The sequence below is a fragment of the Rhinolophus hipposideros genome, assembly GCF_964194185.1.
Source record: "Rhinolophus hipposideros genome assembly, chromosome: 6".
In the NCBI taxonomy this organism is placed as follows: Eukaryota; Metazoa; Chordata; class Mammalia; order Chiroptera; family Rhinolophidae; genus Rhinolophus; species Rhinolophus hipposideros.
The window spans coordinates 75,192,715-75,323,619 of NC_138052.1; the positions used below are offsets into that span (position 1 = coordinate 75,192,715).

At 38.9% G+C, this 130,905-nt stretch overlaps 3 protein-coding genes and 1 pseudogene across 12 annotated transcripts; 2 read left to right on the forward strand and 2 right to left on the reverse strand.

Annotated features, from left to right (window-relative positions):
• Nucleotides 1-14,123: 14,123 nt before the first annotated feature.
• NDUFS1 (NADH:ubiquinone oxidoreductase core subunit S1) lies at nucleotides 14,124-40,027 on the reverse strand. Its single transcript, XM_081052114.1, has 19 exons — nucleotides 39,903-40,027; nucleotides 36,063-36,127; nucleotides 35,450-35,541; nucleotides 33,316-33,423; nucleotides 32,567-32,643; nucleotides 31,888-31,969; nucleotides 31,675-31,805; nucleotides 30,884-31,069; nucleotides 28,341-28,475; nucleotides 27,303-27,417; nucleotides 26,404-26,549; nucleotides 25,900-26,028; nucleotides 24,219-24,348; nucleotides 21,696-21,856; nucleotides 18,165-18,319; nucleotides 16,449-16,624; nucleotides 15,752-15,886; nucleotides 15,579-15,651; nucleotides 14,124-14,432 (listed from the first exon to the last, which is right to left on the reverse strand). Exons 2-19 carry the CDS (start codon nucleotides 36,121-36,123, stop codon nucleotides 14,341-14,343), a joined length of 2,184 nt encoding a protein of 727 aa, XP_080908240.1. The 5' UTR covers nucleotides 36,124-36,127; nucleotides 39,903-40,027; the 3' UTR covers nucleotides 14,124-14,340.
• Nucleotides 40,028-40,151: 124 nt separating this feature from the next.
• Nucleotides 40,152-43,121, forward strand: EEF1B2 (eukaryotic translation elongation factor 1 beta 2). Of its 2 annotated transcripts, XM_081052123.1 has the most exons (7): nucleotides 40,152-40,283; nucleotides 40,505-40,652; nucleotides 41,118-41,240; nucleotides 41,835-41,961; nucleotides 42,214-42,280; nucleotides 42,646-42,771; nucleotides 42,881-43,121. In XM_081052123.1, exons 2-7 carry the CDS (start codon nucleotides 40,573-40,575, stop codon nucleotides 43,033-43,035), a joined length of 678 nt encoding a protein of 225 aa, XP_080908249.1. In that variant the 5' UTR covers nucleotides 40,152-40,283; nucleotides 40,505-40,572; the 3' UTR covers nucleotides 43,036-43,121. The 2 variants fall into 2 exon arrangements, with proteins under 2 accessions (XP_080908249.1, XP_080908250.1); XM_081052124.1 differs by lacking the exon at nucleotides 40,152-40,283 and having other exon boundaries at nucleotides 40,432-40,652.
• A 7,964-nt stretch (nucleotides 43,122-51,085) lies between these two features.
• Nucleotides 51,086-93,274, reverse strand: CMKLR2 (chemerin chemokine-like receptor 2). 8 transcript variants are annotated; one of them, XM_081052115.1, is made up of 8 exons: nucleotides 93,042-93,274; nucleotides 91,669-91,854; nucleotides 89,328-89,480; nucleotides 87,772-87,812; nucleotides 80,367-80,417; nucleotides 66,955-67,155; nucleotides 61,642-61,712; nucleotides 51,086-52,962 (listed from the first exon to the last, which is right to left on the reverse strand). In XM_081052115.1, exon 8 carries the CDS (start codon nucleotides 52,932-52,934, stop codon nucleotides 51,867-51,869), a length of 1,068 nt encoding a protein of 355 aa, XP_080908241.1. In that variant the 5' UTR covers nucleotides 52,935-52,962; nucleotides 61,642-61,712; nucleotides 66,955-67,155; nucleotides 80,367-80,417; nucleotides 87,772-87,812; nucleotides 89,328-89,480; nucleotides 91,669-91,854; nucleotides 93,042-93,274; the 3' UTR covers nucleotides 51,086-51,866. The 8 variants fall into 8 exon arrangements, with proteins under 8 accessions (XP_080908241.1, XP_080908244.1, XP_080908245.1 ...); XM_081052118.1 differs by lacking the exon at nucleotides 89,328-89,480; XM_081052119.1 differs by lacking the exon at nucleotides 61,642-61,712 and having other exon boundaries at nucleotides 93,042-93,239.
• Nucleotides 61,188-72,685, forward strand: LOC308498563 (phosphatidylinositol N-acetylglucosaminyltransferase subunit P-like; annotated as a pseudogene). Its single transcript has 3 exons — nucleotides 61,188-61,227; nucleotides 63,856-64,046; nucleotides 72,256-72,685. The product of its transcript is annotated as a phosphatidylinositol N-acetylglucosaminyltransferase subunit P-like (transcript).
• Nucleotides 93,275-130,905: the final 37,631 nt, after the last annotated feature.

Here is a 130,905-nt window from a genome sequence, read left to right on the forward strand (position 1 = left end):
TTCCCTCCTGTACAATCCCTCTCACATTTTTAATCTCAGACTTCGAGACCCAGATTTAAAAAGTTCATATGATTAGGTCAGGCCCAAACTGATTATCTCCCTTTCTTAAAGTCAACTGAGTCACATAATGTAACCTAAAAACAGGATTGAAATCCATCATATTCACTGGATGATTATGCAAGGCCTACACACACACAAACACACACACACACACACACACAGGGAGTGCCAAAAAAATGTGTACACATTTTAAGAAAGGAAAAAACTGTATTAAAATTATGCTGATGGTAACCACTTTGAGCACCTCTTGTAACTGCACAAGTCAAAACGTGACTTGTATTCTTATATTCATCTTTTGTTTTCTGTATATATTTAGTACAATTTTAATTTTATATATTTAGTACAGTTTTTTCCTTTCTTAAAATGTGTATATATTTTTTTGGCGCCTGCTGTATATATATACCAAAGGTGGGGTGGACAGGGAGAGGGAGCATCTTAGAATTCTGCATATTATTCTGCACTAGTGATATTAAACTTTATTACTCGATTCTAGATGGTGTCTTCTGGGTTTATCCACTGTAATGTTATCTGTTTTTCTATTTGCAATTAAAAATATATTTGGGGGAGACACTTTGAACTGTGCAAATAATGTTTCTCCTCAAATTTTCCTATGTTAATTTTAACATTCATCAATGAAACTGTCCATTCTCCATTTATTTACTCCTTTGTTTAATTCATTACAGACTCATGGATATATATTTTGTTTAAGGAGTTATAATCCAATACTATCATTATTTTGTTACTCAAATTGTTGCAGCTTTGGCCATTGGGAGCTCTTTCAGGTTAGCTTTTATGCCCTTCCACACATCCCACCATTTTCTGAGCACTTCTTCACTTTCTGACACCATAAGAAGCTCTAGACTTATCTTGTATTTTCTTTTGCCTCAACCCCAGGATAAATCACTTTCCCAAGGATAATCCCGTTTTAATCCAAGATAATTGTATTTCCGTTTCTATTGGGTACAAATTAGTGTCTCTCTAGGTTAGGTGGGGATTAATGAATGTTACTAGTTTCCACTTGCTGTCCTAACAAAGTACCACAAATTCTGTGGCTTAAAACAACACAGATTTATTATTTCACAGTTCTGCAGGTCAGAAGTCTGAAATGGGTTTTGCTGAGCTAAAATTAAGGTATCAGCAGGACTGCATTCCTTCTGGAAGCTCCCAGGAACACTCTGTTTCCTTGCCTTTTCCAGTTTCTAGAAACCACCTGCATTTCTTGACCAACACCTCTTCCCACTCTACTATCTCTAAAGTCAGCAGCATAGTGTCATCTAACCTTCTGACTGGTTCTCCTGCCTTGCTCTTATTAGGATCCTCTGACTACACTGTGCTACAAAGACAATCCAGAATAATCTCCCTATCTCAAGATTATTAATTTAAGCATATCTACAAAATGCCTTTTGCTGTGTAAGGTAACGTATTATGTAGGTTTGGCGGATTAGGACATGGCTATATTTGGGGGCCATTATTCTGCCTACCATATGAATATATTTGGACTAATGGGACAACTAGTCCACATAAATCAGACAAAGGGAAAATATTCCTTTAATAACAGGTCTCTTACTTTTTCTTTTAGCTCAGTAAGTCACTTAAAAAAAAATTACAGTGTATTTGCACATTTGTCTAAATCCTTCATAAAAGTAAATGTCATTAATTCTCCATTGGTAGGACATTCATTTTCATTTGTCCTCTAGCAACTTCTGTGGATCCATCTGTCTGTCCTCCTCCTTCATTTGTTTGTCACCAACAGCACAGATTTTTTACAGGATCGTACCAATTTGTAAAAACAATTATTATAATTTCCCATGATGCATTACTCTGTTGTCCACAGAGCTCAGTTCATATACCCTATATGCACATTGTTGGCTGGGAATTATATTGCCAGAGCTAAATGAAAAAAATTAAATGTTCTCTTCATTCTCGTCTATAATTGTGCATTTACTTTTTATTCATTTATTTATTGAGCAAATGTTTACTGAATATCTGATTGTGTAAGACACTGCAATAGATATTGGTGATGATCAGTAAGATGTAATAAGTCATGATTTAAATTACAGGGATATTGCTTTTAGTAGCTTAGCCTCAGGGAGTAAGTCAAGTATCTGATATACTTATTTTCTGTCTGGAGGTTATTTCTAAAACCAACGTTTTCCATTCTCATTACTTTCAACTAACTAGAAATAAAATTTTTGATGTAAAATGCTATGTGTAAAAAAAATTTAATGCTTTCTATGCTAGTACTAAACTATAGACTGGTTGCATACTAAATCACAGATTCCTGGGTATACCTTTTCATTCTTTCTTTTTGAAGGATGAAATATGAGCAACTAACACTTAGTAAGCACTTACACCTGCCCAGTGCTTTACACAGATTATTTAGTCAACTCTATTATGCAGGTATTATTATCATTATTAATAGCAGGTAACAGTAATAGCGATGACATTATTAAGCGTACAGCCAGGATTTAAATCTGGGGAACTGATTTCAGAGCTTTCTCACTTAACACACAAATCAGTGTGTACAAAGTCACGTGGTGGTTGCCACTCAGTAAATAGTGTTAGATATAATGATTGCTCCAAATCCTGTTCATAATTTGATTACTTGTCCCAATTTTGGAATATAGCTGAAAAAATATAATCTCAATGGATTGTGATACATACATACAGTGAAAAGAAATTTTAGAAATAGGCTAAATGCTGCACAGACCTAGTAAATCAAAGTCCTGTAAAATGCACATATAATAAATAGAGCCCAGGACATTGCAGACTCAAGCTGCTGTTGAAATCGTCTCTTTAATTTGATGGCATGACTCAAGGAGAACACAGCTCCCAACAGCAATTCAGAACAAGGTAGAACTGTATACTAGTATCTGTTTTGCCTCTGGCCATTACTTTCCCTTAATTGAGGACTGCCATCAATTTAAGTATTTGCTATGATTTGAATGTTTGTGTCCCATCAAAATTCATTATATTGAAATCCTAATGTCCAATGTAATTGTATTAGGAGGTGGGACTTTGGGAGATGCTTAAATCATGAGGGTGGAGCTGTCATGAATGGGACTACTGTTTTTCTGAAAGAGACCCTACAGAGCTCCCTAGTCCCGCCTACCAGGTGAAGATAACAAGAGATGGCAGTTTGCAATCCAGAAGAGGGCCTTCACCAGAACCGAACTATACTGGCACCCTATCTTGAACTTCTAGCCTCCAGAATTGTGAAAAATAAATTTCTATTGTTTGTAGGGCACCCAGTCTGTGATATTCTGTTAGATCGTGTTTCCCCGAAAATAAGACCTAGCTGGACAATCAGCTCTAATGCATCTTTTGAAGCAAAAATTAATTATATTATATTATATTATAAAGATCCGGTATTATATTATATTATACTGGTATTATATTACATTACATTACATTATATTATATTATATTATGTTATGTTATATATTATATTATATTATGTTATATTATATTGTATAGTAAAATAAGACTGGCTTTTATATTAATTTTTGCTCCAAAATACGCATTAGAGCTGATTGCCCAGCTAGGTCTTATTTTCGGGGAAACACGGTAGCAGCCCAAACAAGACTATAACAGTATTATTTTTCCAGTTCGTTCTTGGAAAAATTCTGAAAGAAATTTTCAGAATTCAGAATTCAAAATACATTTTGGCTGCCTAGTGATAGATTCTTAAAAATATATTCTATTCATACCTAATCATAAAAAATGTTTTTCATGTTTGCTTTACTTCTACATTTGTGTACTTACACGTTTCATTCATAGAAATGTGTAAGTTTTTCTATTCCTGGACACCCATATTTAAACTATTTTCACATTGAAGTTCATAGATACTTTCAAACCTAGTTTAAAAAAATACATAGGGCCGGCCCAGTGGCTCAGGCAGTTAGAGCTCCATGCTCCTAACTCTGAAGGTTGCCGATTCGATTCCCACATGGGCCAGTGGGCTCTCAACTACAAGGTTGCCAGTTCAATTCCTCGAGTCCTGCAAGGGATGGTGGGCTCCGCCCCCTGCAACTAAGATTGAACACAGCACCTTGAGCTGAGCTGCCTCCTGGATGGGTCAGTTGGTTGGAGCATGTCTTCTGAACCACAAGGTTGCCGATTCAACTCCCGCAAGGGATGGTGGGCTGCGCCCCCTGCAACTAGCAATGGCAACTGGACCTGGAGCTGAGCTACGCCCTCCACAACTAAGACTGAAAGGACAACAACTTGAAGCTGAACGGCATCCTCCACAACTAAGATTGAAAGGACAACAACTTGACTTGGAAAAAAGTCCTGGAAGTACACACTGTTCCCCAATAAAGTCCTGTTCCCCTTCCCCAATAAAATCTTAAATATATACATATATATATAAATCTAGATAAGTTGAAAAGAGGAAAAATGAATTCAATTTATATTCACCATTTGTACAAGTATTTGAAATATGAATGCACTCAACAAGAAGGAACATTATTCAAGATAATTGAAAGTTTGGGAATAAAATAGAAGATGAAATGTGTGAAATGTGATTTATATAGTCCAATAAAATATACATAATTCAAAATAAGTTTATATTATAATTAGAAAATAAGTTTTGTTGGTATATATATAACTACGAATGACTAATTTCTACTAAATTGTGAAATGATTTTCACAAATAAGGTTACCTATCAATAACTTTAAAGAAGTAATTTAAATCATACAGCACAAGGAAAAGGTTACTAGTCAATAAAGAGATTATTTTTCTACATTTCTGTATTTCCCAAATTTATAGAAGACAGTTACTCAACATTTAACAAACTAGATAACTTTAGACTCTTTGCTGTGGATGATTTGGTAATTAACTTACCCGAGATCAAAATTTAAGACCCTTAAAATATATTATGGGGGCGGCTGGATGGCTCAGTTGGTTAGAGTGCAAGCTCTGAACAACAAGGTTGCCGGTTCAATTCCCATGTGGGATGGTGGGCTCTGCGTCCTGCAACTAAGATTGAAAACGACTGGATTTGGAGCTGAGCTGCGCCCTCCACAACTAGATTGAAGGACAATGACTTGAAGCTGATGGGTCCTGGAGAAACACACTGTTCCTCAATATTCCCCAATCAAAAAAAAAATAAAAAAAATAATATATATATAATGAACATGGTTCTCCTTGAGAAGATACAAGTATTTCTTATTTAGGTAGGTGGTAAGAAAAAAATGCTAAAAATTATTAGGTTTTGTTTTAGAGGACATTCGTCTTAGCTTTGGAAAACTGATGAGTGGCCTTAAAAATTTTATTTGTTAATTTATTCATAAAACATTTATACTGAGCCTACCTGCTAAAAGTGTACTAAAAGTTATACTAAGGTCACAAAGAATAAGTGGTTAAGAAATTAAGTCTCTGCTAGAGTTTCTGATAGAATAAAGAACATGTATGCTTTTAGTGACCAAAAAGTTACCAGATCTCATAGTTTTTCCCCTGGTCTCTGGATAGGTATCCCTCCATTATAATTGTTCTTAATAATACATATGAACAATGTATACACATTCATATTTGTGCTTCGAAAGCCATAGATGGTAGATAAAGTAGTAGTTAATATCCCCATTTTACAGATTAAAAAATCTAAGTCTCAGTCATTTAAATCAATCACTGAACTCTCATGACCCAGGCCCTTTTGCTGTAGTTTACCTGTCTCTGTTCCTAATCAAATAACAGAAATAACATGAGAAAAGGACCACTTGGATAATTACTTCATCTGGTAAAGGACTAAAATGACTTTCTAGTACTCCTGCTAGTAAAATTTTAAATATATCAAGAGGACAATTTGTTGCCTCTGGTAAAATGCTCCCTCCTCAAAACAAAGGATGAACTTGTAGAACCTTTTTCTAGTCAAATAAAAATGTGCTGCTCTTTGACCCCATAATGTCATTTCAAGGAACCTGTCCTTACAGATATGCTTAGAAAAGTATGCAAATATTTATTTACGAGATATCTATTACTGTATGATCTGTAAAAGTAAAACAAACAAACAAAAATCAAGAGAAAGCCCTAAATAGCCCATTAATTGTGAAGCAGCATAACAGAGTGGCTAAGAATTGCCTGAATTCAAACCCCATCGCCACAATTTTCTAGTGATCATGCACAAGTTATCTCACTGTGCTTTTAGTTTACCCATCTGTAAAATGGAGCTAATAATAGGGTCTACTTCATTGCATTGTGATGATATTTAGAATGGTATCTAATCCAGAGTATATACTCAATACATTTTAGTTACCATTATTGATAGGGAACTGGGACACATTTTGGTAGTGGCACACAATGGAACAGTAGGCAACTATTTTAAAAAGAGAGCTGTGTACTCTATTTAATCAGAAGGCAAGTCTTTGCCGACTCAGTTTGTCTCCCTTCCTCCAACGACCAAGAAAAAAGTTAGCTAGAGAGGATTAAATTTGGTACATATATATTGAAGAACAAAGAACAAATTTTTTGAACTCTGGTGGAAAAAGCATTTTTGGTTTGTGGAGGGCAAGGAAGGTGAGAGGCTTTGGAGCAACACGGAGTGTCAGGAGAGAAAAGAGTAACCAACACTTTTGATGTATTAGTTTGGTGGGTGGGTTCAGGGGAGAAAGGGGACCAGGGAAAAAATTATGGGCCCTATAGGGAGATCTGACATCTTTTTGGTCTCTAAATACACTTTACTGCTTCAGAAACTCTAGCAGCTAGAGACAATTTCTCAATCGTTTATTGTGGGTAATCACACTGAGTCAGAGAGGGTGAGTCAACCCCGTGCTCTGGGAGGGAGGTGCTCACAAGGGAAAAGGAATGACCTCTTCTGGGCAGCAGGGCCATTTAGGAAAATTCCTTGCCCAGTGCTCTAATCAGTATCTTGGTGCCTCGGAAAAATTAACTGTTATTCCCAGGGGTGATCAGTTGACTTGCTCTACTCAACCTTGAGGGTCAGGCATAACTTGAGTTAGCATCAGAATGTTCAAATTCAAGAGAACGCTGGGTACTGCCCAAGTAATAAAACTGAGTAGGCACGGCCCTTGCCTGGTAGCCTTAATTGTATAACATTAAGGATAATAGCAGGTCGCTGTATTAGAAGCATAGATACTCCTAATAGTCTCTGTGGTGGTTCGTTTAGCAGAAAGGTTACTGCTACCCTTTAGGGTGTTTTTCATTTTCCTTCTGAAAATTGCTTTTCTTGCACAGGGACTTGATGAATTAAACTACAAAATATGAATGAAGAACCATCAAAAATTCACAGTGGAGTAAGATGTGGACTTGCAAGACTCAAACATATTATTATATTAAAAATGATTAGGTATCTCTTTTCTGGCAGTCAATAGATTTAGGAAAGCGTACCACACTTTCCTAAAACCACTCCCTTACAAGATATTTGTCCTAAAATTCCAGTTTGGGATGGGAATCATTCCAGGTTTACCAAAGGGCAATATATTTTATATGCCGAGTCACAATGCAGAAAAGCTGCAGAATAAATTAGGTGACAACGACAAATTTGAACCCATTGAAAATGTACCTCATGTATAAGTGGGAATGATATGAAAGGAAAATATTAGGTAAGAACGTTATAGGTAAACCACTAGCGATACAGAGTGAAAGGAGTGAGGAACACATACCATCTCTTAGGGAACAAAAGGTTTGAAGAAGGATGGACACACACAGGTGGCCAGTAAAGTGAAGGATAAACAAGGAGAGGGCACAGGTCACAGAGTGACGATACAGCCAGGAGTTCCTGCGGAATAACCCCACTTTCCCAAAGGAATACCACTGCCCAAGTATGATACACCTCATTCCCTCCAGATTTGCAGGTGTAAAACAAGCCCCATTCCATGAAAGGGTGTGGCTGTTTATTTCCTGCTACTAAACAAACAATAAATTTCTACTTTATACTTTATAAAAATTGCAGTTTGGGTTTTGAGAGCTAGAGGAAGGCACATGTTCTATTACTATTTAACTTTATCCACGTAACACTATACCTCAGATAAAGACCAGGCTGCTTCCAGTCTTAAAAGAAACAGGCAAAAAAATATTGGCCTTTATTCTTTTTGGCAAGGGAAATTGTATTAATGAAATTTAGTCATGCTTTACTGCTCCTTTAGGCTTCCAACATTATCCTAGGGCTTCCAAGTAACAAAGTAGATGCTTCTGTTCTAGAACAAAGGGCAAAGTCACCCTACCACTAGGTACATGAGGAAAATCCCAAAGTCTTCAAGAGTTTAAAAGATCTCAATAGGTTCAGTTCCTGTCCTAGTTTTCCCTCATGACTTGCCACTTAATTCAGAAAATAATTTATATTAATAATGTACAGTACATTATCTGGCAGGGAAGTTACTTGTCCTGCTGAAGAATATGATAAATCCTGTAAAGTGGAAGTGGAATAGAAGACACTGGCAAACTAGTGGTTTCACTGTTGTACTCATACCGTAATACTGTTACATGAAGACTACTTATGAACCTGGTACTCACTTATCCAGTTTATAGCAACGCAGGCTAGACAATCTATCTGTAAGGAACCTAACAAACATGAATTTCCTCCTATATATCGCCTCAATTCCACAAAGAGCATTTCAGGTATATGTGCCAAGGTTCTTGAGCTATATTTAAAAGCTTAAAAGAATTTTAACCAATGGGAAGGGCCTCATTTCTATCCTGTATGTGATAGGGGACTTATCAACTCTATAATAGATACAAAAGCTGTAGAATTGGGTTATGTGGTAATCAGAAAACATAGATTAATTGGTGTATTATAGAAACTTCATTTCATAGTTATTATGGTCTCTTTTTTTCTGTCTCTCATTATTTCAGTACATATCATAGGGCCTATGGCAGGAACTAATTGTGGTGGTTTTAATTCTTCGACCCTCCTCCCATCAAGAGGTGGGATGTCTATTTCCTCTCCTTGAATATGGGCGGGCTCTGAGATAGGCTTGACCAATTAAGTACAGAAGTGATGCTAATTAATTTCTGAGGTTAAGTCATAAAAAACCTTTTGGCTTCCTTGTTTTCTAAGAATGCTCTTGCTCCTGAAGCCCTAAACCACCCTGTAAGGACAACTAACCTGACACTGTTGTGCTGAACAGGCCACAAGGAGATGTTCTGGAAGACAATCCCATCTGAACCGGTCTTCACCATTCCAGCCTCGGAGCCAAACATGAATGAAGATGCTCTCTGGGCACTGAGTCCTCCAGCCAGAGCTGCTTCAGTACCTGCTGTCTGAGTCATCCCCAAATATCTCTGCCCTTTCTGTATTTTGGACCCATGGCATCTCATGAGCATAATAAAATGGTTACTGTTTTACACCACCAGGTTTTGGGGTGGTTTGTTACATAGCAAAAGATAACTAACATACCTTCTTTTAGAATCTGTGTGTTTTAGTTGGGTATAAGGCTGTTCAGTTAGAGACTATATTTCCTCACCTCCTCTCTGCACGGGTATGTGGCTATAAGTCTTGCCTATGGTATGTGGGTGGAAATGATGCAATTTCCAAGTCATGTCAATAAAGCATTAAGCGCTTGTACTCCACTTCCTCTCCCTCACCCACTTCTTGCTGACTCAGTGATAATTGAAGCATCACCTAGGATCCATACATATGCCAGTTGGTTGTCACACATTAGATTCCCCAGGAAGCAGACTCTGAGCAGAGTTTAGAATACTTGTTAAGGAGTTCCCTAGAGGTCAACACCTAAACAGAGAGGAAGAAAGCAGGAGTGGGCAGAGGGAAAAGTTGAGCTGCAATGCCGACCCAATCCCAATGACAGCCTCAGCTAATTCCAGAGAGCTCAGGTGCTAGAATAGCCCTTCAGAATTGTTCCCCCGTTGGTTCTAGGTGGCCGTTATATTCCCACATGGATCAGTCATTAGATGTGGGTCACCTTGCCAGATGCTTTCATTAGGTTATAATTACAACACATTAGTTATCTATTATTGCATAACAAAACAATCCGAAACTTAGTGGCTAAAACCAACAAATATTCATCATTTTACAGTTTCTATGTATCAGGAGTTCAGAAATATATGGGGTTGAAGTTAAGCTGTTGGCTGAGGCTGCACACATCTCGACTCAACTGGGGACCAAAGGACTCAGTTCACTCACATGGTCGTTGTTAGGGCTCTGCCTTACCACATGGAGCCTTCTCCATATGCTGCCCAAGCGTTCTTACATGGCAGGTGGCGATCTAAGAGGGAGAGAATCAGAGAGAGCCAGACAAGCTAGTCTTTTAAAAATCTAATCTCAGCAGACACATCCCTAAATGAATCAGTCACACCAGCCCGCACTCAGAGAAGGGATTACATGAGGGTGTGAATCTCAGCCAGCAAGGATCATTGGGCCATCTTAGAGGCTGCCTACCATACGCAGAATGCACAGCTTTGTATCCTTCTATTTTTTAGTTTTCATCAGCTTAAATGTTTTGCCACATTCTTCATTTAAACAAAGTTTTTTAAAATTATAACCACAATATATACTTGTAAAAACTTTCAAATGTTCAAATGATACAGGTGTAAAATCCTTTTCTTTATGCTGTGATACATACTGGTTGAAGTACCCAAAGGTATCCACAATTAAGCTTTTTTCTAATCTGACAAGATACTTTTCACACATATATAAATATATAGATATTACCGTATACTTAATGTTTGTAATATATCTTGGAGCTCTTTCCATGTCAGCATGTAGAAATCTAGGTCATTCTTTTAAACATCTGCATATATTTCATTTTATGATTATACTAAAAATATTTTAAGCAGTCCCCTACTGATAGACATTTAAATTTTTTATGTATCTGACAAAAGATACAAATGTGCATTCTTACCAATTCGTACAAATGCAAATTCATGCTGGTATATCTTTAGGATAAATTACTGAGACATAGAATTGCCAGGTCTAAAAAATGAGCATTTCAAATTGTAATGGATATTGTAGTGTATGAATATGTCAGTTTCCCTAGATAATGGCTAACACTGAGTATTAGTAAATTTTAAAATTTAGGTCAAGTCCAGCCATGGCCACCACTGTACTATGTATGTATTTGTATTAAAATGTTATAACATTACTGTAATTGATGTTTACATACCTTTTATTACACGGTTAGCTTCTTGAGGACACAAATGTAACTGCATTTCTTTGTTGTCTTAGTACTTAATATTCTACTTAACACACAGTAGATACTTTGCAAACGTTTAATAAATGTCAGAGTTGAATTTAAGGCTTTGAGATGTCACTAAATCGTAAGTTAGAAAAGCTGGTTCAAACCACAAAACCTGCCCCTTATTTGTCCCTTAATCTCTCTGGCTCCCATTTCCACTATTATAAAATGCATGTGTAATAATACTATTTTCTACAGTCCTTTTCAGATCCAAAATTATATGCTTCTAAAAAGGAAATTAATAAGTTAGTCATCTCAAGATCTCTTTATATAACAATTCAAATTAAATATTATAAACTAATCACTAGTCCTAGACCATGCATTTGCCGTATTTTTTCAATACCAATGTATTGCTTTTCAGTGTAAGTTATTTAAAAAGATATTAAGATGTCACAGATTTTGAAAACCAGCCATAGGTAAGTCAGTCTTTAACCTAAAAATTTTCAGTGGTCAAAACTGCAAAAAAAACACCCTTTAAGCAAAGGGTATTTGGCCCTGAGATCTTTGTTCTCTTAAAATCTAGACTTGAGGTCTAGTCAGTTTTCTCATTAACATTCTTATCTCCTGGGCTAAATTAAATAAGCAAACTAATGAGTACTATGCAATTAAGATATTTAAAACTACTGGTTATTAAAAATTATTAGGGAATTATCAGCTATCTTTTTATAAAAGGTGATCATATATGTGTATATACAAATTTTTTTGTTCCAACAGAACTTCATCAGATTTTTTTTATGTCTACTTCTTTCTAAAAGTTGAGTCAATCACAAACATAAGGTCTAGCTATGCTAAGACTGGATTAGCCTTACAAAATATCCTAAAAAGTAGCTTGCTGGGCCGGCCCGGTGGCTCAGGTGGTTGGAGCTCCATGCTCCTAATTCTAAAGGCTACCGGTTCAATTCCCACATGGGCCAGTGGGCTCTCAACCACAAAGTTGCTGGTTCAACTCCTCGACTCCTGCAGGAGATGGTGGGCAGCGCCCCCTGCAACTAAGATTGAACACAGCACCTTGAGCTGAATTGCCTCTCGGATGGTTCAGTTGGTTGGAGCACTGGCTCTCAACCACAAGGTTGCCAGTTCAATTCCTCGAGTCCCGCAAAGGATGGTGGGCAGTGCCCCCTGCAACTAGCAATGGCAACGGCAACTGGACCTGCAGCTGAGCTGTGCCCTCCACAACTAAGATTGAAAGGAGAACAACTTGAAGCTGAACAGCACCCTCCACAACTAAGATTGAAAGGACAACTTGACTTGGAAAAAAGTCCTGGAAGTACACACTGTTCCCCAATAAAGTTCTGTTCCTCTTCTCCAATAAAATCTTAAAGAAAAAAAAAAAAGGCTTGCCATACTCATGTATATCATTAATTTCTGCTTGAACCATAATTTTCTTAACCACACCAGGCCTTTGGTAAAAGAGGTTTGTAATGACTTTGCTAATGATATTTGAACAGCGGTCATGAATGACAATGTTAACATTTAAAAAAAAAACACCTTTTACCACTGCTTTGGTTACTAAGCTATTTTAATTCCTCTCTTCTTGGGAGCTTGAATAGTGGTAGTGGAGTAATTTGTTTGGGCAGCAGTAAGGCTGACAGTTTATATTAGCCAAAGATTTATGTTTGCAAAAGACTCCATCTGTCCCCTTTTATGCACATCAACACTCTAACCCTCCCCTTCAGTATCTTTTCTATCACTAGCATATAGTTTTTGATAGCACGGTTTGGTTTTTGCTCTTAGAGGTAATCTTTTTTAAGGGTGAGAATCCAAAAGACTCAGTAAATCTTACTATAACTGGTACAAATTCCATCAAAATAAGCAGACTTCTGCACCATAAACTAATTTTCACAACCCTGGTAGATGGTCTGTAGTAGCAGTATTTTATTGATTGGGTTGACCTTGGACAAGTTATTTAATTACTTTGAGCCTTAGTGAAGGAATTCATTTCTTGGGGGGAAAAAAAAGCTGGAGGTCTTATTAGGCATGCCTTTCCCTCACAATCGATGGAATTGAGTTTCTATCACGAAAGCAGAAAGGAAAAGGATTACAAAACAAAAGGATTCTGACCATAGATTTTGAAGAAAATTTAATACAGCTTTAGATTATCTCTTAGATTAACTGTAAAATTTTCACTTCCTTTTTAACAATAAAAATTGTGAAAGCTGTTAGTTTTGTCTTGTTACTGGAATAATTTACCTGACTTAATACTACAGATGGTGCTAATATAATGAATACGGAACCTCAATGAGGACCTCGATTATATCTCTTGAGACCTCTCTTATTCCAAGGGTGCGTGTGTGTAATCTATTATAAAAAAGAAAAACGTCACATTAATCACCATGACTTTATAGAAACAGGTTCAAGAAAAGAGAAAAATGTGTTATCCATTAAGCTTTTCAATACTGATTCTTAGAAGTAACAACCTATAGAATGTGTATTAATGGCAGGGAAGTAATGTGTAGCAGTTAAGAACAATGGATTTTGGAGTCAGAGAGAACTTAGGCTTGAATCTGACTTTTTTGCTGTGTCCTTGGGCAAGCTACCTAATATCCCTGGGCTTCAGTTTCATCTGTAAAATGAGATAATATTAGCTCATAGGGTTAGAGCAAGGACAAAACAAGATCATGCATGTAAAACCAGACTGTTTAGCACATAGAAAAAGCCGCATAATCATTAGCTATCATTATTATAGTTCTTCAAGATACATATCTGATATACGATTATATTTTCTATATACCCAGCCTGACAGAATGCTTAAATCTTTACTTTAGCACTAGAAATAAAGAGCGTCCAAATGGAAGCTCTTATTTCATCCATTTACAAATATAAATGAGCTATAAAGATAAAAATTAATATTTTAAGGATTTTCTTTATATTTGTCACAAGATTATCAATGCTTTTACATGACAGAACACTCTGTATACATGTTTATTAAACTATTTAATGTTTATACAGAATACATAAATGTTTTTGCAGCCTTGAAGTTCTTTGATGGTTCCAGCATCATTTTCAAATAAGCATGGTAGAACTTTAAATATTACATCTTTCAGATTATTTGTTAAAGAGATAAACCTCTGAACGATCACTCCAACATAATTGTCCATTAACTGGAGCAAAACTTGGTTCCTAGTAGATGTTTCAGCATATGGATGGTTCCTCTACTGCCTGGGCACCCTCTGTGACAGCTTTGACACATTTGGCCATTGTCTGTGAAGCTCTGCTAATTGAATCTGAAAGAAAATGTGCATTTTGATAATGTAATTTTATAAAATACATAGTAAAACTTCATTTCACATATTCAGGAACAAAAAAGGCTATGAAACTCTATGTAACTATATGTAAACTTTATATAACTATATGTAAATTTTGTGCAATCAACCAACAAATTCAGAAGATAAGCCCCTCATTAACTAGATGCTTTTAATTAAGTACTCCTTGATATGATTAAATAATTAAATACAGCCATACAATGTGCCAGTATGCAACCATTAAAAATATTATGGAAAAGTATTAGACATAGGAAAAAATGTGAAAAAGGTTATTGTTATTGAAAAAAGGTTGCAAAACAGTATGGGTACTAAAATCGATTGACTTTCACGTATAACTTATGGATGAATTTTATGGTATGTGAATTATATTTCAATAAAGCTGTCAAAAAATCCCCACAGTAAATGAACAATCTCATTTATGTGTATATCCCTGGATGATTAACCAATCTGTTGAAAATAAATATAGTTACTTCTGGGTAGTGGGATCAGAGTAAGTTTTCTTTACTATTTTGTCTTAGGTATGTATTATGCAATGAACATACCTTTTATAACATAACTAAAAAGCTTATTAAAAATAATCTTAGATATAAACTGCACCAAAAATTTAAAAATATACTCCTACCTGCTTTTAGATAGAAAAATTTTAAATCATCTATCAACTACCTCATAACCTAGATGTTATACAAAGAGTTATAAGATCTGCAGTAAACAAGTTTCAGTTAGTCTGAATTCCTTAAAAACATTCCTAACAATTTACACCAGAAGCAACATTTAACATGCTTTGTTTACCATTTCAGTGTTTTGATTCTTTTACTATAATTTTCAGGAAAACCTTCACAGAGTGTTTTCCCTAAAATGCTACACAGTGACTTTTCATATAATAGTAAAACACTACATTTAAAAATCTGTTAACTTTTCTTGGATTTTCAAACTCTACTTACATTTCAGAAACCAAAATTACAGTAAAATCAGAAAATATGAATTATATTAGCTTTGATGTTTTGAAAATCTTAAAAGATTAAAAGTATCATATACTACCACTAATAGGTTGGAATCATAATGAAATTAGGTGATCTTATTCCTTACCACCTTTCATATTTAGCATACCTGTCATGTAGAAGTCTTTTATTGTTAGCTGAGGTGGAACAAGGGGATCAGCAAGAAGTTGCTGGTTCACTAGCTACAAAAAAGGAGCAAGAGATGAATAATAGTATTAAAAACTAGTAGTGTTACAACAGAGGATACACTATTACAAAAACTGCATATAGGCAAGTTTTTACCTTGGAAAGCTCATTTGCTTGCTGGAAATAATTAGCTCCTTCAACATCATCATATCGAACAAGATTAGGAGAGACCTCCTCCAGTCTGTTCCTTACTTGATCCAGAGTATCATATGGAAGAGTTATACCTGCTATCTAAACATATCAGGTCCCAAAAATTGACATGAATCTTTAACACTTAAACTTTTTAATACTTTAAATTTTCAAATAATATAACTGTGACTATGGTGAAATAATGCAGTACTACTGAAAAATCTAATGTCCATTAGTGTGTATATTAAACAAGTAGTTAAGTAGGGAACACAATTGTCAAAACTTCTAATTCATAAATAGCTGTCAGTACATTGGTAAAATTTGTATTTAGAAAAGACTGATTATGAAATAAAGATTAAAGAAACAATGCTATGTATGCTAAATGTGAATGCTTCTGCTAACCTGTTATTGATCATAGACAGTTTACAGACAACTGTCTATTATTTTAAATCTCATGATGCTTCTTTTTACAGTAAAAAGAGTTAAAACAAATATCAAAAGACAAGTCAAAAATAAAAATGCCAATTTCAAATCCCCATTTTTTGGACACATTTTTTCCTGCAGAGATTATTCAATCATCTCTGCATTTCAGACTTTCATCTTCCTTGACCTTGACAAGCTAAATGTCAAATCTCCCATTAGCAGTATCACCAAGAACAAATACCTCCGAGAGTGCTCTTATAATTTTCCAGTCTTCTCTTGCCAAACCAGGAGGTGTCACTGCTACTTTAGTCTGCTGAGCTCGGCCTTCAGTATTGACATATGTAGCAGACTTTTCTGTGTAAGCAGCGCCTGGGAGAATAACATCAGCTATAGGAGCTCCAACGTCACCATGATGTCCTGTGAAAAGACGGCAAACGGCAAACCACATTTTAGTAAAAAAATTGATTAGGTACTATATATGTGAACAGAGTATCTATCTTTTTAAAATCCCATTTTAAAAATTACAAATAGTTTAAGAATTAAAACAATGTAGTACTGAAGTATTTGGAATAAAAATTGAATCCCACCTTGCCCACAATTTAACTCTCTTCCCAAAGAAAATTACTATTATTTGGTATGTATCTCCCAGATTATTATTTGCAAATACACAAATTTGTATATCATACACACGAATATAACGGGCAACTACCAGTAGGTATATTATTTTTTCTTTTTACTAAGGATGGTGCAGCTCACAGTGGTCCAATGCAGGGATCGAACCCACAAGCTTGGTGTTATTAGCATCACACTCTAACCACCTGAGCTAACCAGCCACCCAACATGCTATTTTTCCTGACGTTTACAAAATAGAAATGCTCAGATGAACATTAATGAAATTTGGTAAAATAGACTGAAATGGTGGAGGTACGGAAAGTGTAGAACAGGAATAAGACAGTAATAATACTAAAAAGGGCACAAACAAAATTATAGAAAATAGTATACTGAAAGACTATCATTGATTAATAGTTTTAACAAAACTGTTTGAACAAAAAAGAAACTTGAGTTAAATGAAAAAGTTAAAGAATACATAAAGTTTGATTTCATTTGTGTACATGTTTGTATACATATAGGAAAATGTATGAAGCATGCACATCAAAACCACCACCCATGATTATCCCTGGATAGGACTAGGAACAGGATTTTAGTTTATGCATTTTGGTTTAACTTTATCAAACTAAAGATGCAAAATAGGACTAGGAACAGGATTTTAGTTTATGCATTTTGGTTTAACTTTATCAAACTAAAGATGCAAAATATTGCATAATGCTTTTTATGTGCCGTGAAAAGCCTATTACAAATTTATGGTGTCTGTGTATCAAATGAAGTGAAAAGTTATGTAACGTATTTTTTTCTCTGTAAAATATCCAGGAGTATTCTCGACTCCAATTATTCCAGGAAAACTTGATTACATTTGCAATGAAGAAGAGTTCAAGAAAATGAGTCAAACATAAAAAGCTCAAGGAGTATTGTTAAATATAATTCATTAATGTCCTGTAACAGGACTCATGATTTTTTAACTTTTATACACTTCTTATATAAAAGTGCTTTCCCCTGGTTACATAATGCTAAACATTCTTTGAAAAGCTGAATTTTAATGTTATATAATATTTCATTGTATAAATAAACCATAATTTAACCATTCCTGTTACTGGGAGCATTTAGGTCTCTTCTAATTCTGTTATTAAATCACATCAGGTAAAAATTCTTAGTAGCAATATCAACTATATACCTAATAAAACTTATGATATGATTATGTTTTAAAAAAAATATTTGGGTACTTGTGTGGGAAACTCCTGGATGGAAAATATTTAATCCACTAAATATATTGCTGTACAGTTTCTAATACACACAGTGGATTATTCTCTTCTGTTTCTGGTGTCACAGATGCTAAGTATACCTTGATAAATAATGAAACAATCCTTTGGCAAATCCTGTCGAGTGATACAACCTCCATCTGCTCCTAGGAGAAACAGCACTTTGGGAGGGTTTTTCCGAATTGCTTCTACCCCAGGTTTATAGCCAAGGTCTAAGGCAGCTACTTGGCTTGCAATCCTGTAAAACAATTAGGGATTTTTGAGCATTCTTGCAGTGTTTTCATTATAAAAAATTAAATGTGGTATCTAGTTTATTTTCTATTCAAGGCTGTCAAAAACCTTCTCTCACCTTTTTCACCCATTTAAAACAGATGTCAAAATCAGAAACAGCAGTCTTTTACTGTTTTAAGAATGGTAAACAAAGAAACAAGGTGCTAAGGACACTGTTTCTTCATTAGATAATATTTAATGGAATAATCCTGGAAAACATTCTGCCAATTGCAAATGTCTTACGTGGATTCTTATTCAATATGGTTAAGTCATCAAACATATCATAAGCTAAACACAGTCATTACAGAAAAATCAGGTAATTCTGAAAACCAAAGGGGAGAAATTGAAACACTACTCATAAAACTGTAATACAGAGAAAACTATAATTAGCACATTGGTGTATGTCCTTATGGAAGTTTTTCTGTGAACATATATTAGTCGTATAAGCAGAAAATAATCTTTTAAATAGGTCAGAAATATCTACACTTTGAACAATTGGGAGTCTTTGGTCTAGTTTGCTATTGTCAACTTTCTTTCTAGAAATAGTAGCCATTCTGAGGACTTACTGTGTATCAAGCTAGCTGGTCTTTTGCATATTTGTTAAGTTAGGAGGGCAGGTCAAACCAACTCCCACTAGATGCTGCTGCTCTGTCCAACTCTCTGACAGAACAACATCAAAAGAGTATGTAGGAAAAAATTTAACAAAAGCAGTGTAAGATTTGTATAACAAAAACTACAAAACAGCTTTGAAAAAAATTAAAGGCGTTAATAAACGATATCTTGTGTTCATGGGTTAGAAGATTAAATATTGTTAAGATGGCAATCCTCCCCAAACTGATCTCTAGATTCAATACAATTCCTATTAAAAATCATAGCTGAATCCTTTGCAGAAACTGATCAGCTGATTCTAAAATTCATATGGAATGCTAAGGACACAGAATAGCCAAACTTACTTTAAAAATGAACAAAACTGAAAGATTCATACTTCCCAATTTCAAAATTTAGCTCCTCCCCCCATCCCTGCTATATACACAGTATTTCTTATTTAATTTCCCACATTCTAAGCCTTGAGGTCTCTCTCTCTCAAAGATCCATCCGGGCAGAGACTCACACTAAATTAGGACAGAGCCCACCTCACCTTAGAAAATAAACTGAGTAAGCCTAAGTTTGCCTTTGCAAGAATGATTAGTGGTAAAACCTACAGGGCCAATTAAAAAAATCCTCCAAGAACTAGACAATGTGTTTTACCCTGAAATAGACTTACTATAAAAAATAAAAAGTTTTAAAATATGTTTCATGTTTTCAACAAACATTAATAGATATGTCTCAATAAACTGGAGTAAACTTTCATTAAAAAGGGTATCTTGTGGTAAGAATGAAACAATATTTTAAAAAGGTTAGTAAATTAAAAATTACAACATTGTCAGTGCTCTCCAGAATAAAAATTCAAAAAATAATAGAAGATAATTTTTAAAATTATCTCTATACACAGAGAAAAAAGAAGTGAGAAAAATTATGAGAGAAAAGAGTCAAAAGTCTGAAGGGCCAACCAATGCATAACAAAATAGAAACTTCTGTGTGAGAGCAAATAACAATGTAAACCAATAAGCTTTTTTGAACTTAAAAGAAAAAAACAAATAAAAAAAATGTTAATTTGAAAAAAGAGAGTGTCTATTCCCAGGCAAAGGTAATGACACATGAGTATCACCAGTTATATTCTGGTAGAATTTTTTAACATCAAAAATAAGAAACCCACGGGTGGACAGGAAGAAACACACATATATATATAAAATCAGGCTATCATCAGAGACAAAACTCAGATTAGATGAGATCCTCTCTAAAATGTTAAATGGAAGAACAGGTGAAAAAATTATAGTCAAGTGGTCATTTGTGATGAGGAACCAGAAACACACAGTTAGAAATTCAGGAATAAAAAAAAAAATTATTAATTTAGTATTCATTCAGGAAAAAAAAACAACTATGAATAAAGACATGGACGCAAAAGTAAATTAAAAATAAAGTAAAAATTGTGGCTAAAAAGGATCTAGAGGTGGTCAATGTAAATAAACTCTTTTTAAAAATACAGTTTTAGAAAATGTTTATATGATGACTGACAATGCCAAATTAGACCAACAAGGGAAATACAACATTGAAATAATGTTTAAGAATGCATTTGAACACTTTTAAATTAAAAAAATTTGCCTATCATACTTAAAAAAGTATTTAGCCTCAATCTTTAAACAAATTTGAAGAATCTGAGAAATAATACTTAAGGATTAAGTGAAATGGGAACTCATTCACTAGTGTAAAAATGGCACAACTTTTCTAAAACAAGTTAGAAATATGCATTAAGAGCCTCAAAAATGTTTATCCTGTTTTCTCCAATAGTTCTACATTTAAAAATCTACTCTAAGGAAATAATCTAAAGTTCAGAGGTATCTGTGTTTCACTGCATTATTTATAAAGAGTAGAATCAATTTACATGTTAATAACAATGAAATGGCTAAAAATTACAATATTTGTGATATTAAATAGCCATCAAAGTTTATATTTATGGAGAATTTTTAATCACAGGAGGAAATTCTTATTTGGTAATGAAAATCGATCAAAGTTAGGACACAAAATTGTATTTCAACTATATAACTAAAAAAATATTTACAAAGGAAATAAAAGACCAAAAGAAAGTGCACCAAAATAGCAATAGTAATTATCTACAGATTGTGGAATAAGGATGATTTCTATTCATACACTTTCTTCTCTTTCCAACTTTCTTAAAATAAATTTGATTATCAATATAGTCAGCAAAAACTTTTACTTCAGATAAATTCTCATGTTAGCTTACATTTTTATCATTTAATTAAAGACTTGTTGCTATTTTTTTTCCCCCCTTTCTTCCGCTCCCCCCCCACTCCGGTTCAAGCCCTCGTTTTGGTCGCCCTCGGCAGCACTCTGGCAGCCCAGCTCCAGGGAGAGCTGTTGTTCACAATCTTAGCTGTAGAGGATGCAGCTCACTGGCCCATGTGGGAATCGAACTGGCGACCTTGGTGTTGGGAGCACGGCCCTCTAACCTACCTGAACCACCGTGGCGGCCCCACCTGTTGCTATTTTTGAACCAATGTGTACTGATACAGATTTTCAAGATTTTCTCAGCACTTAGTGCTGAGGTAATTTTAATATTGTTTATTATCTTGGGTTCTTCTCACATAGAAAGTAAAGGTTTCTATTTCACATCTGTCTACTGACATATGTTATACATTAAGTTGTTTGTAGATCTAAATGTGACAGCGTAATAGGAACACATATATACAACATTACTTGAATTTTATAGTACATAAACCAATTACCTATGAAGGATATTCATAACTTTCCAGTCACCAGTAACACCACTACTCATCCGGATCTTTTGAGCAATGTTGGAAACAGCTGCAAGAATAGCTGCCCCATCATTTCTTTGGAGTGCAGAACTGCCTAAAACCACCATTGGTTTTTTAGCTTCCTTTAGGACCTATTAAAAAAAAAGTTGATTAAAAAAAACATTTAAAATAAACTAAATCTAACCAAAGTCAGAGACATCTACAATATGCTATCCCCAAGTTTTAGTTGTAATATGAATGTCTCTGAATTGCTAGTCAACATACAACCAGATTTAATCAAAACATCTTACCAATGCCACTGTAAAATGGTCAAACAAGTATCAAATAGATTTTCTAAAAGCAAGCATGGGTCATCAAAAATCTAGCCAAATATCCTTTGGTTAGAATGACTATGGGTAAGTCCCAGAAAAACGAGGGAATGTTCCCTATAGAGATTCTAGCAGTACTGTGTAAGAGGAGGGACCACGCTTAAGTACCACGTCTGCTGTCTTCTCTCTACTCATCATGTCCCAGACAGGGCAGAAGTGGTGAGAAAAGCAAAGATCACTTGATCACAATGTGGTTTGCTTTCAACCATAGTAACTTTCCAAATGCCAAAAGCTAAGGGAGAGCGCATCCCAAGAGCAAAGAAAACTAGAGATTTGCTGGAGGACAAAAAAAATCAGAAGCTGTAAACTGCACAGCTCACTCTCCTGCTTATCCTCTGTATCCTTCTTCAATAAACAGCTGGCTTGAATCAAAGAATCAGCATGGAATTATGCCTAGAGAGGAGGACATTCATTGTAAGAGAAATATCCCAAGGAAATGTGAAAAGTTCAGAGAAATTGTTTTTCAATAGCCTCAAAGAAAATAAAAAACAACACACTTTTTTCTCACTTAAAAAAAGCTCAAATAAGTGACATAATAGAGAATACAATAGATTTTCATCACAGAACTCAGGAAAGAACTGAAAAAGAAACACATTAGAGATGAACACCATTCCAGAAACAATAAGACTGTAAATACAGGAACAAGAAAAGGCTGTATGAAATTATATAAAACAAACTGAAAAATAAAGGAAAAATGACAAAAGATAGAAAATGGGATCCAATATCTGCATCATTAAGAGTTCTTGATGAAGAGACTAGAATTAATCATGTAATATAAAATATACTATTACAGAAGCAAACTTTCCTAAAGAACACTAAACACTTTCTGGGCCACGGGGACGAGAACTAAAGATAAAAGAAGATCAATAAATATTTTTAATATTTTTGATCATTGTAATCACAAAGTTTTTCCTATTCAAAACAAAGGAGTTGGGCTTAGCTTTGCCCCTTTACACTTCACTTTCTTCTTTTCTACACCTGAGGTTATAAACAAAGCAACCATCTTGGAGCCAGGAGGAGAAGCTCACACACAAACACATGGGAGTGAGCAAATGTAGTGAAGACAGCAAAGGAAGAAGGCAGGCTCCTTCCTTGATGACATCCTTGTAAACCCACATCATCTGCCAAACTGCTTATCTCCAGAACCGTTGTTATGTGAAAAACAGAAATCCCTTACTTTTCTAACAATTGCCACCCCCAGCACACACGCGTGTGCACGCGCGCACACACACATACATATACACACCCTAAGATAAAGAGAAACTTTAATCTTCAGACTGAAAGGCACACCATGTCCAATAAAAAAGCGATAAGAACCACCACCATTAAGATATATTCTGGCGAAGTTATTAAATTTCAAGGATGAAATCAAGTATAAAGTATCAAGGAAAAACTATCTAAACAGGAAAACAAAATTAGGACAGGGTTGGGGGAAAATACCGTTGATGTCACACTTCTCCACAGTAAAAAAAGGAAAGTATGGATCCAGCTCCTCCAAAGGTAATAAATAAAGTGTAGAGAAGAAAAAAAGTGTGACCCTAGAACTTTATATTCTGTCAAAGCTCTCTTAAGGATAATATGCTAGATATTCTCAAGCAAGCAAGAACTCAAGGAATAGTGCACCTATAAGCCATTCTTGAAAAAATAAAAAACTATAATCTACAGACAGCAATGAAATGACTGTAAAGAAAGAACTCAGTAATGAAAAAGGCATGCAATAACGTGGGACTGGTGAAATTTCTTTCAGGAAAAATAACTACCGTAGTAAAGAAAGATTTCACTGAAGGTTAAAGTTTAATCCTTTCAGTTTCACTTCAATGTATCTTCTGAAAATTTCAAGTAAAATTAAACTTTGGTAAATAAAAACTAGCATGTATAATATGATCTCATTTCTGTTTGCCATCTATTCATCCACTTTGCTCTATACAAGAGAGATAACTATGATGGCTCATCAGTATTTGCTCGGGTTGGTGGGATTTGGGATGTTTTACTTCCGCCCACGTTCTTGTCTATATCACTACAATTTTTAACAGTAGTTACACATTGTTATTATAAAAACAAGAAATTTAAAGAACAGTTAATACTAAAAAAATCAACAAGAGTAGATAATATCACTTGAGAGCACCTGGCTGAAGGGATGGCTGCCCGAAGCAATGTCTTGAAGAACTTTGGGAGACTCTCCCAGATGGTCGTATCTGTAAGTGAGATCCACTGCGCTGCCTATAAGGGCCACTTTTAAGTCATTATGAAGCCAGCTGAAATAAAAACAACCAAGTTTGCAGAGCTAAATTACTAAGTTGACACAGTAATTGGTCTCATCAATGCTAAACATTACATCTATTCACATTACAAAATGTTGAAACAAAAACACTAAGAAAATTTAACCTTAACAGAGACAATTTATTCTGTACCTTTCAAAATAAAGTGTTGCAAAACTACTCACAAAGGTAATCAAAGATTTAATTTTCTGTGTAAGAATACTAACTCTACAAACTAGCTATAAATAAAGGCTTTAGCTTATTCATTCATTCATTCATTCATTCATTCATTCATTCATTCATTCAGGAGCAGCTCACAGTGTCCCATGCAGGGATTGAACCGGCAACCTTGGTGCTACCAGCACTCTCTAACCAACTGAGAAAAATAAAGTCTTTCACTTTAGACTAAATAATTCGTAGTTTTTATTTTGCCGTATTCACACAGCAGTTATTTATTTCCTAATTACTCACTAAAACCATTTAAATATATTTCATGAAAATAAACTATATCATTCATATTTATTCTCTATGATAGGAAAGTATGGATCCAGCTCCTCCAAAGGTAATTATAAAATGTGGTGACAGTGTCTGAGACAGTGCTAGTTTTTACCTGTTATCCTGGAGTAATTAGCAACACCCTGTCTCACTCTCAATAGTGTCCCAGTTTAGGTAATAAATTATATGGTCAACCTAGTCATAAGTTTCTAAGATATAAAAAGATGGAGAGGCATTCTACAAAATAACTGGCCTGTGTTCTTCAAACAAAAAAAGCCAAGAAAAGGGACTGAGGAGCCATGACAGTAATTACAATGTATGACTCCAGACTAGATCCTGCAGGAAAAAAATTATTCTAAAAGAAATGAAAAAATTGGTAATTGTGAATATAAACTGTTAGATAATATTGTATGAATACTAAATTCTTTATTATTTAAGATAACGTCCCTTGTTCGAAGGAAATCCACAAAGGAGTATTTACAGATAAAAGGGCATCACATTTACAACTTACTTTCAAATAATTCAGAAAATTACATTCACACATACTGGAGGTGCCAAAAAAAGTACACAGTTTAAGAGATGTTGTCTATGTATTACTTTTCGACGTTGAATTAAATTATAATAGCAATGTGTAGTATGACATTCGCTCAAAAGATGGAATTAATCGACTGAACACTAGCATCATTCATTGTATTACAACTTTAAAATAATTTTTTTCTTTCTTAAAATGTGTATACATTTTTTTGGCATTCTCTGTATATACATGGAACAGGAATAATAAAACAAATATGACAAAATGTTAACACTGGTTCATCTGAGTGAACGGTGTTACAAAAAATGAGTATAAAGACCATTTCAAGCACCTTGAATTATTTCAAAATAAGAAGATATAAAAATCAATAGGAGGTGAAGGGGGAATAGACCTGTTAGAAACTGCCTTCCAATTATCATTTGAAGTCTTACTCCCGCTATTAGAAATCAGCTAAAATAATAATTTTTCATATATAAAAGTATTATATAAATGTTTTTAAAATTCTGAATATTATTACTAACCTCTTTCGAATTCTAGCATTAAAAAGTGGTGCCTCAAAACGTGGATTTGTACCAACCAGAAGGACAACATCTGCCTCTTCCACACCAGCGATTGTAGTATTAAGAAGATAATTAGAACGTAAATCTGTGCTAGAAATACAAAATTTAAAAAAATGTAAGTTTACTTTAAGACTAACATGCACTGACAATCCCTGGAATGGTCTCATAGTCAATAAACCCATGGCCAATAAACCCATAGTCAATAAACTCCTAGACAAAAAATTTTTATAAAGTATTCCTAAATTACATCAAAGTGTCTTGATATTTACTCATAATTGGATTCTCCAACAGCTCCTGGTTTGACTTTGGTCTACATATGAAAATAAATTGGTGGGCAGGTTGGAGAATCCAAGTTGTCACATTTCAGTCATTGATGCCACAGATGTTTTGGCTTATACATAACTTACAGGCAAAAAAAGAAAGAAAGGCAGCCAGCCAGCCCAGCCCCCGCCTCACACTTCTCACCCAGCTCCTGCGCTGGGGAAGACCTCCTCAGTGCACAGGGTGTCCGAGTCCACTCTATTCAGCAAGTCCTTGAGTGCTACCAGGGCTTCGGCGTCCACCAGACCACCTGCAACTGCGGCCACATCTTTGCCTTGAAAACTCTGCAACTAGAAATGGATGCAAAGGATGTCACTACGAAGCCTTTATTCAGCAAAGACCACAATGAACTGTTCAGAAAGCAAAACAATAAAGCAATCATTTTCAAGCAGAAAAAAGGCAAGGAACTTGCAATAAAGTTTTACACCAATTACTAAATAATCTAAAAATGAGAAGCAGAGGAGTATGTGGGGCCAAAGCTAGTAACACCAGCTTGGAGGGAAGCTGTTCTAAATCAGGAACAAAGGGGCCCCAAAATTAGGTCTGGAGGGTGAAGAATGAGGAGTTAGAGTGAAATACAACTTCTTCTGAAGCTTAGCCATTCCCCCAAGCCCATTATACATGGCGCATTTCTCTGGCCAGAAAGCCATTCCCTTCATTTTTGCTCTGGCAAGCTAGTACTCATTCTTAAAACTTTGCCTCAGGAAAGCACCCTTGATATGGTAGCCCTGGTTAGGCACCCATCCTATCTGCTCTCATATGTCATTTCCGGCACAAGTACCCATAGCAGCATATGATAATTGCCTAATTATGCATCTTTTCCTACTACAAGATTGTGGGAAGTAGGGACCATGTGTTGATGGCCCTCATATCCTTACATCTATTTAGCCTGACATCTGGCATATGGTTCTCAATAAACGTTTGTTAAGTGAAAGATAATCTTGGTAAAAGTAAAGAAATGAACAGATACACATCCCCTCACCACTACAAAGATGTCCCTTGAAAATCACAAATACTATTTATTCTATATTTCAATGTTTTACCATTCCAGCTACACGAGAGAGTGCATCCTCCCAGGAGGTATAGGTTAAAAGCCCCTTTTCGTTTCTGACCATCGGTTCGGTAAGTCTTTGACGTTTTAGCCCATCATAGGCAAATCTAGGGAATAGAAATTACACCGTTTGTGGATCTTGCTAACGAGGCAACTACAATTTTCAAGTTTAAAATCTAAAAGAACTGTTATTTAAATACAGTCTTGCTTAAAGTGTCAGATAAAATAATAAATACCTGGATAGAAATAATCATTATAGGTTTTTTGGTGATGAACTAATAAATATTTTATGAATATCAGTTAAAAACTAAAACACCATCTAAAAAGCTTGAATTCTTATAATTTATTTTCAGCTACCTGAACAATCTTAAAATTACAACACAAAAACATCTGATAGCTGAAAAAGCCAAATCATTTTTATTTATGAAACTTGAGTACCTCTATTTTATCAAAATTATGTTGTGCAAACTCCAACTTACATTTAGCTTCTTTTCTTCATTTTTTTCTGTGTAAGAATGCAAACTCTACAAACTAGCTATAAATGAAGGCTCTAGTTTATTTATTTATTTATTTATTTATTTATTCATTCATTCATTCATTCATTTATTCATTCATTCGTTCGTTCGTTCATTCAGGAGGGCGCAGCTCAGTGTCCCATGCAGGGATCAAACCGGCAACCTCGGTGGTACCAGCACCTCGCTCTAACCAACTGAGAAAAATAAAGTCTTTCACTTTAGACTAAATAATTCATAATTTTTCCTTTGCTTCAATTGACTTATTTACTTCACTGACATATTTACTTCAATTTCTCCATTTAGGAGGAAAAGAGATATTTTTCAAAGTTAATATGAAAACAGGTGATATACCTAAGGATTTTTAATGTCAGTTTTGTTCAATTCTCTATATAAACTAAATCCACAGTATAATACACTATATTAATTAATTTGCAACTATAAAAGATAGTTCTTTAAAATTAAATTATAAAATGTTCTTTCAATCTACTGCAAAAGGAACACAGTATAGCACATACCTGGTTTTATCAGAGATCCACTCTTCATTGATGTCCTCATGCATCCGTGGCAAAATCCTCATCACCTCTCCGGTCCTCGTGCTTACCACAATGTTACTTCCAACTGCATCCATTACATCAATGGATTCTGTCTTTCTGAGAATAAACATATATTTCCTATGTTGATTTTGAGAATAAAGACAAAGTTTCTGCTACCTGGTTTACCAAAACCAAAAAACTTTACATCTCCTTTCTAAATTTCTAAAAATAAAAGAACTCAGAGGAAATGCTAAAAACAAAAAACAAAAAAAAAAACCTCATTATTTAAATACATCACATAAACTCCTAATGCAAAGATGCCTTTAAAACTGTTATCTAATATAGAAGCCAACTGGAAGAGTTCCAAATGACCAAATCTGGGACAATTTGAGTATCAAAATAAGTAACAAGAGGTGAGAGTTCTGAGTATCATTAAGGATCTCGAAAAATCTTTCCCTTCAAAAGCAAAAATAAACCTGAGAAAAATTAACAAAAACAACCAATTCAGCACATTGGAAATCTACCAAAAGCATACATCATCCTGAGAAACTTTTATGCCTGGAAAAACAGCTGAACTTTGAGTAGGAACAATAGAAATCAGTATTCTGGCTTGGGGCTCATCCCTTCTTCCACCACCTTCAACTGGAGGTTTTGCAAGTGAGGGCAGGCTGTAAAGATAGGAACCTACTTCCTGCAGATGAAGACTCACTCAATTTGGAGCAATGGGCAAAGATGTCCTGGAGAACGGAGCAGAAGAGAGCCAAAGGCACTAGTCTGAAGGTATAGTCATTGCTGGGGGCAAGCATCCCAGTGGAGGCGTGCATATATGTGCAGCTGAGACCAGAGAGGGCCCAAGCTATTCACACCCTCTTGAACAACACTGAGACTCAAAGTGCCCAGTGGAATGCACAAGCCGGGCCGACGTGCAAACAGCCTGAATGTTGAATGTGCTCCTCTATCCACACACAGACCCACTGGCATAGTATGGAAGCCTTATTGGCTCCAATTATTGGAGCACAATCATTGTCGGACTACTAAGCTCTGCAGACACAAGGTCAACTCCTAATAAACTCTGCTTAAAAACAAAAACAAGAATACTAAAATATGTTCAAAAAACTAAGAAAAATCATGTTTAAAGAATTAAAGGGAAATATGACAACCATGAATCAACAAGTAGAGTCTCAGTAAAGATACAGAAATTATTAAAAAAAAAAAATTTGAAATTCTGGAGTTGAAACCTGTAACTAATAAAAAATGTACTACAGGGTCTCAACAGCAGATTTAAGCAGGCAAAAGAATGAATGAATGAACTTGGTAATAGATCAATAGAAATTATCTAACCTGAAGAACAAAAAGAAAAACAGATTTAAGAAAAATAGTCTCAGAAACCTGTGAAACAACATCAAGCGTAGCAACATATGTATTATTGGAATCTCGGAAAGAGAAGGGAACAAATTCTACTTTAACATCTCAGTGATGTACTGTTGCCCCCATATCCCCAATACTTTTGTATAAATACCTGGTTTAACACCTAGAATTTTAAGATACTCTGATAGAAGTTTGAAACTGAAAGGTAATTTGATATGTTTCTAGATCCTTAAAAATATTCCAACTTGTTGCACCTACCTACTCTATTTCTTGGTTTAATCAGAAGAATCAGAGATATATAAGAACATTTATGAGTAACAATGTTTAATGTTATAGATTTGTAACTTCAGAGAAATAGAAACAAACTAAGTATCTAATAATAGGAATTGGCTCCATAAAGTATGATATATCCACATAGTCGAAAACTTAATATACAATGAAAAGAAATAAATTTTTTTTAAATGAAGACAATTTTACTCCTTGGAAGAACAAGTGAATAAAATAATTTTGTGGTTAAGGACTCTGGAATTAATTCCAAGAGAACTGCAATTAATTTGCACAGGTTCATCCTACCCTTCAATCTAATTACCTATTGTGCGGGGCGGCCTGCAGGGTCTCTGCTCCCGCTCCCCACATAAGAACGCAGGACATGGTGAGGCCAAAAAGGAACACCCACGGAGCCACAGATAGGGGAGTCATACCACTATACTCTCGCTGGCGGCTGGGGTGGAGACACAGGAAGCAGGAGCCACACTGTTCGCAACCCTCACTGCACCGCCTGCAGGCTCAGCCACCATCTTCTTGCTAGCCCCCATTTTTCTGCTAGTGTAGCCACAGCAGTTATATTAGTGGCCAATGGCTCACTGGTTATAGCTGACGGCCAACTAGCCACAGCTGATGGCCATCCAATCACAGTTGATGGCCATTTACTACTTGACCCAGCAACTTTCCACGTGAGGCTGAGAGCCTGTTAACTGCACTCCTGGCTCTGTCCCCACACCTATCTTCCATTAAAAAGGTTTTACTTAAAGTAAACAAATAAAAACTTAGCAGACCAGAACAATTAGGACTCAGGAAGAAAAATGTATCTTAAAAAATTTTTTTAATATTAACAAATTAAAGGACAAAAAATTGTCAAAAATACAGTGACAGAGTACCTTGTTTCCCACGGCCGGGCAGTGAAAGCGTAGGGCTTAGAGGTCAGGGCACCGACAGGGCAGATATCAATGACATTCCCAGACAGTTCAGACATGAACATCTTTTCAATGTACGTGCCAACTTGCATATCATTTCCTCTGCCTGTTGTTCCCAAATCATCTACTCCTGCAATCTCACTTGCAAACCTACAAGATAAAAATGTGGTCAAACAGAGCAGTATTACCTCCTTTCCTACTCATGATCATAAAGAGATAATGATTTTCAAAGCATTAAAAAAAGATATGAGTAGAATTGTAACAGCTATATACAATGTCATGGGGGTAGTAGATTGGGGGACGGGGCTATCACTTTGTGAGGAGTGTAAATGTCTAACTATCACATTGTTTTGTACACCTGTTTGTACTAAAAGCAAAAAAAATATGAGTATATTTTCAAAGGCAAGCATAGTCTCTGAATAAAAAAATTATTCAATAAATGCTTATATTTAATTAAATTGAGATATCACACATATACAGAAAACTGCACAAATCATATGTATATAGCTCAGCAAGTTATCAGAGTTAATGCTTACAGATTTTGATTTTTAAATACAACTGACTTTGATATTAACTGAAAATGACCAACTTATTCATTTTATTGGCTTATGCAAAAAAACATTAAAAAACAACATCAATCTTCTCCCATCAAATAAAAGATGCCATCCTTTCCAGTGTTGTTATTTCACCAAATTTCATGAATATTAAATAAGTATACAAGTGATACTGCAGAAGAGAGAGGGAAAGAGAATTACCTGATGCAGCGAGTACACTGTATACACCTAGTCATGATGGTCTTTACCAACGGCCCAATGTTCTTGTCCTCCACAGCACGTTTGCCCTCTAAAAATCGGCTCCTGTCACTTCCAAACATCATGGACTGGTCCTTAAATAGATTACAATAATCTAATGCTACTAACAAAGTTAAAACTTGAAACCAAAAAGATTTACGAAATTAGACTACTTACCTGCAGATCACATTCACCTCCCTGGTCACAAATAGGACAGTCCAGCGGGTGATTTGCTAATAAGAACTCCATCACACCTTCTCTGTGTGGAGAAATGTAATATATAAAATGGTACACATATACACTATTTAAATAACCTTCACAGATGTATGTTATCATATATCCAGTATTAATTTTACATTTATTATCAAAAATTCCAACGTAATTATCATCTGAGCACTTACTAATGAACACATAATCTAAAAAAATGCTTGTAGGAGCCTAGAATAAAATACCATTAGAGAACCTAGAAAACTATGACTTTTAATAATACAACATTACCAAAAGTTGCTGAATGGTCCTCAGAAATACTCAATGCAAAACAAAAAGAAACATTCAGTGCTAGGACAGTACAGCAATATATCATTGCAATAATCTCAGTTCAATAAGCCCCAGACTCACTGTTTATCACAAACTGAGCAAGTTGCTAAACAAGAGTTTTAAATATGGATCCCACACTAGGCTTAAAACCATGCACACCTGACTGACTTCATCTCCTCTACTGCTTCTAGAAGCCAAACAGGCCAACTTCTTCAGAGTTTGATACTGAATTTATCATTTATAGGAAGGTCTAAATACTGACATGTGCAATTTTCTGCACTAAGAAAAGTTGCTAAGCCAAGTAACAACAATACAGTACCTGGCTTTTTTAGATTTCTCTGAGTTTGTCAGGATATTCCAACCTTTCATTACTGGCATGGCACAAGCAGCTACAACCTGGAATTTTCAATGAAAAAATTCTGTAAGTATTCGTATTTGTTTGTAATTATAATTGACCTGATTTATAAAAACATTAAATTATACATTTGGAAACAAGCAAAGAAAGGAGTATTCTTGAAGGCAGAATTTTTATAGTTTTCATATTCATAATATGATAATCTGACACTTTACATTTCTCTTAGAAATAAGACTTCCTACTTCTTAATTTTTTATGAGGCTCTGCAACAGAACATCAAATAACTGTGTTTTGATTAGTAGGTACTACTCAATTAAAATGGTGTAAGCCAAAATAAAATTAAACCTCTTCCCTGCAACCCTCTCCTCTAGTGAAAATGGCACAGCATGAGCACTTCCAATGTGCTGCTGGGCAACCCCACATCCTAGCTGTGTGTCATGTAGCCATTTGGAAATATAAGCAGCTGTAAGAAGTCACCTTTAATTTTTAAATCTGTTACAATTATACAGCTCTTGTGTTTACAAAGTACTTTCATCAACGTGTTTCCAGCTTTGAAATGACGAGAATCAACAGCACAAAAAATAAACTTATAGATAGAAATAAACAGGGCTAGTTTCTCCACTATAATTATATTGATTCTAAATAAAGTTTGCTGCAAGATTTCAAGTTTTCTACCTTCTATAGTATGGTGTGGAATTTTAGGTCTCAAGTACCTTAGGAGCTTTCTCAATTTCAACAAGGCACATCCTGCAGTTTCCAGCGACAGACAACCTTTCATGGTAACAGAATCGAGGGATCTGCATGCCAACCTTCTCACAAGCCTAGAAGACAAAGAAAAAAACTTTTGCCATTAGAATAAACTGACCTCATCCTTGTCTTGTCTAAAACGTACACACACACACAAAATGAGGCCACCCCCTACCTATCTTATTAATCCTGTTTATAAATATCTGTATCTTCATTCTTACTTCATCCCTGAAGAGAGCTTCCTCCTTTGCTCTTGATTCCAACCCATCTGCTTTGAAGCTGCCTCTTTAAAGATCCTCAGCATGCCTACACTTCATGTGGAAGAAACTGGATAAAGTATCCTCAGGTATGCTAAAAGCTTGACTCCCATTTCCACTCTGCACCACTGTTCACAAAGATTCTCCCTTCAAATTCCATCCCAGTGCTTTCACACCTGGACTTCTTTGTCTAGTTCTCCTCTTTTGGATTAGACTCCATTTCATACTGTCTAGTGGACTATGATCTGGTTCTATCTTTGGCTCCATACACCCACCCAGGATTCATACTCCCACTGTGGCTCCTTCCAGTTCCCATCTGCCTAGTAAGGGGGACTACTGGTCTTGCTTTACCAATTACTACTCCTCCTTCTCTGAGTCTATAAACGTATTCAAATTTCCTCTAGTTAGTTCTTTCATCCTTAGCCCTCACTCTAAAGCAATCTCATCAATGTCCAATGTTTTAACTACCCAGCAAAAATGTATCGAGTCTTCCTGTATGCTAGATGCAGTGGATATAGTAGACAGATATTGTCCCAGCTTTCATACTAGCTCATATTTCATATTACATCTAAACCTTCATCTGCACCCAGATATTCTCCACTTCTCCAAGATTTAGACTTAAACAGGCATTTGCTCATGTATGCTCCATAGTTAAAATTCAACCTATTTCTGTCCCCACTACCGTATATATCACCCAAATAAGCTAACAGGGCCAGAAACTACAAAAATCCACCTCCCTTCATCATTCCTAAAAGCCTATCTACTCTCACTCTCCTTTGAATCTACCCTCATTTTCATTCCCACAGCCACCATCTATTTTAGGCCTCTTCATTTCCTGCTCCACTGATGCAAGATACTCTTTCCTTATCTCTCATTCCAGTCTTATTTATTCTCCAAACCATCACCCTGCTGTCACTGTCATACTGCTAACAGCCACGAAAACTCTAAATGGATCAAACTACAAGTTCTTTAGTATGGCATATATCTTCTTTCATGATTGGACCTCACCTTCCAGAATAACTTTTCTGTTATATCATCTTCTACATACCTTATGTTCCATCAATACCAAACTATTTGAAGCTTCCTTGTCTACTTATAAACATCTATTGATCCTTTAAAATCTCAGGCATCACATGAGATGCCCCTAACTTCTCTTTCTACCACCTTCTATACCTGCCAAAATACTCTGCACTGTACTTTGAATACACTTTTATCATATATTTATTGTTTACAGGTCTATGCCTGGCAGATAGTATAGAAATGGAGGCTAAAATGAATAAAGAGCATTTAGCTCTGTGATAACTTGCAGATGGTATGAAGCATCACTTCCTCATGACCAACTTTGTTAGTTCTAGAGGAACTCGGATAAATTAAAAATTTAGGGCATAAACTCAAGAACACACTACCCTTCATTCACCTGCTTTGTAGGATATATTCCTAGAAATATTACTGAAAATAGAAAAGTTACATAAAAGTGAAAAGCATCAAACAGGCTCACAAGAAACAAAGGTTACTTTTCTCTCAAACTTACATATAGTAACTAAAAATTTATTTTAGGTAACTTCAAATTTCTTAATGAGTTATGTTTGGAAAGCAAAAGTGAAACAAAAGAACTGCCATAGTTCACTAAGAAAATCAGAAACAGATAAATGACAGCTAACTTTGAAATGCTAAGATTTCAAGTCAAACTTATTTTCATATAATTTTACTACCTATAGTTCTTTTATGAGCATTTATTAAGGAATCTTGAAAATTTTAGAAGTAAACAGTATAAAGGAAATTAACTGGTATTCTTTCAATAGCAGAATATATACAGAAATAAAGAATTAGAATGTATGCCTACTTGGAGGACGGTAGTTCCCGGTTCCACCATGACAGATTGACCATCAACAAATACTTCAATCAAGTTGCTCGCTGCTGTGGCAGTTGTTCGAACTGACCATCAAAAATATTGAGGTGAAAAATAAATTAACAGAGTTGAATTTACTATAGCAGAGGATAATGGATTGATTAACTTATAAGCCTAAAGATTTTCCTCATTTTATACCATTTCCCTCTATTTCCTTCGACTCAAATTGTTAAAATATTGAATTAGAAAAAAGCTTTTTCAATCCTGAATACCAAACAGAATATAGCAGTCTACTTTTAATAGAAGTTTAAGTTGAAACTTAATACCACTGAAAATGTGTTCATGGGAAGACCATTTTTCAAAAGTAGTCTTTTTCTATTTTGGCAACAATAGATGGGCAGTTCCCATTACTTTCTATCCCATGATAATTTTTATAACTGGTTAAGGTAAAGTTGTATTTTGAAAATTATTCCACTTGACTTGGGTCATTTGTTTCTATTTTTATTGAAAACAAATTAAGAGTTTAGAGTCTTTCAAGAAATCTTCCATAGACCTATGAATTTACAAAGATATAGTACCCACAAATGTAAATTTAAAAACTACTCACCACGTCCTTTTGGAGACTTAGAAAGGCCTACTAAGGCCCTTCTTACAGGTATCCTTAACATATTGCTAAGAATAAAACAAAGAAGAGTTATATTATTGTAGGAAGAAACCCATGTTTACAAACTTTTTGGTAATATTTCATGGTTTTAAAAGTACTCCACATATGTCATTCCATTGAACATTCACAAGTCCTGATATTTTCCCTCAAATCCTACAGAAGAGAATACTCAGTCTCAGGGAGATCAGTGACTTGTACAATGTCAAGGAGCTAAGAAGGAGTAGCTAGTGTATACCGTATTTTGCCGTGTATAATGTGCACTTTTTTGCCAAATTTCTGAGGGAAGAATAAAGATGCACATTATACATGGGTAGTACTAATTCCACTTCCCTGAAAGTGGGCCAAAAACGTGGGTGCACATTATACATGGGAGCACATTACATAGCAAAATACGGTAAATTTGGGCCTTCTAATTCTATATAAATGGCAGTTTTTTTTAACTATCAACAAATGATCAAACATAAAAAACTACTATATAGTACAATACATTTCAAAGATAAGTTAGCTTATCATTAACAGATTTCTGCCTTTCTGCCTTCATTTCTTACCATTGCCTTCTAACATTCTGTTTTGAAAGTTATCTACTAAATGCTCCTGAGATATTCTGATCTCTCTCACAAGCCCCAAGCTTGGAGTGTCATTTTCAGTGCTGAGTAGTTACATTTATCTTACACATTTGCAACTACCTGTTTATATGCCTGTTTTACTCCCACTGTATTATGAACTTCTTGCAACTATCTCCAGTGCCTACACCCAAGGCTGGCACACAGTAAGCTCTAAAATAGTGGTTCTCAACCAGGGACAATTTTGCTTTCTAGGAAACATTTGCCAATGTCTGGACACATTTCTTATTACAACTGGAGGAAAGCTACTGATGGGCAGAAGCCAGGGTGCTGCTAAACATCCTACAACGCATAGGCCAGTCCCCCATAATAAAGAATTATCAAAAGTGTCAACGGTGCTGGAAGTTGAGAAACCCTGCTCTAAAAGGTTTGCTAAATAATCACCGAGAAACGTGGGAGTGGGGTATATAAACAATGATTAAAGATATATATATAAGCAAACAGAAAGAAAAGTTATCTAAACTTTCAGATTTTTGTCCATTCATTTGATCATAGGGGCTAAGATCTAAATTATAATTTTTCATTTGGAACTTTTAAAAATGCAAGTTATGTAATCAGAATGTATCAACATAAAGAATTTCAAAGGTAAGAGAGGAAAATAATACACATACATGTTTTAAGCATAAAGTTTCACATACCTATTATAAATGATATATAAAAATTTTATGAATTCAGATTTCAATAATTCATAAAATTCATTAATTTTGAATTTGTGATATTGAATTTGCAGACATCAGGTCTGTCACCTACTAGTGAGTGATTTTTAGTAAATAAGAGTTTCTGCTTCTTTATCTATAAAGCAGGAAGAAAGCAATACTTCCTAGGCTATGTGTTGTTAGTAGGAGCTCAATAAATGTCAGTTGAAGCTGAACTCAATTTGGGCGGCATTAGCCACTTAAGATCAGCTTTAAAGTGCTCTTCCTTTGTGCTCCTTCTCATTACTATCTGCACACACTGTGTATATATCTTCATTACTCCACCCGGTAAACTGTTATTAATCAATCTTAGTACCCACTAAACTGTAAGCTCCTTGAACAAGGCCTAATGCACTTTGGTCATTTCCCTTTTCTGAAGACCTAGCACCACATATGCCTTTGGGAAAATAATCATCAAATAGTCTTATCACCAATTTCCAGGATGAGTCACATCAGTCCTATTAAAATCTATTGATATAAAAGTCAACCTGAATTTACTGAATTAATGACAGATTCAAAATCAAGCAAATATTTCATACAATGTAAAAACTTCAATACTATTATTCGTCTCAACACACTTTAAAGTAGTGCCCACTTTAGTTAGGAAATCAACCAGAACTAGACTGTTGACAATCCATCATCAGGCGCAGCCCCGCACCAACAGGACCCAGGAAGGCGGGTACTATGGAACCACCGGCAAAGATCTTCAAAGGAGTTTTAGTAGCTGAATTTGTGGGCATTTTTTGGAGCATATGGTTTGTTCCATAAGATGAACACAATGAGCACGAAATTTCTTTACCTTGGAAGTTTATTACAAATCCACTGCATATTCTAGAAGGTATGGAATCAGAGAGAAAGATCAAAAAAAAAAATAGTTGAACAGCAGAAGTTGGGAATTTGGCCACTGATCAAGGTTTACCATATTTGACAATACCAGGCAAGATCAAAACTCCAAAGTTGACGTGAATAGATTTGGGATCTCCATCAATATTCCTCAGTGTAAAAATCGGGGCAAAATGTAAACTCTAACTAAGCCAGAGGTTCTGTGCTTTGGACTGCGAAGAAATTCATGGAAGATACGTTTATTGTTAAAGTTTTGTTTGTGTACACTATCAAAGTGGTTCTCCTAAAAAAGAAAATGCAGCATTAAAGGAATACTGCGTAGCCCCCACATTAAGAAACACCTATTTGCAAAACTGACGATATGCACTCCACACATATTAAGCCACCAGGTGGGAACCACACCTCGTGGTACAGGGACAATATCACGCCACCTCCTCCAGATGTGCCCTGCACCCATCCACCTCTGTCCCTCCAAGGCCCTCACTTCCAAGCCACCCTCACCTCTTGCCTGCGCTGTCACACTCGGCGCCCAGCAAGTCTCTGGCTTCCACCCCATCCTCCCCGTCTCTCCCTGCCTCCCACTAGGCGTGGCCTCGCACTGAAAGGCGCCTCCCTCGCATCCCTCTGGCTCCTCCTCATCCTTCCAATTTTGGCTCGGGGAGGCTTGGCTGGACCAGCCTTCCTAAAATTTCCTGACTACTCCCCGGCCCCATCACCCGTGTAATGCTTCTTCATGGGCTCCGTCCTAGCTCAGAGCAGACGTTCAATAACTACTTGTGACATGAATTCCATCTCCGACGTCCGAAAATCACCTAACTTCCCCTTTCCTGAAATTAAAAAGGTGCAGGTCCTCTGGCAGCCGTATAATAATACCCTGCTTAATGGTGCACACACAATGTGGTGGGGAAAAAAAGGACATGCCGCCATGTAAAACCACACACAGCCTCGTGTATGCGGGAGAACCGTTCACGTGACGTTTTATATACCCCCCTCAATGCACACTTTGAGTCGAGTGTGTCTGATCCACGTTACGATCCTGTCCAGGCACGAGATCCCCAGAACTTGTAGGTGTAGCTTCGTCATTCGCAGTGCGACCTTAGGCTACATTTCTAAACGTCTTTTCCTTCAGGTTCCCCACCCGCGAAAGGAATAAAACGTGCTACGCAACGCAGTCGACGGACGAAACAAAGAAACAAAAAAAAACCAATCAGAGGCGCGGACGGTTGCTAAGGCAACAGCAGCCAGACCATGATGCCCCGGGCCGGGTCTGCGCCCATTTGGGGGGCGAGAGGCTCTGGGCCGAAGTCGCTGGACACAGGTCCTCCCCCAAGGAGCCAAACGGCCTCCTCGCCAGAAGGGAATGTCCTGCATTTCCCTCGCAGAGGGAAGGTCACCCACGCGCCTCGGGGCTTCCTCCTCCTTTCCGCTGCAGCAGCCCGGAAACCACGGCTCACAGGCCTCACCGGCCGGCTCTCGGGGCTTCCTGGGGAAGCCGGGTGGGAAGCGGCGCCCCGTCAAGGACAAGAGGAGAATGAGTCTCCGGGCAAAAGTAAACGCTCTTCTCAATTAATAAACTGCTGTGGCCAAAGCGCCTCAGCCTTTTCACCAAAACACAACCTCACCTTCTGCCTGGAGCCGCCGAGGCTGCTGTGCAGAACAGTCAGCACCACACCGACCCCGTTAGAAGCCGGGACTCTTACTCAATATGGCGGCCTCGGCTCCCTCCGTCACCCCGGCCCGGTGAACGGAAAGCCAGAAGGGACTCGTCACCTCGGATTCGACAATCTCCTCCCCAGATGGAGTTCGGCAATTTCCGTCAGTTCGACAGAAGGCGGGGCTGAGGGCGTAGCCGCCGGGAGGGGGAGGAGATTCGTGGAGAAGGGACGACCGGGACCGGCAGTTCCGCCGGAAGTGGCCCGGAGGCTAGGGCCGATCGACTTCGGGCATCTCCGGATCTCCAAGGGGCGGTTCCGGTAATTTTCGGAAGCCGTGGAGGTCCTTCTGTAAGACATGCCCCTTTTAGTATTGTTGTTTTCAAACACAAAGAGAAGCCTAGGGATAATTTGTGGGCCGTTGAATGCAGACACCCGATTTGTCTGTTGAGGAATGAGACTGACGTCCTTTGACCTTTAACCTTCGGCCGGGTGCGACGGAGGGAAACGCCTCCGTCTCTATATAAGGAATTTTCCGGCGCTTTGCGGCCTTTTTTTTTTTTCCCCCTCAGTGCTCGGCGCCCGGGGCTGGAGCTTCTTTCTCACCCGCTGCCGCCCAGCTGCAGGGTCAGCCGACGTCATGGGTTTTGGAGACCTGAAAAGCCCTGCCGGACTCCAGGTGCTCAACGACTACCTGGCGGACAAGAGCTACATCGAGGGGTGAGCGCGCGGGGTCGGGCCGGGGTCGGCGCGGCGCCGCGATCCCACGTGGCGCGGCCTCGGCCGCCGGCGGAGGGGGGAGGAAGCCGGGCTGCAGGCCCCTCCTGGTGGCGCGGGCTGCGGAGTGGAAAGGACCAAACACGTGCCGTCTGCCTCGTGACCGAGCTGAACCGGGTTTTCCCTGGCCTTGACTCGGTCCACGAGTGTAATCCTGCGTATCGACGTTAGCCGTCGCAGTCTGTGAGGTCTGCTAGGTCACGGGCGTCTCCCGGGTGGAACACGTGGCCCTGGTCTGCGCACTCCACGCGAGCAGCCCGGTAGCCGGGTCCCCGGTGGGCGCGGTCTCACCACGGGATTTGGCAGACGTAGCTCTTGGTGCTTGTTGGATGGCGTTGGTGGCTTTTAAAGGCGCGTGAGCTTTTTGTGGTTTTTTTTTGTTTTGTTTTGTTTTGGTGTCAATTGCAGGTATGTGCCGTCACAGGCCGACGTGGCAGTGTTTGAAGCAGTCTCCGGCCCGCCACCTGCCAGCTTGTGTCACGCCCTGCGTTGGTATAATCACATCAAGTCTTTCGAAAAGGACAAGGCCAGGTAAACGTGCCTTTGTAGTTCGCTGAAGATGAGCTGCTTTCTGAGCTGCGAGGCGGGGCGCTCACGGGGTCAGTTAGACCCCGGCCGCAGGGGCTTTGCTGGGATTTTGTGACATAAATCGCTGCCGGACTTGGGAAGGCCGCGAGACTGAAGTCCTCCGTCTCTCCGCAGAACAGGTAGAGCGTGGACAGCGGCCATTGGGCCTTTCCCCACACGGCCCGGCCCGTGGGCCTGTGCCCGGCCTGGGGGGCCCACCTCTGGGGTGAGAGGGTGGCTCCTGGGGTCAGTTCTTGGCCGTCCTGCTGACACTGCCAACGAGGGTGGCGGTTTGGGGACTGGACCCCAGTTCACTAAGAACGGAATTGAGCATGCTTAACGAGATCGCAAATATTCACTCTGAAAGAGTCAGTCGTAGTGAGTATTGAATACCGTGTCACATACTGCTCCTATGTCTGGGGTGAGGAGTGACACCCTGCGAGCGCTTACCTGGGAGTGTTAAGGGGGGTCTGTTGACAAATAGTGATGAAACTGAGCTCTCACGTCGTCTAAAAAAGGACACGGTACCAGCCTCATACATTTAAACTTTCTTTCAAGCCTGCCCGGAGTGAAGAAAGCTTTGGGCAAGTACGGTCCCGCTAATGTGGAAGACACCACCGGAAGTGGAGCCGCAGATAGTAAAGATGATGATGACATTGATCTCTTTGGATCTGACGACGAGGAGGTACGTAATAAGTGTGCTGTGCTTAAGCACCAACTAGAGTCAGACTACCTGGATTTGAAGCCTGGCTTCATTTTATTTCCTACCTTTAAAAATTCTCACAGGTTACATGATGAGTAAAATCAAATCACCATCTTTCGGCTGAGCTCGTGATGGATTTGCTTTTTTCTGATAAAGCTGGTCTTTGTTGCGACGACCCCATGATCTTTAAGCTGAGGAGCAACCAGCTTTGTGAAATGTATTGTTTCTTTATAGGAAAGTGAAGAAGCGAAGAGGCTAAGAGAAGAGCGCCTTGCACAGTATGAGTCAAAGAAAGCCAAAAGTACGTCATTTTATGATTTGTCTTTATTTTCATTTCGTAACGTGAGTAATCTTTTTCAAAGAATGATCCCCGAAGTGACTTCTTCACGTGCGCTGACTAGGTCAGGATTTCAAAACCTATAGTTGTTCTTAAAACTTCCACAGCTACTGGTCTGCAGCTGTTTTTAATGGTGGCAGTTGTGGCATTCCTCTGTGGGAAAGAAACTGTTACACAACTAAACACCTCTTTCTTAGCAAAACAGAAAGTGGGCATGTGTGTGACAAACAGGATGTATCCTATAGATTTCGTGTGGCTAGGGAGATAATCCATTTTGAAACAAATTAATATTGAGTATTTGAATAATGCTGTTACTTGTACTTTTTTAGAACCTGCACTTGTTGCCAAGTCTTCCATCTTATTAGATGTCAAACCTTGGGATGATGAGACAGATATGGCAAAATTAGAGGAGTGCGTCAGGAGCATTCAAGCAGACGGCTTGGTCTGGGGCTCTTGTGAGTTCAGTCTTTGCTTTTTTGAAATTGGCATCTGGAATTTGCAGTTTCAACATGTGCCAATCAATAGGATTTTTCTAAATAAGATTTTTCTTAATGTTCTTTTCAGCTAAACTAGTTCCTGTGGGGTATGGAATTAAAAAACTTCAAATACAGTGTGTAGTAGAAGACGATAAAGTTGGAACAGACATGCTGGAGGAGCAGATCACTGCTTTTGAGGACTATGTGCAGTCCATGGACGTGGCTGCTTTCAACAAGATCTAAAACCCATCACGGATCATTACCCTTAAATAAAAACTTGAACAACAACCCTTGGCGCTTCAGTCTTTTAATAGGAGGGTGGTACAGCTGGCCCTTGAACAACACGGAGGATATGTCAGCCCTCCCACGTAGTCAGAAATCCACACTTACTGATTTCCCAAAAACAAGTCCCTAGGTATCCACAGGAGATTGGTCCCAGGACTCCATGGATGCTCACGTTCCTTACATAAAATGGCATGAAACTGCGTGCATTGAGCCCACTACATCCACAGATGCAAAACCTGGGCCCACAGAGGGCCAGCTATACATTTTTAAAAACCTGCATAGAAGTGGACCCACACAGTTCAAACCTATGTTCAAGGGTCAACTATATTCCTTCGATTTTGAGAAATTCAGTGAATATGTAATGCGTAATACAAATTTGGGTCAGCATTCTTGTTACACATTTGTTAAACAAAAACTATAGATAGATCCCAAGTAGATTTTATAAACTAATAGAAATGGACTTTGGTATAATTCTTGTATGCATTCCTCAGGAATGTATGATGATACCACTTATATCACAGTATGTCAAATTTTTATATTTGCCCTGTTTTTAAATCAAGGAGCTAAACTTGGAAGATTTTGGATGAAGAAATTAGCCCTACAGGTTTATAATGGTTCAGACCTTGGGCTTTGCAAGGAAGTAACAAAGTGAGCTGATTTTCTTCAACGGGAATGTTGGAGTGCCATAAAGAATCATGAGTACCTTAAAGTAACCACTTTGAGCACCTCTTGTAATTGCAGAAGTCAAATGTGACATGTATTTGCACCTTTTGTTATCGGTATATATTGAGTATTACAACTTTTATACAGTTTTTTTCCTTAAAATGTGTACATTGTTTTTGGCACCTTCTGTATTTACCTTTGCAGAGATTCATCCCATTCCATTTCAGTGTCCAGCTGTCCTGGGAGTGAGCTTGTCACTGCAATTGTCTTAATTGCTGAAGCCTTTCTTTCCAGCATTGTGCCTCTGTAGGGAAGGGAGAAATAACCTGTTTCCCATAATCTGTGAATACTTACATATACTTATAAATCAAGTATTTTGAGTTAACTTTTAACTTGAATTCCTCTCTGTAAAAAGATAACCTGTTTCTTGTGCTTTTTCCATATTTTATTTTCCCAGTCTAGAGTTTTCCATTTATGTCTGTTGCAGAGGAAAACTTTTCCTCTACCCTCTTAGATTCTGTAATTTGGGGAGTGCAAATTAAATTGACAAAAGATTAGCAAGAGAAAAGGCACATTTAATCATTTACATAAAAGAGTTCACAGAAAAATGTGACTAAGATGAGGTTTGATTTTTGGGGAATGCATACTAAATAATGGAAGGGGAGGACAACAGGGCACTTAGAGGAAAACGAAATGGCTTTTTGGAAAGATAATGAATGGTCCTTTAGGAGAAACGATAGGAGATAATACTTTTGTGATAATGTCTATTTAGGTGTGTGTGATGTGGAGACTTAATTTCCAGTGATGAAAGATTAAGAGTCAACCTCTGACTGCTCCTGGGGAGGGGATTTGTGGCAAATGAGTTATTTTGAGTTCCTTTAGGAGGCTCTGCTTTTAGGCAGGTAAGAAAATTCTGGTACTCAAATGCATTCTGCTCAAAATAATTTGTATGCCATAAAAGCATATTCTGGACCCCTTCACTTCTCTAGATTTCATGGGGGAAAAAAAATGAGTCAATACACACAGTGCTTAGGGTGATGCCAAGCACATACTGAATAATATCAATTACAGTATTTGCTGGATAAACCAAATATTTGGAGATAAAAGGAATTAAAGTCTGCAAATGTTCAAATGCTTTATTGTATGTAGGCTGTTTAAGGAGAACATTAGGAATGTGTTTTGAGTAGCATTGTGTCCTGAAAGGAAGATTACAGAGGTAATTGATTCCCAGGCTGTGTGGTTCACAAGCCTAACTTGGGTGTAGAGGTGGGTGGATGTAGAGGAGACATTGTACACTTTAGGAAATCTGATTGAACCTATCGCGGTAGGAGGACAGTAGAATTTCAATACTGAAGTAGTGCTACAGGTAAATGTACTCAGGTGAAGGCAGTATGTTAAGTGATAAGTCCTGTTAACAGTTGCATATTAATGTGGGTTATACATGTAACATTTTATGTTTTTTAATAGTTTTTTATAAAAGCTTGGGAATTGCTGACCTCTAAAGGTCTTATTTTGTAGTCTCTAGACCAGAGGTTAAATGATTTGAGGTCAAAATTTTCCTAGCAGAACCAGATGTTCTTTTTTCCTCTCTCTCAATCTGATTTTCTTTATATGTGACTACGTGGAATGTGGAATATTGTTTAAATTCTAAAGAAAAATTATTTAATCGGGTGTGTATGTACTGATGAATAAAATCATCCTAGCTAAGCAATTCAGTCCAACAGACCCCATTAAAAAAATCACTGGAGAAATTTTCAGGTTGTTATCATAAAAAGCCAGCAGAGGGCAGCACTTCATTTTCTGGAGAACCAGAGAGCCTGTGGATTCTGGAAATGCTAAGGAAAAAGAAGTAACTAGTGTGAATAGTAGCCCAAAATAATTCACAATCATTGACATGTTAAAGGGACTGCGTACTAAATCGTTTGACCAAAATGTTAAATATTAACAAATATTAATGACAAAGTAATGATTAAAAATTCAAAGAGTTGAAATATTGGAATAGTCAGTTCAAACCACAGCTGTCTTGTAAATCTTAAAAAGATAAATGATGAAACATGACTTTAAAAATCTTGACTCCACGGCCTTGAATAAGAAATATATTTAATGGTATCTTAATTTTATATTTTAAAAAATGGATATTACATTAACATAGTTCAAAATTCAAGAGGTTATACAGCGAAATCTTCCCCTGTCCTCCAGGCCTCCCGTTCACCTCCATAAACGCAACCAATATCACCAGATTCTTAGGTCTTTTCAGAGCTAGTCTAAGCACGTGCACAGACTAACTGCAGCACGCAACACAAACTGAGCACCTGCATTTTGTTCATAGAAATAGACTTGGCTATCTCGAAGATGATCTATATCTTGGATGTTCCATATCAGTACATAAAAAAGCTTTCTCTTTTAGCAGTTACATAACCCATTGTCTCATATCTTATTTAACCAGGCTTTTGGATCTTTAGGTTGCTTTCAATTTTTTGCTATTATGAGCAGTACTCATACCTGCGTGTGAGCCAGTATACTGAATGAACTGCTTTGGAGCCAGCAGAGTAGGAAGGCTGAGAAAGACATTTTTTCCCCCCCGTTTCTGGCTTTGGAGTGGAAAACAAATTAAAAGGCCACCTCTTTTTGCAGGCTCCCTAAGTGATTACAATTACTGAAACCTTGTCTTATTTTTCATATTCAGCATCCCCAGCGAAGGGCAGAGCACAGTGTGAGAATTCAAAATGATTCATTTTGTATCACTATGTTAGATGCTATAAAAATAGAGTTATGAAAATTACTATAGGGAGGTGGTTAAAACACACAAAACTGTGAAGTATGAGTCATTTTGTGATTGAGCAAGTAATCCAAATGTTCATTGGGTCGGGAAGGCTAGAATTGAAGAAACATTTTTGAGAGAAATCAGGGCTTAAGCTGGATGGACCTTGATCAGTTTGTTAAAAAAAAAAAAAACGTTCCAGAGAGAGAATGTTCCAGGAGGGTGTTAAAGGCAGAATGATAAAGGCAAGAATGAGAATAAACATTTGGGAGGCAATTCAACCAGTCTGACTGGATTCTGCAGTGTCTGATTCGGTAGGATGGGGCCAGGGTGAATTTATAGGCTGCCTTGTTCTGTGAGGGCAGTGTGGAGCCTTGACGGTTTCCAAGGCAGAGAATGACAAGATAAAGGCAGAGCTCTGATCTGGAGACGGTGTGGTTGGAAGCAGGTAAATAAAAGGATTTATAATCCTAACATAAATGGGAATGACTAAATTATGACATATATACTCAATGAATATTTTATAAGCTTAATATAATCACTTTAAAAAATAATGGAAACTGTAGCAACATTGAACGATGCTTCATGTTTTCATTGACTATTACTATCAAAAGATAAGCTTATAAGCAAAGACAAAGATGCAAAAAGTTGTATTAGTGTTTTGGAACATATGTATAATTTTTTTCCCCAAACAAATATAATTTGGCAATGGCAATTATTGCCCTTAGGATAAAAAGGTAAATAAAAAAAATACGTACCTCACATACATTGTCTAATTTAAACTCCATTGGAAGTCTAGGAGATAAGGCAGACACTGTTATCACCATTTATAGATAAGGCAACCCTGAAAGATGCCATGCTGGAGTATTCACCTAGTGAGATAGGAGGAACTCAAACCCAGGTGTTCGTGGGCCAGGTGATGTGTTGGTAATAGAATGGGGAAAGTTCTTCATCACTGAATTTAGACAGTCCTATTTCATCAGTGTAACCCTTGCTTCATAGCTTCAGTTAGGGAGAGTGAGCAGATAATATCACATAAGGGTAAACTTAAAATGGAAATTTGAGACTAAGAAAGAGACATGCACTCATGACATACTCTGTATGATGATAATAGCTGTGTTCAGGAAATGTGCCAAATGAGAGTGTCGTTTGGAATGTCGTTGGCCTGAATAGCTTTCAGGAAAGTGAAATCAAAGGAAAGTATCCATAGACTTCTGAATATTCATACCCTAAAGAACTACCACTATGGATAACACTTCAACCCTGAATCTTCCGTCCTCACTTTGTCCTTATAAAATGGGATTATTCTCTTTTCTGAGCACAGCCCATGTTTTCCCACCTCTGTACATTCGCTCTTGTTGCACCATCTACCTAAAGCAGCCTCTTTCCTCGCCTGCATTTGGTTAAAGTTGTAGTCCTTCTTCAAGATGCACTTCAAACACTTCTTTCAGGAAGTCTTTTATTCTACTCCTTCCTGTCCCCTGCAGCTTCCCAGCACATAACACTCTTATAGCGCTTATAAACTATCTAGCTTTAAGTTCTCTGTGTAGTTCCCTGATGCTTCCTATGAAATTTTTATGTTCATTTGAGGAGGAAGGGCTCTAACATTTACTAAGCAGTTGCTATATCAGAACGTGCCAGGAGTTTCATTAAATATAACACCAGCTAATTTTGATCAGGTATTTATGTATAGGGCTAAGCACTGCTTTAAGTGCCTTAGGTAAAGCCCTATGAATACCTGCATCAACTCGTTTAATTTTCACAAGAGCCCCATGTGGCAGGTGCTACTATTGTGGATTATCCCCATTTTGCAGATGGGAAAAACTGAGGTCTTGACATTTGAATTAATTTAGCCAAGGTCACAGAGCTACGATGTGTTGGAGCCATAATTTAAATCCAGGTATCCCGCCTCCAGAGGCCCTGGGTCCTGCCCTCTAGTACTAAGAGCTTCTTTTCATTGAGAAAGGGGCAAGTCAGTCTCACCGGGTTGATTGCCCTCCTCCCTGAGCATCCTAGGATTCTTTCCTGCCAACTAGGCACTGAGCCCCCTCACTTCCTCCCCAAACTGCTGTAGTGCCTGTCCTGCCTCCAGCCCCTCTTTTCAGTCATTCATCCTGCTTTTGGTCATTAGACCGCTGGAGAGCTCCACTAGCCAGATTCCAACTGTCAGGGGAGGAGACTTGGAGTCCCCAGTCCTGGGTCCAAGTGTGTGTCCTATGTTACTGCTTGGATCTTCCCTCAAACTGAGAATAAAAAATTAACTCGTTTCTGCTGGGAAGTGCCTGTACTAATTGCTACTACTATCTACTAGTGGATTCCTGTCACATCCCCACTATCAACTATTTTAAAAGCCACGAAAACTGGAGTTCTTAGCCTCGGGTCTAAAGATTCCCTGATATTTTATGTAAAAGCATTTTTCTGTAGAAAGGACCCATGACTTTCCTTAGATTCTCAAATGAATTCAAAGTTCCTCTAAGACCTTTGCAGACATTCCTTAAAGCATTTTTCTTTTTGGAAGATCCACTCCTCATATCAAACATAGGAACATGGTGAAATCCCATATTAAATACGTTTCTGTATAATTATTAAATACTTCACTTAACTAATCGACATAAAAGCATGTATTTTATAGACATGTAATTAAGTACTTATTCATTTTGAATTTTCAAGTTTCCTTTTTGTATTCTAGAGCCAATAATATTTTTTGAGATCTCAAATCTTTTTATGGGCCCTTGGAAAGCTTACAGGCCCTAGATACTGTGCCCACTGAGCCTAATGTGATAAATGGCTCTGCATGGGTTCTCAACTCACAAGGTTAGGAAGTACCACCCAGAAATGTAACTTCCAGAATACCACCTGCTCCTTTCATTTCCTTCTGCCCTTGGCTGTTTAATCTCCTTCTCGCTCTTCAGCTTTCCTCTTTCTCCCACAGCCTTGAGAGTCTCCATTTGCTCAAACTAAGGATGAGCCTATGAAGTTCTCTTCTTTCTTGGATCCTTCAGCTTTTCTCCTGATTCTGGAAACCTAGGGTCTTTCCTCAAGGGTCAATGGGAACACAGAGTAAAATATCTGAAAATCTGGTGGGGGAGGGGGCAAGGCAAAAGGCTGCACAAAGGGCCAGACACTCACAATGAGCCTTTCCTTAACCCATACTGGATACGGCAGAAACCTGGGAATCGAAGAACTTTGGGATATGCTTAGCCGTGCCGACCATTGTTTTGCCAAAACCAGATTTGATTGTTTGAGGGGGTTAACAGGAAAGGACATAGGCAATAAATGATCTGGTATTTATTGAGATGAACGAAGAGACGAACTAAAAAAGGTACTAGTTCAAGAAATAACAAAATAAAATTGAGAAATTATGAAAAATTAAATGTTTTTAAAATTACCGTGAGTAGCAGTGTAGTCACAAAAACTGGAGATGTCAGCAGAGACAAGGGACAGGAACTCTAGGGAACCCCAAAGACAAGGACATAGATTTCCAGTGTTCCTTTTCTTCGACAGTGGATGCCATCTTGTTCCTCTCTGAACAATCGACACTTCTCTTGCCTCTTACGACACTTACAACTGTCTGCCTTGTTTTAGGATTGTTTGGATGCAAGTTGAACCTCGTTTTCTAAACTGTAAGTAGCGGGATGCATCTTGGCAACCCTCACAGTATCTGTCTACCATGATTCGGAATGCCTCTTAGATACTCATCGATTTGCTAAAGGGAGAAATGAATAGAGGTCAAAATATTATTACAGTCTAAAATGCAACAGATTTGCCTTGACTTAAAGGTAGGCTTTATTTGGCCTTATTCTGGTGTCTATATATAGTTATAGGAATAAAAGGTGGAAATATGTTAATATGTCATACATGCTTTCTTTTCCTGAAATCATTCTGAGATCGGGCTGGCCTATCTACCACTACTACCTGAATGTCAGTGTTTATATTTATAGCGATCGTATACATATTTGCACATACCCAGAATTTTCCAAAAACTTTTATATTTCACTTGATATCATGAAGGAATAAAGATGAGAACATGTCTCCGTTGAGAGGGAGGGTCTATGCCCCCTCCTCTTGAATCTGAACTGGCCTGTGACGGCTTTGACCAACAGACTACAATAGAAGTGATACAACATTGTGTCAGTGTTGTGCATCGTTTTTAAGAGGACTAGAAATGTCCACCTTCGTCCCTTAGAGCCCTAAATTGCCCTATAAGAAGTCTAGCTACCCTAAGATGACATGTTGCAACAGATATATAAAGAAAGGAGAAAAAGAAGGGAGGAGAAGAAAGGACAAGAGGGCAATAGGCGGAAGGGAACAGAGGAGAGAAGAAGGAAGGGGAGGGGCGGGGTGGGGAGAAGAAAGGAGGGAAGGGAAGGGAGCTGATCAGCCAGCCATCAGCTGTTGAAAACCTCAGCCATTTGGGTCATCCTGAGACTAGATATTGTGAAGCAGAGAGAGGAATCTCCCTTCTGTGCCTTGTTTGAATTCCTGACTCTCTGAATTACGAGCTATAATAGTAATCAATGGTTTTAAGCAACTAGATTTTGGGGCAGTTTACTAAGTATTAATAATCAACTGGAACAATGTTTTAAACTACTACAAGCAACTATTAGTTTAATTCGTAAATGTATACACAAAGATTACATGAAATAAAGAAATGAAGTACACGTTGCATTTTAGACTTTGTCTAACAGGTGACTTGGGAAAAATTAAAGTGAGCTTAAGCAAACTTATTTTACCAGTTTTTGAAAGGAGTGAATCATATATTTAATATAAAGATTTAGGACTTTAAAAGGTTATTACAACTTTAAAAGGTTATTACAATTTCTAATGAAATATGTTTATATATACAATTATATGTATGTATACATTTATATCTGTGTATGTACACTTATATTTTTTACATATGCACATTTTTATTTGTATGTATGTCAAGCTATTAATAGTGTTTGACCTTGAAGAAGGGGTTAGCATTAGCAAAGCAACAGGAAAAGAGATTCTTATTGTTTTCATTTTTCTATGCTTGCTTAAGTAGCTTTCACAAAAACAATAAAAAATGAAATAAAAAAACAAAACAAACCAAAAAAAGTTATTACAATTTTTAAAATATAAATGATATCGCCTCAATAGCGGTGATTAATCCACGATGGTGTAACTAGCAAGAATGACACAATTTAAGTTGCCGGGGGGGGGAAAAAATGAAGATCTTTCCTAACTTTTACATCCACACAAAAATGTGATGCCAATAAAACTGACCAAAAACAATAACAAAAAGATATGGTCAGCTCTGTATCTTGGAACCAATAATTTGAAAGCATCTGTCAGGGCACTCACACAAAAGCCTTATGCTGATCTGTGGACAAGTAGTAACTCACTGGGCTGTTTCCAGGAGACACGGGTTCTTGGTTTCAGAGTTCCTGAGCTGTTCACTCACCGTGCCAGAACAGCTGACTTCCCACAATGTGTACTTAAGTATCTCAGCAACCGAGGCCTGAAAGCGTGCCTGGAACTTCTTACTAATTAGGACATACAGGATGGGGTTCAAGCAACTATTGAGGAATGCTAAGGCAGTAGAGAGAGGGATTCCGGCCTCCAGCACCTGGTTGAAATAGCTACTGTGGTGAATTGTGAGCTCCCAAATGCTAAACAGGTGATAAGGAGTCCAACAAATCAAAAAGGCCATAACTACAGCCAGGATGGTCCAAGAATACTTACTGGAGACCAGGATGCTTCGCTTCTTCACCTTGAAGATGAGACACAAATAGCAAATGCTCATTGTTAGTAAAGGGAAGAGATACCCAAAAATAAATTTCACCCAGGTCAGAACATGGTGCCTCATCAATGCGAGGTCACGATCATGCCTGTGGAAATTGTTATAGCAAACAGTGTGGTTATCGAACTCCAGAGTGTCCCGGAAGTATAGGGCAGGACCACCCAGGAGAGAAGCCAAGAGCCAAACAAGTATAATAACTATCCGGGAGCTCCTTAGGATTCGGTGCCGATGAGATACGACAGGATGGATCAATTGGATATAGCGGTCCAGGCTGATAACCATCAGGAAAAAAACACTGGCAAACATGTTCAACTGGGCAATGAAGGAATTGGCCTTGCACAGCCAGAGGCCAAAGGACCAGTGGAAATTCATGGCTACATAGGAGATATGCAGGGGCAGGAAGAGGAGAAAAATGAAATCCGCAACAGCTAGATTTAGGAACCAGAGAGTGGTAACTGTCTTCTTCCACTTGAAACCCGTGAACCAAATGACAATGGCATTTCCAGGAATACCCAGAACAAATACCAAACAGTATAACACCAGGGAAATCCAGTGGACAGCTTCCAGGGGGACCTTCTCCTCCAAATCAGACTCCGGGGAATAATATTCCAGGGAATAGGAGTAGTTCTCAAAGTCTTCAAATAACGTTTCCTCTAGATCTTCCATGACCTTGCAAAGTGCAGAACGAGGAAATCTACAGAAGCAAATTTAAAAAGAAAACAACGTTTAAAAGAACAAGAAATGTGCAGTGAATAAGAAACACAAAGGTGAAAAATATTGCATCTTATAAACTGAAAGAAGTATATTTCTTAGTAGCACGTGTGATTACTCTCTAGATGTAAGTCTTGGTGGACTTCGTTTTGCACTGATTATTCTCAAAGCAGTGAGTTCAGTTTTGTAAAGTACGTAGTCAGTAAGTGCTAAATTAACATGATTGACTCTCCAGGTGCAATTCCTCTGTCCCTAATGCTGACCAGAGAGAATCTAACATTCAAAAGGCATTAATTAGGTTCTTCCTATGCCTTATTTTGTGGAAGATGCAAAACAAAACAAAACATGAATGCTTATGTGGTGATGACTTCAAAATCCCTATTTGGATCCTGACTTCTCAAGCTCCAGACATAGATTTCCAACTGCTTTCTCAACCCATCCACCTGGATGACACAGGCAAGCACTGGAGATTTTTACCCGCTATATCGCTCCCATGGGCATTTTTATTCTATGTTTACAAATGCAAACACATTCACCAGTATTATACCAATATGGAAGGCTTTTCAATGAAATGGTGTCTTTTGAAGTAAACCTGACTATGGCCTTTCAATTTCTCCATTAATTGCATATTGAGTGCATTTAAGCTTTATTTAGACTTTTATTTTACTGAAATTCCTTTGTTTTGAATTGATTTGAATTAATTCTTTTCTACCTTTACAACAAAGAATTGACTTACTAATCAGTCTTATTTTGTTTATTTTTGTCCATACCAAATTTTGTCTATTACAATTTCACCCAAAGTAAGTTTTCTTTTGTTGTCTCCTTTCCCCTTCTTCCCCCTTCTTTTGTCTTATCAACGCCAGTTTTCCTGGGTTAAGACTTAAATGTCAATATTTCCATAAAAATAAAGTTTCCTGGGTGCAATTTTAGCTTTATCAATTGTATTTTGTATTTCTTTTTGTTAGTATTCAAAATCAAGTAGAAAAAAAGATTAATAGTTGCATTCATTTCATGGAGCTACAATCATTAATGGGGCAAATATGTAAGATTTGGGATTATAGTAGGTTTAGAATAAAGAGGTGAAAATATCTTGTTGTTCATAGGCATCTCACACTCAAATGACTAACATTGAATTCATCATCCTATCTTAAATTGCTTGAGGAATCTGGCAAAGCACAATTAAAAAAAACAAATGCAATTCATTAGCATCCTCCCAACCCCAGACCCAGCCACCTCCTCTTTATTTTTCAAAATTCAACTCAGATGCCACCAGTTCTTGGTAACATTTTCTGACATTAGCTCAGTCCAGATAATCATAACTTTCATTATAAATAATAGTCAGTGTTATTGGGAATTCATTAGGTACCAGGCATGTATGATCTAATTTGATGCTGGAAAGAATCTTACAAAGTAGGTAAGTACTATTATTCTATGCATTTACAAGAAAGGCTACTGAAGCTTGGAGAAGCTTACTGACTTGCCCAGGATCACACAATCGGTAATTGGAGAGTCGGGATCTAAACTTAGATCTGTGGGACCCAGAGCCTGAGCTCTTAACCAGTACAACATTCCCCTCTTCTGTCATATTATTGTATTATTGTACTTCATAAGCTATGTTGTCATCGTTTTATCTTTAATTTCTGCCCTACCAAACTATGAACTCCTTGAGAACAATGACCATCATTTCTATACCTTACAGTGCCTAGTACAAGTCTTAACACACATACTACATATCAGGTGTTTAGCGTGTGTTTAATAAATGATTAGCTCTGCCACAAATCCTGTTTAGGACTGAAAGTAATTTGAAAGCCTCAGGTGAGAGTTGGTGAGTTCACCCCTAAGTCAGTGTGGCTGCCAGAATCTCTCTGACCTTGACCCTCAGCTCTCTCGCCAGGATCTTGGTTTGTTCCTTGACACCAAGTTCTTTCCTACTTCATGTGTCCTACTCGAGTGAACAAGAATTGGCTTCTTTCTTGCTTCTCTATTCTTTCAGGCCTGGGATCTCACTCTGCTCTCTTTGCTCCTTCTGATGGCTGCCCCTCCACAGGGTCAAATTCTTTCCAGCCTTGTCTCCAACTCTTCGTCTTGGTTTTCTGTCTGTAGACTAGGTCACCCTTACCTTCCTGGTGCCTATGACCTGTTCTTTTAGGCTATTAGCAATTCTGCAGCCAAATGTTAGACTAGGCCCAGGTGTTGGTCTAAATCACCTTACTAAACTCTAGGCATTAGTAGAAGGAACCTCATTCCCCGAGCACAAAAACCCACGGAAGACCCCTAATGGCCCAGAACCACTATCCTCACCAAAAGTCGGGAGCCTCCCACTTCCAATGTCATTACTGACCCTGCTGAGCCAGAATGACCACAGTGCCTGTGAAAGGACACCAATCGCTCCATTGCCCAATTCTCTTGGAGTGAGGAGAGGTACCTTAAGGATGAGTGATCTATCTGAACAGAATCTCTTCAAACAGAAAAACGGTACCAGAGAGATTCCTAATCTTCCCGAAAGCAGATGAGATGACAAGATGCAAAGACAAGTTCACGCTTGGAGAAGGATCTTCCAGAGGAGCTGAAGGCTGCCCAGCTGAATCCTTCATGGGAAATAGAAGCTAGGAATTCCCCTATGGTGTAGAGCAGATGTTTTTGTGTGGTGGTGACGGTGAGGGTGGGATGGAGAAGAGAAAGAAGTAAGGCACAATTCAGTGGCTGTCCTACCAAGTCCCTGGGGCAGACAGTAAACCCTTGAGGGCATCACTATTTAGTGATTATACCTTGTTTGTATAATGCTTTATCGTTTACAGGCATCTCCAGATCTAATGAAGTCTCACTTAGTCTTACGCAAATATCTAGGGACTAACTGTATTAGTTTCCTAGGGCTGCTGTAACAAAGCACCCTAAACTGGGTGGCTTAACATAACAGAAATTTATTGTCTCAAAGTCTGAAGAAATCTGAAATCAAGGTCTAGGCACGGTTGTTTCCTTCTAAAGGCTGTGAGGAAGAATCTGTTCAATGCCTCTTGCCTAGATTCTGGCGGTTTCTTGGTAAACTTTGGCACTCCTTGGCTTGTATCACCCCGATATCTGCCTTCATCTTCACATGATTTCCCTGTGTGCATATCTGTGTCCAAATTTCCCCTATTTATAGGGGCACCAGTCACATTGGATTAGGACCCACCTTAGGGACTTCATTTTAACTTCATGACCTCCGCAACGACCTTATTTCCAAATAAGGTCACATTGTCAGATAGTGGGGTTTAAGACTTCAATGTACATTTTTTGGGGCCACAATTCAATCCATAACATTAACCTGGAGCTGGCAACCACCATTGCTGTATCCTGGTCATTCATTCATTCAGCAAATATTATGAAGTGCCCACATTTTCCAGGCACTATTCTAGCTGGTTGGGATTCTTCATTAAACAAAACAACTATGTCTTCCTCTTAGATTTTTGGAACTTAGATTTTTACGAGGAGATACATAGTAAAAAATACACATTAAAAAGAAAAATTACATAGCATGTTAAAATGTGGTAAGTGCTGTAGAAAACTGGGGAAAAGAGAACAGGATAAAGGAAATGCGAGAGGTGGTTTTGACTTTTAATAAGGTGATCAGAGCACTCATTGAAGATATGACAACTGCAAAGACTTAAAGGAGGTCAGAGAGTTAGTCATGTGGACATGTTAGGCAAGTGGTCAAGGCAGAGGGAACAGCCAGTGCACTGAAGAAATACGCTTTTTAACTATGGAGACTAAATATGGGGGAGTTTTTGCAATTAACTCTGGTGCGCTAAGGTTCCTGCTTTATAAGAAAATGAGGGGTGGATCTGTTTTCACAGATTTAGACATCTTCTGCCCTTTATTTCATCATTCAAATGTCTCCAGGGGCAGGTGGCTTTAATGGGTGTCATGGGAGCAGATCTTGAGTTGTCATGATATCAGACCTATACTGTTTTAGCAGAGTTAGATGTCCTCTGCCCTTTATTCCATAATTTAAATGTCCCCAGGGGCAGGTGGCTTTAATAGGTGCAGTAGTGCAGGTCAGGAGACTGGGATTTGGGGGGACTGAAGAGCCGTGGATTTGGCTTCAGTGAACAGCACCTACTCAGTTCTAGCCAATTATTTCCACATGGGAAATGAGCACTCGGTTTGCCAGAGTTTTTGAAGAATGGCTGGATATTTATATGGTTAAAGTGAAAAGTTTCCAACTTCTACATGACTGTTCTGAAACAAAATAACTGGGGGTCATCCTCAGCCCCACTCCAAGTTTGTGACCCCTGGGGCAGGCAAGCTCTTGAAAACTTTAAGGTTTTCAATGGTGAAGAAGGAAACTATACATTAAAAGGAAATAGAAACACCAATTGGCTTCTGTTAATGACTATGCCCCTTGGTCCTGGAGAGACAGCCATAAGATTTAAAGCTACTCAGAGGCCTCTCCAGAAACCTTCACATTATAACCTTCTGGATATAAGAGATTGGCTATAAGAGTTGGGACACCTCTTTTTTTCTCCAGGAAAAAAAAAGATGCCATGGACAAGTTCTTAACTTTATTGGGTTTCTATCAGAGTTATCAAGAAAGGCCCTGGTAAGAAAAGCAAAATAATGAATCAGCACCTAGGACCAGAGCTATTCTTCGCTGCTGTGGCAAAGCTCCTGGTCCTGAAGAGGGAATGGTGAGTCAACTCCCTGAGAAATCACCCTCATCCTGCTTCCTGCCATCTCTGGTAAGAAGACCTCATGTCCCTGCCTCATCGTTGCTCTAATTCCCACAGTTTGGGTCTTTCACCTCCTACCTGTAAGCCGCGCTCTGCCCTAAACTTGAATTCAACCACGTTCCTCGTTCAAAGCATAATTTGGCAATCTTCCTGACCCATGGCCCTACGTCTACCTCATTCTCTGATTTGGGTGGCTGGGTTTTTGCCTCGTCTCTAGTCCTTGGCTGCTGGGTTCTGGTTTTGAATTGCTGTACCTTTAGTTCTTTCCAGTCCTCTGGAGAACCCTGACTCTACTACCACATTTCCATGACTCTGTTCCTTCACTCTCTTCTAGGCTCCATGCTTGTGCTTCCACCTTGGAGAGACTACTCACCTACTACCCCAGGAAGCATTGCCCTGACACCAGTTCCATCCCTTCTTACCACCAAAATCTATACCAGTGGTTCTCAACCCAGGACAATTTTGCTTCTCAGTGGATATTTGGCGATGTCTAAAGATATTGTTGGTTGTCACAACAGGAGATGGGAGAGGAGGGATAAATTCTACTGGCATCTAGTGGGGAGAGGCCGGGGACGTACCTTACCATCCTGAAATGGACAGCACCCCACGGGAAAGAATGATCTTGCCCCAAAGGTCAACTGCGCCAAAGTTAAACCTTAACCGACACATGCTGAGCTAAGTCTAAACTCCTTTCTTTTATCTCCTGCTGCTGAACCTGCCTTTTTCCTGTAAATACTCTCATCATGGAGCCCTGGCTCAACCGGTCTGGTCCATCCCACTACCACCCAACCATGCTTTACAACGGTTACAAACTGTGGATCTGTGTGTTTAATTTGCAAAAGTGTTTAAAAATATTTGATGTGGATGCTAATATTTAAATATCGGGAGATTTCACACAAAAAATTTCAATGCTGAGCTTCTCTTGATAGTTTATATTATCTGTTAATAATGGACCTGCATTTCCTATAGTAGCATCTGACAAAGTATGTACAAAGTATGTACTCCCTGATTTGCCATGGTCAGTGTCACTTCCAAATCACTTGTTTACGATACTTTCCAGGATGCTGTCAGCACTTGAATTTGCAATCTTTGCTAAAACTGTACCTTGTATATAGTAAGAAATAAAATGGTTGAAAGAATTAAAACTGTACACGAGAGTGCAAATGAAGTGTTTGATAATGCAATCTCAAAATAATATCTGCAATCTCAAAGAAAAATGTGGTCTACAAAGAAAGTTTACTATCTTCTGCATTTTTGCAATTTAAAGTTAAGGGTCTAAATTCAAGGAGATGTAATTTTAAACTTGTAAAAACTGATATTCTGCTGTATCATCAATCATGTTGTATTATACTTATCTATTAATTCTGGGTAAAATAAGAGAGAAAGGGCAAAAAGATATACAGAAAAAAAATATGAGGGCATTTGTCCTCAGTTTAACCATATATATGTGGTTATATATATGGTATATATGATATATATAGACTATATATATATAGACTATATATATCATATGAATGAAAACTCAGAAGTGAAACTGGAGGGATTTCTGGGCAATAGAAAGGAGCCTTGTTGGGCAGTAACCAGAAATGAAGATGGATAGCGGGCGAAATTAGGTTTTTCAATCCAGGTTTAAAGGAAGCATGGTCATTTATTCCATAGGCAGAGTCAAGCTGTCTTGGCTGGCAGTGACTTCCCATTGAGATGTCGTATAGGTTTCTCTGTTTGGAAGGGCTTGGAGGAGCAGAGTAACAATGCCAGAATGAGGCTTTTAGACTTGACTGAAAAGACAAATAGCTACTGTATTTGTCTTAAACCATATGTGGTGCTGAGAGGCAAATAAATAATTCTTACTGGAATGAAGACTGATAAAAGCCTACATGATCAGAAAGTCGTTTGAGTAGCCTCTTAAGTAAGTGGTAGGCTGCGTCGTGCACATGAATACACGCAGGTCCACCCAAGTCGGTTGGAAATGTGTGAAAAATGCTTGGTGTGGAGTGAAGTTCTGAGAACCATCCCTGAAGTCTGTGGTTTGGCTTCCAAAAAATGTGAAGAGGCATGTTTACTGCAGAGATTCAGCCACTGTGAGGACGCACTGTCACTTTCCCGGGTTACATTTACCAGATATTCAAGTAGCAAGTGTCTAGTGCTGGAGCTCAGAACTATTTATTGAATTAAACAAATTGGTTTCTGATCTCTTCAGATTTAATAGACGGGAAAGCTGAAACTCTTTTCTGAGTAAACAGATTTCACCGCAAGTGTTTTGGAAGAAAGTGTAGTGATAAATACTTTAAAAAAATCCAGATGATCTAGGGAAAGGACATCTGGTAAAAATGTGTGTCATTAAACTTTTCAGTGTGGCTTTAAACAAGGGTTGTCTTTAGAGGGAAACATTTCGTTTATCTACCTTGACAAAACACAAAGATTCCTTCTGGCAGAACATCTGGTGAATGCAGAGAGGTTTAATTTCATTCCACAATGTTGAGTCAGATGGGTTTTCATTGACCACTGCAAAAATGTATACCTAACAGGATCTTAAGAAAATTTAGACTCTAATCTACTTTGAACAGAGAGAAAGATTCAATGTTGCTGACCTTTGTCAAAGGGGATCGCCTGTGTAGTGTTCCCCATATACCCTGGTAAAAAAGAACTCAAGAGCTGCATGTCTCCTGTGAAAACCATAGGGCTCCTGAGGGAACATGCATTTTGCTTCTGATTGATGATAGAAATTAGTTGAATGAATCAATGAACATGAAAGAGAAACTTTCTGGTAAAAACCATAGATGGCAACTTATATAGTCAACCCACTTTATTTTGCAAAGCCTGTCTTAGGGAAGAGAGATTAAAAAAAAATAAATAAAACCACATGTGTGTATGTGTGGGTGAGTGGTGGGGCCATTTGGGGGGCACTGATCACTATTTTACAATATCAAATATAAACTTACCACACCCGATTGTACTCAAGATGTTTAGCACCCATGGACTATTTTGCTGCCTTTTGGATGAATAATCTGTGCTTGGAAGGTGTTGAGGCATAGCAGTGTTTTGTAAAGATTCCCCATTTATTCACCCAAGGGAAGCAAAAGAGCTTTAAATGGAACGTGAAGGCTAGGTGTGATATTGATGGCTATTGCTGATTGGGGGGTAGTAGAACCGTGATTATAGATTGCACACTTCCACCCCAAGCTTGGGCATAGCCTAACCTTTAATAAAGAAGTATGTTGCTTATCTGTAGCTCCCATGTTGTTTACTGCTTAATGCTAGACATTAAGACAAATGACAATATTCCTTGGTATATTTGAAGAATGGAAGTTTTTTGGTTTGACTAGAAAAGAGACAACAAAAAAGGGGAGTGTTCTGGCCTTTGAATGTCATGCTTCAGCATTAGGATTTTACTCCATTGCCAGTTGGGAGCAAATAAAAAGATTTGTAGGAGGGAGTGACATCACCGAATCTTTGTTTTTGTAAATATCATCTGGTAGTAGTCTGGGAGAACATTGCCATGATTGAGTCCAAAGATGGAAGGGCCTTAGGCAGTGAGAGTGAGAATGGAGATGAGGGAGAGATATTTGAGACATTTAGGAAATTAATAGAATTTTTCAGGAAGCTTAGCTAAACAGTATAACCTTCACAATAACTTTTCTTATTGAGTTGGCATTGAAAATGAACCTCGGATTAAAAAGCTAACTAATTTCAGTCATACAAATGTTTTATTCACTTTTAAAGGCAGTGGGGTTGGGCTAGAGAGTTTTTCTTTCATGAAAAGAAAAAGAAAGAAAAAACAACTGAATCAAGTGGAAATGAAATGAGACCTATCTTCACTCTGCTGGGATCAAGGTCTTTTCATAAAAGGCACTTGCAGGCTGACCAGCATGTCTAGCCCCCAACCCCATGCTTCACTTGGACAGTTTAAGAAGAGGGCACAGCACATATTTGAAAAATCAACGCCTACTTACACACCAGTTGTTCTAATGCTCCACCCAGAAGACAGTGTCCCCAGTTGTACAATCTGTATGGCTGTTAATTGCTGGGAGAGAAGAGTGAATGATTAACCTTCTGACAGATAAACTTAGGCTTCATTCCTTTGCAAGACCTTAAGATAACTAACACAGGTATTATTTAAGTATCAGGCAATAAAGTGGTCTCTGGGCTCTGGAACCAGAATCGCTCCCTTCAAATGCCAGTCCCTCTTCTTTCTGGTTGTGAAATCTTAGACAAATCAACTACTACCTCAAAATCTCAGTTCCCCCCTCACTTGTAAAATGGGAATAGTGACAGTACTAAGTCATGGGATTGCTGTGATGGTCACACAGAAATCCTCAAAAGGTGGTCAGCTCAGTACCTGGCATATAAAGTGTGCTCAATAATTGCAGGTTGTTATAACCTGTTTAAGACTAAAAGCAGTACACAACGAAGGGGAATGTAAAAAGAGAGTGGGATTTCTTTGTGTTACTTCATGAGAAGGGTAAGAAGTTTTCAGTAGAGATTTTAAAGCTCATTTTGTTGGGTGGCTGGTTGGCTCAGCTGGTTAGAGCGCAGTGCTCATAACACCAAGGTTGCCAGTTCAATTCCCACATGGGCCAGCGAGCTGCACCCTTCATAACTAGATTGAGAACAATCAATGACTTGACTTGGAGCTGATGGGTCCTGGAAAAACACACCGTTCCAATTAAAAAAGAAACAAAATTCATTTCGTTTTGCAAGCTCCGTATTTTTAAAAACATTGAATGTGTATGCAGCTCAAATCGTTAGATGCCTGCCTTCTGAAGCGTTTGAGCAGGGGGAATCCCTGTGTCTAGCCTCCAAATGCCATTATCCCCATATCTGGACAAGGGTGGTATGAAAATAGAATACTGTAAAGCATTATATTCTCTTACTTCTCTCTTTTAAAAGACCTATTTGTTCACCTTTGATTAAAGGATATAGTCCAGGTCTTTATCTCACTTCTCTCCAAATATTATCTAGAGTCTGAGGAAGAATCACCATCATGGACAATAGAATGTTTCAAAGCTTTGATTATAGCAGAGGGAAAACCCCCAACCAGTATGTCCTTGAAAAGGGATGTCTATGTGTACAAGTAATGTTTTAGCAGGAAGGATGTGGACACTGAATTTGAAAACCTTGATGGCACAGGACCTCTATAACTTTATTCATGTTCAGCACAGGACTAAATAGCTACTGGAGATCTGAATGGTCCCAATTTCTGTTTTGGATATTTTCATTCATATAAACAGCCAAAACCAAAACTTTACTCCTTTTTAAAGTCTTCTGGGCAGTGTCACATCTCCTGAAGAACTGATTGTGGAAGCAGCAGTCACCACAGGGTATAGATTACAGAACATCTCATAAGATACCACCCATGGTTTAAAAAAAACTGTTTAAAGGTTGACTATGACTGAGTTTGTGTGAGTCTAGAATCTTGAACATGACCTGAAATCCCTGCAGAAATATGCTTCAGAAAAAAGTCAGGGACACGCAGTGGAAAGTTTGTACTGCTACCACAACATACCTCTTTTTTCTGTTTCATCATTACTTGGCACTAAAGATATTTTGGATTTCAGTCACTTATTGTCAAGGACATTACAGACGTCTAGGGGCAATACCCAGTGTAGGGTGGAAAGTAAATTGGCAGCCATTATTTTCTTATTTTAATTTATATTAAGATATTTCCTTTCTTAAAGAAAGGGAAGTCTTTTCTCCTAAAGGAGAGGAATGAATAGTTAGGAAACTTGCAGCATATACTGAAGTTGCAGCCACTTCACCAAACAATACAGTTCATCACGCAGAGAGGTAGTAAGGGAACTTGGTGAGGGGGGTGGATGGGAAACTTGTTTTGGTAATAGTAATGTTTTTTCAACGCAGCCACAAAAAAGAGGAGGGGGGACAACATTTTTAGAACTTCCTCCCATTCATACAAGATTATGCCTGACAACATTTTTACCTTCTATTCCCCTTTGGAGGACAGAGAAGGGAGAATAGGATAAAATGTAGTAGTGGAAAATAACGCACAAGTTGAAAGACTTGCCTGCTGATCATCACCAAACAATGAGGGACCAGAATTATTATTGTGATGGTTTAAAGACATTCATCATGAACCCTTTTAATTGTGGTAAGGAAAACAAAGCTGGCAACCGCATCATTCAACTTTGTCACGGTCGGTCTGTATTAAGAGTCTCTCGCTGAAGTCTGCGAAACAGATCTTCGGAAGACCCCTGGAACACTAGGCAGTGCAAAAGAAAGAGCTCAGGAGACTGTGGGAACCTCAGATGATGTCTTTGCTGGAAGGGTTGAAGGAATTGCTGAGAAAGAAAGACTTAAGGAGTCTGATAGCCGTCTTCGGACACTTGAAGAGGAGGAAAAAGTAAGTCATTTATTCTGTGTGTTTCATAATGTTGGAGCTAGGGCAAAAAATGTTGACATAATTGCCAGGAAAATTTTGGCTTAGAAGCAAAAAGTTATAGGTGTTTAAACTGGAGAATTTTAAAAACCAACCAAATAACAAACCAAACAGATACATCACATTGGGTGGGCCCTAAGGGGTTTCGGGCATAGCCTTAATGACTGCTGGGTGGGGATATTCTAGAAAGCATTGATGCATGCGTCAAGGGGGCCTTTAACATCATCTTTTAAGGACAAGAATTTATGACAATAGATAATATGTTTTGAACCGTTATTCTCTACTGATTAGGAAACTGAAGATAAGGAAAATTAAACACCTTGCAAAAACCATTCAGTTGGCAAGTTGGCATAGTTAGAATTCTTACCCAAATGCCCATATTCTTAACCTTTAGACACCTCAAGCACAAGAATCCTTTCTCAAAATTGTTTAAAACAGGAATGACACTGAATTCAGAGAATAATTCTACTTTTTTCCCCCCTTGGGGTTGTATCTGTGGCTGAATGAAAAAAACAAAACAAACAAAAAAATTAACTACTCTTCCCTACAAATGAGGATGACTAAATAGGAGGAAGCTCAGAATCATATAAGAAAAAGAAAGCTACTTTGGTTCTTTCTTAGACACTTCCTCACCTCTCCCCACCTCCTACCCCTCCCTCCAGGCCCAGTGGAGCCAGCTTGTGAGAACAGTTTTTAACTTGGTGCTCCTTCCTGTCATAGCTACATGTTAGTATTGTGTGAGAGGCCCACGCTTACTCAAAATCTATTCTACCCCTGGGGCTGGTTCTGATTCTACTGTTAAAGTCACTGCAAAATGTGGACAAGTAAAGAATCAAACTACCAGACCAGGAACCTAAACCAACTCCCATCTAGCGCATGGCAGCTGGATTCTGAGGACACTCAAGCAAATGCATATTCTTTAGTGTTTCACAGCAGGTTAAGCCCCCTTTTGGTCTCTCTTGGTGAACTGGACCACCACACATGAACCTAGACACCTGCATTTGCCCAAGAACTTCTCCTTTCCTCCTGGGACCCACTATGAATTCTTCTTGGCCTTCTAAGGGCAAGGGTACTTTCAAATAGTGAATATCCGGATCCTGGCTGAATATTTCAGGCAAAGGACGTGGGCAAGAAAGAAAAAAATAAATCAAAAAGGAGAAGAATCCTTTTAAGCCAGTGTCTACTTCCAGGCAAAGCCCTGCAGTGACTAAACCCCACTGTGAGACTCTCAGGGCTCCATTTTGTCCTCTGCCTGGCAGAGCCCTTGAAGGAAACCGGGTTCTTTATGGGAGGGAGCAGCATCTCTTGAAGGTTAGCATGACCCACTGTCACATCTCGAGTTTTCCCCCGTGCTCTTCAGTCTCAGTTTCTTATTAAAACAAAGGAGAGCTATTTTATCTCAGTTCACTACTACGGGTAGTTTGCGACCTATTTCTAAACATCTGAAGATTTCATTCTATACGCAGGGATTCCTTTACAATTATTCCAGCCATGGGAATATTTTCTTGTTGGTTTTCCCACTGATCCACCCAAAACTTCAGATTGCATGACGTAGGGCCAAGATTAGGGTGAGGCAAGTGAGGTTGGGTCACGCCAGCGTAATGTCAGGTCCTCACGTCGCTTAAAATTGTGATATACTGTTCAGCATGGATTTTTTTTGCATTCATTTTGATTACTAAGTTTTTTGGCACCTGTTATAATTTTGCCTCAATTGCCTCACCCTAGTTCCTGCCCTGCCATGACACTTGACCCATTTAAGTCCGCGAGTACTAGGTAGCCTGGTGTGTTGAAAGAACATTGAAACCCAGGAGAGATGGTTGTAAGTTTTAATTCTGCATGTCACTAACTGCATGACTTTGGATGAGTCACCTTCTCACTTGGGACCCCAGGTGCCTCATCTGAAACATTTAGTTTTAAACATTTATGAGAAGCTCAAAGATGGCAGGACAATGTGTCCCAACCCTTTTACTACTCTCCATGCCTCCAAATAGCACCAAATCCAGTGCTTTGCACAGAGTAGGCATTCAAAAACTGTCTTCTAGCAAATGTTTGTTTTTTGTTGTTTTGTTTTTATTAGCATATTGAAACAAAAATATGGACCACAGTCCAAAACAAAAAGCTTACACAAATTAAAAACATTCTGCAAATGAAAACAAAACCTCCCCAAATAAGAATGTTGCCCCTCCCTCATTCTTCCCAGAGGAAAAAAAATGAATCTGAAATCACTGCCCTTTCTGATTCATTTACATATGGCAAAGACTTACTGCCTTTTTTCCCCTGCCTTTTTAAATATTCTATTCAAATATTTCAGGTTATGAGCGAACCAGACTTGTGTAATCATCAGCCCTCAGGGATTTTTTCCATCTAAAGATACCAGTACCACCCTAATGAGTCACATTTGGTAAAATGTAACATCTGTGAGAAAAGGTTATAAACATGCAGCAATGCCCAAAGCAGCTGTAGAACTGCAAAGGAAACAGAATCTTCACTTCTTAACTAGTTCTTCATATTTAAATCTGCATAACTAGAAATTAGGGGGAGAGAACATTTGTGCATACAGCTCAAACCCCTTTGCCTTCTTTACCTGCCTAACAAAGGGAGGGAGAGAGGGAAGGAGGAGGGAAGGAAGAAGATACTGGTTCAGTGGTAAAACAAATTACTCTGCTTTAAGAGCTCCTTTCTTTATTCCTAACTCATTTTATATTATGCCATCTTTCCCATTTACTTACTCTCTGACCAGTGGTCAGAGAAATCAAGAGAAGAACCACTTTTGAGATCTCTTAACCGTATTATTTTGCAAATTGGCTCTGGACACAGTAAGTACACAGTAAATAGTTTTTAATATCTTACTTTCATATTTGATAATACTTACCTTGTCTCAGAAGCAAAGGTCTGGTACAGGAGGTCTTCTAAAGGTCATTAAGGATGGTGGTTCTTGAGAAAGAATGGATATGTATCTGCAGTGGACATATATCTGCAATGTCCCTGTCCTTGCCGTATTTTGGATAACTCCAAGCCAAGTGCTTCTCCAAGTACTCAAGTCTAAGAAAGTAGTCAGAAAATATCTTGGCACCTATACAAGTAATACAAAAAACCTTCATTGAAATATAATGTAAGCAGTTTACTTCCTGATAAGGAAATTGGAAGGAACTCAGTAACAAACCACTTAATACAATAAAATTTCTTTTTAAAAATTCTGATTTGAGAGCAGGTTCCTATATCCTTTCTGCTCATCACAGACTTTACCTAACAAGGCAAAGTCAGACAAAGTACTTCAACCTAAAGTCTGAGTCTCTGAAACTGTATATAATAACTTGTGTGACTAGTTATTAAAAGCAAAAAGCTCAGCAATTCTAAGCTCACCTTTAAAACCACGTAAGAATAGTCATATTAACAGTAACCACAGATACCTTGAGTTGAAAAGTTTAGCTTGCATTCAAAATAACGTTTAGAAGGTTCTGAAAAGAGAAATTCACAAGGTCCGTTCTATTACTTCTTTAAAAATCGAATTCTACTACAATGACCTGGAAAAGGGAATGAACAGCACCATCCAGCTTGTTCCTTAGAAATGACCTGTCTTCTTTAACTTCACTTATGAAGCAACACTTGCACTGAACTTTATGCCAGTGATAGTACAAAGCAAATCATCTTCTCCAACAGGTTTTCCTAGCTGATAACATGCTTAAACAGCAGTTATAGGTGCGGAACTATTTTGCTAAGATGCAGTTAGTAATCCTATGTTAAAGTGATATGTACTATGGACCTATGGCTTGTTCAGTGCCTTTTCACCATCCATGAGAAGAGAGTCAATGTCATGTACCCAGGAGGAGTCCCAATCCAGCACCTTCACTGGTATTTCCACGAGAAATACACCATTCACCAAAGGTACTGAGACTAGTGACATTGACATCTACACCTGCTAAATTTCTGCCCAAATGTGAGCTTTCGCTTTGACCATGAGCTCAATGTGAGCCAAGAAAGAGATGTTTGACAGCTTAAAAAAAAAAAAAAAAAGGTGAATTTGCCCTTGGGCTTTTTAATAGAATTGGGGGAGTGTTTCTTCAGATTTACTTGAACTGGTCAGACTGCACCTGGGCGTACTATATTCTTTCCTGGGAACTATAATTTAAGAGGAACAATGACAAACTGGAGCATATCCGGAAGAGAAACAACAGGATAGAGAGAAAGCTGAAAACTACGATGTGTGAGGAGCATTGAATGAACTGATGGAAGTTGTTTATACTGGAAAAGAAAACTTTTATCAAATGCTTCAAGGGCTGGCATACAGAAGAGGGAACTGTTTTATTTGGCCAGAGAATAGAACTAAGAATATAAGAGAAAAAGACATCAATGTGAGGCAAAACTTTCTGAAGATTATAGTTGTTTAAAATTGGCATTTATTCATTTAATAAATATGGAGCTTCTACTCTGTGTTCTAGGCCCTGGAGAAACTGTGGTGAATAGCAGGGAACCCATAGAGCTTTCATTCTAGGACCAAGCTGTGTCAGATGATGGCACATTTCTCATACTTCAATATTTCAATGAGGTAACCATAAACTGAGGGTTTTGTAGCAGGAAGTCAAGGAATTAAACGTGACAGGACTTGATGTCCAAAGCTCTGTCAACCCTGAAACTCTATGTTGTGGTTACTCGAATGTTATACTAGATGCAGTTTGATGGCTCTCCTAGCCATTGGTCAGGATGCAGTTCTGATTCTGTGGCTTAGCCAATCTTCTGTCAATCAATGCATGCATTGCTGCCTCTGCTAAGGTTTTTTAGAGGGACTGGGTGGCATGGAGGGTAAAGAGAGAGGACACTATAAAATTTCTTCATATGTAATCTACCGTGGAGGAAAAATAATTTTTCTTATGTTCCACATTTACCCACAAAGATCTGATTGCCATTTCTATTACTTTTATTCTTTTTCAACTTGTCATTATTAGTTGGGGAAGGGGGGTTCTACCTTTACAAATCAATTTCCACTAGTTATTCTCTTTGACTAACGATCATAGAATCATATAGCCTGTTACAGTGGAATGAAATGTTATAGAAAATTTAATGAAGCCCCTTCATTTTATATATGAGAAAACAAATTTAGTAGAATACTTTAAAAGAAGACCTGAGTACTAAAGACAGAAACACTAGTAACTACTAGAATTTTAGGCAGAATACCTGTTTTGGGCCTGGAAAATTTTATAAAGAATCAATTAGAACATCTAGAAATTACAAAGTTTACATTGAAATTTAATTTAATGAATGCATAAAGTAGCAGCTTAGACCCAATTGAAGAGAGAATGTAAACTAGCAGATCTATCTGAAGTTATCCAAAATGTAGCACAAAGAGGTAGTGAGATGGAAAATATGAAAGAAGCTAAAAAATGAGTAGAGAGCAAATATCTACCATATATCAAACCAAATCCAAGTTTCAGAAGGGGATAAAGCTTTGTGTTAACCAGGTGGTTAAAAGTGGGTCCACAATCAGAAGCTAGTTTATATTTGGGTATTTTGATCATGTAATAATAGAGAATTATAAAATAATGCCCATAATATTCCTGATCAGGACAGAGGCTGACTGATTTGGGTAGCATTCAATCTGGTAATTTTCAGAGCTGTCAAATGTTCTCTGGAGTACTGAGGGACACCTATTGTTCTATCTCAATAGCATCCAAAGGCTTGGTCACATCTTTGGCTTGGGAAGAAGGATCATCTTTGAAAACAGAGCCCCTCTGTTCTTCACCTGAATATGGAGCAACTCATTCCATAAAAGAATAAAATTGGAAGATGAGAACTCATCCTAGAATGAAACTAGGACCATAATTAAAAGACCCTTTGTAAAATTATGAAACAGTGGTACGTGTTTCATATTGATCACGTTTCTATGACCGACTTTTCTCTAGTGATTAATAGTAACAAATATCTTAAGAGAATAATACATTTTGTAGAGCAAAGAACACAGAAGTTGGAGAGATCTGTGACAAGAGAAGTGGGTAGTAGTCAGCTTCGGAGGGATAGGAAAGTGTCTGAATTCCTGGGGCCCCTCTAAGATAAGAAGAGAAAATGGGAGCTGGTTGAATCCTGGCCCTCAGGCTGAATAGGAGAAAAAGGCAAGTGGGATTCCCCAGCAAGGAGTAACTGCAGTCTACATAACTCCTTGCTCCTTACTATATTCAGATATGGAACGACAGTAGAGCCTTCCTAAAGACCATGGCAAAATAATAGCTCAAAGTAATAGTTGGGTAGTTTCTGGCAGTATGGTTATCTAGATATTCATGTTTTCTGGCAATATGGTTATCTAGAGATTCTTTAAAAACTTTTCACTCGGAAAACTCTAAAAACACTGGACTAAATGTAAAAATCATCTTTTTAAACATATGGCTGAGCTGATAAGAAAGGAAAGCAAATCCTAGCAGCCTGGCCTGAAATGTGAGCCAGAATCTAGAGAGACATTAAAGCTGTTGCTTGTCTTGTGGCCCATGTGGTCTTTCCTTTGTGGTTACTACCATGCAAAGTCCAAAGAAGGTAAAATGCAGGACCTGGAAATTTCCTTAAATGCCTGGAACTAATAAGTCTCCCCGTTTTGGGTGAAGGGCTCATGTGCATGTTGGGGGCACAATTTCAGCTCTGCCTTGGACGTCACTTTCCACGTGCCACAGTGCCTCAAATCATCCAGATGAGAACTGAGGGCCTTTTCAGGTCTCAAGCAATGCAGAGCCTGGCATAAGCACAGTCCTACACATGCATGCGGCCTTCTTTATTCCCAGGCATGCATCAGAGCTTTCCAAAGCCCCTCTGTAGGTCTCATGCTCCAGTTTTTATTTTTAAGCTTTTGGTTAGTCTAACGCCTTCCTCCAACTGGTGTCGATCCCCTCAGGCAACTATGGAGTTAAATAATTGCCTGTAATTATTTTTCACAAATGCTTATGGGTGAAAAGCTTTTCACACTGGGTTAGCTCTGAGTTAGGTCAAATATCCAGTCTTGCAAGTGAGGTTTTCCAGGGAGCCACCAGACAAGTCATGTAATTCTCTGGGACTGAAGCTTTGAAGGCGCTCCAGCCCCTTTCCACTCCTTCCTGGCGCTGCCAGGCTGCTGGTTTTCACCTAGAATGCAGGCTGTTAGTTTTTAAGAATATCGCAAAGCAGAAATGTCCAGGACAGACTAGGGCAAGTTAAAAATGCCACAAAGCTCATTTCTTTTACTGAGATTGAGCTTTCTTTCTTCCTTTTTCCTTTTTTTTAAAAAATAAACACTTCCCAGATTGTTGCTAGCCTTTGGGAGTTCTGAAAAAGTGGATTCTGACTGTTCTGCCAGTTTCTTGTTGCTTTTGTGGAGGGAAGAATTTTCTGAGGTCCTTCCTTTGCTATTTACACTGATGTCACCTCGATAGGGAGTTTGAATAGACAAAGTTTGTGCATCTGGAAACCTGTCGGCCCAAATAGCACGGTGCTCTTTTCTAAAAAAATTAAGCTTGCGAAATCTAAGAAGAGAAATATAGCCTACCTCATAATTAAACTCTTGTGGAAAAAAATGTACATTTTCCCACCATCTCCTTTTCCTTCCTAAACTTGCTTTAGCACTAGAGACTACAGAAGTGAATGAATGAATAAATGAATGAATATATCAATAAATCAATTACATTTGTGGCTCATCAAAGGGTTGGTAGTTACAGAGACTTAAACACAAAAGGCACTCAAAGATTGGTGCTGAATCAAAATAGATTGGCTCAAAACAGGCAAAATTTTCTGTTCTCTGTTATATCTTATCCTACTCATAACATTAAATCTTGAGTTTTATATTTATCCCATATAAAATTGTGTAATCTTTTATAATGAAGATTTCCCACTTCGTTTTCATGGAATATATCTTAGTTTGGTTAGAAAACAAGTCCTATAATATAGTTTACAATAAATTCTTTCCATAAAAGAAAGGAACAAAGGAGAAAGAAGGGACAAAAGAAAGGAGGAAAGAGAGAGGAAGATACTTTTGCCAGTTGTCAAGGTGGTGGCCACTGTCAATTTTTAAAAGTATTTTGGGAGGGTCACAGTACACCCTGGCTTCTCAGCCATTCACTCAGTTTTTCCTCTCCCCGGCCCTGTGGCGCCTGGGTCAGCGTGCTGGGGGACTCCGGGCTGAAGTGGCCAAGCTGTTGGGAGGGGCCCAACTGAACTCTTGAAGGACTCAAGATTGTCTAAAGCCATAGGGAAAATGTGGGAAATCCATCATCGCCATTGCCAGAAAGAGCAATTTATGGCTTTGCTCTTTTTTAAGCTCCCAGTTTGGCTTCATACTATATCTCTTGTGTGCTTGTATTCCCGAGTCTTGGCTAAACTCCTTAGGCTTAACCGACTGACCTCAAAAGTATTGGGCAGTTGCATTGCCTGTCTACCTCCTCATTACTATAGTAATGGGCTACATACTCTTATTTGGAATAAACATGGTGAGTATCTCTCCACTCAACTCTGTTCATACAATCACAGATAACTATTCTCAAAGTCAACAGCATAAGCAATACCAAGAGGCCATCCCAGAATTAAGAGATATTCTTATTAGTGAGGTAAACCAAATGTTCTTTTTTGCAGCCAAAGAACTTTATATCAAACACTAAATTGTACGTAGAGTAACATCAAACATTTATCATAAGTTTTTGACATAATAATTTTGATCATAATTATCTCTTATTAATACCTCGTATTGAAATATTTTTTAAAATGTAAGTTAAATTACTCTTAGATTAAGTTCTATTAATATTGTAAATGTTCTCAGATATTAGTTATTAATAGGCAGAATACATAAAATACTTCATTACCATATAACAGACTTTTTAACAAATATTGAAAAAAAACTAACACCTAGCACAGATATAATTATTTTCCATCAGAAAATTTATAATTAGCTTCGTTGAAGGACATTAGTTAAAGAAGCCTATTTGGAAACAACCCAAAGGGATTCCTGTGTCTCATATCTTTCTTTCTTAATTTGTTATAATAAATGAGTCATAATATTTTAAGAGGATTAAAGCAGCTTATAATGAGAGTGTGACATTTAAAGGACTTACAAAAGCTTTAGTAACAATATAATAGGGTTGTAATAAAATATAATATGATGGGATAACATGATTCTTTCATTTCCTGTTCTTACTAGCAAATTACAAAAGAAAAAAACAAAACAAAAAACAACGAAGTAGCTTTAAATTTTGTTTCATTCTTTGTTAGAGAAAATGTGAAGGTTAAATAGAACCTGGCTATGTATAAACACACATACACACACCAATATTGAGTTAACTCAATTTTATAAATGTGTAATGAAAATGCTATAATAAATCATTTTATGTCCTTCTCTAATGATTCCATTTAATTAATAATGACTATAAAAGCAGGCCTTCAATTACTACTCTAACAAACACAGCCTGTATCTTTCAAAATTGTTTTATCTTCAATAAATACTTAAAAACATCTAAGGAAAAGCAAATGGTATTTTTCTCAGTTCTTATGACATTAAGTCTTAGGACTTTCACATGTGAAAAGTACTCTGAGAAGTAGGAAGGTTCTTAAAGACATCAGGCATGGACTCTTCAAAGAGTCTTTGTCACAGCAACTTTTAAAATAGGGGAATTATTCCAGGTTAAAAGAGGAAAGATCCAAACACTGAATGTAATATGTGGTTATTGATTTGATACTAATATTAGGAAATTATAAGAGCTATTTTGAGAATAACTGGGGAAATTTGAAGCGGATTGGCTATTATCAAGAAATTACTTTTCATTTTCTTAGGTGTGTTAATGATATTGTTTTGTAGGAGAATGTTCTTTTTGGGGGGATGTATGCTCAAGTGTTTAGAGCTGAAATCTACAACTTACTTTCGAAAGATTCAGAAAAAAATATATGCATCATAGTTGTCAGGCTGGGAATGTATAACCTGATTCTAATCATGAAATGTGGTGAACAGAAATGCATTTTCTCCTTCAAGGAAAAACTTGTTGCCCTTGCTCCTGGGAGAACAGTCAAGAGACAGCCTCCAGCTAGCAGCCATTAAGGGACTGCTGCTACTTCACAGAGACCCCTTGCCCAAGGTCATACCCTTCAGTGATCATTGAAATGGATCAAAGGCATGCCCATTTTGGACCAATGGGAGACAATACAGAGAGGCCCATTTTAGCTTCAGAGGTCCACCTAGAGTCATTATTGCTGTCAGTCCTACCTTGCAGCTCAATTTCTCCTCCTGCCTAGTTATCTCCTACCCACCCACCTTCCACACACACAGGGCACAACCTAATAAACATAGGATCATTAAACTCTATTCTACAGTCTTCTTGGACAACTCAACCTGTAACACAAGATGGACATCAGATAACCTCCAAATGAGGAACATTTTTATTTTAAGTTTTGTTTTCTTGAAAAAACGCCAATGTCATCAAAGACAAAGAAAGGCTGTGGAAATGTTTCATATTAAAAGAAACTAAAAAGACATGACAACTAAATGTAACATATGATGCTGGACTGCATCCTGTACTGGAAACAAATGCCCAAAAGTGCATTATTGGATTAGTTGACAAAATTGGAATACGGATTGTAGATTAGCTATAAATATTGAATCAATTTTAAATTTCCTGTGATTGATAAGTATACAGTGGTTATGTAAGAGAATGTCCTAGTTCTTAGAAAACAGACACTGAAATATATAGGGGAAAGGGGACACGATATAATCAACTTCCTCTTAAATGGTTTAGAAAAACTACATACATTCATACACAGAGAAAGAATATCAAAGCAAATGGGCAGAGGACCTGAAGAGACATTTCTCCAAAGAGGATATACAAATGGCAAATAAACATATGAAAAAAATGCTCAACATCACTAATCATCAGAGAAACGCAAATAAAAACCACAATGAAATATCACCTCACCCCAGTCAGCATGGCTATCATCAACAAGACAAATAGCAACAAGTGTCGGAGAGGCTGTGGAGAAAAAGGAACTCTCATACACTGTTGGTGGGAATGCAGACTGGTGCAGCCGTTATGGAAGGCAGTGTGGAGGTTCCTCAAAAAATCACAAATAGAATTACCATATGACCCAGCAATCCCTCTCCTGGGTATCTACGCAAAAAATCTGAAAACATTTATCCATAAAGACACGTGTGTTCCAATATTCACCGCAGCTTTGTTTACGGTGGCCAAGACATGGAAACAACCAAAATGTCCTTCAATAGATGAATGGATAAAGAAGTTGTGGTACATATACACAATGGAATACTATTCGGCAGTAAGAAAAGATGATATAGGAACATTTGTGACAATATGGATAGATCTTGAGAGTATAATGCTAAGTGAAATAAGTCAGACAGAAAAAGCAGAGAACCATGTGATTTCACTGATATGTGGTATATAAACCAAAAACAACAAAAGAACAAGACAAACAAATGAGAAACAAAAACTCATAGACACAGACAATAGTTTAGTGGTTACCAGAGGGTAAGGGGGGAGGGGGGTGGAAGATGAGGGTAAAGGGGATCAAATATATGGTGATGAAAGGAGAACTGATTCTGGGTGGTGAACACACAATGGGATTTATAGATGATGTAATACAGAATTGTACACCTGAAATCTATGTAATTTTACTAACAAATGTCACCCCAATAAATTAAACAAAACAAAACAAAAACAAAAAAGCAAATAGGGCAAATTTTTAACAATTGGTGAATCTAGGTAAAGGGGATATGAGAGGATTCTTTGTATTTTTCTTGCAACATCCCCCCCCGCCCCGTAAGCTTGAAATTATTTTCAAATAAGAAATATATGTGTGTTTATGTTATTATGTTATTTATATATGTAGATACATATGTATGTAACATATAAATGACTACAAATCAACCAGATATAGCAAAATGCTAACAATTGACCTAGATTATAGATATATGGCTTTTTTTCTGTACTATTCTTTCAACTGCTCTGAATGTGTGAAATTTTTCATTAAAAAGTTGGAAAAAAACAATAGGGGCCAGGATGTTTGCTATTGCTTAACTCTTTAAGGTTGGAAGACTATACCTTCTGAAGCACTATGCCTTTATTTTCAGGTTGCTGCCCAAGTTTAAAGGTTACTCTATTTGCAATTAACTGAGAACATCGATTAGCATACCAATTAGATTCTTAAAGTTTTCCCCTCTATAAGGTAGAACTCTTGAATCATTAATTATTTACCTCCTTACTGTAAGAAACCCCATAAGATATAAATTCTAAGTACCAAATCTTTATCTCTTTTTATTCTCTGCTGTATCTGTACTTGCTAGAACAATTCCTAGAACACAGAATATGCTCAATAAATATCTGTTAAAAGAACAAGTGAGAAAGACCGAAAATAAATGTAATCTTGGTATAGGTTAATAAGTAGACCTACTAAACATCAACTCCTACCATTATGGCAAAACATTAAATTTGGTTTTACTTTTTGCTTGCTTCCTCTTTCTTAATGCAAGTTGGAAGAATCTAAATTCTAGATTTTAGCAATCAAGTAGCTCATCTGGATGAACCTGGGGGAGGAAGTAGTGAAGGTACTGCTTCTGGGTTCCTCGTGGGAGAGGCAGAGAGCTGTTTGAATGCAAGCCCTTCCTTCCGGGCAGTTAGGTATAAAGTGACCTGTGACCTTGAGCAAAGGGGTGTAGCCGCAGCTGAGGGCCTAGGAAGAGAGGACTCACCACACAGCATTGAGCTGCCTTGAGATCAGGGGAACCAACGCTCCACCACACTTGAAGGAGAGATCTGAAGGCTCTATGAAGTGACGCATCAGAAAATATAGTTTCTTTATGAGCCAAGTGTCAGTGTTCATTCAAAGAGGCTGGAAATGAGTAAAGCTACAGGAGATACATCAGCCAGGAGTCAGAACGCAGAAATCAGGGCTGGAGCAAGAACCAAGAGGAATCTACATAGTTGCGGAAATAGGGTGCATCAGTTTATCAATAGGGTGCTTGTATTAACCACAAAACAACCGCCTTCCCATGATCATGACTTCCTGGCAAACCACTTGGTTCTTGCTGATGGTGCTGGTGGCGAACCGGACTCAGTCTTCCATGGCAAGTGTCACCCTGAGACACAGGCGACTGTTGTTTCAGGGATCCCTTTATAGTCTTGTCATGCGGGATCTCAGCTCCTGCTCCCTGCACAAGAACGCAGGATATGGCTAGGCCAAAAAGGAACACCCACGGAGCCATAGATAGGGGAGTCATACCACTATATCCTCGCTGGCGGCTGGGTTGGAGACACAGGAAGCAGGAGCCACACGATGCGCAATCCGGCCGCCCGCTTCTCTGCCAACCAACCCACCAACCCCTTGTTAACTGCAATCTGCGCTTGCTAGCGCAGCCGTGGCAGTTATATCAGTGGCTAACAGCTCACTGGTTACAGCTGAAGGCCAACTGGTCACAGCTGATGGCCATCTACTACCCGAGCCAGCACCTTTCCATGTGAGGCCAAGAGCCTGGAAACTGCTCTCTGGGACTCTGCCCCCATAAGTCTACTACACTCACTATTTCTACTTCCAGCTCAGAATCAGAGAAAGTTGATCGAAGTCTAACCACGAGCCTTCAATTTTTATCTTTATCCTCCTGTCTAGCCCTCACCTTCTCATTTGCAAATCTAGAGAGCTGCTTGCTTTATTTAAAATAATTGTTTAAATTTGTAATTAGTTATTTTGCATTGAATAATAAAAGTTATCTTTTTAACTAACACACCCAGCAAATATCCGAAGAGTTTTCAAGGTGGTGTCTTATACTGCTGAAAAACAACCCCACTTCCCAACTTCTTGACATATTGTATTGTAATGTTAGAATTAAAATCAGTAGAGTAGTCTTAACTCAGAGGTACATTGTAAGACATGATTTATGATATGTAAGTGTCCTGAGAAACATGATTAATGGTTGGGTTTAATTTCTGATAGTTTACCCATCTACAGTGAGAGCGTTATATAATGTTTCTCCATCTTTGTCTTAGAATTATTTCATTGAGAAATACTCAGCCATTGGCCTATCCCAAGGTTTGGCGTGGAAGAGGACTTTACTACGGATATCACCAGTGTGGCCAAGAGCTAAGTTAACAGGTGGGGAGTATTACTTCAGAAGCAGACTAAGTTAGTACAGCAAAGTAGAGGCAGTAAAACATTAAAGAGGTTTAATTAACTTCCAGGGATTTAGCTATAATTTTGCAATAAACTCTGGAAAGAAGCCATTTTACTTTCATTATGAAATTTGTGAATGTTGGTTTAATATTTTCTCTATTGAATTCCATATGAAAAAGGATAACATAATTCTTTCAGTATATTTAGGGCTGGCCAGGAAAAATTGTGAAAGATTTTGAAATGGGCAAAAAGATTCCTAGAAATCCTACCCCGTGTGTCTCTTCAGGTTCTATCTGCCTGTCATTGTCTTTGAGGTATTTTACAGTTGTGTAAGTTGTAGACAACTTATATTGCTGCAAATGACCTTTGTCCAGAGAAATGCAAATGAATTGTGTCTAGTGGAGTGTAATTGATTATTGCCCTGTGAGGATTGGCCGGTTTTGCAATTGTTGATAAATTCATTTCAACATTCTTGATGGCCCACATATTTGTGATACTTGGACTTCTCCTTTTAACCCATGTAACATTTTAGTGATTCTCTCATTAACTAATGAGTTAAATGAAACCTTTGAAACATCTTAATTTTTTGTATGCTTACATTAACTTCCCACTGCTCACACAGTGGGAAGTTCCCAAACTTAATTGTGAGTTATGATTTACCTGTTTAAAAATTATCTTTTTAAATTTGTTTTCTACCTTATTGAGATTAATTGACATATAACATGTTAGTTTCAGGTGTACGACATAATGATTTGATATTTGTATGAATTACAAAATGATCACAAGTCCAGTTAACAACTGTCACCATACATAGTCACAAATTTTTTTCTTGTGATGAGAACTTTTAAGATTTACTCTCTTAGCAACTTCAAATACGCAATACAGTATTATTAACTATAGTTGACATGCTGTACATTACATCCTCATAACGTATTTATTTTATAACTGGAAACTTGTACCCCTTCACCCATTTCATCCATTGCCCACCCTCTGGTAACCACTAATCTGTTCTCTGTATCTTTGACCTTGGTGTTTTAAAAAATTATCTTTTAGTAAGTCTTTAGTCAAAACTGTTGGTCTGATTTTGGGAGGAGAATTGACAGTAGGGAGAAAAGGGTGGGGACGTGGTAAAGGTTTTCTTAAAATGTGTATGAAGTTTCTTTCTGGTCCATTCAATTTCCAAAACCAAATTTACCTTCCACTCCTAGGATAATGATGGAACTAAACATCAGGATGGGGAAGCACTCAGACAAATGTGGCACTTGGGGGTGGGTGTTTAAGAATAATACCAGGCAAACAGGGAAGGCCTTAAGGGAAGAGAATTCTGATTCGACCTCAAGTCTGATATTGCCAAGTGAAATTCTTTCTTTAAGGATGCCAGACTCTCTTTCCCTTATCCCTACCTGTTCTCTTTTAAGACTGTGTGTTAGAAGCCAGGTCCTTAATGTGACTGTTGGAAACAGAGGTAGGGGAGCAGGGGGGAACGGGGGGGGGGGTGGGGGGGTGGAAGGCGGGGGAGAGGACCAATAAGCAAGATTAATGTAACTGTTTTGCACAGCTAGGATGTTTAACACAGTATTCAAATACGTGCAGCTTTTCTTTTCTCTCTTGCTTGCTCTCTTTTTTTTTTCCTTTTTTTTTTTTTTTTTGCAGTTAGACTGAAACCACGTTAATCCCTCAAAGGGACAGAGGAAGGAATCTAAGCCAATGTTCCAGCCATCCCAAAACTACAACGTAATTGATTAAATGCGGCACTTTGCCTGATCAGCACAATAGTTTGCGAACACAAAATGCCTTCTTTGTCCTGAGGATACCATCTGCCTCACCAAACTGGGATGAAGAGAGGTCACAGCAGCCCCAAAGAAGTTCCAGTTATATTTAATCTGTAACTGTCCTTGCCTCAACTCTCCCTTAGGATATCTAAATAATCCTAGGGTTTACGTGGAGTTGAGTGTTATTTCTACATTCCCCTCTCCAGTCTGTTTTCTTTCTCTTCTGTCACCATGGTCTCTCCAGTTGTTAAACTTCCTTCTTTCCTCCCAGACCCTCCTCACCAAGTACTTCCATGTAATCTAGAAACAATCACAAACATTTCTGAGCAGTATTTTATGGCTGTTAAGATCTAGAGCCCTGGAGTCAGACAGACCTTGGTTTCTAATTGCAGTGCCCTTTTTTACCTACCTGTGTGGACTTGGGAAATTAGTCAAAAGCTCGAAGCTTCAGTTTCCCCATCTGTAAAAGAAGGATAATAACAAATAGTTTATTGGGCAGCCTGGAGGATGAAATAAGGCAATTAAGTGCAGCTTAGTGTCTGACAGTCATCTATCATTATTACAATTTCCTTCTCTATCTCCAGTCTCCTATTTCCTATTTTCCCTCTATCTGTAGTGCCCTCCTATTTCCTATTTTCTCATTTGTAGATACTACTGCACATCTTCCCCCTCAATCCAACATAGATACTGACAGGGTTCAGGACATGCTACCCCAAACTATGCCAACTTGGCATATTGATATTTTAAGATGAAGGAATTTGAGAAACAGCAGGAACAGGAAGGCTTTTCTGACCTTCCCCTGAAGCAGTTCATGAGACCCACATGTGAAAGGTGCCTCCCTATACTCAGGGGAAAGGAGCATCTTTATCTCCGAAGGTGGAGGGATGGACGTGGAGAGGAATCTGACAAAACAGGACTTGCTAGATTCTCCACCACCCCCTTTACTACTCTTAGCTCATATCTCTTTGTCCCATCACATATGACTCCACTTTTCATCAAACACTCAGGTTTAACTGTTTCTTCAGGTCTTCATTACGAAGCCTTCTTTATGAAGGCGCCCACATCATATAACACTTGTATTAAATAAATTTGTATGCTTTTCTATCTCTTAAATTAATATAAATTATATATATAATTGCACTGATATTAAATTTATATTTATTTATAATTAATATAAATAGATTAAAATTAATTTGTTCATCTGCCTTTTGTTATAAGGGCTCTAGCTGAGAATTTAGAAAGGTAGGAGGAAAAGATATTCTTTTCCTCCCTCCAATGCTGAATCAAAGACAGTGGTCTCACATACTATATCTTTTTTTTATTACAATCAATTCCACTTTATTCACCTATGTTCTGGGGAGAAAAACCCATCAGTCAACAATGGACAGTGTCTGGCTCATAGTAAGACCTGAAGAAGTGTGAGATATCGTTGTTTTTATCTTACTTTATTAGTCCTTTTATTAGGATGCATTATGAAATAATTCACAGAACTAACATGACTTTGTTGAAAAGTAGCAAATTCTTGGGTTTCCAGCTTATTTAATGATCACTGGTTCTAATCAGAGAGCTTGCTTGATTATATTATTTGTAATTAGATAACATTTTGGATTTATGTTTCATCCTAAGAGAAACCATCAGCTGAAAGATACCACTGTGAGCAACAAAATAGTGGTTTCCCCCGTCAGAGTAAAGCTGCATTGGGCTCATTCTTTCCTTTCCAAAAGGAGGACATTCCAATCCTGTGATAATGTTCTACTAAAAGAGTTTATTTATTTTACATCAAATGATGTGTGTTGATGAGTTCATTTTTTTGTGAGGAAGATTGCTACAACATAGCTGGGCTTCTTGCTATTATCTCACTGAGTTGCTGTAATCCAGCTGGCCAGAGAACACATCAGCTGTCTGCCTCAGCAAGAAAAACACCAGCTCTTCCAAAGAATCTCTGTTGGGGCATTCTTTTAAATGTGATGAATGAGTTATTTACTGATCGCTTGAGAAAAATGTAAAAAGGGGAAAAATGGTCATTCTTTAGGAAATTCCTGAAGGGCAGGCAGTGGATTCGAGCAGGTTCCATTTGCCAGGGCTAGAAAAGAGATCTAATTTTTTTTTTTTTTTTGAAATCAAGCTTTTACTTATTTAAGGTTGAATAAATGAGTGAATGTTCTTGTAAATGTTTTAATAAAAAGTTTAAATGGAGAGACACTCTCCACAATCGTTTTTTCCCCTCCCTGTGTTCTAGGAGATGGCATACATTTCTGAGGAGATCTGAAAATACCACTTTTATGGAGGGTTTGGTGCAATATGATCCTTCCGCCTAAATAAGCAGTTTCAAATGTGTGGTGAAATTCCCTTTCCCCATTTAATCTCTCAGAAAACAAAAGGCAAATGATGGAGAAATGCCATGTTATACGTGAAATATCATTCCAGAGCCAGGCATCCCTCCCAGACAAAGGAGGACTAGCTTAGTCATTTTACTATCTTCTACATTTCCCCCCATCTTCTTGGTCAGTGCACGTACAGAACTGTAATTAAGTACACATTTTGTGTGTATGTTGATTATGCTAAAATGAATCCAGAGGTGAATGGGTTCATTTGGAATAGAGTTAATGAAATGAAAGTCCATCTGGAGCAGAATGACAATCAAACAGAAAAGTCATGTTTAATATTATCTAAAGCACCTGGGCAATAGAATAAATAATTTATATCAGCTTAGTATTTTTCCATAAGGTAACCAAACAACTGATTTGACTAAGCTTTTATTTCCTGAATTTGCTGGTGGTTTTGGAATTAAGGAGAAAATCGCCAACAGTTTTAAAGGGCAAGCTGTATTTTTAGATTTCCCAAATGAACTCTTTCCTGACCTCCACAAGCCTATCGCACATTTTAAATTAGGATCTCTGCTCTACACTTGACTTACAATTTTACTTATGAATTCAATTTTACTTTGAATGCTTATTTGATAAAGGTCTCTCTCCCACCAGACTATAGTTTTGCTTACCTTTATACTCACAGAGCCTACTACAGAGCCTGGCAAATAGTAGACCTCAATATTTATTGACTGGTAGAAAGACAGCTCAGTGGGTTTTGATAACAGGTATTCATGCTCATAGGCAGCTCAACAATCACATTTTATTTTTGTCTAAGAAGGCAAAGGTGAGTTTGAGAAGGGAATTTAAGTTATTCATTATCATCAAATCCATTCATTCCTGTGTTCAGAACCTCAATCTATTAAAGGTGCTAAAGGAATGTTGATTACCTAGGAAAGCTAGCCTCCTTTCTGAGAGGTGTTAAATCTGTCCAGCCACTTAATTAGAGCAGGTCATTTGATGGACAACAGGTCCCACTTCCATGGAAAGATGATGAAGAATGTTCTCCAAAGTATTAAGAGCCAACTAGTTCCCTATAGACCGTATGGTTGTCTAATCATTTATTGCTTATAATTAAAACCAGTTCACCTAGCTACATTCAAAAGGAAGAAAATACTAAGCACATCTAATTATATAAAGCATTTAACACATTATGGTAATACCTAACATTCCCTGAGGATTTGTTAAGTGGCTAAGCAACTTTCCATGCATTTTCACATTGAATTCTCACAACAATCCTGTGAAGTACTATTATTATTCTATTATTTCTATGAGGCTAAAGAGAGGTTGGACAATTAGCAAAAGTGGTGAAGCCCAGAAGAGACTTCTGGGATTGTCTGGCTTCAGGGACTTTCTTCTTAACCCTTGTTCCCTCTCTGTATTACTTATCTGTTAATATGTTTATCTTCCTTACTAAACTGTGAGAGCCTCAAGGGCAGGGACTATGTTTTACTCATCCTATATCTCAAGTACAGAGCAGAGTGCAGGAAACATAATAGGTGCTCAATAAAAGTTTAGTGAATGAAGGGAGAAGTGCTTTCTCAATCATCAAAGCCATAGTTAATATGGTTTTAGTGTTAAATATACAACTATATAATGTGCATAAACAAAATACACAAGTCAACAAATTTTTATATAATAAAATAAGTATATATAAATGTATCTAACTATTTTTATTAAATTAGTAATCCATATTTTTTTACGTTGGAGCATAAGGAATTGCCATTTTGTTAGGTCAAAGTCAAATAATCACTTTTATATGGTACAACCTAGTGAAAAAAAATCTATGTCAACTTTTAGTTATATAATTAAGCAGAATGCTCCACTACCAGATTTCTCCTACTCAGATAGAGGCTTATCATTGTAAACCGCTAAAGAGAAAGTTTTATGAAAAATTAAGGATATCTGTAAGCACTTTCTTCTGTTTCCAATATCTAACTTAATATACAAATTTACATGCCAGGTAAAGATAATTTGGTCCCGCACATATTTACTAGACTTGGCTTGGAGTCTCTGTCTTTTCCAAGCTACCAGGTTGCATACCTCCTTTCAAAGTTCTGCTGCATGAAATCCTCCCCTTTTTATATTAACTCTGCCTTTATCTCAAGCCCTGATGCACCCTCTAGTGTTCCTCAAACATTTTTTGTAATGACTAACTACATGTGTCTATAATCATCACTTTTTGTTGAATATGAAGTCTGTTGTATTTAATTACGTAAAGCATTGGCAACGGACTGACTAAACCCAACTGATTCAGTTATTATGCTAGATGGCTGACTGGTTGACCATGGGCAGTTCTTTAATAACTTTTTTTTCCTTGCACAAAAGAAACACAAAATGAGAACTTCAGAGAGTAGCCCTGGACGCCATTTTAAGCACACGTGAATTCTGCTTTGCTTCTATATAATTGCTGAGACAAAAGTATGACCTCTCCCTATTGAATTCTTTGTATGTTAAATGTAATGAATTACTTTCTTGGCTTCACCTTACTTGGAACTTAGTCATCTAGCCTTTTCGCCACTGATACCAAAAAGGCCTCCTATTTTGGTGTTCTAATAATGTCCACCTAAACCACTGATGGGCCTGAATTCTTTTTCTACTCTGCTTCGGTCTTCGGTTTAAAAACCACACTCTAAGTCCATTTGGGAATTTCCCCGTACTAGTTGGGTCCCAATTGCAGCCTGGCTTTGAGCGCAGCTTTATTATTGGGGTTGGTGAAATTCTGAAATATGTAATCAGCAACACTGGTACTACAGGTTTTCAGGACTTAAATGAGAGCCTTCATTACAGAACTGAGTTAGATATGGATTCCCTAGCAGAGAGAAGTCGGCAGGGTTGTTGAAAATAGCACAGCAAGAAACATAAAGTGCTATATACATGTATTTCTATTGTAACCTGCAAATTTCCCCAGTTGACCATGAGGACAAATGGGAGAGCATTTGTAGTTTTAACTCAGGATTCAATGGGGTGTCCCCAGTGGTACCCACTTTGTTTGCCCAATAAATATACCACCCTTGAGAAGAGTTCACTAAAAAGTATTTCCAGGGTCTCCGGAAGGTGAATTCCATGTTTGTATACAAGTGTGCTCCTCTTGGGTGCCAAGACTCTGTCAGGTGTACTGCCACAGCACCGGGCAGTACTGGCCTTGTCAGAGCTGGGTAGAGCTTGAGGAGGAAGTGAGGGTTGTGAGCTAGAGAATTCTCTTATGCTAGACATTTTTTGTTGTTACAGAAGACCCAAAATAGGCCTTTTGTGCCCTGATGTTTTAGTGGCAACAACGCTTCCTATTGTCACTCATATGCTGTTCTCAGACCCCCTCTCCTCTCAGAAGTCAGTCTGTTCTGGGCTCCTCCCTCCCGGTAAGGTCTTCCACATGGAGCTCCCCAGACCAAGGACTTCTGGTGGGTGCACTTATCGGGTGCTCAGTCTAGTCCAGATCTTTTCATCTCACTTTGACTCCTGATGGGACGCCCATACCAGCCTCACCTCCTCCATGACCTGTTAATGTCCATGTTCCTGTCCACGTCCATCTGTCCCTTTTCTGAACTCCATTTCCTGTAGGTACTACACACTTTGAAAATGTTTTTATTTAATAACTTAATGCTGTCTCCCAGACAACACAACTTGAAGCTTACGTAAGGCAAGAACCTTCCATTCAAATTCCTGTGTCTTCTTCTACCACACTAGCGGAGGATTCAGTCAGTATTTGCTTGACACAGAATGGTGGCTTCTGTTTATTCATGAGAAAGAAACAACCTCCCTTCCCTCCAAAAATGGAAAACAGCATACTTCCAAATAAGGAGCCATATTTTCCAACTTCCCTCTCCCTTTGCTTGAACATGGAGATAAAAACCGAGATTTGTAAAACAAAATGTCAACTATTCCAAAGCTCTCACATGCCTTATTTACTTGTTTTCAGGAATTCTTTTATCACAACCAAGTCTTTTATTTGCATTTATCCTGTAGAAAATTGCTGGATGCAGTGTTTCACACACTCAAATGTACATGGGCTAGTTCATTGTGTGTGCTGAATAAGAGGCCAATGAGACCAAGGTCAAATGGTTGCCTCTACCATGGGTCAGTTTGGTTCACACAGCCAGAAACTCTTCTACAGGCAAAGCCAGACCCCGTTTAACCACTGCCCTGCCACCCTTTAATTAATCATTGACCGATATAGTCACTTGATTGAAGGGAAGGCTGCATAATTTCTAGCAAAATGTTGTGCCTGAATCATGTATAGTTTTATTACAATTTTCTTTGTTTATTTATTGTCGTTTCCTGTTAATACTGTTTCCTTTAACAACGAAGAGCATTTTTCATCTCGTTTGAGTATCAATGGAATAATCAGAACATACTATGATAACTGAAGAATATGAAAAAATAGAGTCTGAATAACAGATGTGTCTCAAAAAAAAAAAAAAAGATGTGTCTCACCAAATATTTATTAGGTATCCACTGTGCTAAGTACCCTAAGTACCCACTACATATATCGCATTGAGCAATGACTTAAATGGTTAAAAAGGTGGTGGGAGGATTGGAGAACTGCAGGGAAATTAGCCTCAGATTTCTTTTAGAGGAAAGGAAATTGAGGTCCAGAGACTTTGTTCTGCCTCAAGCCCTGAAACAAGTTAGAGGCAGAGTTGGGATTAGAGTTCTGGGGAGATAGGCAAAATCAAAATAACAAGTGTAAAGATATTGTGCAACCATTGATTTGAGGCATATTTAGAAATTGTCCAATTTAAAAGAATTCTATGTTAGTAATCTTCATTTAAATAGGTATGTTATTTTTATATTAAAAAATGTTATACTATCAGTTTTTCTTGTCTAAAGTTAATGTCACCAAAGAAACCAGGTGAATTAGCACTGGAGTCCCTACCAGGTTGAAGGGTTTAACTTTTTGTGGTAAATACAAAAATTGAGATCAGAAGAAAAAAAATAGATAAGAATTTTCAAAATTATAAAGTTTTTAAATTATAAAAGTAATGGACTATTAGAGAAAGTTTTGGGGGAAAGAAAGGATGTATCGCCTGAAAGGGTCCAGAATATGCCACTGTGGCATAAAAATTATTTTGAAAAGGCAATTAAGGTCTCAAAAGAATTCAATTGTCATAAGTCCCCTCCCTATGAGCAACCAGAGTAAAGACACACCACACCTAAACAGACACATCATAAAAACAATAATATTGCCACCTATTCTCCTAAGGGCTCATTTATCTTACTAAAAAGTCATTTATTTTCCCATACATGCCCTTTCTCCTCCTCCCTTCCTTCTTAAAAAGTCCCTTGTTTTCCGACTGTTAAGTGCCCTTCTCCCCCATCACTTCTGCTATTAAAAGGGTTTATATGCCCCAGACTCTAACCATCCCTTTGAGTCACATTTTTCTATGAACTCTTCTATGCACACTAATAAAAATGTGTGATTACATTTTTGTTTTTTCTCTTACTAACCTGTCTTGTCCGTTTAATTCACAGGACCTCAGGAACTGCACCTAAGAGGGTAGAAGAAAATATTGTCCTCCGACACACCATTACCATGTCATTAGCTCAACACAATTATCTTCAATTTTTCATATTTTCTTCAATTTTTTTAACTGCATTTGTTCTTTACATAATTATAATCATTAACATTATAAGCCCCATCTATGATGCTACATAACCCTCCAAATTATGATTTTTCTAATGACTGCAAAATATTTCATGGGGATGACATATAAGTTTCTTTAAAAGCCTCCTGTTGGATATGTAGATTGCTTCTCATTTTTTAAAGTTATAAATAATTTGGGAAAAATTTGAACATAAAGCTTTTCTCCTTTTAAAATTCCGTAAGTTGGCTCCAAAGTGCTGTGGCTTTGAAAAGGGAATGTTGTGTTAAATACCTATCTCAGGGAGATGATAATTAGTGGTAAACAAGAAAATGTTGACAGTCTTTTATAAACTAAATAACTTAAGGTTCAGGTACAATCATAAAGGCCATGAAAAAACTTAAAAGCCATTTAGTATCTGGAAGACATGCAAACATGATGAGAATTATTCAGTAAGAGGAATTACTTGAACTAGGTAATTTGAAACCCAGAGAAAGGTCCCTTGGCTTTTTCCCCCCCATAAGACAAACAAAAAAAATGGTGAATTAATTTAGCAACAAGTTTGTGGAAGCTTGGGAGAATGCATTTGCTTTAAGTGAAAAGAGCCAATTTAAGAGAGTAATTGCAGATGAAAGCTCTGATATCAAACCTTGATTTGATTTTCATTAGCTTTCACTTGGAGGAAATGATAAACTATTAGAAACAAGCAATTCGTGCTTACAGTTATCTGACTACTAAAGGAACAATCGAGTTACTTGAACCTTTCCTCCCAGCTACTGTGCTGCATTTAGCCATTTGTCCTTCATTAGAGGGCCCAAGACCAACTATTCTAACAGGCAATTGATTAGGAGATTTCAAATAGAAACAACAAAGAAATGTTTGATTTGAAGAACCACAAGCCTATTCATCTTAAAAAGAGAAGGGGAAAAAACAACCAAACCACATTACAACACAATTTAGAACTTTTTTCCCACCTTGTAATCTAAGAAGGGCAAAATCAATTTTCATCTCAGAGTACCATTTTCTCCTATTAGATTTCTCTACAGTGAGCTTTCCACAAATGATGCTTGATCATTTCTGAGTCACAACTACTTAAAACCCACATTTATGAGCAGTCATTTTCTAGGTAAAAGCTGAGGAAATTGCAGAAAGTTTTTTTGTGCCCTCATGTTCTCTCTGTCAGTGTTTTAGATTTAATCAGCAGCTGTGGCAAGCCCTGTTATGATTCTTCCCTCAACACTTTTGACAGAACCAAAAATATGAACCTGCACATACAGCTTTTCATAAACTATCAGGAGTCCTTTTTCTTTTTTGCCAGCTGGTAATTAGTCAAAATACTGTTTTGGAAATAAATCATGTGCAGGAATCCTCATCAGGTCACTTGCAAATGTGTCAGTTTGAGAAAAACAAAGCAGCACTTACCAGTTAATTTTCTGTGAGGAGAGAAGCTATTGTGATGCCTGGGTGTAACCTCCCGGCTGCAGTATGAAATGGAGGGTGGTTTTCAGAACGGCTACGTTGAACACTCTTTTCCCTGCCTCCTCATTTGGCTTTTATCTGGCTTTTGAAATGACACTGTTGAGGAGAATGATGTTGGGTTTCACTTGAATGTGGTTCTTCCCTTCCACCACCCTCCATAAAAAATTCATCACGTATTCCAGGAGAAAAGTAAGCAATGCACATACTGCACAAATTAATTCTTTTGCTCAGCATGTATGTGTGTGTAATGGAGATTTGTTGTGTTTTTTTTTTTTTTTTAATGGAAATCATTACTATTGGCTGCAGTGCCGCAGGCTGCAAAACAGTGATGGGGGAGGCAGCGATTACTCCTTTGTTTGGGTGGGCTTTTGCTTATGAAAAATCAAGTTAAATTGCATTCCAAGGACGATACGAAAAGAGCCTTAGAAATGTCAAAAGAGAGCTTTTCAAGTGCACTGGGTTTCCGTGTATTTCTGATAGTGAAGAATTGGAATCACATTATTCGTGAAGCACGTATTTTGATTTTTATTTCTTTATTGAGATAGGTTGAGAGAGAACTTTCCAGACTGAGGAAATTAAAGATTTGATTTTTATCCCTCAGCTCATATCTGTGGGCTCCATCTGTGTATCTGAAGCAGGACTCAGAATTCAGAAATTCACGGGGTGAGAATTCTGGAGGCTAAGGGTAAACAAGCCTTTATGTGGTTAGCTTCCCTCTGCAGGGCTAACTTGATTATTTTTGTAAGATCTAACATCAGCTTGACCACGTGATATTGGAAATCGAACATTATTAGCTCCGAAAACAGTGTGAGGCCAGCTAATTGAACATTGTTTGAGGAGCACACGATTTTGTATTTGACTGCCATGAAACACTGAAAGGGGAGCAGAATGTGCCAACTCAAAATATGCCTCTTTGACACAAGGATTAGCTTGAGCTGATTATTTTTAAGAAACTGCAGACACAGAAAAAGCTCTGAAAACAGTAAAAGTTACCTTTTTGTAAAATGGAAATCTACATTTATAAAGGAAATCTGCATTAGAAAGGGGGCCCCCCGTCCCGCGAAGAGAGCTAGTGCTAGAGATAAGTTTTTCCTCTGAGCCACTCATTTACCAGTCAGGCCAACCTTTGTTTACCAAATATTTCCTCTTCTCACCTTCCTGTGAATTGCCTTCCTCCCTTTCAACCAAGACCCATCCCTCCCTTTTCTTAGCTGAGGAGCCTTTATAGTCCTGTCTTCTGGTGGCCATTCCAGCCTCACCACGTGGGCCTCCTGAATGTATGTAATTAAAATTGTTGTTTTTTCCCCCCCTCCTGTTAGTCTTTTTTACACGGGGTCTTAGCCGAGAACAATGAAAGGTAGAGGGAAAATGCTTTTTCCTCTTTTCCAAGACCAAGTCTAGAAAATGTGAAGCAGTAATCCGCACGGTGGGGGGTACGGGTGGGGTGGGACCAACCTGGACTAACTCTGGGCGGTGGGGGGTGGGGGTGTACGCGTTTACAAACTACAAATATCCCCGGGCCCCTAAGGATGTACACTCTCCCACATTTGCTCCCACTCCCTTGATTCATTCCACAGAAGTAACCACTATTAATAAGCTGGGCACATTTCCTTTCAGTATGACCCTAGCCTAGATGTGCCCGTTGAAGAAGGTGGCGGCAGAGCTCTCGGCTGGAGACTCCTAGCCAGTCACCAGGTCCCATTCCTTTGGGTCAGGAATCTTCAGCTTTACCAGGAGTGAAAGGCTACCTTCGGTCATCACACAAAAGCATAATTTCACCCACAAAAGACATCTGGAGGATTTCAAGAAGTTTTGGTTACTCGGCATAGTTTCCGAGTTTAGCTTTTGGTGGTACACGGGAGGCCCTGAGTAGCAACGGAGAGAGTCGAGAAATGACATGCAGCCGAAATTTACTACGCGACAAGCACAGTTTAAGCACAGTACCCACTGAAACTCAGGAAAGTGGACACATTTTCATGTTTTAGTTACCACCTAAAACAATAGAGTTGAAAGATATGATTCCTTAGCTTTGAAATTGGTCCCCCAAAATCAGGGACAGTAATAAATATCTCGGCTGTGATTTTGAGAAGCTCCCCTAAGACATGTAATCATATATATATATATATATATATATATATATATATATATATATATATATGTTACAAGCCATGCCACATGCATATAGTTAGTTAGATAACTACATGTGTGTGGCATGGCTTACAATTGATCTGTTATTCAAAAGTAGTTGAAGCTGAAATGCTCAGCTGTGCTAGAGATAACTTACCTGCGGGGGGAGGGGTGTGCAATGGAGCAATGGACGCTGGGTGCATTGGTTAAACTGGTCAATCAGTTCATTGGAGATGTATTAAGAGAGTCTCTACTGCAAGTTGCACGGTGGGAGTTCAGTCCCAGGCATCTGACTCCAAATGCCATCTCCTAAAATACATGTCGACGTAAGAAATGTCCAAACCTGTAGAGAGAATTTTTATGAGTTTATTCGAGCCAAACGGACAATTGCCAGGAAGCAAAATCTCAACGGATTGAGAAAATGCTCTAGAGAATGACAGTTTTGTAGCTTATTGTATACATTAGAATCAAAGGAGGAGACAAAGTTTCCTCCTTTCAAGGCAATTTACCTGATATCCATTGGTGGTAGATTAAGGCAGCAAGAGAAAGCAAAGTGGGAGGGGGGAATCTCTGGGATTGGATTAAAATAAGATGGGGAGACACAGACTTCTTTTACACTGGTGGGTACAGGACAGATAATAATTCACATTTACAGCACATAGAGATGGTATGTGGGGGAACTAGATAACATGAGGGGTTCTGTGGTCTCCTGCTCTGGTGCAGTGGGCTGTGCCCTGAGGGGTCTGGAGAAGGAGATTACTCGGACATTTCAAAGGTATGTTATCTTAGATGCAAAAAGACAACAGACAGGCTCACTTAAGGTAAAGACTGACCTTTGTCAGGGAAGCTACAGGTCTGGGATGTGACTATCCGCCAAGACTCACTTTTAGTTAGGAATTTGGATGTTCAGACCAATTTGTAAAAAATGGGAAAACTTCACTGCTATTTGGTATTTTCGCTCTTGTCATACAAGAAGGTGACTGTCTCCTTGTGTAAGGGCCTTTCTTTTGCCTGTTTTCTTCAGGGTAGGCAGGGTTGGAGATTAGACTTTGGGCTTTGATTGAGTTGAACAGTGAGGCTGGAACCATGCAAAGCCTTTTCTAGACATTAAAATGGACTCACAGTCGCAGACTCAGTGGCTCTGGGAGGTCACATCAAGGAGCTATGCCAACCTGGCCATACAAGACAGCTTCCATAAAGGACAGATTCTTAAAGGCCACTGAGGACAAAGCCTTCGTCACATTCTTGCTTGGAATTCTCTATGGCCCCTGCAGGAACTGAGCCTTCAGGATGCTCAGTAAATCTGTTAGAGGATTTAGCTCTACATCTTTTTAATTAAGATACACACACTTTAATTACCTGCGGAAATGTGGGGAACAGCTTCTATTGTTATCTCTAATTTGAATAAACCTTCCCTTTTAATATGTCAAATGCTAAATCAAATGAGAGCCACGTATGAGGAATTAGATTGGCTTTCTTAACGACAAATCTCAGGGCCGGAAGCTTTTGGAAGGCAAAGCAAACACTCACCTCTTAGAAGGTGCCTCTGCCAGGCAGCTGCAGGGAGAGATGTGGGCAGAGGCTTCACGGTCTGGGCTCTGAATCTTTATGGTTAGTAATTTCTCTGGGAGAACTGGTCGCAGCTACCCCGAGTCTTGGAAGAAGTACTTCCTCTTTTTGTAACCAAGGGAAGCAAATAATCTTTTAACTTACTGCCCTAGAAAAAGAAATGTGGTTTGCCACTGGTTAAATAAATCTGGTGTATATCACTTAGTCAACAGACATCTGGGTGACACCATCCTTGGCCCTGATTCAAGAGAAAAGGACTGCTCTGGGAGTTCAGGCTGGTTCCAGCCCTTTAATTATGCTACTTTTCTTGTTAAACTGCAGATTATGGATATGATGTAAGTGTATCTGGATTTTTCTAAAATGTCACATTTTGGGAAAGGACAAGGAACAGAGAATAAAGCATATTTTCCTGACTTCTTTAAGTGGTTCAATCACTACTTGCATTTTTCATTAGGAAATTGGTAGCCTGGGGCATAGTGCAGCTGCTGAAGTGTTTTGTTTGCTCTGCATGGTGTTTTCTAGAGTTTGAATCATTTAAAAATCAGGAGATCTTACATAGCCATCTAGGTTATCAGTTCCTCGTGAAAAAATTGCCAGATGGGTAACAGTGGGCCTGTATCCCACAAGGGTATACAGTTGGAGGAAGCTGAGTACTGCCTACTCCCAGTACCTGACCACTTTGGGAAGGCATTACCTTACGCCCTGACCCCCTTCATTAACCCACGACATCCATCTGGGCCCTCCAGAATTCTGCACTTTCAACCCTCTTGTTCCTTTTGAATTCTTTTTCCTGTTGAGTTTCTTCAGTTTAGGAAAGTGGAATACACAGAAAGCTAGGCCATCAAGGAATCATTTTTATTGCATAAGGAATTTTGGGTTTGTTCATTGAAAAAGTATGAATCCCCTACGTTTCTCTAATACAACTTGAATGCATTATCAAATATAATTCAATTAACAAAACCAACTTAACCAGCTTAACTATGGAATGGGGAGCAATCTGCCCAGTGCAGACAATAAGGGAGTAAATTCCCTGTCTGCAAGGAATTTAAAAACAATAATAAAACCAAGTAAGCCCTTCTGCTTTTTGTGATCACCATGAGTCAGCAATTGTAAATAAAGTCAGTGATGAAATACTCCTCTCCTCAAAAAACCTTTTACTGGCTTAAGTCCTAAAACAATTGCTTCAATTACTATGAGTTTCAAGTATATATATTTGTGTGTGTATATGTGTATATGTGTGTATATATATATATATATATACACATATATGTGTATATATATATATACAAAATTTATTTTTAGTAGACAATGTGTGTTACATAAAAGGTAATTCCATATTTTACTTTTGTTACTTATTCTTTAATACTCAATGTATTTCACATGAAAGTTCATTGAAAAAACTCTCATTTATAGTCACCCCAGTACCACGCGTGGACTCAGTTAATCTTTCTTTGGAGATTAGGTTGGTAATGGTTCCAAATCTTTGGTACAGTTTGTGTTTCCCTACATTTAAACAATAGATTTGAAACACATAGTAACAACACAGTCATGGTAAAGATGAAGAAACAGAACTTAAGGCCTTTCAACTTCTTTATTCCATTTCACCACTTGGGGTTTTTAGTTATATTTAAAACGTAAAACTGTGAAACCGAGAGGGAGCTGCAAGGTGTACTATCTTTTTTGTTTGGCGACTGTAAATTTTAGTCTACAGATGAACTTTTTAAACCTAAAGTTGGATAATGTTTTTTTACATTAAAATTCACTATAAAAAATTGTCTTAAAATGAAAGATTGATTTAAGAAGTAAAAGCATTACAGCAATGATGTGATTTAATAGTTGCCTAAAGAGTATCTTCTGCAGGCATATCAGTTTTATTAAAATTAAGTTATTAATTGCTGATGTTGGGGAGGAAAAGGATCTTTTCCCCATCCACCTAAGGGGGACTCCGTGACAAAAAACAGGTTAACAAGACCAAAGTATACAAATTTATTTAATGTATGGGAGTCTTCTTAAAGAAAGGAAGACCTGACGAAATAGTTAAAACTGAGTGTTTTTACCCTAGGTTTGTTGAAGAGTGGAAAGTCATGAAAAAAATGTGATAGAACAAAAAAGGGTATGTGCTAAGTATAGTGAATTAGGGGAAACAACAAGGCCTGTTTGTTCAAATTCCTCTTGGTATCTGGAAGATAAGCGTGGTCTTTTCCTCAGGTATAGGGAGGGCATCTCTCACACGAGGGTTTTATAACTTGCTTCAGGAGAAGGTCAGAACGTTCTTCCTACATAAGCTCTTCTCAAATTCCTTCAGTTTAAAAATACTCAATATGCCAAAGTGTGTATTTTGGGGTAGCATGTTCTGAACCTTGTCACTGGACAGCTATTTGAACAAAATATTATTATAGCCGAATGTAACCAAGGGATCTACAGTCAAATTGGCAGTTAGATATAAAAAAAGTTGAAGAAATAGTTGTTCATTTTCCCTCTTCTTGTACTGTATTATTTATTTATTTTTCTTTTTTTTTTCCAGGCACAATTATATAGACAAAGTTTCAGTAAATGAAAATTCTCACCATCTGTGTTTCTTTTGTTTCAGTTCATGATAAAACTGAAAATAATTTGGTCATATTGAGGAGGGGGAGCTACTAAAAATTGATATGTTCCAGGTGTCAGTGTTTATGTGTGCCATGGCACACAGGGACTGTCAAGGTAACGTAGGAGAGGAAAAACTTTTCCTCTACCCTCTTAGGTTCTGTAGCTGAGGCCTGTGAATTAAACTGAAAAAAGAGAGATGAACAGGAGAGAAAGTTTATTTCTCGTGTACACAGGGACTTCACAAAAAAGAAGTTAAAACTCAAAGAAACAGTGAAGTCTGAGAGCTCATAAACCATGTTAACTAAAGGTAATAAATTGTGGAGAAATGACTAGATAAAATAAAGGGGATGGTTGTGCTTCTAGGGATGGTATATGAATATCATAGGAAGATAACTACCAGGAAATGTATGGTAGATAAAAGTTTTTAGTAAGTGCTATGATCTGAATGTTTGTGTTCCCCCCAAATTCCTATGTTAAATCCTAATCCCCAAAGACGGAAGACAAAGAGTTCCTCCTATGCCTGCCTTTTTTTAAAAAAAACTTTATTGGTAGATATTGGGGAACAGTGTGTTTTTTCCAGGGCCCAACAGCTCCAGGATGTCTAGTTGTGGGAGGGCGCAGCTCAGCTCCAAGTCCAGTAGCTGTTGGGGGCACAGCCCACCATCCCATGCGGGAATTGAACCTGCAATCTTGTTGTTGAGAGCTCGCACTCTAACAAACTGAGCCATCCAGCTGCCCCTCTGGCAGCTTGTTGTCTTCAGTCTAGTTGTGGAGGGCGTAGCTCACTGGCCTGTGTGGGAATCAAACCACCATCCCTGTTGTTCAGAGCTCACGTTCTAACCAACTGAGCCATCCGCCTGCCCCCTATGTCTGCCTTTTCTTAAATTACCTTCAGCTCAAAATAATCCTCATGTCAAAATGGCATGTTTGGGGTGATGTGATGATTGCTTTGAGTATCCTCTTGAATTCAGTAAGATATATTTATGCCCACCGGATTTATTCTGTTGGGTTGGAGTGCTCTGTATTGAATTTTTCAATTTTTTTCGTTTTTTAAATTGTGGTGAAAAAAACCCACTTGACATAAAATTTATCATATTAAACATTTTTGAGTATATGTTTCAGTCGTTCAGTATTCACCTTGTGAAACAGATCTTCAGAATTTTTTAATCTTCCAAATGTGCAACTTTATACCCATGAAACAAGATCTCCTGTTTTTGTACTAAATTTTAAAAAGAAACTGCAACTGACAATTTCTTTAGGCAAGGAAGGACACTTGAGCTAAGTATCCAACATGAAGAAAGGCAGTGTGAGAAGTGAGGGAGCCCACCTCACAGTGGCACTGTGAGGAGAAAGGACAGATTAAGCGGGTCCCAACAGGGACAGCCTGATTTGCCAGGAGTGGCAGAGAGGTCCAGGTGGTCCCTGGAGAGACTGAAAGGGGCCATTATTTTTACCAGGACTTGAAGGGGCTTGGTGTCCTTGCACTGAAATTGACCATGGAATGGGATGTCACCTGCTTGCTTAGGTAGTCAAGGTCATGCCATAACACCTTCCACCCACCCCTTCAAAGTAACTTTTAAAATAATAACTTTTTTCAATTGAAAAAATGAGTATGTTTACCATAGAATATCCAGAAAATACAAAAAAGCATAAAATGACAACTCAAATCACCCTTAGCTCCACCATTTTGAGAAACCAAACCCTTGGCATTTGGGCATATTTCTATATTTTAAAAATATTTATGTGAGATTAGGTTGTACTCGCAATTTATAACCTACCCATTTTGCTTACACCACGAACAATTTTCCATGTCATTATATATTATTCAAAAACATGTTTTTAATGACTATAATATCACATTCTACAGATGTTATTTAAGGCATTATTTTTTAAGGCATTTTAAAATGTGGCAACTTTATTACTATCCTAGAACACAAAAGGACAGTGCTGTCACACCTGTCTTCAAAGCAATTCCTGATAAATCTTATGCTGAAATAAAGCATTATCAAGTTGGATCCCCAAAATAAGCACATTTTAAGAAATGTTAAAGAGAAATATAAAACCCTAGCACAGGCTGCAATTTAGGCAAATAGAACCAGAACGTGGTATTATCTGTCAACAAACAACTTCGAAAGCTTTTCCATAAAATTAAATAATGATGTGATGTGTTATCCGGTACATTTGTAGCAGTGTAATTACAATAATGAGACATATTTAATATAATGAGACTCTATATTTTAAAAATGTTAAGTCATGCCAAGCATGCTATTTGGTGTTGCTCAGCTATTAAGCCATTTTATATTTTCCATTTCAATTTTATGAGGCCCAGGAAGCAAAGTGAGGAGAAATTTTTGTTGAATGATAAACATATTGAAATGGAAAAATGAAAGCTTCTCTCGCATCCTTCAGGCCAGTTAGCAACAGAGTTGCAAATTTGTAGCTCCAGTTATAGTCCACCAGACCTTGCTAATGAACACAAATTTAAGGCATTTTAAAGCATCATAAAAAGGGCATACTTAATATTTTATTTTTCCCCCTGTCATTTCAGCTATCAAAACATTACAATAAATGTCACATTTGGAAATTAACCTGGAAAAAAATCCCCAAACCATTATGGTATCAATGCACATAAGGATGATTATGGCCGAAACAGCAAATGGAAATGGCACCGAAGGCATTACTTATTGGAAGAAAAAGCAGTCAGATTGATTAAGTAACATTGTACTTTGGCATAAAGGGCTCAATTCTGAGAGAGGCTCCGACCACCCATTTTTCAGGAGAGGTCTTTCCTCTCTAGAACGGAGACCCCCCACCATTTTCTGATTAGGCAGTTATTTCAGAGAGAGAGGGGAAACCACCACTCACTGACTGCAAAACCTTGGGCTTTAGGAGAACCTCGATTTTGTTTCCAACTGCTCCCTCACTGACTGGCTGAATGACGTGTGACTTTCAACAAGTTTCTGAAATTCTCCCAGCTCTTGTTTTCTTAGCTGGGGAGTGGAAATAATGCTGTTACTTACACCATAGTGTTGTGAGGCTTGAATAAGACAGTATACGTGAAGCATAAAAGAATAAGGTCTCAATAAATATTTATGTTATCATCACTTGCCATGAATCATCTAAGGTGCTTTCCAGTTGCACTATTAACGAAGAGCTATTATTTCCTGTTCACTTAATGGCAGGGACAAAATTCCCTCCTCAAAATCCATTTTTTTTCCTTCTTTCTTGTCATCAGAACCACAATTTTATTTAGGACAGCAATGTTTCCAGATAAAACACTACGTGTCCAATCTAACCCCGATGCTGAGTATGGCCACTAAGATTTATGTAGAAAACATTGCCCAGGGCTTCAAGGAAAGTTGGCCCTGCCCTCGAGGTATGCCTGAGAGAGTTGATAAGATAGTGAAGCTTCAGCAGCTCTTGTGGAACTAAAGGGAGCAGAAGTGCAGGAGAGAAGTTACAAAATGTAGAATCCTGGCGATCTCAGCCTTGAAATTTTTGAGGCGTTGAAGGAATGCCAGCAACCTTCTACCTCCAAACGTACTGTTTCTTCAGAGAGAGAGGCTTTTCTATGTTTAGGTTACTATTACTCTGAGTTTGTTTTTATTATATGTCGCCAAACCAAATTGTAACTCACATGCACCACACCATGTTAAAATCCTTAAAGAATAATGAGAACTTCGTCATTCAAGATATCATTATAAAACTGTCTCCCTGTGTGAGGTAACTTGGTACGTTTGTTTTTGAAACAAACAAATAGCTTAACTGACTACGAATCTACCTCACAGTGTTATTATTAAGGACAAATGAAAAGCAAGCAAGCACATAAATTGATTGCCTAAAACAGTCCTTAGGATGTAGGGATTAGTTGGTTTATAGTGGCTGCCATTACAAGGCTATCACAAAGGGAAACAAATTAGAGAAAACCGTGTCTTATCCTTGGGGTAGAAACCAGGGACAACCATGTTTATAGCTTATCAATGGACTTTCTGTATTATTATTTTCCTAAACTCATTGTCTGATGAAGTCATTATTCAGGAGGATTTCAGCTCAAAAGTGATTGAGAATACAAGGCATGAAGGAAAGTCAATAAACCTCACGAAACTGGAAACACAAAAGGAGTGGCCTTCTACTCAAAGAGAGCGTGCCAGGCCACAATTTGTAATCGGACGTTATGTTTCTGGGATAGAGAGAAATCAGACAATTGTATCCGGTATCTAAGTTCTGAACTGATTATATCATTGTTCGATGTGCAGGTAAGATGTACAGTCAGAAAAATGCAGCTGTGCCTGGTCCTGAGAATTTGGCTCATCATTTCCTGACTCTCTACTCCTAATTGCTGGTGATACAGCCAGCGTACAACAACATGAAATAGGAATGAACTCAGTGGCTCTGTGTGAAGTTTTTCAATGATGGAAACATCTACATGGACCTTCATCCCAACCTATGATGGTCAATGTAATTAATGGGTGACTCGGAAACTTTCACATGGACGTCATTGCCAAAGTCCTGAGTGAAGTCATAATTCACAGGCAGAGGAGAATTGTTTTATTGGCTCAGTCTGTTTTAGCATCACACTGTTGTGTTTTGTTTTGTTTTTGATGTTTTATAACAATTTATTAACATTAAAAAGTTGTTTGATCTTCTATCCCATAAGCATCCATCCAGCTGCCTTTCAAGTGCTAAGCTGCATGACTGTTACTGTCATAAAAATGTCCTTGAAATCTTCAGGGTAACAGAAGGTCTTTGCTTAAAACTCCTTGATCCAGGCCTGCAGCCAACCCAACTCTTCACACCTTTTTATAAAAGCTCTCCAAAATCTATCCCCCAAGCATGCCATCCAAGTACCACAGTGTTTTTAATTAAGCTGTAAAAGAGCAATAAAATATCAAAGACAGCTCTCAAGCAATGCATAGTTATCTCATCTTAGATTTATTTTCACTGGATTTAGCAGAGAAGCTAATCTCAAAATTGTTGGCAGTATCCTGAGACATCTTATTGTGCAGCCACAGTGTCCAAGATGATGTGCAAAACACATAAAAGATAAGATTACTGCTTTCCCAACATTCGTCCCTGCTTATCCAAACTATGACCTAATTTAATTGGAAGGAAACATTTTTCTATGGCAGCCATTCATAGATATGTCATACATACATAGTATAGAATTGGTAACCACACTCTAAAATTATAAATCATTTTATGACATTAAAAAACAAGCTAACAATTCTATGCTATATATGAGACACACCTAAATCAAAGAGATTATGCTGCCTCCATACAACGGAGGCTTCTGCAGGTGAAAAAGGAATAAAAAATATATCTATATACTGATGTGTAGTGTTCAGCAAGATATATTTTAGTATGAAAAGATGGGTCCAGAACTATGTTATAGTATACTACCTTTTGAGTGGAGTGTGTGTCTGTGTGTGTGTGTGTGTGTGTGTGTGTGTGTGTGTTGACAAAGGTTCTTTGCTGGACCAAATTTTACTCAAGCTCCCCTGAACCCTCTTCTCAACAAGAATTCTTCCACGTAGAATTCAGTTTTAACAAGAATCCTGCTAAGTCAGTTTAGGAGCACTCCCCACAGTGATAACTTGGTTATAAATATGCTAAAGTAGCAGCCTCTTTCCCAAACACTCAAGAAAGCTAAGCAGTTTCCTTGGGACTATGCCCCTAGCTTGCCTTTCAAGGCCTTGGACCCTTGTTGGGATTATTTACCCTCCCTTGAGGGAGAGAATTTCTTTAGGATACTGCCTCAGAAAATCATAAAAGAGATCTGCATGGTCCAAATAACAGACTCAGAAAGAACTGGATATTAAAAGCTGGAAGTTTAATCCACTTAGATGAACTCTGGAAACACCAAGAAGGCTGCTCGGTGGCACCCAGGTCTATTTCTCAAGTCTCTGTGTGTGGTTCACACATCATAACTCACCATGGAAAGGATGAATTGCAGGATATATTAGACAAACAGAGCTTGGGACCCTTCCCATGGAGAATGGGGGACTCTTGCTAAATGGTTTTAGCGACATTCTTGCTGATACCAGAGTTTTAAGGAAATGCACAGATGGGCCTAGGATAAGGTTCAGGAGCCAGACTAAAGTAGTCAAAGACTCTTTGTCAGGAACCATATTTGTTTTAAATAACTAAAAGAGCAAAACTGAATCAAACGAAGAGAATACAGGGGAAGAAAAATTCTCCTCTACTCTCTTTAGGTCTCCAGCGGGACCTAAGAATTAAACTGATGTAATCTTGACAGATTAACAAGAAAAAAACATAAAACTTTATTAAATTTTATGTACATTGACATGTACATGGGAGCTTTCGCAAGAAAATGAAGATTCAAAGAGCCAGAAGCCTTTATATTCTTTACACAAAGTAACAAGAAATTTGTGAAAAACTGGCAAGACAAAGTGGTTTGGGCTGGGGTAGTAAAGGATGAAGTAACTAGGAAGATAAGGGATAGTTTAACAAAATTTGTTTGGACAGATTTCTTGGCTTCAGATTCTTTGTCTCTGGGGATAAGCGTGTCTTCCCTTCTCCTGGCACAGGGAGGGAACTTTTTACATGGGCGACTTATCTCTTGCTTTCAGGACAAAGGAGGGTCAGACTGTCCTTCCTGCACCAGCTGTTTTTTAAGTGTCTTTAATTCAAAGTAATCAACATGTCGAAGTGGCATATTTGGGGGTGGCATATTCTGGTTTCCTTCAAGAACAATCCTTAAAAATTGAAAGTGAACTGAAGCTAATGAACCAGCTATGTATCAAGTTGGTGGCATATCCATACAAAGACAAGAATTGCTTCAAGAGACTTTAAAACACAATATTCCCCTCCCCCACATCCTTGTAGGATATAATTTAAGGACAAAAGAACTGCAAAGCAAATACATGGTGATGGAAGGAGAACTGACTCTGGGTGGTAAACACACAACGTGAGATATAGATGATGTATTACAGAATTGTACATTTGAAACCTATGTAATTTTACTAATCATTGTCACCCCAATACATTTTAATAATAATAAAAAAAAGAACTGCCAAGAAGTTTTATATTGAAGTCAGGACTTACTATTAGCAGAGATATTGGCATAACATCAACTATGGAATATCCTTGCTTAAAATAAATTGAACCAAACCTAATTGCATCTCTAGATCTAACTACTGTTTTGCTGGAAATGCAGGGGATGGAGGAAAAGTTAAATGGCATTAGGAAAAAGCAATCAGCCACATCCAAAATATAGAACATTCTAAAGGATGAATGATTGTCCGACAAACCTGCGGTATAGGAAGAAAGGGGTATTATAATATAAAAGAGATTTAAAGGACATCATAACCAACTACAATCTTATTGGATCTTATTTGAATCCTGATTGCCTTTGTGACAATCAGATAAATTTTAATATGCACTGAGTAGTAGAACAGACAGATCAAGGAATCATTAATTTTGTCAGGTATGACAATGGAAAGGTGGTCACATTAAAAAGAAATCCTTATTAGTTAGCAATGCATGGTGAAGTATTTATTAGTTCAATGAAACGATATCTGGGTTTTTAAAATACTCCAAAATCAGGGGCCGGCCCGGTGGCGCAGGCGGTTAGAGCTCCGTGCTCCTAACTCCGAAGGCTGCGGGTTCGATTCCCACATGGGCCAGTGGGCTCTCAACAAAAAAATACAAAAAAAAAAAAAAAAAAAAAAAAAAAAGAAAATACTCCAAAATCCTGATGCTGAGCAAAAGGATTTAAGGAAGAGTATTGTCGTTAGGTAGAACTGTTTCAGCGATTACTAGTAGGGCAGAATGGGAAAAGTACTCTTTGGTTTAAGCAGCAAGGACGTCACTGGCAACCTTAAGAAGAGCCAGGCCAAATGATCTGGTGTTTAATTAGTGAGGAAGGGGTTTACGAATGGAGACAGTAAGATTTTACTTTCAAAAGGCTAGAAAGATACTAACAGAAAATAATAATAGTAATTGTAATAGTAACTACTGGGGTTTAAGAAAAGTTGGTTTGCTGACTTCCCTCTCCCCCTTTTGTTGTGAAGAGATTCTATAAGGAGGAAAAGGAGATCTCTCTTTCTTTTACTTTCTTTTATTCCCAGTTCAGTCACTAACAATGCTCTCTTTCCCTTTGCCAGTGAGACAGGCAATTTTTCAGAGTGTAAGCGCCTTCCCCCTGGGTCCTGGAGTAAACTTGGAGCGTAACTTCCAGCCAAGGTATAATGGATGTGTATAGTGAGAGCAAGACATAAATCTTTTTTATTTTAAGCCACTGACATTTTGGGGTTGTTTGTTATTATAGTATAACTTAGCCCATCGGACTTAGGGATACTTTTTTAAAAAATTATTTATTTATTTACGAGGCTGGACAATTAAGTTCGCGAACTCATCCTAGAAAAAGTGCTAGGTCATTGCTGAATATCACTATGGTCACCTTCGAAGTACTGCCCTTGGGAAGCTATGCACTGACGCCAGCGCTTAGTCCACCCTTCAAAGCAATTTTGGAACTCTTTTCTGGAATGGCCATCAGAACTGTCATCGTATTACCCTTGATGTGCTGAATGTCATCAAAATGTCTTCCTTTCAATATTTACTTTATCATTGGGTAAAGAAAGAAGTCACTGAGGGGCCAGATCAGGTGAGTAGGGAGGGTGTTCCAATACGGTTGTTTACTGGCTGATAACTCCCTAACAGACAGTGCCCTGTGAGCTGGTGCATTGTCGTGATGCAAGAGCCGTGAATTGTTGGCGAAAATTTCAGGTCGTCTAACATTTTCATGCAGCCTTTTCAGCACTTCCAAATAGTAAACTTGGTTAACTGTTTGTCCAGTTTTCACAAACTCATAATGAACAATCCCTCTGATATCAAAAAAAGGTTAGTAACACCGGTGTAACAAGTTTGGGAACTTAATTGTCAGAACTCTTATTCATTTATTTAGTTTTCTTCCCCCCCCCTCATGTTACCCCCCTCCCTTTTGGCAACCATCAGCTTGTTCTCTGTATCTAATGGTCTGTTTCTGTTTTGTTTTATTTCTTTGGTTTTTTTTAGATTCCACATATAAGTGAAATATGGTATTTGTCTTTCTCTGTCTGACTTATTTCACATAACATAATACCCTCTAGGTCCATTCATATTGCCACTAATGGCAAGATTTCATTCTTTTTTATTGTTGAGTAATATTCCATTGTGTATATATACGTCACATCTTCTTTATCCATATCAATGGACAGCTAAGTTGCTTCCATATCTTGGCTATTGTAAATAAAGCTGCAACGAACATAGGGGTGCCTATATCCTTTTGAATTAGTGTTTTTGTTTTCTTTGGCTAAACACCCAGAAGTGGAATTGCTGGGTTGTATGGCAGCTCTATTTTTAATTTTTCAAGGAATCTCCGTACTGTTTTCCATAGTGGCTGCACCAATTTGCAGTCCCATCAACAGTGCATGAGGGTTCCCTTTTCTCCACATCCTCATTAGCACTTGTTATTTGATTTTTTGATGATAGCCAAGGGATACTTTTAAACATAATAAAATATAAAAGATGTTGAATGGATTCTGATCGTAGCTTCCACTCAGTGAGACATCGGTGATAACACCTTCCCAATGTAATTAAGGGAGAAATTGATGTCATCCTGTGTGTGATCTCCATCTTAGTGCCCCATACATAGTTCTCTGTGTCTCCTCTGGAGGGAAAGATGGCAGGTAATTGTTGACACAATGAACAGCTAGCTGTATTTGTTCCTTGAGCACCTGCACCACTATTCTGTGTTTGCAGGGAAGGACTTTGCATGTCTTTTCACAGGAATAGATGCAACTGCAGGAGGAGACACTGCAACCTGTAGGAAGTCTTGTAGAGGACTTGGTAAACATTCAAAGAACATGATTAAGGAAAGTAAAATGGTTGGAAAATTTGACCCAATCCAGGCCTGGAAATTCTGAGAACCACGCATGATGGAACATTAGGCACTCCTTCCCCATCTTCAGGCAATTTCTGGAATGTGTTACCTGCCTTAATCTTGATGCCATCATTCACGCACTGCAGTGGTAACTTAGCAACTCGCCCCGTTTTCCTTCTGTGGAGCCCCACTGAGCAGGAATGTGATTAATTTGCTTATGGCATCAAATCCTAGCTAATGCTTCAGAGGACCAGGCTTTGTCTTAGAAATATTTTCCAGTGGATAGAAAAACAGCTCTTTCTGGCTCACGGCAGGGTCTGTCTCTAAGAGTGCTGATGGAACTGCTGACATAGCGGTTTATTTCAGCGAGGCAGCATTAGCCCTAGGCTGTGAGGGCTGAACCCATTTACCCTTCAGGCAGGTTTGCTAATGTAGCAGAGATCCTTCCTCGACAGCCTCAATTGGGTTCATCCAAGATTCAGACTGGCTGTAGCACGATCTGGAAGTCTGATGTGGGCCAGGGGGTTGATCCTTTTGCAGACAGAGCCTCATGGAAAAGAAATCATCCTAAGGGAAGAAAGAGTTGAAATGCGCTCTGTCTGATTTGGTTCAAAGACAGTGAGAGGAGAAGTGGTGGGCGGCAGGGGATTCTGAAGACAGCCTGGTGAGTGTCTGTCACTCAGATTGCTCTGTGTACCTGCTTCCTGGGCTGTACTCCCGAGTCCTGGGAGAAGGAGAGGAGCTGTAATAAACAGCAAGTGAAAATGGAAAGAGCTGATCCACTTACAACTTCTCTAAGACATGAAACGGACCAGGAGACCTTACTCTGAAGCCTCATCTGACAGCACCGTGCTCTTTCAAGGTCCTGTGGCCTATTCCTATTGTCACCTCTGGCTCCTGCTCCCATTGCACTCTCCACCTTTTTCTTCTAAACGGACTCAGATTTGGAACTCAGGCACTTTCCCAGAATGTTTCCAAAGATGCCCTCACGTAAGGTGTTTATATATGTGACAGATTTGATTGAATGTTTGAAGTTCAGAAATTACATCAATATATTGCTTAATTACCCTGAAGAGAGTCTTCCTACCTCATTGCAGAATAATCTGCCCTCTCTGGGACCCCCATCACTTTGGTGGCTAGTAATTGAGCATGCCTACCCTCCTCTTCTCAAGGCCCTAAGTGCTTCACTGCCTGAGGGCTTTCTCGGGCACCAGGGAGCCTCCTCAGGCCCAGGATGGTAGGGGGTGTGTGTGGGTGTGGGTGTGTGTGTACTGAGGGACATAAGCAGATAGATAAATACCCCAGTTTTCCAATTCTGCAGTGGGACAGTTCTGTGGCATGTTCTGCACAGGTCCTCAGGGAGTCTCAAGCAGGACGGAGACAAACTTGCCCACACCAGTAAACCCCTCATTAACATATCTCACAGGCTTCTCTCTCTTCCCTGTGTCTCACCATACTCACCCCTGTATTTCAGCTTCCTGGTAACACCTCCCAAACACACTGCCTACACCCCTGCCCCTACTCAGGGGCTGCTTTTGGGGAAAATATAAATCAAGACACCTAGTTTCTGTATTTCCTGCCTTGCCACCAATTTAAATTCTCTACCCTCTCTTCATTCTTCAGGTCTTTCTTCTTACAGCTGACATCTCATTACTACCTCTGCTAAAACAATGGGCCATCTACTACCCTTTCAGTCCTTGGTTCCGGTAACCATCATTTCCATCTTCTATTTCTAAGGGTTTGCCTTTTGTGGGGGAGCGGAGTCCACATTTAAGTGAGATCAGACAGTCTGATCTCTCAGTCTGACTTATTTCACTTAGTGCAATGCCTTCAATGTCCATGCATGCTGTTATACATTGCAGGATTTCTGGTTGTATTATAACCCACATTTTCTTTATCCATTTATCCATTCATGGATACTTAGGCTGTTTCATGTTACCGCTACTGTGAGTAAAGCTGCAATGAACATGAGGGTACGGACATCTCTTCAAGATACTGATTTCGTATCCTTCGTTTATATATCCAGTAGTGGGATTGCTGGATTACACAGCACCTCTATTTTTTAATTTACTGGGAACCCTCCATACTGTTTCCTGTAGTGATTGAATCAACTTATATTCTTACCAAGAGTGCATTCCTAGTACGCTTTCTTTTTCTCTACAACCTCGCCAACACTTATCTCTTGTCTTTTTAAAAAATATCCATTCTAATAGGTATGAGGTACTATCTCACTGTTGTTTTGATTTTCATTTCCCTGATGATTAGTAATATCAAGTTTCTTTTTCATCTGTTTGTATCTGTTGTATCTGTTTCATCACGTATCTGTTGGCCATTTGTATGCCTGCTTTGGAAAAATGTCTATTTGAAATCTGTGTCCATTTTTTAATTGGATTTACCTGGGTATTTTTGCACTTAAGTTGTATGAGTTCCTTATATATTTTGGATAGCAACTCCTCATCTGATACACACTTTGCCAATATTTTCTCCCATTCCATGGGTTGCCTTTTACTTCTGTTGACTGTTTCTTTTGCTGTGCAGAAGCTTTTAGTTTGATGTAGTCCCACTTGTTTATTTTTGCTTTTGTTGCTTGTGCTTTTGGTACCATATCCAAAAAATTGTTGCCAAGATCAGCATCAGAGTTTCTCCCCTGTTTTCTTCTAGGAGTTTATGGTTTCCAGTCTTATGTCTAAGTCTCTAATCCATTTTGAGTTAATTTTTGCAAATGGTGTAAGATAGGGGTGCAATTTTATTCTTTTGCATGTGAATATCCAGTTTTCCAACATCATTTATTGAAAAGACTATCTTTTCCTCATTCAGTATTCTTGGCTCCATTATCAAATATTAGTTGACAGTATATGTCTGGGTTTATTTCAGGGCTCATGAATCTATTCCATTAGTCTATGTATCTATTTTTATACCAGTACCATACTGTTTTGATCACTATAGCTTCATGGTATAGTTTGAAATCAGGAAACATGATTCTCTAGCTTTGTTTATCTTTGTCAAGATTGTTGTAGCTCTTCAGGTTCTTTTCTGGTTCCATATACCTTTTAGGATTGCTTTTCTATTCTGTGAAAAATGACAGGAATTTCATTGAATCTATAAATGATTTTCAGTGGTATGGACATCTTAACAATGATTCTTCCCATACATGAACACGGGATATCTTTCCATTTATTTGCATCTACTTCAAGTTATTTCATTGATATGTCACTATTTTCAATGTACAGAACTTTCACCTCCTTGGTTAAATTTGTTAGTGTTTTATTCTTTTTTTATTCTATTTTAAATGGAATTAAAAAAATTCTCATTCATATGTTCCATTGTCAGTGTATAGAAATGCAACTAATTTTTATACATCATTTTTATCCTGTAATTTTACTCAATTCGTTAATTAGTTCTGTTTGTTTTGGTAGTGTCTTTAGGGTTTTCTATATAAGATCATGGCTGCAAAGAGTCAATTTTGTCTTCTCTTCCAATTTGGATGCCTTTTATTTTTTATTTTTTTGTCTAATTGCTCTGGCTAGGACTTCCAGTAATGTGTTGAATAGGACAAAGCTCATCAGCGCTGCTCCTTTCTCCAGTACGATCAATTTCCTCCCAGGTGGCTCTTCATTGACTCATGCATACATTTTCTGGCAAGAACTGCCCCATGGTTTCCCAGATGTGCACAGGCATGTATGAATTAGAGCAGAAATGCACAGAAGGTGGGTTCTGCTGTGTAACTAAAGCATCTAACCTTCAAAATTGGTGAATACCTCTAGTCCTGAGCTTGACTCAAATCATTTTTAACTGAGGCACACAGAGAAGGGCAGTTTTGAAGTCATTTACACCTGTATTTGGACTCCAGCTCTATCGATTACTTGCTTACAATTTCATTGGTTTTGCTCTAATTCTTATGATTTCTTTTCTTCTGCTTACTTTGGATTTAGTTTGCTCTTTTTTTCTAGTTTCCTAAGGTGGAAACTTAGACTGTTGATTTTAGTCCCACTTGTTTATTTTTGCTTTTGTTGCTTTTGCTTTTCTGGGGTTAAATCTAAAAAAATCACTGCCAAGACCAGTGTCAAGGAACTTACTGCTTATATTTTCTTTTAGGATATTTTTAAATATAAATTTTATTGGGGAATATTGTGGAACAGTGTGTTTCTCCATCAGCTCGAAGTTGTTGTCCTTCAATCTAGTTGTGGAAGGCGCAGCTCAGCTCCAAGTTCAGTTGCCTGTTTTTCAATCCTAGTTGCAGGGGGCGCAGCCCACCATCCCATGTGGGAATTGAACCGGCAGCCTTGTTGTTGAGAGCTCACGCTTTAACCAACTGAGCCATCCGGCCGCCCCTCTTCTAGGAATTTTATAGTTCCAGGTTTTACATTTAAGTCTTTAATCGATTTTGAGCTAATTTTGTGAATGGTACAAGACAATGGTTTCGTTTCATTCTTTTGCATGTGGCTGCCCAGTTTTTCCAACACCATTTATTGAAGAGACTCTCTTTTCTCTGTTGTATATTCTTGGCTCCTTTTCCATAAATTAATTGACTGTATAAATGTGGGTTCATTTCTGCTCTCTATTCTTTCCCATTGATCTATGAATCTGTTTTCATGCTGAAACCATACTCTTTTGATTACTATAGCTGTGTAATATAGTTTGAAATCAGGGAGTGTGATGCTGACAGCTTTGCTTTTCTTTTGCAAAATTGCTTTGGGTATTTGAGTTCTTTTCTGGTTCCATCCAAATTTTAGGATTATTTATTCTATTTCTATGAAAAATGCCATTGGAATTTTGATAGGGATTGCACTGAATCTGTAGATTTCTTTGTTAACAGTATTTAACAATGTTAATTTTTTCAGTCCATGAGCGTGATATATACTTCCACTTATTTGTGTCTTCTTCAATTTATTTCATCATTGTCCTATAGTTTTCAGTGTACATGTTTTTCACCTCCTGGGTCAAATTTATTCCTAGGTATTTTATTCTCTTTTGGTGCAATTGTAAATGGAATTGTTTTCTTAATTTCTCTTCCTGAAAATTTGTTATTAGTGTATAGAAATGCAACAGATTTCTGTATATAGATTTTTTTTAAAGATTTTATTGGGGAAGGGGAACAGGACTTTATTGGGGAACAGTGTGTATTTCCAGGACTTTTATTTTTCCCCCAACTTAAGTTGTTGTCCTTTCAGTCTTAGTTGTGGAGGGCGCAGCTCAGCTCCAGGTCCAGTTGCCATTGTTAGTTGAAGGGGGCACTGCCCACCATCCCTTGTGGGACTCAAGGAGTTGAACCGGCAACCTTGTGGTTGAGAGCCCACTGGCCCATGTGGGAATCGAACCGTCAGCCTTCGGCGTTAGGAGCATGGAGCTCCAACTGCCAGAGTCACCGGGCTAGCCCCTGATTTTTTATCCTGAAACTTTACTGAATTCACTATTAATTCTAATAATTTTTTGTGGAGTCTTTAGGGTTTTCCATATATAATGTCATGTTATCTGCAAATAGTGACAATTTTATTTCTTCCTTTCCAATTTGGATGCCTTTCCATCCATTCACTTTAAATCTATATTTGACTTTATATTTAGAGTGAATTTTTTTAGTTATTGGGTTGGTGAACACACGGAAATGTGGGAGAGCGGTGTTCCTGGAGAGGGCAGAGAAGCTCCTTGTCCTTTCTTCATACCTAGCCCTATGCATGTTTCCATCTGGCTGTTCCTGAGTTATATCCTTTCATAATAAACTGGTAATCTAGTTGGCTGTCAGAAAAATGTGGAACAGAAGATGCAGCAGAAACAGTCAAAACGAGGGAGAAGGAGTCATCTGTCATCCTGACAAGACTGTACAGTTGCTCACTCTCTCCACGTCTTCATTATCAGTAAGGTTGCCTTTGGCATGCATGATTTCTTCAACCTCTTGGTGAAAATTACAGACTTAAATTTGCTTTGCTTTAGCTTGGTAACATTGGTGGATAGATTGTACTGTAAGTGGAGATCCAGGATACCTGAGATGAGCTTTAAAAACTTGGGACTATACATGGTGCACTTATAAATATATATACTTATATTACCTATCCATCAGGTTTTTCTTTGGTTTCTGTAAATGGAGAGGGCAGCTCTTGGTCCAATAAAACTATGTAGGTTATATGCAATGAGTTTTGCAAGCAAAGGTTATTTCCATCAAATGTATTCTTTATTTTTTTAATATGTTGGAAGTGGTCTCTAGCAGATCTGTTTCACATGCAAATACAAAAACAAAATGAAAAGTTTGCTTAAGACTCAAGTCTAGTGTTTTTCATTTTCTCTTGGGCTGACAATTCAAATTGACAAACCAGAAGGAGATATGAAAAAATACTTAAGTTGTGTGTTTCATTATAGGATATGTACACAAAAATTTTCTCAAAAAATATTGCATGAGTGCATAGTGAAATAGCAAAATTTGTCAATATGCTATTCTACATGTATCCCTAGAGTAAGTTATTGGGGTAGGGAATAGGTGATTTACATTAGTGCAAAGTAAATAGGAAATGAATCCAAATAAATGTAAGTACTATTTTTTTCATCAAATACAATGTTATTTAGGTGCAAATACAGTAAATGTGTATTTTTAATAACAAAAGATAGTTTAAAGTCACAAAAAAATATGATCACTAAAAATTGCAGACACTGACATTCTGCCAAGGATGCTAACTTGAAAATGAAATAAATATGGGCACAGCTTTCCCATTTCCCCACCTATTGCCAAAACAGATATTGAATTAGGTCCAAGGTTTTCCTCTAATTGCAAATGATTTTAAGGAAAATGAAAATTTGTTGTGCAAATAATTATGCATAACATACAGTCTGGATTTCAGTGGGTCAAGAATAAGAAATAAATTTTGATTTTTTAAACAGTGCCATGTATCGCATACCACTTATAAGATCTTACCAGCTATTAAAATAAAGAGGACCTCTTGGATAATTTTATTTAAAAAAAAAATTAGGCTGTGGGGGGTGGGGGGTGGCCAGTTAGCTCAGTTGGTTACAGCGTGGTGCTAATAACATCAAGGTTGCCAGTTCGATCCCAGCATGGCCACTGTGAGCCCTCCTTTAAAAAAAAAGTAAAATTAGTGTGGGGACAAAGCCCCAAAAAACAGTTTCCAGGCTCTCGGCCTCACATAGAAAGGTGCTGGCTCGGGTAGTAAATGGCCATCAACTGTGATCAGATGGCCAGCAGCTGTGGCTAGTTGGCCGTCAGCTGTAACCCGTAAGCCATTGGCCACTAATATAACGGTTGTGGCTACGCTAGCAAAAAGAAATGGGGGCTAGCAAGAGGATGGTGGCTGGCAAACGCAGACTGCTATTAGGACTGCGGGTTGCAGATTATGTAGATCCTGCTTCCTGTGTCTCCAGCCCAGCCGCCAGCGAGAATATATTGGTTTGACTCCTCTACTTATGGCTCCATGGGTGTTCCTGTTTGGCCTTACCGTGTCCTGTGTTCTTATGTGGGGAGCGGGACCAGAGACCCTGCTGGATGCCCTGCGTGACAAATGGCGCAGAGAGCAGGGTCCTCTGCGTGACAATTAGGCTGTGGAAACATGGCCTTCATACAGGGGTTGAGCTAGTCTAACCAGTCATGCACTGCTTGAAAGGTGACTCACATTTGCTATTTTGAGGAGTCAAGTTGAACGTAGATGATCCTAGATAGTTGTTGGAAAATGAAGTGAAAGTTTTCCATTTCGTGATATCTTACAGAAATTCTAACGGATATGAGCACATGCCGGTTTTGCATTACACCCAAGAAGATGCCTGAAGGAATAGTTACTGCAAAGTCATGTGCCAAAAAGAGCCTGGAGAAACTACAGTTTTACAGGTGATGCTAATATGAGAACTAAAAGTAGCTCCTTTTCTTTCCTTTTCTAAAATCTAAACCTGTTAATTCTGCTCACATGTTTAACAGCAAGCAAAATGAAGCAATATTGAGCTCAAACTGCTGGCTTTACAGGTTAATCCTTGTAGAATTGGAGGAGATTGGAGTTTCTGTTCTGAACATCCTAAAAGATTGGTGTCATGCAGGATGTCATGATGGGTCTCTGGTCCTACTCCCTACATAAGAATGCAAGATACGGTGAGGCCAAAAAGGAACACCCACGGAGCCATAGATAGGGGAGTTATATGACTATAGTCTCGCTGGCGGCTGGGTTGGAGACACAGGAAACAGGAGCCACACTATCGGCAATCTGCCGTCCACTTCTCTCTGTCAACCAACCTCACTTGCTAACTGCAATCCACGCTTGCTAGCTCAGCCACCATTTTCTTGCTAGCCCCCTTTTATTGCTAGTGTAGCCACGGCAGTTATATTAGTGGCCAATGGCTCACTGGTTACAGCTGACGGCCAACTAGCCACAGCTGATGGCCATCCAATCACAGTTGATGGCCATTTACTACCCGAGTGAGCATCTTCCCAGGTGAGGGCGAGAGCCTGGAAACTGCACTCCTGGCTCTGTCCCCACAATTGGTTTCAGAGCCACTATGTAAAACTATTTATGTTGGCTTTTTAATTCTCTTTGGGGAGAATTATGTCCTAGACATCCCTAAACAAGATGTGATTTAAAAGATTATTTTATTAATAGTTAACAGATTATTATAGTTAATTATTACAATGGTGACAATTGAAGCCTGTGAATAATAACAACAAAATGACCTTCCTTCAGCACGTCCTTTGGAATGGGAGAAGCTGGGCTTTGCATATAACGGGATGCTAACTATTTAGTGGGCAAAATACGAGCTCTCCCGAGTATGATGTGGCTTGAAGGAGCAAATTGTGCATCTGGAAAAAATGTAGCAAGAATATTAAAGAACGGCCAATAATTTTTATTTCACAATTGATGAATCAAACTATTTCCTTAATTTTCCATGGTGTTTTATACTAGACTTAGTGAAGGACTTTAAGAATCAAGTTATTACAGACACTTGTAAAACAAAGCCTAATAAAATATATTATCAATATATGGCAAATTCAAATTAACCAATATTTCCAACTAGCTGATGGATCGTACATATCTGACAGAATATTTACATGTAGACTGTCTGATGTTATATTCTTAATAGGAATCAGAGATATGGTATGTTTTTAGTCAACATGCACAGAATATGTATTTTGTATCATAAACCTATTTAAATCAAGTTGGTTTTAAATGCTTATGTACTTATGTATTACAGACTTGTTACTTTGTAGAAAGCAGAACTTCATTCCTTATCAGAGTACAATATTTTTCAGCTGCAGTACTGAGCTTTATCTTAGATGGGATAGTAACTCTACAGTCTTAAATTACTAAAGGTACTGTGTTTTTGTATAATGTCAATTGAACTATGAAGAAAAAACACTCCTCATAATTAAAAATTTCATGAAAGTGAATGTTTTGCCTACGCAAATGAAGCTATGGTGGATCCCATGTCAAACTGGTAAATAAAGTATATACAGTCTGGATATATAAAAAATGGAGTATACCATACCGTATGGAAGGCACAGTCAGATAATAGTTCTGTGTGGTTGTCATGCAGGGTCTCTGGTCCCGCTCCCGGCATAAGAACGCAGGATATGGTGAAGCCAAAAAGGAACACCCACGGAGCCATGGATGGGGGAGTCATACCACTATACTCTCGCAGGCGGCTGGCCAAGACACAAAAGCAAACATCTGCCAGTATCCCAAAGGAGGGGTCTTCCTGCACCCTAGTCTCACTTGTGGCCGGGCGACACACAGGAAGTAGGATCCACATGATCCACAATCCGTTCTCTGCTTCTCTGCCAACCAACCAACCAACCCCCTCTTGCTAACTACAATCCGCGCTTGCTAGCTCAGCCATGGCAGTTATTATCAGTGGCCAATGGCTAATTAGTTACAGCTGATGGCCAACTGGTTACAGCTGATGGCCATCTACTTACTACCTGAGCCAGCACCTCTTCATGTGAGGCCAAGAGCCTGGAAACTGCTCTCTGGGGCTCTGTCCCCACAGTGCTGCTCTTGTAACATTAAATATTTTAAATAAATAATTCTCTTTTTATTGACTTTAAAATATTAAAAAAATAAAGTGAGTTTCTTGTAGGCAATATTTAGTGGGGTCTTGTTTTTTGATCCAGTCTGACTAAAAGTCCAGTCTTTTAGTTTCTGTATTTAAATCATTGATATTCAAAGCGATTATTGATGTAGTGGATTAATATCTACCATATTTGTTACTGTTTCTTTTTGTTGTTCTTGTTATTTGTTCCTATTTCTGTCTTCTACTTTTTTTCTTCCTTTTCTGGTTTTAATTGAGCATTTTATATGTTTTCATTTCCTTCCTTTCTTGGCATATCAGCTATACTTATTTTATTTTTTAAATCACAATTAATTAATTAATAATTATAGATTTTTCTGGTGAGGAGTTTATTATTGTATTGGTCCTTTCATAGAACCAAGTTTTGGTTCCAGGTTACTATATGTACATATAATTGTTCAGATATAAGCAAGAAAAGCTACCAGGTACTGAATTAACAATAGAAACTGGTTGACTAAGGTGGGAAGGGAGGAAGGAGAATTAAAATGATCATACCTTTTAGAATGTCAAACAATCACATGACTTTTTCATCATGCAGGTGATATACCTCAGGCTGGGTTTTTATTTATTCATTCAGAAAGTGTTTAGGTTCTACTATGTACAGACACACATGTCTATTTTCAATGAGACTTCCAAAGACAGACAGATGCTGTATAGTTTTCCTTGCAAACTCAAGTCAATATTAACATCTAATTTGATATATTTTTTAAAAAATTTTTAATGGTTGTCCTAGGCTTTGCAATATACATTTACAACAAATCCAAGTACACTTTTCAATAACTGTATACAACTTCATTGGTAGTGTGAGTATCTTATAATAACAAAATAATCCTAATTACTCCCTCCTATCCCTTGTATCATTGCTGTCATTTATTTCATATATATATATATATATATGCATACATAGCATTTATATATGTATACATATATACAGACACATGATGTATACATAAGCATACATTATTGAATACATTCTTGGTATCAATATTTTGAACAAACTATTAGTTCAATTAAGAATAAGAAAAACAAAAGTATTCATTTACCTTCACTTACTCCTTTGATGCTCTTCCTTTAGGTTGATCCGAGTTTCTGATATAAATTATTATTTTTTCTCTCTAAAGAATATTTTGGAACAATTCTCACAGGCAGGTCTAGTGGCAACAAATTCTCTCAATTTTTGTTTGTTGTAGAGAGTTTTTATTTCTTCGTGGACAGGACCCCCTATATATCACTGGGTTGGGGTGCAAATTGTAACAGCAGCAAGGCCTGACCCCTGAGGAAGGGGCTTGACCACTATCACAGCAATTGTCCCACATAATCGAAAGAGTGTCACAGCAGAGCACTCTCCCACCACTCAGCAGAGGCTTATATTTGATGAAAAAAGGAAAAGTGAGTTATCAAGGGCTGATGGAGCATATAACTTGGAGAAAATGTTGAGACCGCCTTGCGCTGAAGTCCCATACTCTTTTTTTTTTCCAGATTTTTTTATTGGGGAAGGGGAACAGGACTTTATTGGGTACTTCCAGTGCATACTTCCAGGATTTTTTCCAAGTCAAGTTGTTGTCCTTTCAATCGTAGTTGTGGAGGGCACAGTTCAGCTCCAGGTTCAGTTGCCGTTGTTAGTTGCCATTGTTAGTTGCAGGGTCCGCAGCCCACTATCCCTTGCCGGAGTCGATGGAACTGGCAACCTTGTGGTTGAGAGCCCACTGGCCCATGTGGGAATCGAACTGGCAGCCTTCAGCATTAGGAGCATGGAGCTCCAATTGCCTGAGCCACCAGGCCAGCCCCGAAATCCCAGACTCTTGATACGCTAACCTATACACCAGGTTGGCAATGTTCCGGGCACCTTACGAGGGACTTTACACGGGTCCATGTGCAGCATTGCGTGTGGCACGAAAGCAGCTTTCTACATGGAGGCTCAAGGAAGAGTTAACTTTCTGAGCTCCCCAATATTAGACTAGGGAATCATGGCAATACATGACTAAAAAAGAACACAGTGTAGTAGCCGTATAGCAGCACCGTACCTCGGTACCACAGGGCACCACAGGAGGGAGGTACCACATCTCCGCACTGTACTGCGGCACTCTTTGGTGACAAAGATTTGTTGGTTCACCATAGCTTAGGCTGCTGAAACTTCTCCTTGACTCATCTGTGCACTTCCTTGTAAAGTCCAGTTTTAGCAAGAACTCTGCTAAGTCAGTTTTCCCAGAACCTCCATACTGAAGTATGTGTGCACCTCAGCCCTGTGCCGGGTGTACCCTAGCGCAGTTTCTCAGATGTACCTCACTACTATACTGCAGATGCACCCCGACAATGTACCCCTATTGTATCTCAGCATCGTGTGGCGAATACACCTTGGAATCTTACTGTGAGTGTATCTCGGCACTCACTTCCAGGTCTTAGAGTGGCACTCTTTGTGGTGAAGATTCTTTGCTTCATTATACTTTTCAGTCAGGCTCCCTAACCTCTGAGGCTCATCCGTGCATTTCCTTGTAAAATCCAGTTTTAGCAAGAACTCTCTTAAGCCAGTTTTACCAGAAGCTCCACACCGAACTGAGGGTGGACGTCAGCACTGTACCAGGTGTGCCCTGGTGCCGCATCATCGCTGTACCCTAGTGCCGTTTCTCGAATGACCTTGCCACGGTACCTCAGATGCACCTCCGCAATGTACGGCGGACGCACCTCAGCGGACGCACCTCGGCTCCTTACTGTGGTTGTAGCTCCACCACTGAGGGCAGATGCGCCTCGGCACCTTACCGTGGGCGTACCTCGGCACTTAACTCTGCGGTGAAGATTCTTTGCTTCATTATACTTTTCAGTCAGGCTCCCTAACCTCTGAGGCTCATCCGTGCATTTCCTTGTAAAATCCACTTTTAGCAAGAACTCTCTTAAGCCAGTTTTACCAGAAGCTCCACACCGAACTGAGGGTGGACGTCAGCACTGTACCAGGTGTGCCCTGGTGCCGCATCATCGCTGTACCCTAGTGCCGTTTCTCGAATGACCTTGCCACGGTACCTCAGATGCACCTCCGCAATGTACGGCGGACGCACCTCGGCTCCTTACTGTGGTTGTAGCTCCACCACTGAGGGCAGATGCGCCTCGGCACCTTACCGTGGGCGTACCTCGGCACTTAACTCTGCGGTGAAGATTCTTTGCTTCATTATACTTTTCAGTCAGGCTCGCTCCCTAACCTTCTCCTAGGCTATCTGTGCACTTCCTTGTAGAATCCAGTTTTTGCAAGAACTATGCTAAGTCCATTTCCTCAGAACCTCCATACAAAATGGAGGGTGGACCTCGGCACTATACTGGGTGTACCCTGATGCCATGTCTCGGATGACCTCGGCACGGTACCACAGACGCATCTCAGCACCGTAATGCTGTTGGACCTCAGCACTGCCCGGCATCATACTGTGGATATACCTGGGCAATTATGTCCAGGTCTTAGCATGGCACTTGTTTGTAGTGAAGAGTCTTTGCTTCATTATATTTTTCAGTCAGGCTCACTTCCTAACCTTCTCTGAGGCTCATCTGTGCACTTCCTTGTAAAATCCAGTTTTAGCAAGAACTCTTTTAAGCCAGTTTCACCAGAGCCTCCATATCGAACTGAGGGTGGACGTCAGCACTGTACCAGGTGTGCCCTGGTGCCGCATCACCGCTGTACCCCAGTGCCGTCTCTCGAATGACCTCGCCACGGTACCTCAGATGCACCTTCGCAATGTACGGCGGACGCACCTCAGCGGACGCACCTCGCAACCTTACTGTGGTGGTAGCTCCACAACTTAGGGCAGATGCGCCTCGGCACCTTACCGTGGGCGTACCTCGGCACTTAACACTTTTGTGATGAAGATTCTTTGCTTCGTTATACTTTTCAGTCAGGCTCACACCCTTTCTCTAGGCTCATCTGTGTACTTCTTTGTAAAATCCAGTTTTAATACGAACTCTGCTAAATCGGTTTCACCATAGCCTCTATATAAAATGCGAGTGGACCTCGGAACCGAACCAGCTGTACTCTGGCCCTGGACCTTGGGTGTACCCCAGTGCCGTATCTCAGATGTACCTGGTCACGCAGACTCACCTCAGCACTTATTTCTTATCTTACCGTGGCACTCTTTTCTGACAAAGATTCTTCACTTTATCATCTCAAGGTTCATCTGCGCACTTCCTTGTAAAATCCAGTTTTAGCAAGAACTCTCTTAAGCCAGTTTCACCAGAAGTTCCACACCGAACTGAGGGTGGACGTCAGCACTGTACCAGGTGTGCCCTGGTGCCGCATCACCGCTGCACCCCAGTGCCGTCTCTCGAATGACCCCGCCACGGTACCTCAGATGCACCTTCGTAATGTACGGCGGACGCACCTCAACGGACGCACCTCGCAACCTTACTGTGGTGGTAGCTCCACCACTTAGGGCAGATGTACCTCGGCACCTTACCGTGGGCGTACCTCGGCTCTTAATCTTTTGTGATGAAGATTCTTTGCTTCGTTATACTTTTCAGTCAGGCTCACTCCCTAACCTTTTCTAGGCTCTTCTGTGCACCTCCTTGTAAAATCCAGTGCTAGCAAGAACCCTGCTAAGTCAGTTTCACCAGAACTTCCATACCGAACTGAGGGTGTAAGTTGGCACCATACCAGGTGTATCCTGGCACCGCATCGCCGCTGGACCCCAGCGCCATTTCTCGAATGACTTCGGCACCTTACTGCTGATGCACCTCCGCATTGTAAGGCAGACGCAGCTCCGCGGACTCACCTCGGCGGAAGCCTCTGCACCTTACTGTGAGTGTAGCTCCACCACTGAGGGCAGATGCGCCTCGGCACCTTACCGTGGGCGTACCTCGGCACTTAACTCTTTTGTGATGAAGATTCTTTGCTTCATTATACTTTTCAGTCAGGCTCGCTCCCTAACCTTCTCCTAGGCTATCTGTGCACTTCCTTGTAGAATCCAGTTTTTGCAAGAACTATGCTAAGTCCATTTCCTCAGAACCTCCATACAAAATGCAGGGTGGACCTCGGCACTATACTGGGTGTACCCTGATGCCATGTCTCGGATGACCTCGGCACGGTACCACAGACGCATCTCAGCACCGTAATGCTGGTGGACCTCAGCACTGCCCGGCAGGTGCACTTCAGTGCTACCTCACGGTTTTACCTCTGCATCTTAGGGCAGATGAATCTCGGCATCATACTGTGGATACACCTGGGCAATTATGTCCAGGTCTTAGCATGGCACTTGTTTGTAACAAAGAGTCTTTGCTTCATTATATTTTTCAGTCAGGCTCACTTCCTAACCTTCTCTGAGGCTCATCTGTGCACTTCCTTGTAAAATCCAGTTTTGGCAAGAACTCTTTTAAGCCAGTTTCACCAGAGCCTCCATATCGAACTGAGGGTGGACGTCAGCACTGTACCAGGTGTGCCCTAGTCCCGCATCACCGCTGCACCCCAGTGCCGTCTCTCGAATGACCTCACCACGGTACCTCAGATGCACCTCCGCAATGTATGGCGGACGCACCTCAGCGGACGCACCTCGCAACCTTACTGTGGTGGTAGCTTCACAACTTAGGGCAGATGCGCCTCGGCACCTTACCGTGGGCGTACCTCGGCACTTAACACTTTTGTGATGAAGATTCTTTGCTTCGTTATACTTTTCAGTCAGGCTCGCTCCCTAACCTTCTCCCAGGCTCTTTTGTGCACCGCCTTGTAAAATCCAGTGCTAGCAAGAACCCTGCTAAGTCAGTTTCACCAGAACTTCCATACCGAACTGAGGGTGTAAGTTGGCACCATACCAGGTGTATCCTGGCACCGCATCGCCGCTGGACCCCAGCGCCATTTCTTGAATGACTTCGGCACCTTACTGCTGATGCACCTCCGCATTGTAAGGCAGACGCAGCTCCGCGGACGCACCTCAGCGGACGCACCTCGGCTGACGCGCCTCGGCACCTTACCGTGGGCGAACCTCGGCACTTAACTCTTTGCGGTGAAGATTCTTTGCTTCGTTATACTTTTCAGTCAGGCTCGCTCCCTTTCTCTAGGCTCATCTGTGCACTTCTTTGTAAAATCCAGTTTTAATACGAACTCTGCTAAATCGGTTTCACCATAACCTCTATATGAAATGTGAGTGGACCTCGGCACCGAACCAGCTGTACTCTGGCCCTGGACCTTGGGTGTACCCCAGTGCCGTATCTCAGATGTACCTGGTCACACAGACTTACCTCAGCACTTATTTCTTATCTTACCGTGGCACTCTTTTCTGACAAAGATTCTTCACTTTACCATCTCAAGGTTCATCTGCGCACATCCTTGTAAAATCCAGTTTTAGCAAGAACTCTGCTAAGCCAGTTACACCAGAAGCTCCACACCGAACTGAAGGTGGACGTCAGCACTGTACCAGGTGTGCCCTGGTGCCGCATCATCGCTGTACCCTAGTGCCGTTTCTCGAATGACCTCGCCACGGTACCTCAGATGCACCTCCGCAATGTACGGCGGACGCACCTCGCAACCTTACTGTGGTGGTAGCTCCACAACTTAGGGCAGATGTGCCTCGGCACCTTACCGTGGGCGTACCTCGGCACTTAACACTTTTGTGATGAAGATTCTTTGCTTCATTATACTTTTCAGTCAGGCTTGCTCCCTAACCGTCTCCTAGGCTATCTGTGCACCGCCTTGTAAAATCCAGTGCTAGCAAGAACCCTGCTAAGTCAGTTTCACCAGAACTTCCATACCGAACTGAGGGTGTAAGTTGGCACCATACCAGGTGTATCCTGGCACCGCATCGCCGCTGGACCCCAGCGCCACTTTTCGAATGACTTCGGCACCTTACTGCTGATGCACCTCCGTATTGTAAGGCAGACGCAGCTCCGCGGATGCACCTCAGCGGAAGCACCTCGGCTCCTTACTGTGGGTGTAGCTCCACCACTGAGGGCAGATGCGCCGAGGCACCTTACCGTGGGCGAACCTCGGCACTTAACTCTTTGCGGTGAAGATTCTTTGCTTCGTTATACTTTTCAGTCAGGCTCGCTCTCTTTCTCTAGGCTCATCTGTGCACTTCCTTGTAAAATCCAGTTTTAGTAAGAACTCTGCTAAGTCAGTTTCACCAGAAACTTCACACCGAAATGAGGGTGGACATCAGAACTGTACCAGGTGTGCCATGATGCCGCATTGCTGCTGTACTCCAGTGCCGTTTCTCGAATGACCTCGCCACGTTACCACACATGCACCTCTGCACTGTATGGTGGGCGCACCTCGGCACCTTACCGCAGTTGTAGCACCACAACTTAGAGCAAATGCACCTGCGCAGCTTATCACGGGCGTACCTCCGCACTTAACTCTCTTGTGACGAAGATTCTTTGCTTCATTATATTTTTTAATCAGGCTTGCTCCCTAACCTTTTCCTTAGCTCATCTGTGCACCTCCTTGTAAAATCCAGTTTTAATAAGAACTCTGCTATCGCTTCTCGGCCTTTTGGCTAAGATCAAGTGTAGTATCTGTTCTTATCAGTTTAATATCTGATACGTCCTCTATCCGAGGACAATATATTAAACGGATTTTTGGAGCTGGGAGATGGAATAGGAGCTTGCTCCGTCCACTCCACGCATCGACCCGGTATTGCAGTACTTCCGGGAACGGTGCACCCCTCTCCGGGGGAATAAATGAGGTTTTTAACGGAAAAAAAAAAAAAAAAAGAACTCTGCTAAGTCAGTTTCACCTCTATACAAACTGTGAGTGGACCTCAGCACCATACCAGTTGTACTCTGGCCCTGGACCTTGGGTGTACCCCAGTGCCGTATCTCAGATGTACCTGGTCACACAGACTCACCTCAGCACTTATTTCTTATCTTACCGTGGCACTCTTGTGACAAAGATTCTTTGCTTTACCATCTCAAGACTCAAATGTGCACTTCCTTGTAAAATCTAGTTTCAGTAAGAACTTAGATAAGGAAGTTTCACGAGAAGCCCCCACCCTCCATTTCAGATCACCCTGAATATCTGATTAGGTTCATCCAGGTGATGTCTGATCACCCTGACTTATCTTCAGCAAGAATCCTGTTAGGTTGGTTTAGCCAGAACTCCATCTTTTCCTGCTCTTTTCTCATCATAATTTTCCATCTACTCTTACCCACCATGCTCCTTGCTCATGCTACCTTCGGAGTTGAGCTCAGACACACCTCCACTGTAAAGTACCAATTGGGGAGGTCCCTGTCCCTATTGCTACGTCCTGAATAAAGTCTGTCTTAGCATGTTAACAATCGTATTGAATGTCTGTTTTCTTAAACAGTGGTACTGTGATGCACTACATGTCGTCACCACAGGCGGCAACATACCGTCCCTCAGCACTACATGCAACTCAATGCACAACATCCTGCGTGGGACTGTCCTTTGGCTGCTCCTATGCTGTACTATAGGTTGTACAGTCCCTTGGCACCGTACTGCAGAGGTTCCTCAGCAGTATACAGAGGTTGTACCTGAGCACAATACGGCAAACGCACCTGGGCCTCCCTTTTACCTGATGTTTTTGTTAATAATTTTCCATCCACTGTCCCACACACTGCTCCTTGGTTATATATGCTCACCCCCTCAGGCTGTATTCATGGTAGAATTCAGTCTCTCCCTCACTGTGAGGTCCCAATTACAACAGTCCCTATACCTATGCTATAGTCCTGAATAGTCTGTCTCATTGTCTTTAACAAGTGTCATAGAATAGCTTTTTCTTTAACAGTGGCACTGCGAGGCACCACACCTCAACCCGGTAATTGGCTACCAACTCCACCCTCCGGTGCACTCCATAAGCACCATCGTATGTGGCACAGTCCTTTGGCTGCCCCTAGTGGTACCACAAGGGGTACTGCAGCAAGTACCTCAGTACCAGAGGGCAGATGTACCTCGGCACTGTACCCGTGGATCCCCCTCGATACCATAGCGTGGAGGTACCAGCACCGTACTACAAGGCCTTACCATGACACCCTTTTATGACAAGGATTCCTTGCTTCACCATACAAGGTCTAGCAACTTAATTCACGACTTTTTTTGATATCAGAGGAATTATTCATTATGAATTTGTACCAACCGGACAGTTAACCAAGTTTACTATTTGGAAGTGCTGAAAAGGCTGCATTAAAAAGTTAGATGAAAATGACCTGAACTTTTCGCCAACAATTCATGGCATCACCACAATGCACCACCTCACACAGCACTGTCTGTGAGGGAGTTTGTAACCAGTAAACAAATGACTGTATTGGAACACCCTCTCCACTCACCTGATCTGGCCCCCAATCTTTCTTTACCCAAAGATAAAGGAAATACTGAAAGGAAGACATTTTGATGACATTCATGACATCAAGGGTAATAGGATGACAGCTCTGATGGCCATTCCAGAAAACAGAGTTCCAAAATTGCTTAGAAGGGTGGACTAGGCACTGGTGTCGGTGCATGGCTTCCCCAGGGGAGTACTTTGAAGGTGACTGTAGTGATATTGAGCAATGAGGTATGTAGACTTTTTTTAGGATGAATTCTCCAACTTAATTGTTAGACCTCGTACTTCAGGCTTCCTTCCGTTCTCCTAGGCTCCTCTGTGATCTTCCTTGTAAAATTTAGTTGTAACAGAAGCGCATTTTCTCCAAATCCACCACACAGTCCATTTTTGTAGGTCCTCGCACCCTACATAGCACTCTTCGAGTGCTAAATAATACCCACCTTACCATTAACGAGCGTCATCTCGCGCTGTGAAAGGGTACAAATTGCGCTGTACTGTGGCTCGGGACCTCAACACCGTGAGCGGCATCACTCAGGTCTCCTTGTGTGGCTCTGTGGTGCTTGGCGGTCTTCACCCACTCTTCCAGGCATGGAGAGGAGGACTCGAGTATAGGAGTTCCCCCATTTAGTCCGGGAAATCACGGCAACATCCAACAAAAAACAACACAACGCAGCACCCATCAAGCAGTAACTGTGCTACAACCAGCAGTGCCTTTTAGGTGTGGCCGCTGCTACTAGGTCCACTTGGTGAGTGGAAGCAGTCTAAGGACGTATCCTTCTGCTTGGTACGATCCGCCGGGCTCAGCAGCGCCAATTGTTCTACAAACATGCCCTGGACTCGTTTGAGAAGAAATAGTAAGTCACAAAAATGATTGCCATGAAAGAATAAGTTTATATTATACTCACAGTCCCCCCAAAATAGGAGGCAGGGTAGGCCATGAGGGGCCACCTGGGGAGGTGGCCTTCAAGATGAGCTGTTTTCTAGGAAGAGGGGAACTGCGGGTGGGAGCCCTTATGGAGATTTTCTCGGGAAGGAATGAGCAAAGCAAAGTAAGCCTGGTGGATAAACTTATATTTGGATGTTTTAAATAGTTTTGGTGGACTCTGACTCATATACAGCGATATCCCTCGCTGTCTAAAATCTAGTCTCAGAGAGCCTAAGGACCTCTTAGAAAATCCTGAATCTTGGAATCTCATGCTGTGGCAGCTAATTGCTGCTTTCTATGATAGAGACCCTTTGAGGTTAATCTCCCCTCCTCTGTATTTTTCTGTTTTTCCTTCCCTGGTTGTATAAAAAAATAGATAACATTAAATGTACCATCTTAAGTATTCTTAAGTGTATAGTCAATTGGTGTTATGTATAGTCACATTGTTGTTCAACAGATCTCTACAACTTTTTCTCTTGCAGCCCTGAAACTCTAAGTAGTACAAACACTAATATTCCTCTCCCACCTCCCCAGGTCCTTGGTAGTCTCCATTCTATTCTTTCTTTGATTTGACTACTTTAGATACTTCATAGGAGTGGAATCATATTTGTCTTTATTGTAACTGTCTTATTTCACTTGGCATTATATCCTTGATGTCTGTGCACGCAATAGCATGTGACAAGATTTTTTTTTTTTTAGAGACTGCATAATTGTGCCATTGCATGTATGCACCTCATTTTTTCTCTCCATTTATCCATGCATGGATATTTAGGTTGGTTGTACCGCTTTAATATGGTGAAATATCTCCTTGAGATTCTAATTTGAGAAGTTTTGGATAAATACCCAGAAGTGGGATTGCTGGATCATATGTTATTCTCTCTTTTTACATTTTTGAGGAATCTCCATACTGTTTTCTATAATGGGTATGATATTTTACATTCACTGCAGTGCTCTTAGATTCCAACTTCTTCCTTTTCCCAGCAACAATTATTTTCTGTTTTTTGATAGTAGCCACCCTGATACATATCAGGTGTTATATTATTGTGGTTTTGATTTGTATTTTCCTGATGATTAGTGGTGCTGAACATCTTTTCTTATATTAGTTGGCTACTTATAAACTTTTTATGGAGAAATATCTAGTCAAACCTCTGCCTATATTTTAATCGGTTTTTGTTTTGTTCTTGTTAAGTAATAAAAGTTCCTTAAACAAGCGATAAGACAATTAAGTTTGTGAACTCATCCTAGAAAAAGTGTTACATATCTCATTGCTGAATATCACTATGGTCACTTTCAAAGTACTTCCCTTGGGAAGCTGTGCACTGACGCCAGCGCCTAGTCCACACTTCAAAGCAATTTTGGAACTCTTTCCTGGAATGGCCATGAGATCTGCTCTCATATTACCCTTGATGTGCTGAATGTCATCAAAATGTCTTCCCTTCAATATTTCCTTTATCTTTGGGTAAAGAAAGAAGTCAGCTGGGGCCAGATCAGGTGAGTAGGGAGGGTGTTCCAATACAGTCATTTGTTTACTGGCTACAAACTCCCTCACAGACAGTGCCGTGTGAGCTGGTGCATTGTTCTGATGCAAGATCCATAAGTTGTTGGTGAAAAGTTGAGGTCATCTACATTTTCATCACTTCCAAATAGTCCAGTTGGTACAAATTCATCATGAATAATTCTTCTGATATCAAAAAGTTTAGCAGCATCGTTGCAACAAGTTTATGAACTTAATTGTCAGATCTCGTGTGCTGGATAGGAAACCCTTTATCAGATACATAATTTGAAGTTATTTTCTTCCATTGTGTAAGTTGCCTTTTACTCTTGTGATGTGCCGAAATTTTAAAGTTTGATGTAGTCCCATTTGTCTATTTTTCAAAAATTTATAAGGACGATATGTTTGTGTATTTCTTGTTTAATAAATATAATAATTGGATTCACATTGATTATTATAATAGTTTTCTGTTGCTGTGTATCAAATTGCCACAAGCTTAGTAGCTTAACCTAAATCCATTTATTATTAGTTCACAGAATTAATCAGAATTGCCTATGCTGTATTTGGAGCTGCGCCTAGTCTCTCCTCTACCTTAAAATCCCAATTGCGGAGGTTTCTATACCTATCGTATAGTCCTGAATAAAGTCTCTTACCATTTTAACAAGTGTCATTAAATATGTCTTTTTCCTTTATGTTGGTACCATACACCATATGGTACCATTGCACTGTTCTGATGCTCTCTACCTGGGCACCTTATGCAGTATTATTCGTGGCACCTTACCTGGCTCCACACCTCAGAACTGTACGGTGATCTATGCAACACTGAACCTCAGCCCCGTAGGTGGAACTACAGGTAGTACTTTTTGCTGGCACCATACGGAAACACTGTGCCGAGGCACTCGTCAGTGACAAATATTCTGTTTCAACATAGTTGAGTCAGGCTGCTGAACCTTCTCCTAGACTCATATGTGCACTTCTTTTAAAAATCAATTTTAGCAAGAATCCTGCAAAGTCACTTTCACCAGAACTCCCACCCTCCATATCTGATCACCCTGGATATCTGATCAGGATCTTCATCTTTCACCATCTCCCAGCTGATGTTTTATCATCCTCACCCATCTTCAGTAAGAATCATGTCATATATATATACACACACACATATATATATAGCAAAACAGTCAATTAAAAATGTTCAGAGGACAGGAATAGACATTTCTCTAAAGATTACCAAGACATATATGAAAAGATGCTCTACATCACTAATCATCAGGGAAATGCAAATCAAAACCATAATGCGATATCACCTCACATGTGTCAAAATGGCCATCATCAATAAGACAACGAAGAGTAAGTGTTGGTGAGGCTGTGGAGAAAAAGGTACCCTCACGCACTGTTGGTTAAATTGTAAGCTGGTGCAGCCACTTTGGAAAAGAGTATGGAGATGTCTTAAAAAAATTAAAAATAAAAGTGTCATATAATCCACCAATCCCACTTCTGTGTGTTTGTCTGAAGAAATAAAAAAAAATAATTTAAAAACGTATAGGCACCCCTATGTTCATTGCTGCGTTATTTACAATAACCAAGACACGGAAACAACTTAGCTGTCCATTCATAGATGAATGGATAAGGAAGATGTGGCATATACAAAGGGTGCCAAAAATGTGTATACACATTTTAAGAAAGGAGAAAACTATATTTAAATTACGCTGATGGTAACCACTTTGAGCACCTCTTGTAGTTGCAGAAGTCAAACGTGACTTGTATTCATCTTTTGTTATCAGTATGTATTAAGTATTACAATTTTTTTTATTTTTTTTAAGTATTACAATTTTAACACAGTTTTTTCCTTTCTTAAAATGTGTATACATTTTTGGCACCCTCTGTATATATACATATACAATTAATATTATTCAGCAATAACAAAAAGTGAATGAAATCTTGCCATTTGCAACAACATAGATTGACCTAGAGGGCATTATGGTAAGTGAAAGAAGTCAGACAGAGAAAAAGACAAATGTCCTATGATTTCACTTATATGTAAAATTGAAAATTAAAACAATCAAACAAACAAAACAAAACGAAAACAACTCGTAGATACAGAGAACAGGTAATTGGCAGAGGGGAGGCGAGTGAGGGAGTACACAAAAAAAAGGTGAAGGGGACTAAAAAGAACACGCTGCAACTTATAAAATAAATAAATCACGGGGATGTAATGTACCGAATAGGGAATAGAATCATTATAATAACTATGGATGGTGACAGATGGTTACTAGACTTATGGTGATCACATTGTAAGGTACAACAATGAATAATCATTGTTATAAACCTGAAACTAATATAACATTGTAAGTCGACTATAATTAAAAAAATAATTAAAAAGACCTGCAACCTCTGTTGAAAGGAATAAAGCAAAGTGCAATGAAATGACGTGTGCCTGTATATTTCCGCTTGCTCATACCGTGTTCAGAGTTGAGCTCAGGCTCCCTCCCACTGTGAAGTCCCAGTTGCAGTGGTCCTTCTACCTATGCTATAGTTCTGGGGGAAAAACAAATCTCTCTTATCATCTTTAACAAATGTCGTTGAATGTGCCTTAACAGTGGCACTGCGAGGAACTGCATCTCAACACCGTCGGTGGCATCTTAGATCAGCCCCGTGTACCTAAGACTCGGTAGGCAGCGTCGGACGCCGTTGAGGTCCTTTGGCTGCTTCTACGTGGTAGCATAGGCGGTACTGTACCTGGGCAGAGGACTGTGGATGGACCTCCAGGCCAATGCGCGGGTGAACCTCAGCACCCAGGGTGGTTGCGTCTCAGCACTGTTGGGCAGACGCACCTCAGAAACGTGCTGTGGTGGTAGGTCCACATCTTAGGGAAATGCTCCTCCGCGCCACATCGCGGGCGAACTTCGGCCCTTACTTCCAGGTGTTGCTGGGGCACTCTTTTGTGACGAAGAGTCTATGCTTCGTTATATCTTTTAGTGTCTCCCTAACCTTCTAGGCTCATCTGTGCACTTTCTTGTAAAATCCAGTGTTAGCAAGAACACTGCTAAGTCAGGTTCGTCAGAACCCCACCCACCATCCTCCGTATCTGGTCACTCCACATCTGGTCACTCCTGAGATCTGGTCAGGATCCTCATCCTTCACCATCCCCCAGGTGGTATGTGATCACCCTGTTCCGTTTTCAGCAAGAATCATGTTAGGTTCGTTTAGCCAGAACCTCCCTTGATTTTCCCCCTGATGTTTTTGTTAATAATTTTCCATCCACTGCCCACACGCTGCTCCTTGGCTGTATATTCTCACCTACTCAGCGCTGTATTTGTGGTTGAGGCCAGTCTCCCTCACACTGTGAGGTCCTAATTGCAGTGGTCCCTATACTTATGCTCCTGTGCTGAATAGCCTGTCTTATCGTCTTTAACAAGTGTCATAGAACAGCTTTTTCTTTAACAGTGGCACTGCAGAGCACCACACCTCAACACGGTCATTAGCAACGACCCCCACCCTCGTGTACAATTCATTACACAGCATCTTACGTGGCACTGTCCTTGGACTGCTCCTCCTGGTACCGTAGGTGGTGCCACAACAGGTACCTTAGTATTGTAGCACAGATGTACCTCAGCACTGGACCTTGTGGATTACCGTAGCACTTT

Coding starts and splice junctions, on each gene's coding strand:
- NDUFS1 (XM_081052114.1), bottom strand. CDS start 36,123: ATGTTAAGGATACCTGTAAGAAGGGCCTTAGTAGGCCTTTCTAAGTCT. Junction 33,424..35,449: donor CGGGAACTACCGTCCTCCAA/GTAGGCATACAT, acceptor TTTGTCTTCTAG/GCTTGTGAGAAGGTTGGCAT. Junction 18,320..21,695: donor GTTATGAATATCCTTCATAG/GTAATTGGTTTA, acceptor ATTGTTTTACAG/GATTGCAAGCCAAGTAGCTG.
- EEF1B2 (XM_081052123.1), top strand. CDS start 40,573: ATGGGTTTTGGAGACCTGAAAAGCCCTGCCGGACTCCAGGTGCTCAAC. Junction 41,241..41,834: donor TTCGAAAAGGACAAGGCCAG/GTAAACGTGCCT, acceptor CTTTCTTTCAAG/CCTGCCCGGAGTGAAGAAAG. Junction 41,962..42,213: donor TTGGATCTGACGACGAGGAG/GTACGTAATAAG, acceptor GTTTCTTTATAG/GAAAGTGAAGAAGCGAAGAG.
- CMKLR2 (XM_081052121.1), bottom strand. CDS start 52,934: ATGGAAGATCTAGAGGAAACGTTATTTGAAGACTTTGAGAACTACTCC.